The sequence below is a fragment of the Diuraphis noxia genome, unplaced genomic scaffold (assembly GCF_037042655.1).
Source record: "Diuraphis noxia isolate RWA-SAM2 unplaced genomic scaffold, SU_Dnox_SAM2 contig0001, whole genome shotgun sequence".
Lineage (NCBI taxonomy): Eukaryota > Metazoa > Arthropoda > Insecta > Hemiptera > Aphididae > Diuraphis > Diuraphis noxia.
Genome location: NW_028301711.1, coordinates 46,938,029 through 47,076,020, shown reverse-complemented (window position 1 = coordinate 47,076,020; position 137,992 = coordinate 46,938,029). Strand labels below are relative to the sequence as shown.

At 27.7% G+C, this 137,992-nt stretch overlaps 7 protein-coding genes and 2 pseudogenes across 12 annotated transcripts in view; 3 read left to right on the top strand and 6 right to left on the bottom strand.

Annotated features, from left to right (window-relative positions):
- Positions 1-5,332: 5,332 nt before the first annotated feature.
- LOC149060782 (uncharacterized) lies at positions 5,333-10,526 on the bottom strand (annotated as a pseudogene).
- A 2,035-nt stretch (positions 10,527-12,561) lies between these two features.
- LOC107161442 (nuclear cap-binding protein subunit 2-like) lies at positions 12,562-20,844 on the bottom strand. 4 transcript variants are annotated; one of them, XM_015507850.2, is made up of 6 exons: positions 20,581-20,844; positions 18,766-18,952; positions 17,434-17,568; positions 16,891-17,072; positions 14,164-14,340; positions 12,562-12,995 (listed from the first exon to the last, which is right to left on the bottom strand). In XM_015507850.2, the coding sequence occupies exons 2-5, from the start codon at positions 18,913-18,915 to the stop codon at positions 14,169-14,171; spliced, it is 639 nt and encodes a 212-aa protein (XP_015363336.2). In that variant the 5' UTR covers positions 18,916-18,952; positions 20,581-20,844; the 3' UTR covers positions 12,562-12,995; positions 14,164-14,168. The 4 variants fall into 4 exon arrangements, with proteins under 4 accessions (XP_015363336.2, XP_015363339.2, XP_089072100.1 ...); XM_015507853.2 differs by having other exon boundaries at positions 20,651-20,844; XM_089215974.1 differs by lacking the exon at positions 20,581-20,844 and adding an exon at positions 20,153-20,393.
- Positions 20,845-24,248: 3,404 nt separating this feature from the next.
- On the top strand, positions 24,249-31,258 carry LOC107161430 (uncharacterized). The gene is made up of 9 exons (XM_015507836.2): positions 24,249-24,369; positions 24,481-25,287; positions 28,194-28,322; positions 28,708-28,882; positions 28,988-29,098; positions 30,290-30,452; positions 30,517-30,648; positions 30,720-31,024; positions 31,088-31,258. Exons 2-9 carry the CDS (start codon positions 25,151-25,153, stop codon positions 31,208-31,210), a joined length of 1,275 nt encoding a protein of 424 aa, XP_015363322.1. The 5' UTR covers positions 24,249-24,369; positions 24,481-25,150; the 3' UTR covers positions 31,211-31,258.
- A 7,644-nt stretch (positions 31,259-38,902) lies between these two features.
- Positions 38,903-50,852, top strand: LOC107170609 (sphingomyelin phosphodiesterase 4). 2 transcript variants are annotated; one of them, XM_089223739.1, is made up of 14 exons: positions 38,903-39,198; positions 39,262-39,458; positions 40,460-40,603; positions 40,679-40,781; positions 45,019-45,250; positions 45,363-45,525; positions 46,621-46,721; positions 46,787-46,933; positions 47,006-47,168; positions 47,291-47,461; positions 48,012-48,227; positions 48,807-48,935; positions 48,996-49,136; positions 50,280-50,852. In XM_089223739.1, the coding sequence occupies exons 1-14, from the start codon at positions 39,156-39,158 to the stop codon at positions 50,628-50,630; spliced, it is 2,301 nt and encodes a 766-aa protein (XP_089079865.1). In that variant the 5' UTR covers positions 38,903-39,155; the 3' UTR covers positions 50,631-50,852. The 2 variants fall into 2 exon arrangements, with proteins under 2 accessions (XP_089079865.1, XP_089079872.1); XM_089223746.1 differs by having other exon boundaries at positions 38,904-39,198; positions 45,166-45,250.
- Positions 50,853-52,126: 1,274 nt separating this feature from the next.
- On the top strand, positions 52,127-115,057 carry LOC107170610 (NFX1-type zinc finger-containing protein 1-like; annotated as a pseudogene). Its single transcript, XR_016190988.1, has 15 exons — positions 52,127-53,961; positions 54,019-54,102; positions 54,163-54,433; positions 54,504-54,647; positions 54,865-55,141; positions 55,209-55,410; positions 55,476-55,623; positions 55,706-55,858; positions 55,927-56,187; positions 56,242-56,501; positions 56,806-56,971; positions 57,049-57,160; positions 57,349-57,566; positions 59,458-59,621; positions 114,671-115,057. The product of XR_016190988.1 is annotated as an NFX1-type zinc finger-containing protein 1-like (transcript).
- LOC107170615 (uncharacterized) lies at positions 62,727-74,175 on the bottom strand. The gene is made up of 7 exons (XM_015520780.1): positions 74,148-74,175; positions 73,980-74,059; positions 68,667-68,810; positions 65,254-65,490; positions 64,922-65,154; positions 63,020-63,152; positions 62,727-62,921 (listed from the first exon to the last, which is right to left on the bottom strand). Exons 1-7 carry the CDS (start codon positions 74,173-74,175, stop codon positions 62,727-62,729), a joined length of 1,050 nt encoding a protein of 349 aa, XP_015376266.1.
- LOC107170614 (uncharacterized) lies at positions 94,905-97,903 on the bottom strand. Its single transcript, XM_015520779.2, has 6 exons — positions 97,427-97,903; positions 95,907-96,435; positions 95,677-95,839; positions 95,442-95,617; positions 95,250-95,367; positions 94,905-95,162 (listed from the first exon to the last, which is right to left on the bottom strand). The coding sequence occupies exons 1-6, from the start codon at positions 97,503-97,505 to the stop codon at positions 94,989-94,991; spliced, it is 1,239 nt and encodes a 412-aa protein (XP_015376265.1). The 5' UTR covers positions 97,506-97,903; the 3' UTR covers positions 94,905-94,988.
- Positions 104,275-111,769, bottom strand: LOC107170612 (microprocessor complex subunit DGCR8-like). The gene is made up of 11 exons (XM_089216275.1): positions 111,626-111,769; positions 107,579-107,645; positions 107,379-107,521; positions 107,190-107,301; positions 107,026-107,113; positions 106,837-106,940; positions 106,062-106,205; positions 105,780-105,988; positions 105,615-105,715; positions 104,651-104,819; positions 104,275-104,577 (listed from the first exon to the last, which is right to left on the bottom strand). The coding sequence occupies exons 1-11, from the start codon at positions 111,704-111,706 to the stop codon at positions 104,386-104,388; spliced, it is 1,410 nt and encodes a 469-aa protein (XP_089072401.1). The 5' UTR covers positions 111,707-111,769; the 3' UTR covers positions 104,275-104,385.
- Positions 115,058-137,092: 22,035 nt separating the features above from the next.
- The window catches only part of LOC107168711 (uncharacterized), a 10,598-nt gene continuing 9,698 nt past the window's right edge, over positions 137,093-137,992 (bottom strand). The window contains exon 8 of the mRNA XM_089216501.1: positions 137,093-137,992. This exon is cut by the window's right edge and continues 234 nt beyond it. The gene's annotated coding sequence lies outside the window, so the exon portion shown is untranslated.

Here is a 137,992-nt window from a genome sequence, read left to right as displayed (position 1 = left end):
AAATGTATTGTTAAAGATCATTGATCGTTTAATAAAAATGCCTTAGGGTGTTTAAAAAAAAATATTATTATTTAGTAATTGTTTATAAATTATCAACTAACCAGTAAATCACTGCATATAAGCAATGAAAGTATTAACTATTGTATCTATTATAATTTTTTTAATAATTTGTATAATTGATTTACATATATATCTAGCAACTGGCGAAAGTATGACAAATACTATGCACGCTTTATGAATTAGAAAAAATCAACTATACATCAAAAATAATTTATTAGAATATTCTAATGCCATATGAATGTATGATGGAACATTGGAACGTATTAGTGTATTTCTGTATTATAATACAAAGTAATAATTTATTTATTCAAAAAAACTTATTTAATAAAGATGTAAAGATGCACATTTTAGACTCTGGGCGAAGTGATAAATATATTAATTTTACAAAAGCGTGTTTTTTTTTATTGACTAAAAGTGATTCAACTTTCTACTTCAGTATATTTTGTGGTAAGAAATTGAATCAAGTTGGTAAATACTTTGGGATTATCAAAAGTAAAAATTTAAAGTAGTTTTCAAAAGCGGTAAAAACAAAAATTAATAAAAATAAACACATTAATCTACATATGTAGAGTTAGAATTTTGACAATATTTTTAGCATAGGACTGATTTTTTTTTAAATTAAATCTTTTATTCTATTCAAGTATTATTAAACTAGAAGAAAATATCTAGATGAAAATTGATAAAGAGTTTGAAAAGTGTGAACTAATAAGCTACAAATGCCTTTGTGTTAATGCTCTTGAAGTAAAGTTTTTACATGCTGTACACTTCTATTTATATACTAAGTAGGATTAGGACTTATATTAAGAAATTTATCAGTTGTTAATATTGTTCGATGTTTGTGCATCTAATTTGTTAACATCTATAGATATAGCATGAACTAAGATGTATATATATATATATATATATATGTATCTTAGTTAATTACATATAGTAATAAAATAAGCGAAGGGGGTTGAATATGCTACCACCCTGTGTGTATACGTGGTATACCACTGATCGGATGCTAACTTTAATTTCACCTAATATGTAATTATACGAAAAATGAAACGCCAAGTAGATGCAGTGACGCAATGTGACGACTGGCGGTGTATTCAGACTAGAACTAGAACTAGAACCTTTCTAAACTGTCTCCTACCAGAACTACTTTAGGGAATATAGTTACATAGTTACATTATCTTATAGTAGCTGATGAAGCTTTTTCCTTATCTGACTCAATGATGAATCTACACTTTGGTCATAGAAAACAAGAATTATCAAAGGGGGTAATGATATTTTATAAACAGAGAAAATGTTATATTACTATAAACAGTAAATATATTTAAATTAACTATAAAGTATAAATACCTTTTAAATAGACTTAGTAAAGAAAAAATATGTATTTAAAATTGTATACAAAATAGGTACCTGTACTTATAGGTAAATTCTTACCTAGCATTATAGTACAAAATTGTGCTCATTACCTACTATAGAATTGGAATTTAATTATAGTTTCCATTAATAAAGTGTTAACTGTTGGTAATTTGTATACTAATATTTAATAGTTAATAGCAAGCTTGAGTAGGTATTGTACATACTACAACATTGGTTGGTTCAAAATATCTTGGATTTATCATGCTACTTTTCTTTACTTCAGCTTGCAAACATAAATAATATAAAATAAATAATAAATGTTCATGAAAATTTAAAGCGATAATTCAATAACTGAAAAGATCATCTTTGCTTTGCTTTGAGGGGGGGTGGCTATGCCGTTAACTATTCCAGGTTTATGCCTCTATTAGTGGGTGGAATTTTATTTGGAAGGTTTAGTTATTTTATTGATTTACCCAGGTGAGTGGGTAGGGTTTGAGTATGCGTTTGGTAGTTGGAGGAGTGTGAGTTTTGCCTAGAAGTCGGATGTGGTCGTGATTTGAGAAAGAGTTAGAACGAATGGAATTTTGAATAGATTTGAAATTAGTGGATTTGAGAAGGACCGAGTTTTTAACGAAGGAAGGCAAACCCGTTATAGTGCGTATGCCGATGTTTTGGACGGATTCAATGCGGTTCCATTGTGAGGGGCCTATGAAGGGAGCCCACGAAGAGCCAGCGTACGTTAGGATTGGAGCGACGTAAAGTTTAAGAATGGTTAGTTTTGTTGTCATTGGGACGGGGCTAGTGCGGTTTAGTATGGGGTAAAGCATACCTCGAGTGCGGGTGGCCTTTTTAGTGATGTTAAGGATGTGTTTGCCGAAGGTGAGTCTGCGCCCTATGGTAACGCCGAGGTATTTCGCTTGGTTGGACCAGCTAATAGGGTGGTTGTCGAGTAGTAATGGTGGTACATGTGTGGTATTTAAACGCCCTAAAATGATACCTACAGTTTTGGTTGCGTTTATTTTAATTCGCCATCTGTGAAACCAAATGGTCGCCACGTTAAGTTGTTGTTGTAATTGAATTGCTGCACGTTTTTGGTTTTTGTCGTAAGTAAAGAACATCGTGTCGTCGGCGAATAACGAGAGATGAGCATTAGGAGTCGTTGGTATGTCGTTTATGTAGGTCAAGTAGAGAGTTGGTGAAAGGCAGGATCCTTGAGGGACGCCTGCGAGAATGTGTCTTATGGACGAGAAGGAGTCTTCAATTTTAGTGATGAAAGTGCGGTCGGTAAGAAAGGATTCGATGATTTTAACGATTTCTATCGGGATATTGAGTTGAGAAAGTTTGTAAAGGAGTCCAGCGTGCCAGACTCTGTCGAAAGCTTTCTCCACGTCAAGAAATATAGAAGCGGTGTTTATGTTGTTGTTAAAGTTCTGGCTGAGTTGGTGAGTGAGTTTGGTCAGTTGCTGGGTAGTAGAGTGCTCAGCTCTGAAGGCAAATTGTTCTGGGCGGATTTTGTTGAAAAGATCATCAAACATGATAGATACCTATATTTTGATACGGCACAAACAACATTAACTAAAATGGTCGTTCTCGCGGCCACCAATTCAGTACGTTTGACGATATAATGTGGCGTGAACAAAAAGGCAAGGACAGACAAAGAATATGAATTTCGAAAAGTTTTGTCGACGAGAATGACGAGTGAAAGTGACATTAACTACGTATAACAGGTCATAAGATTGATGTTATATTCACTCGTCAAAACAAAGCTCTCCGCCAATCAAAATAACACCCAAAGGTAAAACGAGTATAAATACAAGTACATTTTACCAAACGTCAACCAATACGGCTCTTAAATTCCTACCTAACAATATCATACTATCCCTAACTAAAATCATCAACTGCTCCTTCAGAATCTGCTACTTTCCCACTGCCTGGAAAAAAACAGTCATAATTTCTATTCCCAAACCAGGCAAAGACCACAAACTACCCGAAAGCTACCGTCCCATTGCACTTCTGTCCTCCCTATCCAAAATCTATGAACGTCTCATCCTCAATCATCTCCAGCTCAACCTACGAGACAAAATCCGCCCTGAACAATTTGCCTTTAGACCCGAACACTCAACTACTCTACAATTAACGAAACTTACACACCTACTTAGTCAGAACTTTAACAATAACCCAAACACCGCCTCTATCCTTCTTGACGTGGAGAAAGCCTTCGACAGAGTCTGGCACGAAGGTCTCCTTTACAAACTTTCCCAACTCAACATTCCGACTGAAATCGTAAAAATCATCGAATCCTTTCTTTCCGACCACACCTTCATCACAAAAATCGAAGACTCATTCTCGTCCTCCAGAAACATCCTCGCAGGCGTCCCTCAGGGATCCTGCCTCTCCCCGACTCTATACCTGACCTACATCAATGACATTCCAACTACTCCTAAAGCCCACCTCTCACTTTTTGCCGATGATACTATGTTCTTCACTTTCGACAAAAATCCCAAACGTGCGGCCATACAACTTCAACATCAACTAAACCTAGCTTCCAGATGGTTCCACCGCTGGCACATAAAAATTAACCCAACCAAAACCGTAGGCATTATTTTCGGTCGATCTAATACTTCTCACATACCACCACTACTACTTGATAACCACACCATTAACTGGTCCAAACAAGCCAAACACCTCGGCGTTACAATAGGGCGCAAACTCAACTTCGGACAACACGTCCAAAACATTATTAAAAAAGCTACCCGCACTCGCGGAATACTCTACCCCATACTTAACCGTACATGCCCCATCCCACTTACTAACGGACTCAAAATTCTTAAACTATACGTATCTCCCGTTCTTACTTATGCTGGCCCCTCGTGGGCCCCTTTCATTGGTCCCTCACTATGGAGGCATATCGAATCCGTCCAAAACATAGGTATACGAATAATAACGGGCATGCACTCTATTGTCAAAAATTTGGTTCTTCTCAAATCTGCTAACTTTAAATCCATTCAATCATCTATTCAGTCCCAGTCCAAACTTATGTTCTACAAAAATCCCTTTTCAGACCATGATCATATCCGCCTTCTAGGTAAATCTCACTCCCCCCTCCCCCCCCAACTACCAAAAAACAACTTAAACCTTACCCGTTAACTTGGTCTAACCATTAAAAACTTCCTTAATACTCTTCCCCCACTAGTAGAGGCAAAAGCCTGGTATAGTTAAACGGCATAGCCATTCCGCCAAAGCAAACGTCAACCAGTACTTCTTCAACCTTCCAAACCATCAGACATCAGTTTCCAATTACACTCTTCCGTCTACTGAAGGAAGAAGTACCACCACTACCGAAGACGAACAGCTGGAACAATCGAAGCCGAACGCCGCTAACAAAAACGAACCGTTGGAATCTCCGAAGCCGATCGTCGCCAACAAGAGCCGAACCAAGATCGAACAGCGACAGATTTGATCATCGAACGGTGACTCAACCTGCCGTCGACACCGACCGTGACGCGTCTATAAAATAGCCCGTTTCCGGGCTAAGCCGTGCCAAGCGTACTAGCGACCCGGACAAACCAACCGCAGTAGCGACGACGCATACGGTCCACCTACGGTCGACACGACCAATATCACCAACAACGCCCACAGATCGGGACAGTACACCGAGGCTATCCGGACACCCGGAAACCAAGCCAAGGTAACGCGTATGCGAACGGTCACACCAACTTAGTAGCAACCGACCGAGAATATTCCCGGACCGTGACGTCACCACCAAAAGACAGACGACTAAGCATCGAGACATCGGCCACCCCATTCACATCGAAGGGGATCCGCTACCGCCGGTCATTTCATAGCGTCATCAGAAATCCGAAACGACTTACAATAAGATCGTCTACGATACACCCACTGCCCCCCCCCCAAGCGCGCCTGCCTAGGCCACGCTCTCCCACCTGGGACTATTAATCAACACCACTTCTTCGAGCGGGCTGATCAATAGCCACCCAGGTCGCCCCGTTTCTGTACATACCAACCATACCCGACAATGTAAGACCGCCTCGTACCCGAGAATCGAAATTTATATTCATATAACCACGGGAACGTGTGCCGTCAAAATCCCATAATTTGTAAATATAATTTGTGTAAAATACAACCAGATAATTACCCAAGAATAATTATCAAATGACAAACCACCTATTAATACGAGTGTGATACAAGTGCATAGGTCATAGATAGTGTTATGACTTAGGACATCCATGTAATAATTGCGGTCTACGGCATCGTATGTTGTAATCAAAACTAGGTACATACTTACCTTTTATTAGGTAGGTATTAGGTATTTATTTTTATTGTTAATGTAATACATTAAGTAGGTACCTACCTATAGCGGGCGGTGGTAAACTCTCCCGATTTTTAAAAATAGTTAACTCTCCCGATGGTAAACTCTCTAGGGTTAATATTATGTTTACCTGAAGTAAATGTGTAAACTCTCCCGGGTCAAAATTATGTTTACCTAAAGTAAATGTGTAAACTCTCCCGGGTTAACTTTATATATAGTTACCTGAAGGAAGTATGTAAACTCTCCAGAGTTGTTTTAAATGTTAAAACATTTTTTTAGAAAAAAAATAGATTCCCTAACTTTTTAAAATTTGTATGTTCTTATTATCAAATACAATAATTTTAACATTTTTACGTATACCTATTTTGTATTTGTAACTTATGTCATGATTGTTATTATTATTATTGACTATTTTTAAAAGAAACTTATATGTATATTAGGGTTTTTTGAAATTTTATTTTTTATTGTATTTTGACTATAATACTATAGCTCATAGCAGCTAAAGACATTAATTATTTATATTGTTATTATTATTATTATTGTTATTATATATGATTGACTGCCATTGACTATTTTTAAACGCAACTTAAATGTAAATTAAATTAATTTTATGATTTTTACTAGACCCGAGAGAGTTTCCATGTTTCCATTAGGTGGTACAGGAATAGACCCGGGAGAGTTTACACGTTTCCGTCAGGTAGTACTGGAGTAGACCCGGGAGAGTCTACAATCGCTCCATATAGCTACACCAATGCGAGTTAATTAATTTCTATTTAAAAATGTGGTATATACCTTCATATAAAACACCTATAGACTGCATCCGAATTGGTTCCAATACTTGAAAATAGCCATCCTAATTAGTTCCCGAGATTCCACGAAACACACATCCGAATTGATTCTCGATATTCTAGGTAAGTGGAACACATCCGAATTAGATGCTATATAGCACCATGTAACACTGTACGACTGTAATATGAACTTTGGGAAATTCCCAACATTATAAGTAGGTACAAATGTACCAAAAAATGATTTAAATAAGTCTGTATAAAATGATAAGGAAAATTAAAAATGCTTTTTCCCGGGAACCAATTTGTACGTTTGGAACTAATCCGGATAGTGGATACACCGCGCACCTATAATATTGAAAAACTGTTTTTGTAGGTACTTAGTTACCTTGTAGGTATCTATACAGCTAGTTAAAATTAGAAGCATATAAATGAAACTGGTTAACTAAAAATCTTGTTGGGTTGGCTGTGTAGCCCTACCAGTGACGTATTCAAAAGGGGATCGATCTCTCAATGGCCATTTTTTTTTTTACTATTTTACATTTCAATGGAAAGTATGTTCTGATGAGTAGGTATTCCTATATTTAAAAAAAAACCTTATGCAATATGTACTTAACAGTTGGCGTACCTTATACAACTGTTTAAGAGGACGCTGGACATTCATTTTTTGTATAATAAAACACGTTTACGCGCTATGCATACAGCTGATTGTTCCTCTAGTTTGTATTAATCGTAGAAACAACATTGTAACGACAGTCGACGGTCATCAGCTAGTACCTATAGCTATCGTCAATAATTGCAATAATAATAAATTCTAATTATGAGAACTAAACATGAGATGTTCTAAATATTAAATATTTTGTAGTATTATTATTATTATGTGCACAATTATTAAGTAAACAAATATTATTTATACGCGTTTACATTTTTAGAACATAATACGCATATTGTAATTTAAAATAATATTATAACGTTCATTTTCGATATTTCAATCTTAGACTTAGCGCTTAAAATTTACATCGGGAAATATTTTAAATGGAAATCACTATAGGCTATAAATAGACTATGGTTATTATTGGTTGAGTAAGTTCAGTCTAGGGCCTCGCAAAAGGTAGCGTTGTTCCTGATATAGTAAATATTAAATACTAATTACTATTATTATATTTATACTAATTATCTTAAATGTCTATAAATAAGGTAGGTACCTAGTTAACAGTTGTATTTAATTATATTGTTATTATATTCATACTTCTCAAAAAAAAAGTAGCATTTTGAAAATTCTGCTACAACTTTTATTATAAAATACAAAATTATCTTAAGGTATAATATGTAGTAAAATTTGTGATGTCCATAGACTTGGCTAACCGACATGGTCAAATCAATGTAAAAACTAAACCTATATTTTACAAGTCATTTGCCAGAATTTACGAGTCTCTTTTACAGATTCCACAGAAGATTGAGCCAACCAACTGCGTGTATATAGCCCGTGTACTTCACTCGATTACGTAGAGACTAAAGATTGGCGTCAAAAGCTTTATTTTGATTGTAAGTTTTGCGCCAAAATTTGTGATGTAAATGTGAATGTGCTCCCACAATGAACAGGTAGTAAAAACTTTAAAATATTCCAATAAATTTAAATTAACTAAGCATTTTTCAGTTTCTAAAATAGGTGTAGAAAATTGCACCCATCTTAGTCACTATCTTAGGGTTCCAGGTCACTTTGTACGGTCGAGCATTAAAAGTGCGAAACGCGGACACTTTGTACGGTCGGGTAAAAAGGTACATTGCAGAACGCGGACACTTTGTACTATTATATACATAAAGTATATATATTATAAATATAAGTTATATACCTCAGTAGTAAGTATATATAATATTATAAATTATAACGTAAATTATTAAAATATAAAAATTAAAAATTAAAAGTAAATTGTTTCATCGTATATTAATAATGATCAAAATAATCAAATAATCAATAATATTATTATAAATCTTAATTGTATTATAATATTAGATATCAGTTTTAAAGAAAATTAAAAATGTGTACAATATAAATATGTCATAATGACAAATAAAATATAAAAATGAAAAAAAATCATTAAAAACTACATGCATAGTACCTATAATATGGAAATATCTCAAAATGACAAGTAAAGTATAATATTGACAAAAATTTTAAAAAACTACATAATATTGTATACCTAGTATAATAATATGAAAATATGTCAAAATGGTATCAAGCTTAGATAAAAAGTGCACATACATAATTATTTAATATTAAGGGTTTAATAAATCAATTTTAGAATAATTCGTCAAAATGAACGATCTATAAAATATAAAATTTCCATTCTTTAATATTTAAAAAAATTTTTAAAAACTACATGTATAATATATGGAATTTAAAAATTCCATATTTGTTATTTCCTTTTTTTGATGTTTGTTACATAAATTTAATAGTTTATTATTGCCAGCAGTATAGGATTTTTGTCTCTTATGAAGTCTATTGCCACATTCATCCAATTGTATTGCTCGCAAAACCGTCCAAAAACTTGGATTTGTTGTTCCTACTAATTTATTGAACGAACTATTCCACCCTTCACTAAAATTATTAGTTCGATGAGAATTAGACATAGTTTGACGTCTTACATTCCAAATATAAGGAGGATACCGTGCGTTATTGTTATTACCACTAATATAAGTTCTATCAAAGTATGAAATAAGAGGTAGTAATTCTTGAGAAAATGTTGTATACATATGACTAATTTCGACCAAAATGTCGTCAATAGGTAAAAACGCCAATGAAGTCATCACTCTACATTCTTTGGAAATCCGTTCATTTTCTTTATACAATTTTGCTAATCCAAGTTGCTGAATTTGTCGCCATACAGACTGGTATAAATGAAAAAAGCAACCTTGAATCTGGACGTCATTAAAAACTCGATTTATTACGTTTATTACACCTAACTCAAAATCTATAATAATTCGCTCAGGCTTAAGGGGAGATGCGTTTCGTACAGATGCTATAACGAGATTTAACAACATTTCATGATACGTATTTTCTAATTTATCTGGAAGAAAAGCATAAACACACGTCCTAACATTTCCTTCAAATTCTGCTCGTATAATTGAGCAAATATACTGGAAAATTTAAATGTGCCATCCTTGAACCACATATTTGATGAAGATAAAAAAGAAAGACCTCCATTTGTAGCGAAAATTAAAATTCTATGCTCATTTCCATCGTCATAAATTAAAAAATCAGTTGACTCGCCGCCCATTGTAGTTTTCCACTTATTTGGTAGTGAAAAATTTAGATTTTTAGGCTCATCAAGAATATTTTTACGTCGTGCACGTCTTATAGTGCGACGTAAAGCATCAGGATTTTCCAAATTTGAACAAACTTTACCTACAATGAAACATCGATGTAAAAAATATTTTACTATACCTAAAAATATAAAAACCTATAAAAAATGTGTATTGTTTACTGACTACTACATCCATGTGCGATTAATAAAATAATTTGATTTGTACTTTCTTTGTTGTTAATTGCGCATGGCTTCATCTCAGTTTTCGCGTTATTGTTAACGGCACAGAATGTTAGTTCATCCAATGGTTTTGGGTCGTGTTGATGTGATACAAATTTAGTAAATACGGTATACTAAAAAAAATATATATATATTTAAGTTAAATTCATATTATTTGACGTTCACAAATAATAATACAATCGTAATTTATATACAAATAGTACCTATAATATTTATAAAAAATATTTTTGTATAACAATAACTATAATATAATAATATATCTACACAGTTAAGAAATAAAAATAAAATATTTATATATGAGGAACTTACTGGTTCTATAAGATTTGTAGACATTTTTCCTACACACGTGATGACTGAACATTTCCATCTTACATCATTCAAATTTTTTCTTAATACCGTATATTCAAAACGATCTTTAACAAGTTTTGGTCTTAATTTACTGGAACTTGTTGTTGCCATCGTGAAGATTTCGGTAGCGACAGTGTCTTAGTGAAATGCATTTCAACGATAAACGCAAATGATAAGTAGGTATTTAACGTAGATATCGCGATTGTGAAATATATATAATGATAAACTATTATCGATGTATATGTACATTATGTACCCATGAGATTCCCCAGATTATATAAAATGTATTTATAACATTTTTAGTAAAATTTGTCATATATAATATTATATAGTATTATTTACTTGCTAACTTAGGTATATAACTTATATTTATAATATATATTCTTTATGTATATAATAGTACAAAGTGTCCGCGTTCTGCAATGTACCTTTTTACCCGACCGTACAAAGTGTCCGCGTTCTGCAATGTACCTTTTTACCAGACCGTACAAAGTGTCCGCGTTGTACATTTTGAACAATGGGCCGTACAAAGTGACCGTTTACCCTATCTTAGTGACCTTCAAAAAATATTCAACGATATCTATTTTAAACACTGTTGTAGGTATAACTATTAGTGCAAGAACTAAAAGCCGAACGTTTAGATATATATTTTTATTATTATTTACTCTACATATAACTAACCTATCCAAAAAAAAATGTTTGTAAACTATTAATATACCCATAGGCGTGCGCAGACTTTGTTTGCAGGAACTATGCATTCTAATGGGAAAGTACAAGATGAACCAAGATATTAGCGGCTCCTGAAAGTCTACTAATTTTAGTACTATTATAATTGCAGAGTGATATACACGTGATCAAACACTTTGGTGAAGTTTAAATAAATCACGTCAACTTGAGAGTATCATTGAACGCATCCATGACTACATACTACATAGGTACTCTGTGAAAATGGAATTTAGTAGTTAAGCGCCTCGGCCTAAAATCATCATACTGCTCATCAATTAAAATATAACTAATTGGACGTGAGATAATACTTAAAATAATGGATATGGATTCAAGTATCTTAACTAAATTACTAGCAATAAGTCTATAGTTCGATAAACTATCGTGGCTGAGCTGATTTTCCAAATATCTGAGAAAAAACATTCATCTATTGATTTACTTATAAATAATGGGTAACACAGAGAATCTTCTATAGCAATGGTGGATTTAAGGGGATGACAGGCCTTCGTATACTAAATAAAAAAATACATATTTAAAATTTTTGTCTATATTTGTATGTATTTATTAATTACTGGACAATTTAGGACATATTAAGACATCATCAAAACTAGAAGCTCATGAGGTAGCCCATTAACTTCAAGATCACTTAAATTGATTGTTGTAGAAGAATACACGGATCTAAAATGTAAAATATTGAAATCTATTGTTTCATTAATATTCTAACAGAAGTGTTACAATTTATCAGAGCCCTTAAATATTATTGCTAAATAATACTAGGTTATAAATTTCTATTAATAAATCAGAAGAATTTGTTAATGGTACATAATAGTTGTTAAAGTTGACGTAATCAGCTATTGAGAAAAAATTCAGACAATTTTTAGTTAGGTCGCCTGGCTGCTTTACACTATTTAATATATACCTAGATGCTATTATTCACAGAACCTATTCCTATTATTTTTAAGGTTGTGTATTTTTTATAAAATATTCAATTATTACATCAAACTTCAAATCCCATCCGTTCTTCAGCTGAAAGTTAGATATGATAGAATATAATTATAGAGGCAATTTAAGCAAATGAAGCCCGTTAAACATATGTATAGGCAACACAATATGTTTTATGTCAGACAAATTTTGTTTACAAAAATAAATTATTTTGATCACAGTGATACTACTAAATAGGTATAAAATATATAATAATCACTAAATAGTATTTAAACTTATATTGTTGAGATTTTTAGTTTATATTATGAATACAACTAAATGAGAATAAAAACATTATAAGTAAGGTATAATACTGTTAATATTTTATTTTAGCTTAGTATTACATAAAATTACTGAAAATATGACTAATACTACTACTATAACTAAATACTATATTACTGATAACAATAAACCAATAAAAGCAAACTACTGTAGTAAAATTACATAATAATTCTGTTTTCACTCATTTGGTTGCTGTAAGAAATATAAAAAGTGAAATGATTTTGAATTAACACAACTATATCAAAGACAAAAGTTAACAATGTCATTATAATATATATTAAAGTATAAAGTTTTGTGTCCATATCATTTATAACAAAAAAAAAAAAAAATGTAAATTTTAGAAGAATAAAATCAAAAAATATATTAAAATATTTAATTTTGCTTTTGAAATGATATTTAAAAGACCTCATTAGGATGACGTAAACATGGTTATTAAATGATACTTTCTCATTAGATGGTAAATTCAAAATATAATATAATTTATAAAACAGAAATAGATAATTTAAAACAAAAATTTAATGTCGATAAAAAAAAAAAATGCTCTCCTTTTTATAAAGTATAGTCCTCTTCTTTATTCTTGAAATGAGAATCTACCTAAAAAATATAAATATATTTGAAAATACTACATTTTGGGAAATGTATATATATATATATATACATTTTGGGAAATGTATATATATATATATATATAAATAAATAAATATTATATTATATGTCACTGAGATTTTCTACCATATTAATTTAAAAACAAGTATCAACATATTACAAAACAAATATAATGCGGTCTAGAATTCTAGATACTGTCTTAAAAAAGAATTATCACATTTTGTGCATTGAAATAGAGATAAATATAGATTACTGCAAATGCAATAGATGTAAATAAAATAATGGACATAATATAATATTCAGTATATATAAATGTGCCCCCAAAACAGAGTAAACCGTATAGTTAAATTACCCAAATTACTCTGTACCATATTAATATTTTTGAATTTTATTTGCAGGACATGAAGTTGATTGATCATCAATTTCTCGCAGACATAATTTTAATATATGCATTAATGATACTGAGTAATATAGGTAACCGAGTTATAGAGTGTATCATCTACTTTTTAAGGACATATGGTACATTGCATATATGTATATACAATAACATGTATAGCATGCAAACAATTTTATGCTATACATTCATTGTTTAATATATTAAAAAATTAAAAATGTATGTACTACTATTTTATTTTACGGTTGTGTTCCGCGAAAATCTTATAAAATGTTAAGTGATCCGTCATTCGAATAAGGTTCTTAACCACTAATGTGGATACAAAGAATACTGTCTGCACTTTATATCAGGGAGTCACAGATTTATGCCAGCTCAAGCCTTAAGTTTTTTTAAGCAACCAGAAAAACTAATATTTTGATATTAAATTTCAAGATCTCTAAGCTAAATGACTATATATATATATCTGAGATGTAAAAAATCCATTCAAACAAATTAATAAAAATAATTAAATAATTATTTTTCTTTGTAACATTTATTAAATGATTCTTTTTTTATTTCTATTTCATAATCTTATTACATTTTAGACTTTACCACTTCCTAAATAACGTTATCACACCATCTCAAAAAGTATTTCATATTCAGTTTGCCATAAAAAATGGCTGAACCCCCAATTTATAGTATATTTTATTCTACAATTTGAAAGCTCACAAATCACATTAAAATAAATAAATCAATAGGTATTAAATATTTCATAATACTAACAATGTTTATTTTTGAGTGGTTGGACACACATAGGACCTTTGTTGATTCCTTCTAACCCGTCTATATTGACGTCCTTCAATAAAGCCAGCATCCCAATCGACTATCAACTGCTTTCCGTGTAATAATGTTCCATTCAGTTTCTTCATGCAATTTTCAGTACCTGCTCTTGTTTCATATCTAAGCACATAGAAATAACATACAAAAAATACAGAAAATCTCAGATTCCTAACAAATTGCTTTAGTTAGGTGTTATGTATGAAAAACACACAAAAAGTATCATTTTTTGATTTGTGAGATGTTTAGTTTAGCCTCTAATACATCTTGGTGAAGTTACTATTGCAATTTTAAACTAACATGCTGATTGACTTTTACCTAATATTTTAATGACAATGTTAGAATCATTCTAATAATTTCTGAATATTAAATAAATGTAACATTTGATGAAAATTAATTTTCATTTCAAACTGACAAAATATGCTTTATTTAACCATTAATACTACAAAATATACTATACCTAACTGCTTAAAAAAAAAACAATAATAATAATTCTAAATAAATAAAAAATAATAGTCAATAAAGCAATTCCAACAGTATGAAGCAAAATATATCATTCCTTAGCAAAAAAAAAAAAAAAAAATGAAATGATAATCAAAATTCATATTAGAAACAGCTAACAATTTATTAAGTTTATATTTAAAAAAGTTAGATAAGTAGACACTGCTCTGTTGTTACATCTGCAACGATGTAAAATCATTGTATAAGAAAAACAATTCAAGCAAAACCAGTTATGCATTATACTAAAACAATAATTTTAAATTACAAAAAAACAACTGTAAGTCTTGTTTTCTGTTTAAATATATAATTTCATCTAAATGTGAACTTATAATAACCATTAAAAAAAGACAGTGTTTATATAAATTTTACTAGTTTTGGTTACAGACCTTACAGTTTAAGCTTTATGAGAAATATTGTTTAAAATTTTGAATTTTGAACTACAAAAAAAGCAGGTAAGTGGATGTTGCTCAACACCAGTGGTCCTCAACCGGTTTTCCGCGGCACAATACTGTGCAAAGAGATTGACTAAGTGTCCCACGAGAAGTTTCTGATATTTGTAATTATACTGGTAAAAATATTGAAAACAGACATTTATTTCATTACCATTTGTATTGAGTGTGTCACAAAAACTTGTGATGTATAATAATGTGACATGAACCAAAAAAGCTTGAGAACCACTGCTCTATGCTCTACTGTACAATAGGTTACAAGTGAATTACTGAAATGAATGGTATATAAATTTGAATTTAAAAATGTTTTTAAAACATAAATTAATTAAATTAAATGATAATAAGATAACAGTGATTTTTAAAATAAACTAGCTTTAAAACCTAGTGTTTTCCTAGCTTATAAATCCAAGGTTTATCTTTAAACTCAGTCTATGGTATAAGTAAAGTTTGTTGTCTATGAATACCAAAAATAAACTATTGTTAAACTACTATTGAACCATTGTTTAACCACGTCCAATTTAACTATGAATAACACTGCTAATCCTTATAAAAAAAATATGTATCCTAAATATTTTAGAACTTCCATTATAACAACTTAAAAGAAAGCTTATGAAAAATGATAAAATAAACATTTGGTGAAGATTTCAAGTATCAACAGTTATTTATTTTTGAATTACAACAACACAAAAAGTTTGTTCTATGAGAATATCCAATATCGTAAAAATCTGTACTTCAAACACTCATAAAGTCATAAAAAATGAATATTAATATTCAGTTGACTTTTTTTTCTAATGTAGAAAAATTCATTAAAAAACCTTGTATTAAATTTAAGATACAAATATAACAATTTCTATACATTTCTAATTTGATATAGTTTTCAACTTTGTATCAATTCAAACGCTCATAAAAAACTATTGAGGATTTACACTCAACTTTGTAAAATTTACTGATGTGACTATTTTACACATATAAAGATAATTAAAAAAAATTGTTCAACTCAATTACACTAAATCCATACCATTTATTTCAATTAAAAGTACTTATTAGTAATTTACATAACTTTAAGAAGATCATATTTAATAAACTATGAAACTATGTGGAGTAAACCAAGATAGATAACTTGATCAAAAAACATCAACATTTTAAGCAAAAAAGAAGTCTACCAGAATCAATTAAAATTAAAATAGTGGTTAATCATAAAAATAAAGTTGATTTTGCTGTTGATATAAATGCATGCTTAAAATTTTTTTTAATGTGATAGAAAAATAAAACAATAGATATATTATTTTTTTTGAAATTCTTTACTATTGAACCATAATAAATAAAAAGACCACATGTAAAAAGAAATAACTACAAAAATACGTATAGAAATATGTATGAAAATTTAATGAACTAATTGTACTTCAAATTATGAACTTGTGTGCATATTCAGTGAGGCATTATTAGAAGAATAAAAATAAATAAAGGCCTAAAATTGAGTGTAGTTTAAATTGTATTATTATAATAATTAATTGAATACTACAACTGCTAAAGTTTATCACCGCAACATTAGTTAAACACATTATACTAAATGTGCTGATTGAGATCTAGGCTTGATTCCAAAACTCTCCAAGTAATTTAGTTAAAAAATTCAAAATGCATTTTCTGCATACATTTTATTTGTACAACAATTAAAATGTATTTTTATGTATTTTGTTAAGTATTAATAATTATGTGTACATACTCAATGAAGCAAAATCCACCAGGACCTAATGTTTGTTTATCCAATCCCATGATAATGTTTTTTATTTTTCCTGCCTCTGAAAATAGCTTATGGACCTCCACTTCAGTTGAAAGCAAATTTAAATGACCAACATACACAGTAGTTGATTCTTCAAGCTTTTTTGAGTATTCTGTGCGAGAGCCCTAAATTTTATTATACATTTCTATATTAATGTTATTTATTTTATATTAAATAATTCTAAAAGTAGTTAACATTTAGCATTCAAAAGGCATCAAATCTTTTACTAATAAATGAAAAACTGCAGACATTTACTAAGAAAATTATAAATTGTATTAATGAGACATAACTATTGTTTCACAATTCGACAAATTTAGGACTAAGAACAAATGATCACGATTATTAATCCATTAAAAACATGTTCACATTTGTTTAACAGCAATTAACATTACCATATTACCAAATCAATAACTATTTTTTAAATATTAAGAACACCTATATCTTAAAAACTAGTATACAGGTGTAATATATTATGTAGGTACATACCTTGAATTTACAATCAAAATACTTAGATAGACCTACAACATTGGCCGTATTGTTCAAATTACGTTTAGCAGGTGGTACATATAACTTGATAAATGAATCTTTATTTGACGAATTTGGTACGTTATTATTCTTCTCCTTAAAAACCATTAACATTTTTTTTGTTATTATTTAAGAGACAAAATATTTAAATCAAAAACATTCAAATACAAGAATTTATTATAGTGTCAACTTTAATATCTAAATTATATTATTTTATACGTAAAAAGATGTTAGTAATATTTGTATCAACAATAATTTATCATATCATACACATTTTGATAGACTATTTAAATATTGAAAAGGAACCTTCCTAGCATAATATTTTAGTATAAAATTGTGTATCGAAATTCAAATACTTAAATAGCGCTTAATAAAAACAAATTTTTTAGATTATTTAGACAAAAAAAACCAACATACATATCCCTAATAATATATGATAAGTAAATAGGTAGATAATATTATAGGTTAAACAATAAGCTACTGAAATGATACAGGAAAATTCTATACTTAAAAAATTCAATCCCACCAAAAGTTTTTAGAATGCTTAACTGTCGCATTTCTTTTTTAATTGTCCCATTTTCATACTTTTAAAAATATGTAAAGAAATTACAACCACAGTAATAGACGTCAAAGATGCAGTAACTTCTACTAGCAGTTAAGCATATAAATTAATATATGATGAGTTGTTATTTCATTAAAAATTAAAATTTTATTTATAAAAAAAAATTAATCCTGTATTTTATTACTAATATATAAAATACCCAATACAACTACTATACAATATATTTAGAAATAATGAATGTGTTAAAAAAATTATGAATTTAAGACAATTTTTGAAAATATATTCATTATTTTTAATTTAGTATTATATAATTTGATTAAGTATAAATTAAGGTAATCCGAAATTATTCAAAATAAAACTATCATTGTAATGTTTGTTAGTTTTTTTCCAGTGCTTGGATTGTAAGAAAATAGAAATAGCTTATGGCAATATATAAAAACTTTATCTTACTTTAAACATCTTTTATTGACAATTACATCAACCAGTTTGAAATTATGAATAGGTACTATTCTGAATTTTTAATACCTAATTTTTTACATTTAAGAATGTATACACAATACAAAAATGATTTAACTATTTAATATACTAAATGCTTATAACTTAATAATGATAATTGAAACACATCATTTGAACTCCATGCATTAGTACCCATCTAGTAACTATTGATACTAATGATATTCAAACAAACTTTAAACTTAATTCATATTTCTTGTAAATAGATATTTTTATACCTTTGAATTATTATTATTCACACAATTGGAAGTAATATTGTTCACCGAATCTACAGTTTCTACTTTGGTTCCTACACATCCATTTCGCAAGTGGGGAGGTCTATAGTATGCACATGACCGAATAGATTCATTACAAAAGTTGGAAGGCATATTGTTGACAAAACTCAAGACAACAAAATACAAATATCTGAAAAAATTAAATAATTTTATCAATAGTTAAAACTGTTAAAAGGAAAAAAATCAAGGAAAAAATTTAGTTTAACTTGTTAACACGTTGATTGCCATGCGGTCGCCGGCGTCCATATAATAATAATTAGGTATTGATAATTTTTAGACCGCCGGCTGCCGCACCATATCATTTGTAGGAGGCATTACGGCCGCGGGCTGCCGTAAATTAATTTGGATTTATATTATTAACTTTTCAGTGGCGCTACAATAATGATCTTGAAAATATGCTGTTGCGTAGTGGGAATAATTGAAATTTTTTGATGTAATAAACATAATTTTAACATTTTTTTTATATTTTTAATTTTTTTTTCAAATTCAATAGTATATATTATACAAATACAAATTTATTTATATTGACACTAAAAAATGTCTTTGGCGTACCCATGATAAACATTCTTGAGGCCGCCTGCGGCTGCATGGCAGTCAATGTGTTAAAATAAAAATAAACAAATTAGAAAAGCACTATCAACAGAGAATACTAATAAAAATTAACTTTTTCATAACATAGGTAATTTTAACGTTCTTTTTAAATAAACTTACACTACTTCGTCAACTAAAATATTAAAGTTACACAAATGTTCATGCCTACTGTATTTGTAAAACTATATGAGAGTATGTGTTGCAATATTATTAGTATACAATTAGTTAAATAACTACTATACATTTAAAATTATAATTAAAATGCCTAGTATAAATAAATTTAAAAATAACATCATACAAATGTACAGATATTCTCATTTTAATATATGCATATATACAAAAATGAACCAAATATTTTGGATAATACAGTATCATTGCAGGCCATAAATCTATTTTTATAAGTACATCATCAAATAACATTATTATAAAACAAATTTACTATTATGTAATAGGTATCATGTTATTAATTATAATTTAAAGGTTAATAGGGGGAAGTGTAGGTATACAATACATTTCAGTATTCAATAATAGAGTAGAGATGCCAATATACAGCTAAATGCCTATATAATAGAAAAGGTGTAATTAAAAATTAAACTCAGATTAAATAGGAAAATGTCTCACAGAAAAAAATACCGATTTAGATCTTAAAATTTTATAATATTGATTTTGGTAATTAAACAACATTATTTGTATTTGTATTCGCATAATAATGATACATTAGTTACTAAATATTACTTACCCACGTACAAAATTCTAAAACGGTAGTAAAAAAAAAAAACCAATTAAAAATACGTACGGAAAATTAATGAACTCGAGCCGTTAAAAAATTATGACAAATGAAATGAAATTTACAATTCTCCAATGAAATTGCAATTAATTAAAAGATGATACAGCTGTCGGTCGTTTTTGGTACGGATGTGTGGTTTTTTTAACGAAACAACGATTGTCGATTAATGTGTATTTTCCTAACCTCAATTTCGAAATTAACGTTGACATTCGTAATCTGTATAATAATATTATAGTGTTAAAAATACATAACCCGAGTATTGATACCTACCTACATATTTTTACAAAAAAATATTTATCGATATTAATTATTAATTACAATTTTTTTTTTAAATATAAATTACATTTCTGGTGTTTGGTCAATGAATTATGTTTACTTACACAATATTAACGAAGACCTACTTTAAACAAAATAGGTACTAAATATAAATTTTCGAGATACGACACATACCTACGTATCACTATAGCACCGACAAATATGAATGACAGTCGTGGTGAGTGGTGAACTGGCGAAGTAAAGCGCACGCGGCACGCCGCACTGTAGATAACAACGTTTAAACACTTTTTTTTAAATTGGAAAAATGCATTGAAAATGTAATTTGTTTACAAAATAACACTGTTTGTACGACTATATGAGCCTCAAAATAACGATTTGCGATTTATTCGATAGTCTTTTTTCCGTTATCTAATCAATGATTTACGAGTGGAGACCTAATCGTTCGGAAACTGTATAAAAATAAACTTTCAGCCAACGAGCTAATTATTTGTAGTTTATACTTTTATCACATAATATTATTATTATTATTATGGGCGGGATTCACAGAAAATTGTGAATTACTAAACATTAATCTCTCTCGTAATCTTTTACTGTCGTGTCCGTCGACACTATTGTAGACTCGTATCTTCAAATTACAACTTATTAGTTTATGGTTATAATATGAACATGACAATATTATATACTATTTTTACACTCATCGTTGAATTTTCGAGTAGGAACAATGGGAATAAGCACACTCCCAATACAATTATACAAACCTAATAATGATTGTAGAAATTATTAGCCCATCGTTTATGGTTCTTGTTGATTAAAATGGTTTTGTGTGTTATTGTACTCATGTGTTTTTAACGTTGTCCGTATTTTTTTCATTTGCAAAAATAAAAAAATGAGGATCTCATTAATTTCAAAAGGTTTTATTATTTTTTGTTACCTACTTACTTAGTTTAGACAATATTATAAAGATATTGAAGATAATGAATTTATTAATCGAGGATTAATTTAACATTTCACTGAAGCATATTTTCTGAACTCACAATAACTGCTGCATGCATTGTATTTTGTATAACATTACAACACATAATATGATTTATGAAGGAGTTAAAACGGTTTGAAATTAAATCGGTTTTAAATTCTTAAACTACATAGTACGAGCGTTTTAACGCTATCATATTATAAATGTAGTAGAATGAAGAATATATTTATACTTAAAATAATTCATTATCAATAAGTACCTATATTATAATACATATAAATAGTTAATGGATACCTCATACCTATTATGTTCTGTAAATTGTTTTAAATTACCGTGTATTTTATTGAGCCATATGCCCATATACTATGTATCGATAAAATATTAAATTGTAACTATTTAACTAATTTCGCTTTTTTGAGCATCGTGTCCCCCTGTCCCAAATAACTTCGAATATGGGATGATTTTTGTTCCGTTTTAATTCAGTCATCTCTATGTTATTCTATGTGTTAAAGAATAAACGTTTCGATGGTACACCATATTATTATTATATTTTTAGAATATTGAGATTTGATACCAAAGTTAATATTATTAATATAAGCCTAATCAAGTAGGACAAGTAGGTAATGACTAATAATAACAGTTTCAATTATCGTCTGCGGTATGCTGGTCGGGATTTAAGGTTTTGGTGGCCCCAGGACCCTAAAATTGTAATATAAGAATTTTTAGTTAATCTACATGCTTTTTAACTTAAACTTTAAAATTATATTACTGATGGGTATTCCCTCATCATGCTATTAATTTCTTATCTAAAATGGAATATTTTTTTGCAAATTACTATAGTAAAATTAAAAAAAAAAAGGTAATCATTTTGTGGAGGCCTCTCTGGGCTCTTATTAATTGAATCTTGTGGGGGCCCCAGGGCATGTATGACTCGTATGAGACATAATATATGATTATTTACTGTCATATTTCGCAATGTATAATCAACAACGTTTTAAACAACACAATACAATGTCCAGGTCAGTCTAACCTATAAAAGGTGTATAAGTTATATAATTACTAATTACTATTAATACAATACAGTACCACTTTTGAAGAGAAAATTTCTATTTATCTGATTATTAAACTTATACACATTTACATATATGTATTATTTAGTATCATATAATATGTATAATATTACAACCCAAGTAGAAAAATCGGTGACTGAATACAGTTAAAGGTAGAAGGTAGAAAGCACTAAAGCAGTGGGCGTTGTATCCAGATTTCAGAGCATACATTATTTGGACAAAGTTAATAATAAATATTTAATCCCAAATACCTAATTATTAACAATCTTAAGACAAATGTAATTTATATAGTAGGTACTATGATAATAATTATACTTATAGATATTTAGTCATCTAGCCCATGGTTATTAATTTATTAATTTATCATATCTAACTGCATGATCTAGACGTATAACGATAATCATATTGATAATAGAACTGAGGGTCGAGATTCGAGACACAGAATAAAATAATTGAAGCAAGTATATAATTGTTTATTTTAATAATCAGGTAATCGGGACGCATCATAAAATATTTATCGCAATTATTTTATAATTGCTAAGAACGAAACTAGAATGCTGATCATAGAGTAATATTGATGCAGTCATAGAGATAATAAAATTATCGTGCACAGTACATAATAATATATTGTTGTGTATAGGTATATGGTATATTTATAATTTATATATAGGTTACGCTATAGTGTCGTGTTCTACACTTCTACATTGAGCTGTAATATACAATTTGTAACAGAAAATCTGACAAGTAAAATAACTACTTTTGTTATAATGAACATAAAAAGTTTTAAATCTAATTACATTAAAATTTTTCAAAATAATCTGTTTGGGAACTTCCTGATATAACTACATAAGGGTATATAAAGTATTTATCATACATATTATAATGTTCATCATTTTTGTCATATGTTTATAGTTTATCTAAATAGTATAATTTTTTTTTTTTTTTTAGGTTTTAACTTATACCCCATAAATGTTGATGCATTCCATTTAGCGTGTGCGAGTTGCTATAAAAATTTAAAAAAATGTTTAAATAATATAATAATTAACTTATATATTATGATAAATTTTATATTATAATTTAATTTAATTATAACTTAATATAATAATATTTTTTATTTTATCGACATTTATATATTTTTTTTAATGCAATACAACAATTTTCAAAATTACATTATAAATTTCAATAAATTACAAAAAATTAAGCACATTATACATTTTTTCTCGGTATTTTCAGTCATTGTATACAACGTTTAGCCTACGTACCGATAAATTTATTATCCACATAACTTGAAAAAAAGACTTGTTTAAATTTTAATGACCGATCACTGATCAGTAAACATTAAACCATGACAATTTTTCTTCTTGGACTGTAACCCAAATGAATACTTTACATTGTACAGTCAAAAGTGGATAGTTATTGGATTAATTTACTCATTTACACGAGTATATATATATTATATATTAAATGGTGATTACACGCACATAACAAAGAATAGGTAGTATATTATTTATAAAATAAAATAATAATTGCTACTTTATACTCTATTTTAAATTTCCTATGTTTTTAGTTTTAATCTGTATCTGCTACCTATATGGATTGGGTGTGTTTTAATAATATTTTAATCATATTATGCAGTTGTCTTATTTCAAACAATAAAATGCACCAAAAGGCAAAAAGTCATTTCCATCATTCGCTACGTAGAAATAGCACGGATCATTAATCGAAAGTGATAACAACAATAGGTACCTAATAAAATGATATTATTTTTAATAACATACTACTGCGTACTGACGGTACATTCGTAAATTAATGTTATTTTTAGTTTCCGATAAACGATAAAGATAGTACGGGTAAGAGCTTGTTTTGTTAATCCTTTACGATAATAATTTAGAATTAGAATATTAATAATAATATTATGTTGTGTTTTGCTGTTGTGCGATGAATACGTATAATATCATAAGCACTCGATGTGTTTCTTGCGTGACTGTTTTTTATGCAGTTTCACAATCACTGGATGATGTACCTATCGAATTTCGGTACTCGAAGTCGTTCTCGTCGTCACCACCAGCTTTTGTCCGGACTCGGGAGAAAACCACGGATCGCGAAACGTGACGATGACCGAGAGCAAGAGCCAAGAAATGGAAATTAAATACCACGAAATCTCTAGCCAAGATATACGGGCCCGCAGTCGGAATGTTATCTCGCATCTCATAGTCTCACAGACGTTTGCATAATTGCATAGGTACCATATACCATTTAAGTATAAAACTATAGATAATTATTCAAAATACTCTGTAGTTAATAATCATTAAACGGCGAGGGTGTTTGCGTTTGCGCGTGCGCGTTCGACGCACGGTTCGTCATAACAAAGTCGCAACGTTGCGAATTCGCAATTCGTCGTCGGACGATAAACTTCGCAATAGTTTCCGATCTCCACGGGCCACACTGCCTCATCCCCTCATCAGTCAACGATCAGTGATCGACGTACAAGTACGACGTGATTGACCGATTCGTGTTAGGCAATTAGCAACGCCGTCGTTGCCGTTGTCGCGGTACACTGGTGGTACCAGCGATAGCCGGTCGACGTGATCCGCCGAAATCGTCGGCGACCAAAGCTTTGCAGTAGCCGCCATGACCACTTACCTAGACCTCGGGCCGTTGTGTTTTTCGTTACGCTCTGAAAAAGTGGTCGAAGTCCTGTACAGACGGACCGAAAAGTTCCAGTCGACCATTAGCATGTTGTGTAGCCGCTTTGTGGCCAACATCAGGTGAGTACCGAGTCCGCAGTATAATTTTTCGTAGGGGAGGGGTTTTTTACAAACATTTTTACGCGTATAATAGGTATTATGTAATTTACAACTCGGTTTAGGTAAATGAAGGTACAATGTTTTTGATTGACCCTTAGTCGGCCTACATTAAGTCTTCTCTATGAGTGTATGGTGGCTTGTTACAAAGGCATGAACAAGATCTTGGATTTTGAAATTTGGGGAAGACTAAATTTTTTTTTCAGAAAGGCTTAAACATAATTAGTACATATTATTAAGAATATAACATTAATATTTAATATATTTGACAAAATAATTTTACATATAATTTTACAGTCATTTTGAGACAAATAATTTCATAATAACAAAAATCATCCATAGTGAATGATGGGACCATATTAGACCCCCTACTAAAGTTCCTTAGCCCCCTAAAAATCACTCCAATAGTTGTGGATAATGTATAAACAAAATAGGTAGGTACCTGTAAACACTGTCTGACTTTTAGGTATGAAACTAACTAGAGAGTGGTTAGGACAGGTAACCCATATTTAGGAATTTCCTATATACCTAGGTTAGGTTGTTAAAATTCATATTTTACTACAATTCAAGTGATACATCTTGTTTATTTGTATTATTAAAAAAAAAAATTGATTTGTGATCAGTTATTTGTTAACTTGACATGTACATATTGAATTTTCACTCTAATTTAAGTATAAGTTTTGTAAATCTTATTCCTTAGGTTTATTATGATTTTAAAATGTTGCTAAAATAAGCACTTATTATTATATCAAGGGTTATTGATTATTACCTTGATTATCATAATTCAATATCTATCCATTATGTGAAAATTTCTTGATGTTTTTAATTGTATGCACAAATAAATGTAACTGTCTTGTAAAGTATTTAAATATCTATAATCTATTTTATATTTAAATACATACCTATTCAGAATACTTAATATGTATAGGTACCTACTTAATACTTATTCAGAAAAAAAATTTTGGTATTTGAGTTTTTATATTAAAATATTGGTTAATGTTATTATTCATTAAAAACATTAAATTTAGTGTGAACACAAAAAACTTGACAATATTATCTTGCTAATTATTACAAAAATATAAAAATATAATGTGTAACATCAATAAAATGTATTTGTATATGATATGTAAAATATAGTTAGAAATATTAACAATTATTATAGAATGACTAAAAATTATTTTATTTTATCTTAACAATTGTATATGAGGTACCTATATTATGTAAAAAAATTTTTTCATCTTTTTTAGGTACCTATTCAGAAAACAAGATAAAAGTTTTCTTTACAAGACTGTAATGTAATATATGCTTTATTAAAATTAATTTAATTAATGCCTTGTTATTACAGGTGATCAAGATTTCTTTATCAGTAAATGATTTATTTAAACTTTATACTTTTTACAATTATGCATAACCACATAGATGTAAACATGAGAAAAAAAGATTTTGAATGGAGATAATTAAAAATTTGTGCAGATGGGTATTTTATATGTTATTAAAATTATTTTTGTTTATTTTTGTTAGGTTAGTTAGATAAAATATGTAACTATTTAAATCTATTATAATATTTTCTTGAACCTGCGAAAACCCCTAACTTTTCTTTAACTTTTAAGGAAATATGATGATATAGGTAGAAAAATAAAAACAAAACTCAGATTTTATAAAAAATAATGTTTTTCATTTATTTAATTAAAATATGTCAAAATATCACATCCTATTACAAGTCTCGTATCTAATCACAATGATAAGAATATGTACATGCTGTATTAGTTAACCAATTTTGATTAATGGTTAGAATTTTAAATTTGCTCTTTATGTGTGCTAACAATTTTAAAATCTGATAGAAGTAGCCAGTAGGTTTTGGAGGTAATTTAAATTTTAAACTTGGAAAGATTCTTTAACTGAAGTTTTGGGATTGGTATGGGACTTTTTAAATTGAATTTTTATTCAGCCTTAGAGGAGAGGTATCCCTGTGTAATTAATTTGTCTATACCCATGAACCATGCGGCTTTTAGTCATTTTCTCAGATATTTTTTTTTAGAGGATTTAATATTTGTTAATTTTATTTGGGGAAGATGTTGCCCATATTGAGCAGGTGTAAGTGATTAGTGGTTAGATTATTTAGGTGTATCGTAAGATGGATGATTTTATTTATAGACTGAGTTGATTTTGGAGTTAATCGAGGGATAGTACAATCATTCTTGCATAATATCTTTGGATGAGTTTTAATTTAAATTAATTTTCCATGCTGGTTTTTTGTCTAAAAACATATGAAGGTACTTGACAGTTCCTTTTTATTTTTTTACTTTTGCTTCGTTATTTATTTGAATGAGCTAGAGGTCTTTAATGCTTAAGAATAAAAATTGTTGATGCGTTTTTTTTTGGGTTCAGATTCAGTTTCCAATTTTTATCCAAGTCGTCACAGTGTTTAGGGATGTTAGTAGGTGTTGAATTGAAGATTCCAAGGAGTTTCTTTAGGTTATAACTGTTGTATTAACCTCAAACATCACCAGTTGAGAGTTTTAAGGAATTGGTATAATGGTATGTTGTGATTGTAGATTTAAAGTGGTTGGCTAGGCCTGAAATTCAATAAATTAACTTAACTATTATACCATTTAAAACCAGAATACAAGTATTTACTCTACTATTATTAATTTAATTTTTATCTCTGCTACCTTTACCTAATGTTTTTCCAGACAACACAAAATATTTAGTCTTTTGAATTATTTTACTGAACAATTGTACAAATTGAATCAAATGTAGATACCTTTATGTTAATAGATTCAATTATTTAAATTATTACAACACATTTTTAAAACTAATTATAGATATACTTAATTTTCACCATTTAAAATGTTTAAATGTTGTTCTAGAAATCCTGATACCTCAAATGATGAAATTATAGAAAATGAAAAATATAGTGATGAAGAAATTGATTTACATTCAGATAAATCTAAATTAGGTACTACAATTGTTGAAAATGAGCCATGTAATTATACAATGTAGGTACTTTTTTTTATGTAGGAATTTATTGAGTACTATTATTGTTAATTTAAATTAGAGTAAAATATGTATTTCAAGATTTAATTTTACTGGAATCGTTTTAAGTTCTATGTTTAAATATTATAGTAATATGAAAGTTTTACAGCATTATAATGAATTTACTTCATATGTTTTTATTTTAATTTCAGATATTTATTTTTAATTAATTTTAATTTGTATCAATTAGTACATTTATGTATGAATTTGATATATGTAAAGATCAATCAAATTTGTTAAGATTGAATTAATTTAAAATAATATAAATTAAAAGTTTCTTGGCTATTATACTAACTTTGGAAATAAAATGATTATAATTTAGATGATCTAATTTTTTGTTTATTGTAGGAAATTATATGATAAAGGAGTTCACAAAATCAATGCAGTTCTTAAAGATTTAGGTTTAGTTGTGTCTAACTTGCATTCTAGGCAATATAATATGGAACCTTTACAAATATATTATCATAAGAATAATATCGCCTGTAGCATTCAAAATAGAAATTATTATTCATCGAAATCAAATGTTAGTGTATTTTTACATATTATACCTAAAAAAATTCTACACAGTATATTGCTTAAATTAATTTAGCTATGTAAAAATAATCAATTCTTATTTATTGTGTTTCAGAGTTCAATAGATAGCCTAGATAAATATTATTGCAACGAAAGTGATAACAAGTCAATGTCTTCAAAATTGTCTTCAGAAAGGATATTTTACATAAATGTTAATGATAATAAAGTAGGTATAAAAATTAAAAATGTTTCATAAATCTCATTTCATATTATCCTAGTAACTATTATTGTTTTGCGTAATACATGAATTAACTATTTTACAGGGATTAAATATATATTATAGGTACAATCATAGACGCAATTTGGATAAATTTTTTTTTTTTTTTTTGGGGGGGGGATAAATTTATCAAAACAAAAAAGACCTTTATAAAAATAAAAAAATATGTAATACCAAGTAAAATTAAATTTTTATGAGCGTTTGAAGTTCTCATATTTTTACAACATTGGTTATTCACTCAATTTCTCATGTAGCGATTTTCTTATTTTGTTGTAATTCAAAAATTAATAATTGAAGATGCATGATCGTTTAACTGAATGTTTATATTCTCATTTTCTATACACCATACAATTTTGAAAATATTTTGACACGTTTTGAGCTATTTACGGACATTTTCAGTTTTCATTTTTTTTAGTTTTTTTTTAGTTTTTTTTTACTTAAATTGTCAATATAATTTTGTTTGTTGGATAAAAAACCGTGAAAATTGAATCCAAGGGTCTTGGTATATTGTTACGATACCAGATGAAAAATATTGAAAATGCATATACACTTTTTTTTTTATACGCATTTAAAGGTTTAAATTTTGACGATTTTTAATTTGATAATTTTTTTATTAGGTGGATTTAAGAATGAATATATTTAAAAACATAGGGGGGCCTAAATAACACTAGAGAGGGCTAAGCCCCCCTATACCCCCCCCAATTGCGCCTATGGGTACAATATATATATTTGTCAAAATGTCATCATTTTTAGTTTATAATTTATACATTTATTAGTTCTACCTAACTAAACTACTTATAATTTATTGAAAAATTCTTTTATATAGGTACCTACATTTGAATGTATACAACTTTACCTTAATTTTTCAAACGTTTTAATTTATTATTGGTATAATATATATATAAAATAAATTTTTACTTTTTAAGAACTTTTATGACATAATTAATATGATACTATGTTTATCTATTAAGATTGTTCAAATGTTAAGTGTCTGATATTGGTCACTTAGTATGTGTAAGTAGGCCTTTTAGTGTTGTTATATCACATTAGACTGCATCTATCATATTTGTGAAACACATCAATTGAATCACTGTCAAAAAAAAAAAAATTAACTGTAAATAAATTAAATCTATTTGTCAGAATTATTATCAAAACCTATCTATAACACCAAAAAGTACTGGATATATTCATAGAGAAAAAAGATGTTCTCATAGATCTAATCGAAGAAGGTTTTCCAATAGATACTGGACGATGAGGCATATGTTATTTTCAAAATTTGAACATGGTATTCTACTGGATGATGGTATTAATACTAACATAATTTATTTTTATATCTTATTATATTTTACAAAATTGTTTTTTTACAGAAAGCTTTTATTCTGTGTGTCCAGAAATATTAAGTTACCATATAGCAAAACGTTGTAAAAATGATATTTCTCTGGACCCTTTTTGTGGGGCTGGCGGGAATATAATTCAATTAGCATTTACATCCAATTTAGGTTATTGTTACATATTAATTATTTTAAAATAAAATTATATTGTTGATTTGATAGAATTTATTTGTTTTTAGTTGTAGCAATTGATATAGATCCGTGTAAAATAAAACTAGCACGAAACAATGCTGAGATATATGGTGTAGCTGATAAAATTGAATTTGTTGTTGGTAATTTCTTTGAAATTTGTTCAATGTTAAAAGCTGATGTTATATGCATGTCACCCCCGTGGGGTGGTCCAGAATATGTGATCAGTGATAGCTTTAGTATTGCATCCATGTGCAAGAATTATAGATTTGGTGGTTTTACTATTTTTGACATTGTTAAAAATATTGCACCAAGTGTTGCATTTCATATGCCCAAAAACACTAATATATATGAAGTAGGTTATAATTGAGAAATTAATGTTTTTTCAAACATCATATTTTATTGTTATTATTTTTAGTGTTTATGGTTAGCAAGATTTTTAGGGAAAGTGGAAATACAGCAGAATATTATCAACCAAAAGCTGAATTCAATTACAGCATTTTATGGAGACTTTATTGATTTAACTAGCAACGACTATTAAAAAAATATTTTATAACTATTTTAAATAAAAACTAGTCTTATAACATTATATTATATTGTGTTTGTTTATTGTTATGACTTTTAAGAGGATGTTACTCAACATTTGTTGTGTATGTCTTACAATGTAACAAAAATTGTATGCTCAAAACAGATCACGTTTAACTCTGTAGGTTTTTAAATTAGAGTGAATTGACCTCTTATAACATTTAAAGGTAACATTATTATACTATATAGGGCATCTTATAGGTTTTTTATTCTGTTTTAATTTTAAAGCAAGTTATGAGTATTTTAAAATTTTAAATTGTTGTACATCTTAAATTACTCATAACTTACTTTAAAATTAAAACATAATAGGTTATAAAAGCCTATAAGGTGCCCTAGATCAGAAGTTCCCAAACTGTTCACTAGGGCAGTGGCGAAACGAACCTAAAGTAACCCATAAGCAAACTTAAAATGTACACACCCACCCACCCATCCATTAGTGCTATTACCCATAGTACCTATACCTGAATATATCTATAAATTGTAATAAATACTAATACTAATAGATACTTAGTTATGGTTATTCACATTCATATTTTCACCCACGACCCACGGCACCCACCCATTCCAAAACCTTAAAAAAATCGAGAAGCAATCGCTTCTCAAAGACCATGGTCGTTTTGCCACTGCACTAGGGACATTATCAACCCTTTCTGCGGCTCATAATAAATAATTTAAAAGGTATAAAAAAAATTGTGATAATTTTTTTTGTACTGTCCTTCATGGTATTCACAATAAGATACCATGTCTATATTTGGTCTAAAAAAAGGCATGGTGGATTAAAATTTGGGAACTACTGCACTAGATAGTAATTTTACCTTTAAATTTTATTAGACTTCAATGTATACTAAATTTTAAATTATCTGATGGTTTTTTTTTTTTTTATTATCATCTAATTGTGATGTTACAAGACACTTGTATATTCTATAAATGACCGAGTGAGTTGGGTTCATAATAAATTGAATTGATTGATTTGGAATTTATTTTATAAGTATCTATATTTTTTTTGAAATAACAATATAATTAATATAGTATAAAATATCCTACTGAGAAACTGTCTCCGCTCAGAATTGTTTTCCATATACAATAATATTATTATATCTTTGAATTCAATTTTAATACCATCATTGGCGCAACTAGGGGGATTTGGGTAGCTTAGCCCCCCAATGTATTATAAAAAAAAAATTGTTTTGATTATTTAAAATTGAATGATAATTTAAGCATGGGATAGTGAGATACATACTAAATAATATTAGTAGTATATGAGTATATGACGCAGAGTGTTATTCAAAAGTATACTGTACAAATATATAAAATAATATTACTATAGTTTATTTTGGAATTCCTACAATCCTACATAATTAATAATAATATTCTTATCTAATAAATGTGAAAAATTAATTATAATCTATGAGATTATCGATAATGTCATAATATTTAAATATTTTATGTAAAACATACTACATAGAAGTAGGTAGATGATTTAAAATAATATAGTATGGTAATAATATTTTATAATTGTTTTTATTTCAATTAATAATTATTGTTCTGTGGCTGCGGCAATGGGGGTATGTGTGGCGGAGCCCCCCATGGCTTACATTGACTAAATTTATTTGTAGGGCTTCAGCTCCCCCCAATATTTTAGACCTAGTTGCGCCAATGAATACCATTTTTTACAGTAACTTGTAAGTTTTAACCCAATTTACCTACAGCAGAGCAACATCCACTTACCAGCTCTTTTTTGATTAAATCGCCATTAAATTCCGCCCAAATTTGAGCTTTAAATATCTTAAATAGAAATAGAAAAATTTGCTGGTTATCTTCTATTAAAATTTCTAATGTGTTATGTGAGGCATAAAAAGAAAAACTTTTATGAATTTCTAACTGATCAATTAATTAAAAATTTTTAAAAACGCTTTCTTACTAGGCACCTACTGGGAATTTTTAATTTTCATCTCTTAAAAGTACCAACTGGATTCAATTTCCTATCAGAAAAAATTATATTGTCAAAAATCGAAGCTTTTTTACTATTCCAAATGTTGATGATGAATAGAATAAAAACATATCATTGTAAATGTAAATTGCAATACATTTATTCGGAGTCTATAACTAATAAAAATCAAAAAATTCTTTTGTTTATAAATAATTCAAAAATTTAAATTCGCTGTATTTTCTCGATTTCATTACTACTAGAAATTTTTATATTGACTTTTCAAATGTACCAACTAGAATTCACTTTCCTGCCAGAAAATATGCCGAATATAAAACTGAGGCTTTATTTTGATTACTTACTTATTGTGTTCACACTTAAAAAATTCCTTTTTAAATAAACATAATTTATCATTGTAAAATCAATTGTGGTCCATCACTTCACTCAGAATCTAAAATGAAAATTATTCAAATTTACATAAACATCTTTAAAATAGGTGTTTAGAAAACCATACCATGCGTTTGTAAATTTATTGACATTATTTTATTTATACTTCTAATATCTATACAAATTTGGTGTGAATGATGAGTATATTTATAGTTAAAAAGGTACTTTAAACTTGTTGGCACAAGTTGTGTATAATATATTCCATATTCAGTATAACCCATCAATCCTCATCAGCTAGCTTATTCAAACTTTTTAGTTGATAATAACTTAGCTATTTATTGTATAACAAAAGTATATTTTTACAATGTTTTTTGTTAACATTTATATATATTATATATGTATATATGTATTATATATTTATATATCCCTTATTTCAGAATTCTGATGTAGTCCGTAGATGTAATCAATTGATGCAATCAAAACTCAAAAGAATAGATACCTACCGAAGTTTGAGAGTATTGAAATTATTAGTGTCGGTATTTGAATTAATTTAATCCTAGTGAAATGTTTTATCGCATTTGCCATTTTGGTTTGAAAAAGCAGCTTATGGTTGATCATTGATTTATACCTTATGCTAGTGTTATAATTTCAAACAACGATAGATCAGCATTCGTTTAGAGAATCAATAATTTATATATATATTATATAGTCGTCTTTGCATGTGTTGTTTCTGCTATTAATGTTCCAGTATGTTATAGTCGTTATAGAAGGGATGGCAATAAAAAATAAGATGATAATCCAAAAGAAGTGAAAGAATCTCAAACTATAAGAGCTGTTAATGACATTAAGTCCAATCCAGATGCATCAATTGAACTTTTTCAAGTTCCTACCTGATGAATTACCTTTCCTATTGTTAGTAACACTAGCAAAACTACCGTTATATCCTATGTTGTTTAGAATAAATTGTTGAGGTTAATATATAATATAATATCTTTATTGAAAATATTTTAGAGTATGTTGGACATTGTCTTTCACAGATCCATGATTCTAGATAAATTGCATTTATTATGAGAAATAAAAGCTTTAAATCAACTTTTTATTGGTCTTTTCATGAGAAAAAAACATTGATGAGTAAGTATTCTTGTTATACATTATTAATTGACTTAATAGTAAATACAATTTCATTAAATAATTCATGTATAAACTACATTTGTTGGTATATATATTTTTAGAAAGTTCCAGATAATAATATTGTTACAAATATTGATGAAGTGTACAGTGTTGGGTCCCTTGTTAGAATAAATGAAATGCAAGAGTTTTGAAAAATAAATTATATAATATATCCATACTATATTTAAGGCATATTAAGTAATTCACTAATTTCTTTTAATTTGTTTTCAATAGTTAATTTTTTAAATTGTGTTAAACATTTTTAGTCACAAATGATTTGACCAACCGTAATAGAAAACAATTTCGTCATGAGGGATCTTCAAGCACACCTGAAATAGAGCCGATTTTTTTGAAGTAGAAAAGACTTAGAGACAAGTGCTTATGATTGAAGTAGATAAGTAGAACATTTAAAAGATGAACCCTTATATAAAACAATGAAAATTAAAGTATGTCTGTAGAAATGTAGTATTCAATATTTTTATACAAAACACTTACATTAATTAGTTATTTTCTTAGACATTATCTCAACAAATAATCAAAACTATTCAATCAGTTACTATCATAAATCCCATTTAAAATATAATTTTTAATGTTGCCACATGGCAATTTATCAAATGATTCTTCATATTTATCTGACATTGCAGCTGTTATAGCTGATTGTGAGACTTATGAGTTATGAATATCATGCAATTTTAGAAGAAACTAATGTATGTACTTTACATTTGCATATAAATAATAATTACAGTAAAACCTGTACTTCACAGATGGTCATGAAACCGTCAAAAGTGTCCATTGCAGACAGACTTTAGTCTTATTTTAGTTAAACTATGTAAACTATGTATCTAGTATTGTACTTTTGTGAAAAAAACCATTTGTAAATATTAATACATATTAAATTTAAGAACACACATACACGGTAGATACCTAAACATATTATATATTTATGATTTATCAATAGGATGTCACAGTCACAACCGCATGTGTCGTCTCTGTCTTACACAGCAATATATACTATACGCATTTACGAAGTTGTATACTAGAAATTAAAAGGTGACAATATTTAGGAGGGCCAAACATTGAGCTTTTTTTTTAAATATTTAAATTTTGAAAAGTTAAGTTATTTTAAAATGTTGAAGTTTTTTGCTATTTCTTAACGATATAATGAATGATAACATATTGGGAATCATGAAAAAAACGCAACGTCTTGCCATCAGAAATATTATCTAAATTCAATTTTGCAATAGATATTTTTACTCTAGAACCAGAATTGATCATATCTTACTCATACTACGTAAACGTGTTAAGTCTATGTTGTATGTGTACAAGATGGATAAAACACATGCGAGTTTGATGTTAAAACCTAAACATGTTGGAACTTTACCTGTCTGTTAAATGAAAATAATTGTCTGAAAATATATATAAATATTTAAGCAAGCACAATATTATTTAAATTATAGATTATTTTTTAAATAAAAGTTTTAATCTTATAATTATTGGTATATTAGTGAAACCATCAAGTTTTTGCATAGTGACAAGCTGTTATATATTTAAAATATATAGCCAAAATTGGGAGATCAGTCAGGTGCAATAAACTATATCAGTGAGTATGAAGTAATAAACTAATAAAATTTATCAAATTTAACTTGCCATACAATCTCTAAAAGTGTACGTTATAGTGTACTGTGTACTTAGCTTCTAATTATTAACAGTGAGTTATATAAAAGTTTTAAGTTCTGCTTATATTTATAGGCAGTCCTATAAAGAATACTATTTTAAAAAGTATTTGAGTAAATACTCAAATATATTTTTTTTAAGTATTCAAGATAATACAAAAATACTTTAATTGTAAAGTATTTCAAATACTACTCAAATACTTTAAAAAAGTGTTTGGAATACTTTTCAAATACTTTTGGTTTTTAAAGTAGGTTTCTAATGATTTGTCGTAATATAGACACATAGTAAGTTTATAATAATTTTTATTTTATTTATTATTTATTGAATAAATGTTTGTTATATTTTAAGAACATAGTGTTTTCAAAATGTTCATCGGTCATCAGTGGCGTGCCCAAGGGGGGGAGGTTAGGGGTTATATCTCCCCCCCCATTTTTTTTGTTAACTTCAACTTATTAGATATTACCTTATTATTTTTTTAAATTATCAGTAATAAGTTATTGCATATAAATTATTTCCCGTTGGCTATTTTAAACATTCACTATACGGATTATACTGATTATAGATCAGTGATTATGCATTCATGTTCATGAGAAATAAATCCTCTAAGTAATAATTAATAATTAATTATGTTTATGGTAAGATATAAGATAGAATGATGGATCATGCTTATCACGTAGACTAAAAGTATAAATATAAATTTTCGTTTGGAATAACGAATAACTAAGTTGTTTTTAAGAATTATTTTTCTTTTGTATATTAATTATTTTAATAAAGGTTAAAAATGTTTTTAGTTTAATTTTGCCATTTTATTTAAATAATAGTGTATAGTGTGTGGCTATTTAAATTAATTCTAATTGTAGAATGACACTCAATATGCACGAATGTACATATGTTTAGCAATTTTTGTGTTTGGATAACCATGATTAATTTAAATGTACCTACTTTTAGTTACTTAAAAATTTATAACATATATCCCTCCCCATTGAAATTTCCTGGGCACGCCACTGTCGGTCATACTGCTTCTCTTTTTGGTCATGGCTGCTCCACCCACACTAAATACCCGCTCCACTGAAGCACTGCTTGGCAGCGGGATTATTGAATTTAATGAAAAAATAAAAAATATAATGTTCGAAATAAAAAACCAAAGTATTCAATACAAACAAGTACTTAATACAAAAGTACTTAAAAAAGTATTTAAAATACCATTCAAAATACTTCATGCTGAAAGTATTAAAAAAGTTATTCAATACTTAAAAAAGTATTTGAATACTTTTTCTCAAATACTTTACAGGACTGTCTATAGATAACTTCCTGTATATAGTAATTATTAAGTATTTAGTACAGATTTGGTAAATTCTATGGCTTAATGTTAGGTATACATTTTTTTCTATACAAATTTTCAATAAAATCATGTTTTTTAGTTTTTCACTTGTTTTTATTTATATTTTATTAGTTATTGAAAAGTTTATCATTAAAACTTATTCAGTTTAATAACTGAATAATTATAATTATTATAACCAAACGAACTTGGAAATTTAAGTTTAATAAGTTATTATTTTACATTATAATTATAATAATTAATATTATTGATACTGATTTACTATGCTCTTTTAAAATTCATTTCAGGTTCTCAAATGTCTTTTACTTGCACTATAATTTTTATTGAGTGAACCATTCGAAAGACAAGTTACAACATTGTATTAAATACTTTAGTTTTGTGAATATTATATTATTATGTCTGATGATAAATACTAAATAAATGTATCAAAGTATATAAAAATAGCTCATAAAAAAAGTATCACAGGAGACTAGCTCAGTGGAGTTAAAGTAGTTGGTATGAAAATTGTAAAACTACGTTATAAAAATATAAATTATTATGTAGGTATATCACTATATCATAATTCATAATTCATAATCTCTGATGACAACAATAATGATTATCTTGCCGCCAATAATTTGTATGTTTGGAAAACTGTGCATAATGTTATGTTTCCACGGACTAGGCTCCTTCACAACTTTACTGCTCTATTTACAACTTGCTCACCTAATATAGGTATTATAATATCCATGATAAAATAAACATGTCATGATTGAACATGTCAAATTATCATGATAATATCTAAATTTGTGGTTCAATTTATAACTTTTTAATAATATATAATAATAATTTATGTTTATAATCCACGATGTAGAGAAGATACGAGTGATATTGTTCTGTGGTGATACGAATGCCGAGTTGTAATTGTATTGTTCACAACTTCATGGTTATAATCTATTCTGTGGCTTTATCACGAAAATGATGCTGTCCTCTTAATAAAAATCAAGATCTATAAAGAAGATATAGATTATATAGATATTTTATATTATAATATAATTATATTTTATAATTTTATATTATATAGATTCTTTATAGATCTTGAATAAAAATATCTTTATTATCACCTATGATTGTCCGACTGTTAATATGTGATAAGTGATAGTGGCGTTGCGCTGATAAAGCAGAGACAACGGCTTCCAAAATAAAATCTAAGAGTGTTGCTCTATTGTGTGTTAATCGCGTAACGCCTTTCGATTAGAATCGTTGATCATCAGCTTGTCCACCACAATCATCAATAATAATTATATAAATTATTTGCGAGCTATATCTTTGATGACAGCTAGTTGTGTTGTGTGAGTACGAAACCGATTCCACAACTCGTACAACCCGAATGTGTTTCGTCATTAAACTGCAGTTTTAAACGTCATGCATTCTCCGCTATTTTGTTACCCACCGGTGACCAATACTAGTAAGAGAATTGTAAATCGTTCTCTTGAAAAACGTATTTCTAATATTTATATCTATTTCACAGCGCTGTCTTCAACACTGTTGGCATCAGTAGACCCAATCCATACCACTAATTCACTGATTGAGCGGATCAGAGTAATTACAAGCTACATCGACGATGCAAGTGAAAGAGATTTGTATAATATCTTTGTCGATATAATATTTGAAATTTTTGGACGTGGCTCCGATAAAGGATGGGCATTAGATAAGCTCAAGACAAAAGTATGTAATTTATTTTTTTTAACTTTTGTTAACACATTTTATTGAAAGCATTCCAGATAATATGTATTATTAATTCGGTTGCTATTGAACCTTAGGAGGACATTACACAGATATTTATTGTTCCTGTTCGTAACATAAGTTCCGTAGTTAAAAATGTAGAGTGAATTGATCTTTTATAAAATTTAAAAGTAAGATCATTATATAGGCATCTTTTTGGGCTTTTTATTATATTTTAATATAAAGTGAGTTATGAGTATTTTAAAATTGTAAATATTTTGTACATCCTAAAATACTCATAAGTTGCTTTAAAATTAAAATATAATAAATGCTTTTAAAAATTTGTTATGTTATACACTTATAAGTTGGGGACTATAAATGTCTGTTTAATATCTTTTTAACAAATAATAATAATTTTGTGATATAATAATGTAATAGTTATTATTTTGTCAAAGTATACTACCATATTTCAATGTACCTACCTGAATAATATTCTTTTTCTGAGGAAAAACTACATAATTTACTCATATAATTGTTTATCAACTACCTAGCTATATAAGTAGCATTTCTTTTAGTGGTTATAGTTTCATACAGATCTATATGTTTATTTTATTTTTTTGAATAAATATATTTGAGGAAGTAAACAAATATATTACAACATTTGTATAGAGGTTGTACGCAGACATTCCGCATATTTCAATTTAAATCTAACATGCATTTTTTTATCAAAAAGCTTGTTATAGTAGTTTATAATTTTATATCTTTTATTTAAACAATAATAATTATTGTTCTTGGCAAGTTAAAAATGTAGTGTTCAGTAAACAAAATTATAATAATAGTACTTATTATATTATGCAGTAAAACTTCTCTTCAGCAATTAAAATAAACATATTATCATAGTTAAGTCTTTAGGTTGATAATATTTTGCTATTGTGACTTAAAAGATATCTCAATAATAATTTATATGTATATATATATATATATAATTTTTTTTATCATTACAGATATCTGATGAACAAAAATACATTTGTCGAGAACCTGATAGCGTGTATCATTTTTTATCTAGTAGTGGCCATGTTTTTAAATTATGTTATAATTTGCTGTCCAACAATTTGCTAAAATTTAATATTTATTTTTCTGATTTGCCAGTAAGTTTATTAATATATTATAAACTTAAATATTTAAACATTTTTTTACTTATTTATCAATAAAATATGTTTTAGATTGAGCTTAGACGAAAAATTGATAAATCATTTGGACAATCTTATTATGGTTCACGTTTTTTATATCATACTGATTCAGCTTCACCTATTGGACTAAACTTGAGTATCCTTTATATAAAATATTGATGGCATGGAAATATATTAATAATTTATAATATATTGTTGTATACATATACAATTATAATATTACTAACAAATTAATAGTTTATTGTTGTGTGCCCTAATAGATAAAAAAGTACCTCAATACCTTAGAAACACTTAAAGTAAATACAACTATTTATTGACTTTATAATTAAAAATTACAATTTATGAACATAAGTGAATTTGATTCGAATTTAAATTTCAAAACTGAATTTTTTTAATCTATAAAACAGTTTAAAATATTTTTTAAAAATATTTCTGTATATAAGTAAGTAGGTAAAATTAATTTAAGCTTAAAGGAGCACACAACACAAAAAAATGTTTTCTCCAAATAATTTATTGTTAAACTATTGTAGTTGAAACTATTAAAAATGATATGAAATATTATTTAAGTGGATGTTATATCAGCTAATTGCCTTTCTTACAAATATACAACATTACAAAAACTTTTTTAGGAGGGAAAGAACTGAAAAGGCTAGACTCATAGCTAAGAAATACAATTTTCACCACATAAAAAAGGAGAACTTTGACTGTGAAATATCAATTTTTATTTTTTGATATCGGAACTAAAAAGAGTTATCTAAGTTTGAAAAACATAAAAAATATAATAGATCTTGAAACAACAAGAATTTTTTTAATATTAGTGATATATAATAAATATGAATGATAATTCATAGATATTGTTCTTAATTACGTTGTACACTAGTTTGGAGTCTTAACTATCATTACAGTCTAAAAAGTTCTATCCTTTCCAATATAGACTGTGTGTGTGAGATCGAAAACCACATTGACTATAGTGGTGAAAATCTTGTACTAGTGCAGAGGAAAAAATTCAAGTTTTTTATTACGTTAGATTGGAAAATGTGTGAATAACTGTAAAATATTTTTTAACTGCCGATGAATTTGCATTTATTAAAAGTAGTCACATTTGAAAATTATTAAATAAATGAGTTAATACATATTGAAAATGTTTTTAATCATCTGCCTAATCAGTACATTTAATTATAGCTTCTGAATTTGAAACAAATTGTTTTCTTTAAAATTAGATTTTGATAATGGAAAGTTCAAACTTCAAAGTTTCTTAATTATTTCAAAAATTAAAATAAATTATGAATAATTTAATAATTAAGTATGGGTTTCAAAACATAAATTCACATTTTGAATTCTCTAATAACAAAGTTTAAAGTTGTATGAAAGCAATCATGTCTTGAATGTACAGGAGTTTAGACCTATTGAATGATTTTGTTTAATAACTGGTTTTGTTGTTAGACAGACAAGCATTTCTTTAGAACCATATAAAGTACAGCTCGAGGTAAAATGTATATTCATAATTTATATTCATGTATGACATACACATATTATGTACCTATGTATTATTTTCTAGAATAACTGTTTTCTCAAATAATAGTACAATAATTTAAAGTTTTGATTTAAATTATTAAATACTCTTGATAATATCAATATAAAGTAAAGAAATGAAAAATACATATTCTTGATAAGTGCAATTTTTTGCTATTCTTGTTTTATATTTCACATATTAGAATTTTTAAGAATATTTTATCACTTTTAATAAATTATTTAATTAAACTTAATTATTAGTTATGACATTTTATTATTTATAAAATGGGCACTGGAAACGACACTATGAACACTTAGGACGCCAAGGTTTTCCATTTCCTCTAAAACAAAAATAGATAGCAATAATAGGTGTAGGTATAGGTACTATTTAATTTGAGCATTTTTTTTTCTTTGCAATGGAGGGCATAAACACATCTGATTGATTATTATGAATTTAAAATAAAAATAATTAACTTACATGATTCTATTAATTGCTTTTATCCACTTTTCTTTTGTCTCTTTTTCATAATCATGGTTTGGAAATAGATAAAATATAATATTACTAGTAGTTTTGTAAGAATTATAATTATAATTACTACACAGCAATTATTTTTAGATTTTTTAGTACCTGTACCACTAATCATAATTTAGAATAATAATAAATATAGTAATATAGTATTCGACAAGACTATTTACTATTAGTTAATAGTTTAATACTTCGTAGTAAGTAGTTAGTAGTTACTAATCGTTACAAAAAACTAATACCTAGGAAATAGCAATATTATTTATTATCTTTAGTTAGACATTATACTTTGCCACTGCACTAGTATAATTGTTGTCTCCCCAGAGCACTAGTATGATCGTTGTCTCCTCAAAGCACTAGTAGTACCACCGCACGCAGTCTTATGTTGTACATTTGCAAGACAGAAACAGCATATGCGAGTATAGCGTCAACTTAAGGATATTAAGGTAGTTAGAATGATCGTCTGATGCCATTAGGCTGGGTTGTCATAACTAAGTATACACAATGTGACCATACATTCCGCTTTCGAGATAAGTGTCCCGCTGTCCCCAAAGAATCTAAAAATGTTTTGTTTTCGGAAAAGTCAACTTGTGTTGAGTGTAAGATTTGCACATTTTAAATAATGATTTACAGTGGCGCCGAACTATTTTTTTTTTAAGTGTGGCAATGGACATTAATTTATACCCGCCCACCTACTTCAATACAGTATGAAAAATAAGCCGTGGGGGCAGAGCCCCCCACACCCCCTAAACACTACCAATTTTTTTAACTGCAAGATATTATTTTCACAAACAAATTATATTATTTATTGTATTTTTGCAATATTTAATATTTTATTATATATATTATTATTAACATAATATTATTTTAGCACTGTACTGTATGATGTAACAGCGGCGTAGCCAGGATTTTTTTCGTGGGGGGGGGGCTAATCAATTTTTTACACAGCGGTGCATTAAATACCTATTAGCACGGCCGAAGCTATAGAAAACTAACAAAATAAAGATGACAATTTAAAATTAGTAAAATACAATTTAAGACTTTTTGAGTGAATATTGTAGAAATGTAGACCATTGAAATAATTTTTAAATTTTATTAACATTTCTGGGGGGGGGGGGGACTGCAGTCCCCTCAGCCCTCCCCCTGGCTACGCCACTGTGATGTAAAAATATTAATAACTGAGTCAGAGTCAATGTCAATATCATTTTCACATGATATTAACATCAGAGAGTCCAGTCGTTCTTCTGCCATTGTAATTCTTAATTTACTTTTTATAAGCTTTAATTTTGAGAAGGCTCGTTCTGGATAATTCAAAAATATTATCTCGGATAACACCTATAGTTTAATACTAACAAGGTATCGTGTATTTGTGTATCTTATGTTAAACTCTGATAGTTTACGTAAAATACCATGAACTAGCTGTAGCTGCTGTTGTAGGTTTAGAAATTAATTAGGTATAATATTGGTAATTTATCATGATATTAAAATATAGTTATCTGCTTTTTACACTCTATGACCCTCTGTAATTTGTAATATTATTTCCACTGCTCCATCTTATCTTAATTATAAAATTGTACAATTTTTTTATACATGTACACCACCAATGCTAGAGGGTACCCACCCCCTAAATTAGGTTCGGCACCACTGATGATTTACCATCTAAAAATTGTATTGACTCACATATAAATGTTTGACTTTTTGTGCTAAAGGCAATAAAAATATCAAGATTTTTATAAAACGTTTTTTTAAAAATATTTAAAAATACTAAAAGAGATAAGCGACTGCTGTAGTAAGAGAAGCGTACTCAACAAAAATTACTATTATAAGATTTGGACTATTTCAAAAAAACTGAACACATAAACAAATTAAGGTTTCACTAAAATTTTCAGTTTATACAAACACATCACTTATGTATAACAAAAATTAAAAAATATTCTTATTTCATATATAGGATAGGCAGTTACGGAAAGCTCGACCCTATCAATGTCTCACGTCTCTATTCAATCACTTATAACCCATTGCGTAATATGAGTAGAAATCTTATACATAAAACTATTTTTTTTTTACAATGGAACATTCTTTCAAATTAAGAAAATCTATTTTTTTGTTTTTTTATGCTTCTTTACTGGTAATCTGCCACCTGTAAAAATTGAAAATAGAAAAATTACAATTAATTAACTTTTAGTCATTTTTAGCTCGATTGCTTTATAAAAAAAGTTAAAAATGTCAAAAAAAACAAAATATAATTTAGTTATATGTTTAGACTTGTATGTTATTGAATGAAACACATTTAAAACAATAATTTTATTTTCAAATTATTCTTTAATTTAGATATCAGATTCTTTTGAATTTTATATGTTTCATTTTGCGATATATGGGTTAAAGTTGACCTCTGATGATATTTCTAATGGCAATAATGATTCTAATCAAGTATCAGTGTACAAGTTGTTGTGCTTAGATTATCTTAATTTTTTTTTGCCATTAGATAATTCAGCTTCTTTGATTTTACCTCAAATTCAGTTTAATGTTCTATCACCAATTCCTAATCAAAAACAAAATACTACTACAAGGTATGTTTAGAACATCATAATATATGAAAGCAAATTTATTTATATTTATTTTTATATTGTTTTAAATTAACCAAACTAAATAATATTAGTTAATTGTGTGTTTTTATTTTAGTAAATTTTTGAACTTCATAAAAAAGGATGTTGCCGCTAATGATTTATTAAGTGATAACATTTTAAGTTCATATTGGATGTTGACATCAGAAGCAACGTGGCGTAGTGAAGTAGTAGCATTTTTTTTTGCTGATATTTGGTTAAATTGTAACGTATTAACTAATGTAAGTACATCATATTTGCTGCTTTTTTGTGGTTTATACAATTTACAATACTCAAAACTTGCATAACACATCGGTGGTTGTGATTTTAATGCCGTGACCACACTTCAACGCATTTAAACACCGCTCACTAACATATTTTCTAACAGAGAACCACAACTATTTTTCTTTATTTAGTTATTATTATAATAGTCATTATTTAATACATAAAAAGCTACAAAATATCAATGGATGTTGTGATTATTTCTTCAAAATACCAATTACATATGGTTATTCACACTATCTAACTGTTAATTTTATAATACATATTTATTCTTAAATCAAACATATACAGACATATTTTTTGGTAAGTTTTTAACCCGGATTTTCTTTGTTTCAGATAACCTAAAGCCCCAATTAGTCCATATTAATAAGTTCTATTCAATTTTGACCTTTGATCTAATATCTTATTAACATTTTGATGAACTTTTTACAATAATTAAACAGTTAATCATATTTATGTCGTATTCAGTGTTGAATCCAGGTATACTTCAGGGGGGGGGGGCGTTCGCCCCCCTGAAATTTCTTTCGCCCCCCCCTGACAAATACAACTTTCTGACTTTCAACAAAATGTACTTATTTATTAAATGCACAATAACTAATTTAAATATAAATAATTAATAGGCTTCTAATTTATTTTGTAATTTTTTCAATATTTATAATTTCTGAATTGCAATAAATAATAATAATAGGTAATACGATTTATAATGTGTGACAACCTTAGATTGATTTAAAAATAAAAATAAAATAATTTGTTTTGTAGTTTTATATAAATTTGAAATGTCTAAATTATAAATTGTAATAAGAATAACTGCCTATTAATATATATAATTCATAATACTAAAATGAGGTATCACCATTCACCAATGAAAAAAAAGTGAGCCCCCCCAGAATAATTATCTGGATTCAACACTGGTCGTATTGATAACATATCACCACTAGACTAATGATTTACTTCAATTTTTTTTAATGGGCATTAAAAATCCTGTTTTTATTCTTTAATATAATATCAATAGCAATAATTTTATTATTACCATTTTATTTTTATTATATTTTCAGGAATCATTCATTGATTTAACAAAGTTAATAAGATGCTTTATAAAACATTTACATTTGTATTCAAATTGTGCTAAGCATCAGCCAGTAGACAATTTAAAACTGTAAGGCCATTTTTATGTCAATAATTAATAAATATTATATTAAATGGTATATTTAACACTTTTAGAATATTGATGGCTCGTCATGGTATACAAATCTATCAGTATTTATCATATTATATGGTTAATTGGCCACAGGATTTTTCATTTCGCCTTTTACTTGAGAATTGGCTTTGTTACATTCAACCTTGGCGTTATGACGATTCATCTAAACAGTAATGATTATATATTAGAATACATTTACTTTTATACATTCAAATGTATTAATATTTTTTTTTTTTGTTCAGGCCATGTTCTATCACAGAATTAGAAATGAATGATAAATGGAGAATTTTTATCATCAGGAATTTACTGTGTTATACTAAATTATTTTATCTTGCTATAAAAAGATTCATTTGTATAGATGTGTGTTCACCAAGATATTCTATCATGGTTTATCGTATGCTAAAAGTGAATAACAGATGTTTTGTTAATTTATTAGTATAAAGTTTAATAATTATGAATTATCAAATTACTTTTATATAATATGCACACGAGTTTATGTATTTAGTTTTTTAATTATTATTTTTAAGGTTTTTACCCACCCATATTTACTGAAAATGATACTTGATATAGAACATATGTATACAAGCAACCAACCACAACATAAAAAATGGAATACACTATTGTCTGAATGTTTGATAGAAGCTGAAGGCCCATCGTTTAAATATGAACTAATGTTTTCAGAAGAACGTAATTGTGAAGTAAACAACTATTTTTGACTATTTTTTGATTTATCATTTATTTTATGTAATTAATTATAATAGTTATTATTTTGTTAAATATTCATTGTAAACTATCATGAGTGTATAATCTATACTTAAGCCAGCTATTTACATTATTTTTCATTTTATTATCTATTACCATATAGTAAAGTGTTATTACACATTGGTGATTATCACCGAATTATAAATATGGAATATGCATAGGACCATATTACTTGTGACATTATTAAATAGCAACATATTAATTCTGTTTTAATTTTATCACAAATTTCTATAGTTATTATATACTTAATATCAAAACCTATGATTATTCTTTATGAAACATATAAACATATGTAGATTCATTATTACTAAAAGTGTAATTAGTTGAATCAAAATAATGTCATCTCTGACATCTGATAAGGCGAGGCTTTTCAATGCATGAGTTATGTTATACAATGCACACTCCACGTTTATAGTTCGGTGGATAAGTAAATTAATCGTTATTATTAGTAATTTTGGTGAAAATACATTTTTTTTCTAATTTCAGTATAAATTATTTTATTTGAAACTACAAAAATCATTGGATCATGTTGCTGGAGAATTATGCCGCTATCAAGAAGACCAAATAGATAGAAATAATTCATCCATGTTGGAATTAATTTTAATGCCTAGAAAAAATAAAATGTCAGACTATACTCTCAATGAGTGGACAGATATTGAAACTAATCTTAAATCATCATTAATGTTCATGGAGCAAATTATTGTGAGTATTTGAGTATACCATACATTATATTATTCATACATTTTCTTTAAGAGGTATGTTTTACGTTTGTAAGACGGATACAGCGCATGTGGGTCCATCAACCTCTGACCTTAGATCACAAAACGTCTATTCTTTTAGAAACTTAGTCATTGCTTCAAAAATTTGAAATAATTTTGTGTGATCTTACCTAAGAACCATCTGATTATTTGATAAACTAAAATTAGTTACTACTCCTTTCTGTATACAATCTGATTTCAGTAATATTGAAATGTTCAAAGTTCATTACAAATCATAACTGTCTAAAATACAATGTGCAATCTAGACTATGAAATTTAAAAACATCTTAAATTTATGAAAACTCAATTTATTTTTCAATCGTGTTTCATAATAATTATTGGCCGATACACATTATTGATAGTAATAAATAATTATTATTATTATTTCAATTTATCGAGTTCTAATCGATACATTTCAATATATGGTCAAAAATACTGTATGCATTAAATCTTTTACATATTTGAAGTGCCTGTAATCAAGGGTTAAAAATAAATAATTTATATTTTGCTTTCTATATTTTAGAATGTTAATGTTACAACTATGCCAGTGTTAGCCGATTTGTCGGCGTGGTCTATTTCTGGTGTAAGTGGAAATAATACTACTTCTAGCATATTCAATAAAAGTCAATCTCTTGTTCAATCATTTGAACGTGTGAGTTTAAAAATTAATATTTTATATTGTTCATGAAAATTAATTAATTTTTATTTTCAGAACACTATGAGTTTATCTTTTAGACCTGTAATTCATGCGAAAGAATGGGAGATCGACCCAGATTTCTTGGAAACTTTATCCTATGAAAACTATTACCTTGTAAAATTAAGCAAATTTTTAAGAAATACTGTTGAGTTATATGTAAGTTGTGAAGTGTTTTAGAATTAATAAATTGTCTCTGGTTAAATTTAAAATATAGGTTTTATTTTTATAAGAGGACTTCGTTGCTGCTCAAGTTATTTCCATATTACAAATATTCCAATAGTACTAATAGTATATTTGTGTTTAGCCAAACCAATTTTGTAATGTAATATTCAATCTAAGTTTGAATTGATTAATTATCAGTTATCAAAGTAAATTAAAAACATAGACCGATGTAAAATTTAAAAATGCTCATTAAGTGTTTTAAAATTAAAATATTGTAAAACATAAAATTTTAAATTATTACTATTATTATTTATTTATTTATTTTTATTAAATTAAATTAATTTATTATCAACTATACAGAGCTCAAAATAACAAGTTTACAATGATATAATGAATCTATTTACCACTTGTAAGCAAGCTTGTGACCAAAACAAATATTTTTTAAATTTATTTTTCCTTAATGATATTAATCGTTTAATTTTTATAAACTATGTAGTTAATAGACATTTTTTAGGAAATATATTACACTGTTATAAAATATTTATAATTTAACTTTAAATCATTATGTAAATAATAAACAATAAAATATAAATTAATTTTCATATTTTCATATTATAAAAAATGAATTATCGTGTAAATACATTTGATTAGTGATCTTTTTTTAATGTATAAACATTAACTAGTATACATTTTTAGACTTGTTTATAATCAATAATAACAGCTAGCCTATAATAAATAGAGGTTAAAATTGTTATGCTTTTAAAAATAAACGAAATATTAGGTATGATAACTTGTACAAGTAGGTAGAGCTTGATGATCTGTTGCTGTTAAAACTATGTATTGGCTGTCCTCGCAACAGTACCATTTCTCTCACTCTTATAATAAAACTCAAGTTCTTGATGCGTTTAGCACGATCACGCCTCCCAGTCCTTGTGGAATATGTTCCGTCTATTTCTATAAGTCTATGATTGTTACTTGTTAGTTGACTACTCTCTTAAGTATCAAAGAATTATAGTATATGTACATAGTATGTATATTTAATTTTATTTCTATATTTAATTTCTAAATTTCCATTAAGATGCCACATATTGTATTAACACATTTTGAATTAATAAGTAAATTTTATTTTATTTTCAGTTTAATACACACATACTACGTTTATCGACAGAAAATTCTATTCTTGCGGGCGTTCTGCGTCAAGCATTAATAAGGGAACCAATGAAAATATTTTCCTATGAGCCTAGAAATGATGGATCTGGAAAACGTGTCAGAACGCCTAAAATTCTTCCACCCACAATTAGTTTTCGGTGGATAGCATCATACTTTAATCTTTGTTGGATTTTATTTTTGTTGACATTAACTTTAGTATTTAACAAAACTGGTTTTTGGATTGGCCTGTTCTATGTCTTGCGTATTGTATATTTATGTCTAAAATATTTAATTGGGTATGCACCACCATTCAAGTGGGACAATATTCACGAAAACTAGTTTTTTATACATTTTTTTTTTTGCATTTATCTTGCTAAATGTCATTTTTAAGTTAAATAACTAAATTTGTACTGAATTTAAACTTATTTCTATGATTATTGTTTTATACATTTGAATTGTTTCAAAACGTTTAGTTAAGTTAAATTTTTACATCTTTCTTAATTAACAACTTTAACTTACCATTAAAAAATTAGACAAAATAAAATAGTGTTTTGTATGACATTTTCCTATTAATTACTAATAATTAACCTATTAAATGTTAGTATATGATATTTTGTAAGTGTATTTTTATACAAATATAAAACAATGTACACTAAAACCTTTTCATAAGTAAATAGCTTGGTATCAACTGATATTTCTGTCATAAAGGCGTTTTCGTGATGCTGAAATTAAAATTTATGAGGTATAGGTTGTACAAGATTGTTGTTATTTTCTGCCATAAGGAGATTTCTTTCTAATAAGAAGGTTTTTCTGAATTACTATTACATTTTATGTTATGTGTCCTGGTGTACATTATTTAACTTAAACAAACACTGAAATAATTTAAAATAAGTATACTAATATACATAAGTACAGTTGTTTTTGCCAAAAATATAACATTTAATTATCATAATAACTCTACTATTCATTAAATCATATATTATAATCATTAAGTTCAACACTTACTCATATTAATATATCATAAATAACTGTAATTGAATTCTTGTGAGCACTTGGCATTATATATAATGGTTATATAAAATATATACAAATAAGCTTAAGTTGCTTACTACAACACCGAGGTGATGATTTGTACTTACAGCTGGGCATACACCTAGCAGTTTCATGACATTAAATTTTCAAGTTTTTTTGGTCGTTCAACATTTTTTTATCGACACTTCAAAAAAAATTCTCACAAAAATTGAAAATTTCAGTGGTCTATAAATAACTCAAAAAAATCAAACATTTTTGAAAATTAAACTGTATATAGATAACAATAACATAAGCATTTGGTGAAAATTTCAAGTATTTACAGTGATTGGTTTTTGAATTACAACCATATAAAAAATCGATTTGGTCGAAAACTGATTTTGCGTAAAAATTCCCGTTTTTCTGTCATTTTTTTTTTTTTGTTTTTCTCGATTTTTTTGAAAACTGTTGGAAAATTTTTACTTTTGACCTCTATAATACACCAAGGATCTTCACTTTTACATCGGAAACCACCTCCAAAGTTTGAAATCGAAGCATTATTTCGACTAGTTATGCTGTACACAGACACAAAAAAAAACATTTTAAAATCAATACATTCATCACATTGTTCAGAATCTAAAATCTAGCCCGTCTGACTAGCAGCGCTCGGCGGTTTTATGAACTACGCGGAGCGTAACTAGTTCTGACCGCTGATACGGCGCGCGATGCTTAGGGCCAGTTGTACCATAGAATATAGATTGTACCGCCTCTGATTAAAGTTAATCGTAGTTTAATCGGCCGAATTTGCACGGTTAAATCATATCTCAAAAGGAGGTCATCAGAATGTAGAACACTATTTAGATGTTCAATTTCGACTTTTACGTGAAGATTTTATTGCTCCACTACGATAAGGTATACAATTTTATAAAGATACAATAAATGATGAACGCCATCAACGTCGAAAAAAAAAAATAATATCCGCATTTACCGTGACATTGAATTTGAAAAAAAAAGGTGAATTTGTTCGTGATAAATATGGTTACCTGGTAAACTTTGAAAAAAATAAATAGATTAAGGATCAACTGGGAAATGGCAAAACGATTTATGTTTTGTTCTTCATTACTATTTTCTGAAAATGATTTTAAAACTTTTTTTTTTGGGTATTGTTTTGGAGCGAAAGATTGAACTTTTGAAACAAAGTAAAATAATTGTGGAACTATTAGATGATGCAAAACCTCTATTTAATGCACCTCTGACCATGCCACCATGGTAGAAAGTGAAGTATTTTTTGAACCATATAAATGTTCAATGGAAGTTCTCAAAAATATTAACTGCCATAATTTCCCTATGGAAAAGTATATAATATCAGCTTGTTCTGAGGTAGACTATCCATATTATATTGATAAGTTACCTGAACTCACTTACTATGAAATTGATAATTTATTCGAATTCTAAGTTCTGAGTAAAAGTAATTGGCCCTCTAAAGAACAACTAGGACTTGATGAAATGCAATTTGGAGCATTTAGAGCAGCATTAACTCAAGAATTTACAGTTATCCAAGGGCCACCAGGTACTGGAAAAACATTCATTGGTTTGAAAATTATGAAAACACTTATAAGTAATTTATATAAGAAGCGATTTCTCACCAAAACAATTTTAGTTGTTTGTTATACAAATCATGCTTTAGACCAATTTATGGAAGGAATATTGAGTTTTACCAATAAAGTTATTAGAATTGGAGGTCAATCAAAGTCAAAAGTAATAGAAGAATACAGTTTAAGAAATATATCTCGTATGTACAGAAGATCCATTACAACCAATAGAGGTCTTCAAAATATTAGGAACCAAGTCAAAACTACTATGGAGGATATAAAATATTTTAAGAAATGTAGTGAAGTTGTATCATACAATGCAGGAATATTAGAGTTATCATTATTGAAAAATGGAATGCCTAAACAATACCATAATGTTTTTAAAACTACTTTAGACCTTCTATCTTGGTTATTTCAAGATTTTGATTATTTTAGTGTAAACCCAATCGGGTTTATAACTGGAATTAGCAATGAATTGATTAATAGGGTTTATCATTCAGAACAATTGTTAGACATACCAAAAGGATTGGTTATAGATGATGATGAAGAAAAGCGATATGAACCAGATTACTTAGATTTTGAACATCATCATAATAAAGATATTGTAATTTATAGTATAACATTAGACGACATAAAAAATGCTTGCAAAGAACTACTTCAGGAAAGTATTCGATTATAGAATCTATCAAATTTGGATTTAAATTTCTTTAATCAATCTGAAGAAACCAAATTCAACTTTAGTGTCATGGAAAATATACATGATTATTTTGAACATATGTTGAATTTAATTGATACTAATATTGAACTACCAAGAACAATGAAAAATATATATGCATTAAACATGAGACAAGGATGGTTTTTGTATTTCCGTTGGGTAAAAGAAACAAAAAAATTGTTTGATCCTAAAATAATAAATTGTGAACAAAAATATACTCAAGTTTATAAGTAATATGCTGAATTAAGAGAGTTAGAAAATATAGAGCTTTTAAATAAAATGCATGTAATAGCATTGACTACTACTGGTGCAGCTAAACACAGAATAATGCTTGAAGGATTAGACTCACCAATTGGTAAGAATATTTTAAATTAATTTTTCAACCAATTTTATGTTAAAAATTAATTTTCAGTGGTTGTTGAGGAAGCTGCTGAAGTTTTGGAAGCACACATTGTTTCACCTTTAACAAGTCATTGTCAACATCTAATATTAATTGGTAGGTAATTATAATTAACCAAATGCAAAAATATTATTAATATTTTTTTTCATTTCAAAGGTGACCACAAGCAACTACGTCCTAGTAATGCAGTTTATAAATTGGCAAAAGATTTTAATTTTGATATTTCGTTGTTTTAACGTATGGTCAATAATGATGTACCTTGTTACACGTTAGGTGAACAACATAGAATGCGCCTGAAGTAGCATCTTTTATAACTCCATCAATATATGATGAATTGAAGAACCATATTTCTGTTTACAATAGAGAACATATTCGTGGTGTTACAAAAGATGTATATTTCATGAATCATAATATGTATGAAAACGAAGTATATGTTATATCCATGGCTATTTTATTTCAAGATGTATTTCAGTTAATATAATTTGATGACCATTTAGGTTGAGGAAATTTCAAGCAAAAGTAATGAACATGAAGCTAAATTTTTAATTATGTTTGCCAGGCATTTAATATTACAAGGATATAAAACTGATCAAGTGACAATATTAACGACTTACAGTGGTCAATTATTTCCAATTCGTTCGGTAAGTTGATATACTTTTTTTCAATCATGACAATTGGATATTTTTATGATTTTTTTACAATACTAATAATTATTTATTTCATTTTTTTTTTAAAATTATAATATAAATATAATTTAACATAAAAAAACAATATAAACAGTTAATAATTTGATTAAATTATAATTTTATCGCTGTTTAAATTAAAGTATGACTTATTTATTGTATAATATATTTTAAGTTAAGAAAAAAACATTCAATATTAGAAGGGATGAAGATCACAGTGGTAGATAATTATCAAGGAGAAGAAAGTGATATAATATTACTATCACTAGTTAGAACTGTTAGAAGTAATGAAAAGGGGAATGTAGGATTTTTGAAAACTGAGAACAGAATATGTGTTGCATTGTCAAGAGCTAAATATGGACTTTACATAATGGGTAATATGGACAATTTGTACAATTCTGGTAATTTGTGGAAACAAATATAAGAAACATTAATAAATCAGGGTTCATATGGTAATTATAAAATGTTGTAATTATTTTTATTTTTATGGATTAAATAAAAATGTATCTACATGTTAAGGAGATGAATTGACTTTGGAATGTGCCATTCATTCTGGAATTACAACAAAGGTTGCAAAAAGTGAAGATTTCAATATTATTATGGGACGTGGTTGTTCAATGTTATGTAAATCATTACTATTATGTGGTCATTATTGTTCAAGTTTATGTCATTCTTATGACCGTGAGCATTTAGAATTGAAATGCATGGAGCCATGTGACAAGTATAATATTTTTATTTATTATTTTCTTTAAGATCATTTTATTAAGGTATTAATATGTGTAATAGGTTCTGTGATTATAATCATCCTTGTAAGAAAACATGTTATATGGATTGTGGAGATTGTCTTGTGCTAATGAACAGAGAGTTACCTTGTGGCCACGAATTGACGTTACAATGTTTTGTTGATATTATTACTTATCTGTGTGAAGAAATGGTTGGGTTATTTAAAATTTTTTCATAGACTCATAGTGTATTATTTTAATTACATAATTGTTCTTATAAAAATTCTAATTTAGGTAGAAGCTGTCCTAGATATATGTGATCATACAGTTTTAAAAAAATGTCATGACAAAAATCCCATCTGTTCATATAAATCCATAGATCGTTTAGATTGTGGACATGCTTGCGATAGAAATTGTCATGAGAATGATGATCCAGAACATGAGAACGTAATTTTAGTTTTAAAAAAAAAATTGTTTTATATTTTAATATTGTACTTTTAAAAACATATCCATAGTATAAATGCATAAAACCTTGTGAAAATATAAACAAAATGTGCTCTCTAAGTCACAAATGTCAAAAAATGTGTTATGAAGACTGCTCATTGTGTACTGTTAAAGTTAGGAAAGTTCTGCCCTGTGGGCATTCAAAGAATAATGTGCCTTGTGGATTAAATATTGATGAGATTAAATGTATTCTTCCATGTGACCGTCAATTAACATGCCTCCATAAGTGTCAATCTAAATGCTTTGAAAAATGTAGACCTTGTGAAAATCAAGTAAGTTAAATATTTTATTGTGTCCTTTTTTTTATTTATATTTATATTTTTCAGGTAAAAAAAGTTATACTGGAATGCAGACATTCAACCACATTGAAGTGTAAAACTTTGCCTGAACGTAAGCTTTGCACTGAAATATGTAACAGAATTTTAGATTGTGGGCACATGTGTAAGAATTTATGTAGCACTAAAGATTGTGAGGAAATAGTATTGCAGTAGCACTAAAGATTATGAGGAAATAGTATTGCAAAAAAATAGTAAACTCGCTTGCGGGCATAACAGTGTTTGGGTTTTATGTTGTGATAAAGATAAAGGTAATATATTCCATCATCTTCATACTATTTTAATGGTATTTTTTTTTTAATTGGTGAATGGAACACATTTCATGATTTTTTTTTTAAATAGTTTTTATTGTTATCATTACTGTTTTAATTTTATATTTTTATATAAGTATATCACAATGAATTTATTTCAGTACTGTTTATAAGAATATTTTTAAAGCAACCTTGGTTCAGCAATAATGTTTAATCATAACAAACCATCGTATTTTTGGTCTTTAATAGTAGTATTCTGTAAATTAGTTATTTTAGTTAAAAGTAAAAACAATATGTATTATAGAGTTCAGAATGGACAGCCAATATCTTCTTGATAAATGCCGTGAACATTGTTTACAAAAATTAAATTGCAATGACACTTGTTTGGGCACATGCGGAGAATGTAAGCAAGGACGTATACATATACCTTGCAGTGAAATTTGCAATAAGATAAATCCATGTAATCATACGTATGTGTAAACCATTTTATTTTAAACCTATGAATTTATTTGTAATCATAACTAAATATGATATTTTATTTTAACAGATGCAAATTCCCCTGTAAAGAACGATGTCCACCTTGTAATCAAAAATGCATCTATTCTTGTGTGCATTCTCGATGTACTCAACTATGTGGTAATCAATGTGTACAATGCAAGGTAGTAACTAATATCCTAATAAAATTAAAATAAATGAGATTCTCCTTTTTTTAATTTTAATTTCTACGATCTGTGATAAATTTTATGTTGGTAATATTATGGATGTGGGTGGATGAATTAAAATGCATCCCATTGAAAATATTTAAACCTTATAATCATAATTTATATTTTATTGGTTTTATAAACAGGAAAACTGTGAATGGAAGTGCCAACATTTAAAATCTACCAGAAAATGCTTTGAATTATGCAATCGAAGACCTTGTTATGAGCCTTGCAAGTTAAAATTGAATTGTGGTCATGATTGTATAGGTTATTGTGGCGAACCGTGTCCTCCTCTATATCGTATTTGTCAAAAAGATCAAGTTACTACAATAGTTTTTGGCAATAAAGATGAACCAAATGCAAGGTAAATTGGCAGAAATAATTATGAGAATTTTTTTTTTTTTACTCTATTATTAATTATTTAACATCATAGTTATATGTCATATAATTTTATCTAGTTTGAAGTTAAAATTTTTTCTAAGGAATTGTGTAATCGTAAATTTAAATGTTGCATGTGGAGAGCTTTATTTAGTTTTTAAACACTATAGTAGTTATCAATTTCCATATTAATAAGAAAACAAATATAAATTTAAAAAACGGGTAAGAGGGTATCACTCATCTACTGTACAGAAGGTTACAAGTGGTTTACTATAATGGATGGTATTAAATTAAAATTAAATTATATTATATCATTGTATAGGAAAAATGATTCTGAGCGGAGACGGTTTGTCAGTCTAGGATATTTTATACTAAATCAATTATATTGTCATTATTTCCAAAAAAATTATATAAATTCCAAATTAATCAAATCATATTCATTATGTACCTGACTCACTTAGACATTCATAGTATATACATACAATATACCATAAAAAAATATAAAGTTATATTAGTATAAGTCATTAACTACATTAACTTTTACAATTAGAATATAAACTATAATACAGTGAAACCAGTATATAACGGACAGTCGCGGGACCAAAATAATTGTCCGTTATTGACAGGTGTCCGTTGTAGACAGGTTTCAATGTTTTAAAAATGACAATTTGTACGTACATTTGTATTGTTTTTTATATTATAATATATGTATTAGGTATAATCTGTATTAATATGTTTTATATATTATACACATTACATATAAATTTATTAATTATTTCTTAAAAAATGATTCTATTGATGTTTGTTTTTTGTGCTTCGATAATTTGGTAATTTCCAACTCGTGATGGATAATTAAGGATTATGTATATATGGATAATGTAATTGGTCGTAATCCGTGTTTTAACTTAATGTCCTAATTGCGTTTCTTATCACATAGTATGTATGTATTTTTGTCCGTTATGAAATTGTCGAGTAAAATATTAGTGTCCGTGTCCGTAATAGAACTATAGAAGGAGTCCGTTATAGACGGGTTTCACTGTTTAAGTATACTCTTGAAATTTCAAGCCTTAGTTATAAAATTTGAATGTCTTATAAATTTTGAATAATTAAATAATTTGTAAATGTTGTCAAAATGTTAACTTTAAACGGTTATATAAAAAATAAAAACGTGCCTATGTAATTTTTAATATTTTCCAACTTCTATTATATTAAAATATGGGGAACCTTATATATTTTTTCAAATTTTTTGACCCAATGAATAACATTTTATTACAAGGATTTGAAATATTTTGAAAATGTTACCAAGTATACAAAATGCCAATATAAACATTCAGTGAAAATTTCATGTACCTATTTATGGTAATTTGTTTTAGAGTTATACCAATATCAAAAATCGATTTTGTTAAAACTTATTTTGCGTAAAAATTCTCGTTTTACATTAATATTTGGTCGTTTTTCCGATGCTTTTGAAAATTAGGAAATTTGCCCTCTTCAAACTAGTACTTACTAGATTTTCTTTCACACCAGAAAAGCTACTAAAGTTTAAAATCAAAGCATTATTTCAACAACTTATCATGTACACTGACACAAAAAAAATAAAAATAAAAAAACACAAGTCATTGTTAAATAATGCATCGCTCCGCTCAGAATCTAAAACATAAATATGTTTTATAAATAATCACTGCTAAGATGCTAAGAAGTATATTTTAACATCTAACCTAACGCCTTTGGCTATATCACTGAATTATATTATATTATTATTATTATTATAAATATAGATCATGTTACAGAACTGTTAAAATAATAAATAATAAAATATATTTCCTTCAGGTGTGATTTTTCTATGCCTAATTTAATGTTGATGTGATATTTTTTAGATTTGTTTACTTAGAAGATTGTGGACACACTGTAGAATCTGAAGCTTTAACAAAATGGATGAACCAAAATGATGAAGAAATATTTGACTTATATATAATATGACTTATATGTACCTAATTACATTAAATATCAATCATATTTGATGAAACAATTCAATTTACAGGTAATCAACAGTTATTTTAAGCAAATTAAAAAATAAAACATGATTAATTTGCATGCTATATCAAGATAATTGGAAAAATCTAATTTTACAGTAAAGAAAGCTATAGAGATAGACCATAATATGTGGGTGGGTACTATGATTATAAATACTGAAATCAATTTATAATTGTCTAATAAACAGTTATTGCTGTTAGTGAAGATATTAACTCATTAACTATTCTACCCCAACTACCGATACCTAATATATTTTTTTGTGAAACCTGGGAAAAGTAAAATTGACAGTCGGATTTATTCAACTGAAAACTTACAATTACCAAAGGAATTTTATATTTGAAAAAAATAATTCAATTTATATAATATATGGCATATGCATTTGATGGTTATGACAGAGCATAATCGTTTTAAAGAAAGGTGATGTGTTGTGTTTCAAACCTACTGAGAAGTGTCCTTATTTATTAAACTCAATTAAAGCATTTTACAATTCAAGTGCAAGTAAATATTGTATATTTGAAGCTGTCTGTAACATGATAATTGAAAATAATGAACATTAATTGTGCAATAATTATTAAATAATATTTTTAATTTTAAGAGGTACAATTATGATGTAATGACAATAATTACTTATTACGTACAAAAATACAAAATGCATGACAATTAAAAGGATGCCGTAGAAAACCGGTTTCCAATGCTTTAATATTTATTGTATGATTTGACTAAGCAAATATTGTTTCCTCAAAAAAAAAAAAAAAGCGGGTAAGTCGTGGATGTCGCTCTGCTGTTCAGTAGGTTATACTGTAATGGGTGGGATTAAATTTGAATGCAATGATGGGTATCATTGTATACGAAAAACGATTCTGAACGGAGATGATTTGTCAGTCTAGGATATATTATATTTAAATATTGTCATATAATATTCTATTTTGAAACAAATATTTTATTTTTCAATTAAGACACATTTTGCATAAGGCATGGTTAATCAATTAGTGTAGTTATCATAATTCATAATACCTTATATATACGAATACCTGGTTTGAGGATAAATCGTTATCATTACGCGATTTCATAAAAATTTAAAACTCGAACGCTCAAAACATTTTTCCTATAATTCCTATTACAAATTTGTAAGGAATCTTGTATTACATTTTCAAACCTAACAAATATTTAAAATCGTTATCGGAACGCTATTTCCTAAAAATTTAAAATTCAAACGCACCTCAAATTTTTCCTATGATGACGCTTCGAGATTTCTCTATAGCTACTCAAAGAAAAACTTATGGAAAACTTAGAGTGTATTCTTAATCCTAAGTTGTAAACACAAAAATTTTTATGATTTTTCAGCTTCATAATTACTTGCCAATTTTCGCATTTTCTACAGATTTCGTAAAAATTTGAACTATAAACGCTTATAAAAAAAAACTGTGGCTATGTATTCATATAATTTTTTAATCACTATAAGAATAACTTATGGGGAACTTTGTATTAAATTTTCAAGTATTTTGATTGGGCCAAAAAATTTTTATCGACACTTCAAAAAAAAATTTTCAGAAAAATTGAAAATTTCAGTTATCTATAAATATTTTTTAAAAAAAGTCAAAATATTTTTAAAATTAAATCATGTAAAGAAAATGTCAATCTAAATAACTGATAAAATGTTCAAGTATATACGACTTATACTTTTTGAATACTAACAAATATTTAAAATCGTTATCGGAACGCTATTTCGTAAAAATTTAAAATTCAAACGCACCTATAATTTTTCCTATAATGACGCTTCGAGATTTCTCTATAGCTACTCGAAGGAAAACTTATGGAAAACTTAGTGTTGTATTTTTAATCCTTAGTTATAAACGCAAAATTTTTTATGATTTTTCAACTTCAAAATTACTTGCAAATTTTTATCGCAAATTCAATCGAAAATTTGTTTCGCGTTTTTGACAGATTTCGTAAAATTTTGAACTATAAACGCTTATTAAAAAAAATTGTGACTTACGATTTTTAATTTTTTTTATCTACAATAAGATCAACTCATAAGGAACCTTCTATTAAATTTTCAAGTTTTTTTGGTCATCCAACATTTTTTTACCGACACTTCAAAAAAAAATTCTCAAAAAATTGAAAATTTCAGTGGTCTATAGATAACTCAAAAAACTCAAAATTTTTTGAAAATTAAACTGTATATTGATAACATTAGCATAAACATTTGGTGAAAATTTCAAGTATTTACATTGATTAGTTTTTGAATTACAACCATATAAAAAAATCGATTTGGTCGAAAACTGATTTTGCGTAAAAATTCCCGTTTTTCTGTCATTTTTTTTTGTTTTTCTCGATTTTTTTGAAAACTGTTGGAAAATGTTTACTTTTGACCTCTATAATGCACCAAGAATCTTCACTTTTACATCGGAAACCACCCCCAAAGTTTGAAATCGAAGCATTATTTCGACTAGTTATGCTGTACACAGACACAAAAAAAAAAAAAAAAACACACACACATCATTGTAAAATCAATACATTCATCATTTCGTTCAGAATCTAAAAAAAGAACATTGTAAAATCAATACATTCATCACTTCGCTCAGAATCTAAAATAATAATAATATCTTTTTTCATAGAAAATTATTTCAACTGCAATAAAGTATTTATCTTCTTATCTTAATATAAAATGAGTTATTTGTGAAAATTTTATTTTATTCACACAAGTCACAAAGCTTTAACGGAGCTGCTAATAAGCATCAGGTATTAGGTATTAGGACTTTTAGTATTTTACTAAGAACTCTATACTTTAGGCGTGAATACAAATTCAGTTCCTCAGCATTTTTTCGATTTGTCTGAATTATAGTATACAATTACTATACATAATATCACTTGATTATAAATTTTCGTTTTCTTATGTTTTTGTGTAATATATTTCTTTTCATAGGTACGTATAGCTTTCCAATATTCCAAAAAAGACAACTAAGAATCACCTATCTCAATGCTCTACGGCCTGCATATAATCGTAACACGTTACGACTTACTCTATTCAATTAATCCATTGTGTTCTGTTATATTAGTCAAAATAATTTTAAATTTTAATATTAATCACGAAATATTTATGCATATATAATTATTCTGCCTGGTCACCACAACCATGAAGAAAATGGCCGATCTTGAGCTTTTCTTGAAGGCACTGAACTCTTCGTAACACTTTGGATAAATGTATAGTTGTCGTTTCCTTAGGTCTAGGATTTTCATTTGCTTTAATATCTGCCAGCAGATTCGATGACGAATTGAATACTTCTTCCGTGTTTACAAAAGCTGCCTAAAATAATGAATTGCTTGAGTGTCTATGTGTGTATTTTTTACATACACAATTTAACATTAAGTTCGTCAAAATTTGATTATGTTTTATTTATTTACTTCTTTGTACACATCAACGGCCTCTTCAACTTTGGATCTTAATGCGTTAAGTTCGTCTTCAGTGTAAAGTAATATTGGTATGAGGTTTTGATTTTGATCCCGAATATATTGTTCGTAGAGCTTGTTGTATTTTCTAATGACATGATTCGTATCAATATAAATTATTCAAAATATAAATGTAGGTACCTAATACCTAATTATTGTCGATTGAAGATGATTGAAACGCAAATGCATAAACAAAATTTTGGTGAAAACAAACATGTAATTGTAATGGATATTTCCAAGCTTGGAAGTTACAATGAAAATAATTTATACCTATCTATAAGTGGTAGGTAGTTAAAATTACCAATGTTAAAAACAAATGACTTGTACCTAGTAATTTATAACTTTAGGTGACTACTTAAAAAGCTTAGAAATATTATCATTTGGTTTGATTAGTTAGTTCAATTAGTTAATTAGGTAGTTGGTTAATTGATATGGGCATAATTTAAGTTAGAACTTAGAAAAATATACTAATAAGTTAGTTACTAAAAAGTGAATAATTAGGTATGTATATAATTACTCTGCTGTATACAATAGAAATTGAGTAGGAAGTTCCCTACTAGGAACACTGTTGTAATGGACATGTGAAATTTGAATTCTATATGATAAATCATTGTATCAGCTTATATTCCCTAGTAGATAATATCATATTGTAGTTAAATTTATATTATTTTTATAGTAATTAACGGAATAAACGTAGAACCAAACAACCAATAACCCAATTCGAATATTATTTTTTGTGAACAGTGGTTTCGCTTTCGCCATTGCGTGTATATGGTATATCATTGATTTACAACGCGTCTCAACCCTATACGCACTCTCACACACATACCCTTTCATTCAATTTTCCTGTTCATAGTTTTCATTTTACTTTTTGATTAACAGTTAATTAATTAATTTAATTTTTATAGTTGTTATTATAGTTTTAACCCCATTTGGCATATTGTTTTATTTATAATATTTCAAACTCTCCAATGGCCTCAACTACAGTAGCCATATTATTCGTTTCATGTTTCAAAACGGCAAGTTGCATTAAGTATTGTTACAAATATCTGTGCATTGTCTATAATAACAGTCTTTGTATGGACCAGGGTGATGTACTGGTATACATAATACGCATTATTATGTTATTGTGTAATACACAATAACACACAATGTGTATTCTTTAGTATTAATTATTCTGATTTTTTAAATTGATAAAAAAAACCCATAATGTTTATTTAGAACCATTTGTGGTGTATGTTGAGGGGAAGGGGGAAAAAAAAATAAGAGGGTAACCTAACCTACAGTAAGTTTAATGTAATGTATTCAATGATATAACTGTCAAGGTACACTTTAGACTCGACACCTACAGGTAGGTAGGCTATAACTGTACAACAGAGCGTATTTCGTTAATTTTTTTTCCAATAAATATTTAACTTAATAAATTCTGATATTTGTGAGCGATAACATTATTACGTTCGTAAAGTCATTGATTTTATAACAAATCAGTCAAATCCGATGACATTCGAGTCCAAAATTCCACAAAAACTAATTTTAAAACTTTCATTAATTTAAATAATTAAAATAACATTTAAAATGTTGCTTAGGATAGTAGTTCTGTTCCTAAAAAATTTCCTAACGATAAAATGATAATAATTTCTTTCCCTTCGGTTCGTAGCTTCGCACAAATAACGATAGTACTGTACCTACCTATATACATTTTTAAAGTACGGCATACTTCAAGTTTTTTCAAGAAACATTAACATATTTAAATACTGATTTTTATCATATAGTACAGACTAATTATTATATATCATACAGTAGTATTATAGACATTTACACTTTTTAGGAATTAAATTAATCCAAAAATATTCTTACTCGGTTATTGTTAGAAATTCGTTATTCATTGAAACTATAGTTAGTTTGAGCGCTTGCATGTGCCTTGATAATAATTCGTAGTATTGTACGACTTTTGCTTTAGTGTAAGGGTTTTGAGGAGGTTCAATTGAGTTTTGTTTACGTTTCAATTGCTTCATAAAAGGCGCCATTACTTTATGGTAACTTTCCATGAACCGATTTGGACAGGAACAAGAATTTTTTTGTAATTCGAACTAATTTAGAAGAATTTATCAATTATTATTTTGTTCAATTATTTACTAATCATATTGATATTATATTATTTATTAGCTTATTTATATAAATTAAGTTACATCAAAATGATTTTTATCAGCATCAGTTTGTTTCACTGCCCACGGGTTTGTATTTAAATTTTCATCCTTTTGGTTTGTAAATTTGTCTTCTGATATAGCTGGACATAAATGCACATCTGAAGATTGCTGTGATAATAAGCTAGTTCTGCTGTTTTTGTTCAATTTCGTTTCTACGATAAAGTTAGTAGATGAATTTATTGAACGGTCTAGATCATCATAACTTTGACCAGGGAATTGCTGCATTTTCATAATAATATTTATAAAAAAATAAAAATAATAATTATAATAATACATAATTATTCAAAATAATCATATTGTAACACTATCTTTGAGAAAAATTTACATTTCACACATTTTAAAAATTTGTTTTGATGTAATTTTAACAGATTGTTCTAGAATCGAAAATGAAAAATAATTTATTTGGACACCTTTACGAAATCGTTGAACGGGGTTAACAGCAGAAACCACAAAGTAACAATATTTTTAAAATATTTATGCCGGGCTACAAGAACAAACAATAGACATTTAATGAATAAATAGTGAACTAATGATTGCTTAAAATTTAATAATGATTAAAGACACATGATTGGTTTATTTAACTGTATTGAACAATTAAATTAATAATTTTTTCATGCAATCTTGCATTAGAGTTACATGAACTAATTTATTATTTAGCAAGCCTTGGCATAAACGCGTTAAAAAGTTAAAAGTTAAGTTAATTTTAACTTTTAACTTAACTTTTTAAAATTTAATTTTCATAAACTTAATTTTTAACTTAACTTATTTGAATTGATATAAACTTATTAAATAACAAGTTACTTTTAATCAAATTCAAGTTAAGTTAATTTATAAATAATTAAATAATAAATATAATGAAGTATAAAGTTGGCTATATTCTCTAACAGTTTTAGACTTTTAGTTTCCTGAAAAAGTATTCAGAGTACATTCTTAAATACCATGTTATTTTTATTTAATAATTTAAAAAAAATGTATAATACTTGTCTGTATTAGTGTATTAATAAATCAAAGGATTGTATTTGTTTCGGCATTTTCAATTTTGTATTTTTTTCATACCTACTACATAATTTTATTAATTCAATACCTATGTATAGAAAAGCTATTGGCTATTTCCTGTGGTCAATAATATTTATGATTTTTTTTATTTATATGGATATTATACAAAAAAAAAAATAACTTAACTTAACTTAAGTTAGTAAGTTAATTGAAAATGTTCATAAAACTTTTAACTTAACTGAGTTAAAAAAAGAATTAGGTTAACTATTAACTTAAACTTTTTAAAATGTTTTGCATTAACTTAACTTAACTCAGTTAAAAATTATCATTAACTTGCCCAGGCTTGCTATTTAGTAATACATTCAAAGAAATATAAGTTTTTGTAATAAAAAAAAAAAAAAAATGTAAATATATTTCATATACGTTAATAACATTTGTTGACGGAGCTAATCGATCAGAAAAAAATGAAAAAAATAGAAATAAAACATTGATTTTCTATAGGTATTCTTTATAGTATAAAAAAAAGGCGGGTAAGTCGTGGATGTCGCTCTGCTGTACAGTAGGTTATAAGTGGGTTACTATAATGGATGGAATTAAATTTGCATCCAATGATATTATATCATTGTATACGAAAAATGATTCTGAGCGAAGACGGTTTATCTGTCTAGGATATATTATAGATTATTAAAAATTTTCAAATCTTAGATTTAAAAAGAAGATTTTTTATGAATTTCTAGTTTGAAATAATTGGCGAATTTTCGTGATTTTCGTGATTTTTACATATGTTGTCAAAATTCAAACTTTGAATGCTTGTAAAAAAAAATTGTGACCACGCATTTCTTTTATTTTGCAATTGCTATTGTAAAAATATGTTAGGAGCCTTGTATTAAATTTTCAAATCTTAGAATTAAAAAGAAAAAACTTTTATGAATTTCTATCTAAGATAATTTGAACATTGCCGTAATTTTTACGTATTTAGTCAAAATTTCAACTTTAAATGCTTATAAAAAAAAAATCGTGCCTACGAATTTTTAATATTTTTTAACTGCTATTGTTACAATGTGTTAGAAGCCTTGTATTAAATTTTCAAGCTTTTCTACCGAACAAATAAATTTTTATCGATATTTATAGAAAAAAAAAACTAAAAAAGTTGAAAAATTAAAATGTCAGTAAACAGCTCAAAACAAATCTAAATATTTTGAAAATTTTATCAAATATATAAAATGCCTATATAAACATTCAGTGAAAATTTCAAGTATCTGCGGTCATTTGTTTTAGAGTTACACCAAAATAAGGAAATCGCTAAAAGTGAAAATCCAATGTTGTCAAAATTTAAATTTCAAATGCTTATAAAAATTTAATTTGAATTTTCGGTGGAATTTTTATTTGTGATAAAGATTGAAAAACTTGTAAGGAATCTTGTATTAAAAAAATTTTTATGAATTTCTAGCTTAAAATAATTTGTGAATTTTCGTGATTTTTACGTATTTTGTCAAAATTCAAACTATAGCCTATACCCATGAATAGCTCAACTTAAGTCGAAAATTTTTGAAAATTGCATGGTGGATAGAATATCTTTATATAAACATTCGGTGAAAATTTCATGTATCTATGATCATTCGTTTTAAAGTTACATAAAATCCAAAATCGATTTTGTCGAAAAATGAGTGTGCGTAAAATTTCCCGTTTTTCCCTTAATTTTTAGTTTGTTTTTCTTGATTATTTAGAAAAGTATTTACTGCCCCAAAACGTGATGACAGACACAAAAAAAAAAAAAAACACACTTCATAGTAAAATCAATACATTCATCGCTCCGCTCAGAATCTAAAATATTGTTTAATACGCGTAGTTTAAATTGAAAAATAATAATATCAGTCTTCTTTATAGGATATGTATTTGCAGCATCCTAAATTTGATTGTTTTATAATTTATTATAAAGTAATATTAAATAAATAGCTATAATATAATAGTTACTAGTGCACTATAGAGAATATAACACATTTTTTAGTTAGAAAAAAATGCATGGCCTTGTTTATTTATTTGGAGACCCCGCAATAGATCCCACCATAATGTCCAAGTGGCAATCTGGTGGAATTTTGTGTTTAAGTATTAATTAATTAATTTCTAAGATATAATTCTACAAAACATCATTTATTTATTATTTTAGAACTTATTTCAAAATCTGACCACTGAAGTTTAATTTTGCCTATTATATAAACACGAATGGGGTAATATACTACTATGTTAAATATTATTTATTATAATATATTATATATACTTACTTATTTTATTAAGGTATTGTTACCTACTAGGTTCCTATTTTACTATACAGGCGTTGGAATATAACTGGTTTTTATTATTATTAATATTTATAGTTACAACTATAATATAATACTAACCTTTATCATGGATAAAGTTGATTGGATATTCACGCCAATATTATAACTTTTACTGGCACTACTGGCAGAAATAAATGGCATTTTTTTCATTTTGTGTTTTGCTTCTTTGTCAATATTTTCATTAGACACATCAAGTTTGTAGTCCTTTAATTAATATCTCATGAATAGTTTGAAACAGTTACGATTAATTTAAATTACGTATGAATATAATTAAATTAATTGGAACGTAAATGCAATAAGTTATAACCAATATGGATATGTACTGAGCTTATTATGAGGTCTATTATCTATATTACGTATATATTATAATTTTTCCTCTGTTCAAGAACCAGGAACAAGTGGGAACTGTATGTTTATAACAATACTGCCACCAACGTATAATATACGTATATTATACTAGATGTTACTATATTACTTATATAATAATTAGCTGATATATCTAGCCCATCTCCCCCAAGATTATCAATCACTTATATGTACCTACCATATAGAGTTGAACACACTTTTTATTATATAATTCTGTTTTGTTTGCAATTTATGGGGTAAAAAGTTGATAACTACATACAATATTTGCTAAAATGTTAACTCTTATTATCACAAACTAATTGGTAATATAATATAAATTATTATTATTTTTATTTAGAGTAATGAATAATGTATATACTATATATAATATATAACACGAAAAACAACTAATATTATAGCATTAAAGGTATTGCACAACATTCTATATTTTATCATAAAATCTGCTTGTGAGGTGCAATAGTTACTTTAGAAGACGCCCACCTGCATTTGTTGTCTCAGTCTTACAAACATGTACCTAACACAAAATTTACGTTCAGCAGTTCACGCCTTATTAACGGGATAATAATCCCGTTTGGTGAATATAGTATATACCCATTATGAAACTTGATGGTAGGCACATTATCCGTGTTTTGTTGCAAATTTTTTTTACGATAATTCAGTTGTGTAGTGAGTTATGAGTATTTTTATTTTACAATTTATTATACAGGCATATCTCAGTTAAAAACTTGATTATCGTAAAAAAACTTCGAACAAAACATAGATATATATATATAATTTTCTTACATTCAAGTTTTATAGGTCTATAGGTATTCACTTTAATTTGTAAGCTAACGGAAGAAGACATTATTATACGTGAACGGCTTAGTGAGAATTTGGTAGGTATATTACGCGTTTATAATACTAAGACAATAAATGTTGGTGGGCGTCCTCTTAAGAGGACGTTTCACCCGCATGTGTTGTCTCCGTCATACAAGTGCGTAACATTGCAAAAACTGTTTCGCGCGGGAAAGAACCGAGAAAGTTATAGTTATAACTAAGAAACGAAATTTTCACCACATGAAAAGGAGAATTTTGTCTGTGCAATATCGTTTTTATTTTTTTGATATCACTTATATAAAAAAAATTCTTATTGTTTTATAATACATTAATTTTGTGTTTTTTAAGCATGAATAACTTTCTTTGTAGTTCTGATATCGAAAAAATAAAAACGATATTGCACAGACAAAATTCTCCTCTTTATGTGGTGAAAATTTCGTTTCTTAGTTATAACTGTAACTTTCTCGGTTCTTTCCCGCGCGAAACAGTTTGTGCAATGTTAAGCACTTGTAAGACGGAGACAACACATGCGGGTGAAACGTCCTCTTAATACCTACCATAAGTCAATAAAATTGATAGCATTTATATAGCTGTGATTATAATTGTATAATTATTGGCATTGATATGATAGTTGATTATTATAAAAACAAATGATAATTTTATACCAAACTACCAAACTAATTAGTTGAGGTTAAAGATATCTTGTTTGAAAGCAATTTTATTTTAAATTTGTCGTTGATTAATTTTGAAGGTATATACGTATGCATCTCTTATAATTGTATAGATGTATAGGGCAGGAATTCTCAAACTTTTATGAACACTGTATCTCTTTTTACTAATACATTTTTTGGGTACCTTTTCTGAGTTACTAATAACTAAAGTATATATTATTTATTACTATTATCTATTTTAATTTAAAAGTTTATTGGCCAGTCTCGTACCACTTAAAAAATGTTGAGTACCCCCAAGAGGTACGCGTACCACAGTTTGAGAATCCCTATACTATAGGGTATACACTAAATCAGTAGGTAAACTGGTGCTAGGGTATACTCTCTGAAATAATACTTATCGCAGGCGAAAACCACCCAAAAGTCGAAGCTGTAGCATCAAAAATATTATGTAGGAAATCAATTCACTAAGCGCTTCACTCTCACACTCTACAATAGTATTGATCATCATTATCCACCAACTATACTGATGAATTTGAAATCACCGTAAATTAAATTGTGAATTATTTAGAACATTAACATTTTTTCAAAACCATTAATTTTAATTATTTAAGTAGATGATTATTTACAACATTCTTAACACTAGGTAGTAGGTATTGTATTTTTTCACTACAATTGTAAAGAAGTTCGTTTTCACTATATTTATTTGATATGATTTAATTTTTAAGGACAATTTATAAATATATTTTAGCATGGATATCTCATCATTGGTACGATTCCTATTAAAGTTTTAAGTAAACAAATTTTCTTGTATAGGAAAAATAAAATTGTCTCTATTGGTTAACAACTACAATACTTCATAGTATTTTACTATCATTTCTAGGTTTTAGAATTTGTATACAATAACATTTTCTTCGGTCTATCTTATAAGAATGTCGGCTCAACTTTTACTAACTCCCTCCAACGAACATAATTGTTATTTATGAATATTGTGTTATCTTCGAGTATAGATTAAAATTACCTATAACAAAAATATTAGAGAATATTATTTTTGAGCGTTGGTTATATCGATTTTAGATTTTATCATTATTTTACTTTATATTCGGCATAAAAAATAAAAAATAGAATTTGGTAAATTGAAATTTTTAAAATGTTTTGTAACAATATTTCCTCCTTACACTAGGAAAAACAGAACGAATTGAAAGCATCCAAAAAGCTTTTTTTCTTTTACCGGTCATATTTTAAAAGTTAACCACCCGCCATATGACTATACATAGATTTCTAAGTTATTAAATTTAGATAGTCTTGATACCAGAATGAAAGTATTGGACGTACAATTCATTAACAAGGTTGTTAATGGATAAAAATAAATGCTATTCGTATAAATAAAACCGCATTTCATATTACCAGGAATCAGGATTGAGTCACAACTGCATATACATTTCAATTCAGTAATCGTTCAACAAATTACTTATGTAATGATCCCATACAAAGAATAATGCGTCTCATTAATTCAGAACCCAATTTTTTAGACTATATGCCTTAATGAAAACCATAATATCTTAGTTCAGGTCCATAATAAATAAATAATATTTGTTTTAATTTGTTTTAACTGTGTATACATTACTCATTGCTGTTACTAAATTACATTTATAGTTTATATCCATATAATATAGGTAATATATATGCTATATTATCTTTAAGTAATAATTAAATTTGTGAAATTTCCGTCAGACTTTGATTTATAAAATGAAATATTTATACAAATTTATATGGTAAACAGTCAAAATTAATATTCTCTTTTATTTTTGCAATGGGTATTTTTACTCAAAAACATAAAAAATTAAATGATTTTGTATGAATGCGTTTTGACCAGGGATCGAAACCGTTTCATATTTTAACGGTTTCGGTTTCGGTTTTTGAGAACGGTTTTCTAAATTTTCTGGTTTTGGTTTAGGTTTTAAGATCGGTTTTTCAAACTTTTTGGTTTTGGTTTCGGTTTCAAAAAAGGTTTTTAAAAAAATTTATCGGTTTCAAGAACGGTTTTTGAAAATGTTTGGTTTTGGTTTTTGGAACGGTGTTTTAAATTTTTATTATATTTTCCTACATCTAAAAACCGTTGACCCAATTTTTATTATCTATCTATTAACTATTAAGGGCTGAGCCTAAAGCCCTAAAAATTAAAATATAGGTATCCAATTTGTACACTTTGTGTAGAATGTACATACAATATGCCAAGTTATGGTCAACAGAACTAATTTCGTGTTCTCAACAACGTAGGTAGTAGGTACCTATTTGCTTTTGCATACAACATATTATAGAGAGATCATATTATTATTATCATATTATTTGATTACATTACATTAATATTTAATTGTAATTTACAATAATATTGCATTAATGCATTATATTACAGACTACAGTATAATTTGAACAAAATATTAAATTTAAATTTAAATGGATATTTGCTAAAAAAGGTTATTGGAGTATTGACAATTCTGTTATTTAAAAAGGTATAATTAAACGTTTAACACACATTTTTAATCCAAGAGATTGTTAGAAATTTACATATTTCTATTTTTTAATAACATTTGTCGTTTTTATTACCAATACTCAATAGGCAATAAATAATAACATTACAATTAATAAAATATAACAACAATACAGATTACTGATTAGTGATTACAAACATGTATAACCGCATAGGGGCGAACAAAATAATAGTAGTTATATTATATTTTAATTTAGAACCAATACAATAAGTATAGGAATAATATAAAATATAAATAGAACAATATTCGTATTACCAATAGATAATATTAATATTTCGTAATACTGGTTAGTGATTACCTAAGAGCATCGGGATTTTTATTAATAAATTCCAACATTATATTATTTTCTTCGAATGAAAATACTCGTTTTAACTAGAATTATAAATAATATAATTAACTTTATAAAATTTGAAGAAACCGATATTGATTTTAAATTTTAATCGGTTTTTCAAGAACTGATCAAGAACGGTTTTTCAATTCTATGGTTTCGGTTTGGGTTTTATAAACGGGTTTTTAAAGGCCTCGGGTTTCAGTTATGGTTTTTTTAACCGGTGTTTTAAAGCTTTTGGTGTCGGTTCCGGTTCCGGTGTTCAATAATGAAAAAACCGCGGTTCTAACCGGTTTTAACCGGTTTTTGAAAAACCGGTTTCGATCCCTGGTTTTGACTAATTATAAATATTATTATATAATATTGTATTTAGACCATAGAAAGAAAATAAATACCCTGCGCTCTGATATCCTTCTTATGTAGATACTATCTAGCGAGTACCGACTATCGAGTATTTGTTATTCAAGAATAGGTACTTAATAAATTATTACTGTACTACCTACATCTCGAAGCTCATACAGCAGCTATACTGTTATAGTAGGTACCTATGTGAATATGTCTACAGCAAACTAGAACTTTGTAAGTACCTATCTCCTTAACACTTAAGCAATATTTTGTTATTTGTAATCTCACGTATTATTACTTTTTTGTTCAACTTGAGAGTTGACTCAGATCCATAAATTCTTCGTTTTGAAGCGATTTTTTCCAGTTTACTGCAGCATTCTTAATACGTAAAATCATAATGTGTTAGAATTAGGTACAAATATCAGATCCTAATATTTAAAATAAACTTAATTGCAAATTAGTTAACCTGTATAGCTGATCACGTTTTTATTCATTTTCAAAATTTTTTATCTAAAGCAGGTATAAACGGCTATTATATATTAGTTAAATAAAAATATATAACTAGATGAGTAAAAACGAAAAATATCTATTGACATTATACTTATCAACAAATCGAAAATAAAATTTACAAACAAGCAGTTGCTAACTAAATGCACCTACATGGATTTTACATATTAATAATATTTAGACAGGGTACCTTAGAATTTAAACCTTCCATTGTTATTCGCACGGCTTTAGATAGAATGGTTGCACATTGGGCTATAATACGTAATGTTAGACCGCGGTGTACGAGAGTTCTTATCTAACATTCGAAAAAGTGAACTACCTACTACTAACGCTCTCGGTGGTTGTTAATTGGAATTACAATATATGCCCTATGGCCGACCTACGCCCATATCCCGCCATAATATTAAATTATTATTGAATGACGAATGTCCAATTATAAATATAATTGAGTTAATAGCTTAAGTATAATCACAATTCACTGCTCTCGTGCTCTTTCTACATAATAATTATATGATTATGTTATGTCATACACTACTAGTTATTTAAACGAAATCTCATCACTATTCACTCTAGTCTGTGTTTTGATTATTGGTTGTGTGAATTTTGGTTTTGAAAAAAAAAAACAGAAAAATATTCAAATTTTTAGTATTGAATTTATATTATGTTAATAATATTTTGTCCTTTTTGCTTATTAGATGATTGGAACTATACCAGTAAAATCCAAAAAAAGTAAAATAGAGTTTATATATATTTAGAATGAAAAATAATTTTTACAGTAGACACTACGCACAAATGGCGTAGATTTAAAAAATAAATAAAATAAAACTAGGCTTTTGTGAATTGTGACCATCTATTGATGGGTCTTCATAGCAGTTATTTTGTTGCTGTTTTTTATTAGTTCACTATTAATTATTTAATAGTTTCACAGAATTGATATTTATATTTAAGATTGCTGACAAAGCATCCTTTTCATTGTAATTTTCATTTCATAATTTGATGAATTTGAGGTTTAATGGATTATCGGATTATCCATACAATTTGTAAATAATTGTATTAATACTGTACTTTTGAGAACACGAAAATACAAAATAAGAATATAATATTTTTATGATGTTTATGTAAGAAACTAGTCACTAGATAGCGCTATAACGTAACTTTTAACAGATTTCTGATAAGAACAATTGGTGATCACAAAATAATGACTCATTGTGCAACTATTCTATCTAAAGCCGTGGTTATTTGCAATAAATGTTAAGTATGGTTAGGTCGTAGGTACTTGTTTAACTTTTTTTTTTTTGTTATAGCGAAATTTAAAATAAAATACAAACAAAATTCAAATTTTTTATCAATGTTATATTTTTATCATATATCTGATATTTGATTGTCGGATGGTAAATGCGCCGTGACATGTTTTAAAATTTCGTCACTTTGGTAAATGAAAAAAAAATAGACAGCGTCGAATTTTTGTCTACTAGTTTTTAAACTTCGTCCGAAAATGTTTACATTTGTTTTGAACTTTTATCAAAAGACGTAATTTCGATAATTTGGTATGTTTAACTATTTAGTTTTTACACTTAGAAGGTAAGGTACCTACTTTATATTTTTTGTTTAGATCATAGAAAAATATATTTTTGTTGTTCACCATCATTATTTAAAGATTACGTATGTATGGTTTAATTATTTATCAATTCGTAAACGCCTTTATCATATTTAATCGTGTTTGTCAATTGTCTTGGTATAACAGTTTACTAACTCAAGATAGTTATTGGTATGTACGTATTATTCTAATTTTGTTGTTTTACTGAGTGGAAAATTGGAAAATTTCTTTTATTCATGACTTGTAATTCTTTGGTAGGTTCTTACAATAAATTCTTGCGCTCTGGTCACAAAAGGTATAAAATAATTATAATATACTTCTGAATATAATAATTATATTTAATTTTATTAGTAATTGGTATGTCAACATAGAATGGCCTAATCCAGTTTTATATTCTGAGTGGTACCTTTTGTTATTACATAGTTTATTGATTACCTGTAGAATAATATACAATATAGAATTGTATACTACTAGATAAGAAATCGATTTAACCCTAATTTTTATTGGACATTTTGAAGACCAATAATTTTTTAAACTTCAGCTATTAATTTTATTTAATATACAGTTTTAATCTAAAGAATTAACTTTTTTTTTGAAATTTTTGAAATGTAGATGATACTGTGTGGAACTTTTAATTCATACTAAGATCCACTTATAATTACCTAATTATAAATTTTATTGTAGACAATTTACAGTCTTGAATTTTAAGTCATTATACCTATTGAAGATTTCAAATTCCAAATTAGCTTTTTCATCACAATTCAATCTGTATTCTTCGTTTATTTAATTTTTAATTAGTTCATTAATTCAAATTAAAGCTGTTATTAATTATGATGTATACTTTATTCAATCAATTTAAAATAAAAGTCTACTGAAATGTATAGTAACTAATTTAGATAAAGCTATTGCATGGACAACTCCTCTACCTCTTGTTCATTTTCCTCTTCATCAAGGCAATTTCTAGAAAGCAAGTCTGCAATGAACATAAACTTTCCCGGTAAATATTCTACATGTAAATCATAAATAATGAGTTTCATTTTCATTTTCTGTAACCTTACTGAAATTTCTTTATCAACATTTTTCCAAATATTGCCACTAATGGTGAATGATCTGCCATAACCTGTGTTGCATGTCCATACACATAATTATGAAATTTTCTGCATGCATACACAATACTTAACATCTATTTCTCAATTTGTGCATATTTTTGTTTCGCTTCATTCAGACTCCTCGAAGAGAATGCAACTGGTCTACTCTCTTGCAACAGAAAACACCATTGACCTGCTTATGAGCTATCACACTATATTGTTATTTTTTTGTTTGGGTCAAAATTAACTAACACTTGAGGACTTGCAACTATTTGCTTTAACTTGTTTAATACCTCAGTGTGAGCCTCACTCCATACCCAACACACCTTTTTTTTTTAATAAGTCCCTCAATATAGTAATTAATGTAGACACGTTTGGTATAAATTGTCTCAGGTAATTAAATGCTCTTAGTAACCTTTGCAACTCTAATTTGCATTTAGGTGGCTTTAGACCTAATACTTATAACTCTGTCCTCATCTGGTTTCATTCCCTCATTGATAAATGTCATACCCACATACTTGATCTCATGCTGTTTATATTTTACTTTTGCACGATTAAATTTTATATTGAACTTTTTTGCCCTCTCTAAGACCTGTATTACTACCTCATCATGAGTTTTTTTATCCTCAGTAACTATAAGTAAATCATCAAAATATATATACACATTATTAATATCCCCAAAACACTCCATGTTTCTTTTTTGAAATTCTTCTGGTGCATGAGAGTCCAGAAAGTAATCTGGTAAATCTGTAGAACCCAAACGGCGTACTAAAAGTACACAGGTTACTTGATTCCTCATCCAATTTTATTTGCCAAAAGCCATTCTTTAGATCAAACAAAGTAAACCATTTTTTATTGTTAAGATTTAGTCTCAGCTCCTCAAGAGTTGGGATTAAAAATTGATCCCTAATAAATAATAATTACATTATTTAGCTCAACAGGATCTAAACCAGGGGTCACCAACTGGCGGACCGCGGTCCGGATACGGACCTCGAGCACTTTTTTTATGGACCGCGAGCTCGTTTTCATTTTACATTGATTAAGTTCATACGCGCCAAACCGGCGAGGGAAACGCGCCGTCGTCGGAGTGACGCGTATGAATTTGACCAATTTTTCACATTAAAAATGAAATATTTCAAACATAATCTTTTTTTTTGTAAATTCAATTTAAATAAATAAATAAATATAAATACAAATTTTAAAATGTATATACCTATTTATTAATGTGTGTAAAATACAATGTGAATAGATAAATAAATATAGTCACAAATTTATAAATTATGTCATTGAAACTGTTTGGACCGCGTAAAGTTTGGTAAGTTTCAAAACGGACCCCCATAGAAATTAGTTGGTGACCCCTGATCTAAACAAACACGCAGAGATTTATCCTGCTTTTCCACTATAACAAGGTTACTCGACCAGCTCATTGGTCTCTCTACCTTAAATTTCACTTCCAATTCACACATTTCAGATAAAGTTTTTTTTAGCTCTTCTTTAATGGACTCTGGAACTCGCCTCGGAGGATTTAACCTTGGTTCACTATTTTCTTTAATTTTAATTTTGTATTCTCCCGGAAATTCTAACAACTGCTCTCCTTGATATTTTGTAAAATAAATTTAATAGGTATATTTAGTCTCCAAGTATCTTTTAGTATACGGTATATTGTCATAAAATAATTTTTGCCCCCCTATAAAAATTTCCTGAGTTACGCCCATGATATACATGGTATTATTTATCATATTTTTCACTTATTTAATTATGTTAACATTTACAAAACAAACATGCTAAAAAATCTGTATTTAAATAACTTTTAAAGTTATTAAATTTATCTTTTTTTTTGAAAACATTACAAAATACATATAATCTAAAATGCTGAATACAATTTTCAATAATAACACAATATTAAATAATATTTATTTCTATATTAACAATCCAAATTGTAGTAAATCTTTTGTTGCTATTTATCAATTCTTAAAATGTTTTGAAATCCTGAGTATCATGTTGTTGACTTTAAAAATCAAACTAAATTTAAAAAAAAATATTTACTACTTCAATTCAAAAATGAAATTATAAAATAGTTGCTTACAACCTTAAATTATTAAAATAAAATAAATAATTGTTTGTTACTATTAACATAATTATATAGTTATTATCTATTAAAACTAAATATAAGTTCATTGTATTCATTATTTAAATAATGCAATGGATTATCTACCCAAGTATGTAGTTCAAATAAATAAATATTGTTATGTTTATTAACAAGGTAAAACAATTTAATTATGCTTTCAAAAAAAAGAAGCTCCATCTGGAACAATTTTACAATAGTAGACCAAAAGTATGCTAAATGTAGTTATTATTCGAACAAAATTAGTTATGGTGGTGGTTTAAGTGGCAATTTATTGAGACACATGAAAATTAAGCACATACCAGTGCTACTTGATCGAACGGCACGCTATCATTCTTCAAATAGTTCAAATGCCATGACTGAGCATATCGAGGAACATAATATAGATGAACCATCTACTTCGATAATGCCGGCATCAAATACTTCCACACAAATTTTGACATCAGTAACACCAACCAATATTAGACTCGTTCAGACTTCCATAAATTCGTATGTACAAATACCAGTATCCATTTCAAAATAAAATAAAATAGATTCACAAAATATTGCGAAATTAATCATTAAACATTACCATCCTTTTAGTCTCATCGAAGAAAAATAATTAAAACATTTAATACAGATGTTGGCACCGGGTTATGTTCTTCCCAGTAGAAAAACAGTATCCAATAGCCTTTTGCTTCAGTTATATGAAAGTACTGTTGATAATATTAAAAATAAATTTAAAATGTAACAGCAGTTTGCTTGACAACTAACGCTTGGACTTCAATTAATATATCGATGATTATACGAAGATGTCATCAATTCTAATTGGTTGTCAACATTTCACAGCCAGACACACAGCTGTTGAAATGTCTTCTCTCCTAAAAGATAAGGTGAATAAATGGGGATTATACAATAAAATCACTATGATTGTCAGTAATAATGTGGCTAATATACGAGTAGTTGCAGCTGTTCGATTATGCCAGTGGAGGCATTTTCCATGTTTTGCTCATAGCATCAATTTGATACTGCAATCTGGGCTAGAGGCAGTGAGATTAATATTAAATAAAGTAAAGGCCATTTTCTAATATTTCAAACGCAGTACTTACGCATTGTCTCGTATTAATGAAATTCAGACACAAGGTGGTTATTCTGTTTTAAAGTTGAAGCAAGATTGTCCTACCAGGTGGAATTCTACATATGACATGGTTGATAGAATTTTGAAAATAAAGGATCCAGTATTATCCACATTAGCCATTATTAATAATGATCTAAACACTATCAAATTTGATGAGTAGAATGTATTGAAAGTGCTTTGTCAATTATTAAAAATATTTTATGATGTAACTAATGAAATAAGTTCAGAGAATTATATATTTATATCTAAAGTTACAATATTTTCAAGGGCAATGGTCAGCTATGTATCAAGGTTCACTAATAACCGTACAATGCCAACTGAAATTTGTTCAGTGGCAAAAATTCTTAAAGATAAATTGCATTCAAGATTTGACCAGCTTGAAAATAATGAAGTTGTGATGCAATCAATATTATTAGATCCACGATTCGAAAACAAGGATTTCCAAATGATCGAAAATACCAATCGGCATATCAATTATTATCAAGGAAAAAAAAATTAAACGTACCTATCGGACAAGACGCTCAAGAACCAAAAGCAACATTAGGTATTGGTCCACTTTCTGGACCGGAAACTATTTGGGAGGATTTTGATACCAGAGTTATTGCAGTAAGTGGCGGTTCGAATGTGATAGTAGCTGGTATATTAGAATTGGATCGATGCATTGCTGAACCTTTATTAAAAAGAACGGAAGATCCATTAGTTTGGTGGAATTAACGTAACCTAATTTATCCAAAACTATACCAATTAGTTTGTCGTAGGTTATGCGTTGTTGCCACATCAGTTCCATGTGGGCGCATTTTCTCTAAGGCTGGCATGGTGTTTGACGGAGAGACAGTCAAGACTCACGACTGACAAAGTAGAAAAGTTGTTGTTCCTAAATCATAATTTAGATTAAAGTTATTTTTTATTAATATTCTTATTTAAAATTGTTTTAAATTAATGAGTTCAGCATGTAAAAAGGAAAATGTATGAATTATTTTATTAACAGGTTATTTAAATTTTTTTTATTGAAAATGAAAATAGTTGATTGTATGGTTTTATATTTGATAGTTAACAATAATTATAAACTTGCATAATTTCCCCTGTACTGACAGAACGGTCCTAAATAATGTTAAAAGTACTTACATGGTTCAGAATGCATATTAAATACAAAATGGTATTTGTCATTTCGTCGGTCTGCACCCTCTCTTAGCTCTTTCCACTGTGGTTATAAGTGTAACTAATAATATTAACAATTCATTAACATTTAACAGCCTTATAATATATAAAATACTATATAATAACGTAGGAATCTATAGTAAATCAGTAACTAGTAAGAAGTAAACCAGTAAAACATGAGTCACAAAATACTAAATAATAAATACTTAACAAATTATATAGTATTGATTATAATTACCTACTCATTACTGATTAGTAAAATAGTGAATAATTAATGATAACTCATTACCTAAACATGGACCAATGATCAATAAAACAATTTTTAGTGATGGGCGATTTGAATCGATCTCGTGACTTGTGAGTCGTGACTTCGTGAGGTCGACATAATAATATAATATTAATAAATAATAATACGTAAATACGTAATACATGATAATATCAGTATGACAGGTTGTATATACCTACTATAAATATTATACTGCAAGTTGTAAGTGAAAATGTCGTAACTCGTAAGTGTGACCAACGTACTTAACAGAGTGTTAAAAATAAATTCCATTCGACTCGATCCGATCCGATTCCATCAAAAGAAAAGTTTCATTTAAAACCGTCAAACGACCTAAAGATCGATTTGACCGAAAGACCGAATATTTTTTGGTACATCATTCAGTCGCGATTCGGTCACTTGAATGATTCGTTCATTTTGATTCGGTCAGTCGCGACCAGGCGCGTAGCCAGGGGTGTGTTACAGGTGTAATAACACCCCCCCCCCCCTCAGCCGTGGTAAACTTAATATTTTTTTATCAAGATAAAGATGCATCATAAGCACAAAATTATCTTAAATCGCGATTTACACCTATTTATCAAAATTAAGTATATTAGTTTATATTACGATAATAATAATTTAAAGCACTAAAGCCGGGATCCGGCATCAATTACTATTTTAGACCGTTCTGTGACGTTTTATCGATTACTCGTTTCATGCACGATTTAATATATATTTTTATGCAGCGTGTAAGAAAACGTTTACAACTTCTTAATTATTGATTATTTGATTATCATGATGAAGTATCGTATACTTACGTAAAGTTATCAATTTTGTGTTTATAATTTTTTCAATTAATTTTGAATAACACCCCCCCCCCCCCCTTAAATTTCTAGCAACGCGACTGGTCGCGACCGACCCACCTCTAGTGCCTACAGAGAATCGTTAAAGCAGCGTAGTTACTGGTTAGTGTATTAATACAATAGTACAGTCATAACAAAATAAATGTTCAGTGACAATGAGATAATACAGTGCAATATACAGCTGCAATTTCGTAGTAGTCGACACTAACGCGCGTTACTGGACTGGTAACACCATGGATAGAGCGGGTGATGGGGAAACGGGCCGCTTGCGAGAGAGGTGTAGATTCTACACTGTAGAAAAGGGAATACCTAGTACGTGAGGTAATCTATCGTTGTTTGGCTTACCACAGGCATTTCTGAAAACTAAGCGACCCAGTCACTAATTAGACACTGGTGCTATGTTATAGTATATAATATGATAATAATGGGTAGTAGTTGGTACCCTTCATAACCCTGTAATATACCTGTGTAACCTATTACAATTTATTGATGTCTTGCATCAGAATCAAAAATTTAAAACGTTTGAAAATCACATCAGATACAAAGTTTTCTTCTAAGTTTTGGGGTGGCCAACATTAATACATCCACGAGACACATGTATAAATACAATGATATAAAGAGCCAAAACTATTACAAATACATTTAATAGTTTTATAATTTTATCGTTCAAAGTAAATATTATGAAAACGCGAGCTGCATACGACAGTTACGACAGCCGCAAGTTGGCCACTTTTGCAATAGACGTTCGTTAGTCTAAACAGGTATACAATTTTACCATATTCGGCCACGAAAAAATCAATGAATACGACGGTGTAAACATCTCTGTGCGTTTTTGCCACACCAGTTAGGGTGATCGAATTTTTAGACTGTTATTTTAATTATTATGCTGTGAACCCCACTTGTGAACTAATGCTAAATGGATTTGCACGTGGACCAATGTTAAATTATTACGTCGTTTGAAATGCAGTAGGGAGAGGTACGTGCAGCTGTGAAAGCAGGATCTTGACAGCATTCTGGTTGCCTGATGAGGGTAGCGAAATTCCCATAAATCTATGTTGGTGGTTGCCTAGGGCAGTGGTTTTCAACCTTTTTTGAATCGTGACCACTATTATTTATTTTTTTGTACTGCGACCCCCTTAAAAAAAAAATGTTGTTTTATTCATTAAAATTTGATTTAATTTCTGATAAATATTTATGTGGTATAAGATTTTGATTAATTACTTACACTTAAAAATTTTATTAATTTATAATACAACATTATTTTGAAACAATTCAAGCATATATAATACATTAAAATATAAAAAAAAATTTAAAAAATCCAAAATGTATATAGGTATACTAATCTTGATATTTACGTTCTTTTTTTGGTTCTCAAAATTTAAAGTTTTTTGTTTCTTTCAATTCCTCATTGATAGGCTGGCCTGTTGTACTTTCCGACAGTTAACGTTTTTATTTTCACTTGCTCGTCTAATTAAAATTGTTTCCATTTTAAAACAGTACCTATATTCGTTACGTCCTATATATCGCGTGACATATATGTAGGTACTGCCCAAATGGGTGGCACCGTTTTCGGCCAAAGTAAACCTTTCCCTTTTCGGCCATTCTGAAATGACCTGTTCGGCCAGCACACTATTTTGTTCACCAATGAAATATTCTTTTATAAAAGAGGAGAAATAACACGAATAGAATTTATTAAACGTATGTGTTATAACCATAGACCTTATACTGATACTATTATTATATAACTATAAAAAAAAATTAAAAATCCACATAATTTTCTATTTGTTGTGTAAATAAATAATATAATATTACTTTTATTTTGTATACTTTTTAACTTAATTCAATTTATTATAAATTAATAATTGACGTATACTCGTATACAATAATTTTAGATGTCATTACTGTTATTATTATTAGTTTTATCTTTATTATATTGTATTATAGGTATATAGGTATCTTATTCTTGTTAATATCTGGTCGATCGATATAATTGTTCAACTATATTTCAGTGTGTTTCTATCCGTGTACATAAATGTATCTCATTGTGTCTGCTGCCGTATATATCAACAAAAATTAGACATGCAAAATAATTAGATCTTAATGTATATGTATATAATTTATATATATAATAGGTATATATTATTATTTTATACGGTCTATTAAAAAAGTAGTGTTTTGGTAGTTTAAAAAAAAAATAAAACGTGAAAAGAATATTTCATTGGCGACCAAAATAGTGTGTTGTCCGAAAACGGTTATTTCAGAATGGCCGAAAAAGCGGGAAAGGTTCATTTTGGCCGAAAAGTGTCCCGTCCGCCCGAATGACACCTATAGGTAGGAACTGATTATTATAAATATTTGCGACTACCTACGTAAGTATAGTGAATTAGTGACTATAAAATACGGGTTACAAACAATTTAATAATCTATATTCTGTATAAGCCATCGATAAAAATATAAGATTACGCTCCTCAGCATGTTATTGTATATATAGACCAAATAAATAATTAACTTAATTTTATTTTTAAATAAATTGGAAAAATTATTATTTTTGGTGACCCCAAAAACTATCAATCTCGACCCCCAGGTTGAAAACCGCTGGTCTAGGGAACCAAATTTTTTAATGTTTATTAAAATTCATTGAACATTTCAAAAATTAAAAATGTAGGTATTACTTTAGGTATATGTATATTATTACGAAAAAAAATAATAATGTATAGTACCTATATCCTCAAAAAAACTGTCCTTAAAAAAGGGCCACGGTTGAAAAAAATAGAATTTGGAGCTTAATAAAGAAGTGAAATCAATGCCCAAATTATATGCCTCAACTTGAAAAAATATCTTATTCAAAAAAATTTCAAAATGTTCAACTGTACAAACATTGAAAATAATATTAGCACTGAACGGCGTACAATAATGATGAATTAGCCATAAATCGGAGTTGTTGACTTGTTTACGAGTTAATCTGTCGAGCGACGAGCCGAAGATTTGTCCGCCGTCGCCGTTCCGGCGAGGGACCGATATTGGTTGTACCAAGGATTGCCGCAGTCGCAGAGCCACGCAGCCGCCGAGCCACGCAGTCAGGTCAAATGGATTTGTTTAGTCTCACGTGTCAGTGGGTTATTTTTAAAATAATTATTGTTCACCAGCTATGGTATTTTTAGTTTTAAGTTACCTATTATTGTTATTCAGGGCGCCCGATACTTAACTTATTATTCATTGCAAAATATACGTGTTTCCGACCCAAAACTGTGATCGTATTATACACGTTGCGTAACCTGTTCCCGCTCCAGCTTTCAACACTTAACGTGAGTCGTTGCCAACAACCGCACAATTCGTAGGATCCGTATCGGCGCATACATTTACAAATCGTAGTATGTTGAATGTTCCACGGCGTTCGCAGAGTGAATAGAATAGGCATAGAATAATATTCTAGAAGACTAGCAACGCCTAGTATACTATACTAGCGCGTAGCTGTTGTTGTGGGTAAGGTTCGCGGTACGGTAGCGGCCGGCGCGTGGCGGTTGCTATGGCGTTGGAAACGATAACGATGGAACGAAAGAAAAAGACTCACAAAACTGCAGTTTTTAGCTCTGTCTCCCAAGCACTCCGCATTCAAGAAACGCGTGCGAGTCGAGACGAAACTTAATGTATAATAGTCTCGCTATCGGTTGTATCGGTGTGCCGTTTCTTCTCGGTGTTACTTATGCACAGAAAGGAGTCTCTAGGGAGACTCTTCGATTATGTTTCTATGTATATTGTTTAAATGTATACGTTTTATCTATTTTGATTCATTCTAATTTATAATCATAATAAGTTATTAAAAATAATCCATTGTATACATAACTGTAGTTTTTGATAATATTACATTTAACACGTTATTGAGCTACACTGGTATAGTCAGCTCCACACAGCCACACTATACAGGGTGTAACAGATAGAACTGACTTTTAGAATAACTTTTGTTCTAATTAATATTTTTTTATTTTTTATTTATTTTTTTTTGTTTATTATTAAGAGACCCTTGCGCTACACGTACAATATAAAAAAAAATTCATTTTTTTAATAGTGCAAATAAAAAAAATTAAATTTGATTAAATTTTTGTTGGAAAAATTCAAAATAGCCAATTTGTAAATTTAATTAAAAGAAATATTTTGATGGTAAAAATATTTATCTAAATCAATTAGTTTATTTTTTAGAATTTTTTTAAATATCAATATTTTTTTGCATAAATTACTTTAGAGCGTTATAACTTCTTTCAAATATTATTTTCAATATTATTTCTGAAATGAGTATATTTCTTAAATTAGTTATTAATTATATAATTTTCACAATTTTTGTCGTACGTTTAATTAGCATAATTTTTTTTTTTTAGTCCTATCTGAAAACCCTTGTGATATTGCTGTTATTATGATCTATATACCTGGTTCAAAGGGTAACAATAACAATAAACTAGAGTAGGTAATAGTTTTTACATTATTTTTTATTTGTCCGGTATATATGAGAGATGAGGCGTGTGTGGTGTGGTCGTGTATTTTACAAATCAACAAGAAAGTAACTAGATGCCCTAGGGAAGTACAAAGTACTGAGACATTATTTCAAATGCGAGACATCAACGTATTAAATCAAAAAAGTTAAGTTTAGAATTGTTAATTATATAAAAATGTTTATTATAACATCATAGCATGTGAGAAATACAGCTTGAAAAAGTTTCTTAATCCATTCAATCCAGTCGAGGCAGCTCATGTCGTTAATGTTGAAGAGTGTGACGTTTAGGATATATTGGATATAACTCTATACGAAGTTTTTCTGTTCACTTTTGATGTAACTATGAAGTGCAATCGATTTTATTATTAATTTGAATTATCAAATTTAATATTCTTCCGACTTATTTATACCTAGTTGGATACCCGATACCTATCTTCATCACATTTTATACCTAATTGATGATAATTCCGTCTCAACCATTACTAATAAGTAATAACATAATATTATATTCTAATTAAACCAACACTGAACACAATAAATAAAAGTAATAGATAGTCTCCTAAGTCTGCTTTCGTTTCTATATAAATGTGCAAAAAATGTTAATATGTTAAAATGTATACATTTTTGTGAATAAAATAGCTTAATATATAATTATAGCAAGTTATTGGTTGATGATTATATAGATAATGGTATTAATAACGGTTTCAGATTTTATTATATATATTAAAATAATTTACAAAAATGTCCCAGCTCTTAAAAATGTTAATAATATTTTTAATATAATTATCTATGTGATAAACGTCTTTAACTTCCGATTAAAGTCCTTATGCACACTGCAACGGTAGTGGCGAAATGAAACCGTACAAATTTTACCGCTACCGTAGAGGCACCGCCATCACCAAGACCAAAGACTTACCGCTACCGCTGCAATGTATGGCGACTTTTACATAGATCAACAATTGAGTGACGGAAATCAGTATGTCAGTAGTAGATGTAATTATATATGTATTATATAATTACCTATATAATTTTTGAATTTTGAATACCTAATTAAAAAAAAAACCCATATAATACCAATATTAGACTATAATGTCACATAAAATATTATAAGTTATCGAGATCTAATTATTTTATATAGGTATTGTAGTATTGATTAAAACATTTGCAAAAATCTTTAATGCAACCTTAATTTAATAAAAAACACAAATAAAGTTTTACATTTTTTTCATTTAATTATTTCAATAATCTGATCTTTTATTTCAAACTCCTGCATGAAAATTTTTATGGCTTTATTGACTTCTTTATCTGTTGTAAGGTAACTAAAAACTATTTCTCCAGAACCTGGTGTTAATACTGAGTTGTGTATCGTTTTTGATAGCAGGTTGTAGGCAAGAGAAATTCGTAAACAAAATTCATCTTTTAACATTTTGTTATGTTCTAGTCGATGTAATAAATTTTTCACATCATAAGCCTCACATTTTTCTAAGATATATTTCCATCTCATCTCTCTTCTTAATCGTCTTCTTTCAAACAAATCGCTTATATCCTTTGGAAGGTCGAATCTTATATTACGAACATGTCTTTGTTCAAATTCTTCTATAGCAGAACGAGCCGTTACAAACCATTTGAATCCATTATTTAACTCCTGAAAATGTCAATATTATATTAATTATACGTACGCTATTTTGGGTTCCTAAATAAACCTTGAAGTAGTTAAATATATTATGCAACGTTTTAGGAAGTTTGACAGATGGTCAATTCTACGTCCCACAAAGCCGTGCGTTATCAATTGACTTTTATTAATATATTTATATTGTTGCAAGAAGCGGCTATTACTTGATTATTAATATATTATTTTTACAGTTGGACCAAAAGAGTCGTAGATATTATCTATAGAATTTGTTGAGCCAAAACTCAAAAAGGCTATTACCTATGTTATTATTATTATATTAAATATTGATTAAATCATTTATCAGCTATACGTTAATACTATCATTTGAGTTACCTTGTAATTATTTTTTAGACACACACATATATTTATAATACCCATTCACCACATACCTCATCGGTATTTACCTGGAAATCCAAACCACTACCAATTAAGCTATTATAACACCACACAGCATATTACTATTTATTATACACATACAACAGGTAAATCGGTGAGTAATGGAATGACAATCGACGGTTTTATTTTTAGTGACAGCATTGATAATATAAATTCAATTATACCGGCTGGTACAAATACTTGTATATTTTAAAATTCTCTAGTAAAATATTTAAATATATATATATCATAAAACAAAAATGATAATATAATAAAAATCTAAAAATCTAAACTTTTTCTTGATTTATAAAAAATACTTAGACTTTTCCAAATTTTCACTAGGTAACTGTTTTAAATATGTGGAATTATTTGCAAAGTTAATTCATACTGTGATTAAAATAGGCATATATTTTCCCAATATTCTTTATATATAAATCAATAATAATAAAAAAAAACCACAATTCAATTTTATTCTCGTAAATTAAGTATATAATATTATATTATACTTGTGTAAAAATTATATTCTGCTCTATACATGCATAAAAAAAGAACTGCGTTCATCGAAAAAGTAAACGAAAACGAAGGCGTATAGAAAAATTTGTATACATCAATTTCTGAGAAAATTAATCTTACCTCCTACTTACCTACCATTTTTGTTTCGGCCTTTACTGCTCTCTCTAAAATTTTATTGTACGCTGTTAACGGCACCTGAAAATAAGGTATACATTAGATTATTGGCAAGTAGTCTGAGTAGTCATCGTAAAAGGCGTAAGGCTGATACAATTTTTTAATTTATGAAATAAATAAATGTTTTAAACTTTAATATTATAGTCTACAAATATTTTACCGTCAATGCTTTATGTTTTGACATATTTTGTTCAATTACTGATGATGTACTACGTCAACCGTCTTGGACTAATGAAAGAATGAAGGGAAATTAAGATTAATATTTACGTCGTTGTAAGATTCACCAACATTCACCACCAGCAACAATTGTAGATGGTGATTTTAATTTAGATTAATATCCGAGTTATGCTGAAAATAAAATTTAATGTTGACTAGCTTTTAGTTATGGTTTATTGCTAGGTGAATTAAAACAAATAGCGCAACAAATCAAAAACCATTCTTCAAGTTCAGTCTTTTACAATTCTAAAACTATTTATATTGTCATATACGCACTTTTCGGTGATATATTTCTATCACTACTTGAGTCCCACGAATACCATAAATTAACCGGCTACAGTCTGACTCTCAAGAAGTCAATATCGTTATAATATACCTTACTGTTTAGATTTTCAATCTTCAACGAAACAACGACTACAAATATTAACTGATTACAGTCTAACAGATCAGATTGAAAGAACACAATTAACTTCACCGTTTAAACCTTAAATTCTCAACCATCAAATTAACCGATTACAGGTCGAATTTAAGGAGTATCGTAAAATTGTGTGGCTACTCAAACAAAAAATATAATTTTATATGTTGGTAGCACTTTTTATTAAAAAAATGAAACAATTACAAAAAATAACTGTTTACTATCGGTTTACCTATATATTACCAGGGCTAGGTAAATTGTATTTGAAATAAGTTTGGTATTCTTTGAAAACGTTAAATTGAGACCCGATAAAAACAAGTGTTAGGTAAGTCGAGTCCCCGAAAATAAGATTGTAGATTCTGGCTACTAATTAAAAAAATAAATGCTATCATTATATATATATAGTGAAACCACTTAATACCGGACACTCTCGATCGCCATAATTTTTTTCGTTGTACGGAGGTGTCCGCTATTCAAAGGGAGGGGGGGGGGGTAAATTCTCGAAAATAAATCGTAGACATTAATAATTACCTACATATTTACTACATTTATTATTTATATTATACTTAAAACCAATGATATTTCTATTATTTAAATGCAAATATTAATATTGTACTTATACTGGAGTATATCGTTATTTTATCGTTGGAAAAAATTTTTTTATAGTATTAATAATAATTTATAAATAATATTATTTTTTATTTTTTTAGTAGCCGGGATTTACAATCTTTTTTTCACGGGACTCAATTTACCGAGTAAGACGTGTCGGTAAGTAAGTTTTATAAGAGGTCAATTCACTCTTAATTTTAAACTCACGGAGCTAAACGTGATCTGCTGAGTGTAAAATTTGATATGTTACACACTTGTAAGACGGAGACAATAACTCTTGTGGATATAATAACGTCCTCTTAATAAGAGAAACTGTCGTCATCGTTATTACTTATTGGTTATCATCTTAGGCTATCATTTAGTAAATTTTAATAACAGCAGAGCGTTTGTTCAATAATCAAGAACTTAGCATTTTTGAACCATGTTCAGTACCAAATTGATAACAAAAAATCACAATTATTTGGACTATGATATTAATTGAAAATTTTAATAACTGAAACTTCAAACATTGTTCATAGCATCCCTCGTTTCATATGAAAAATTTGTTTTTCTCAATCATGTAAAATGCAAAATTTAACACGTAGATACGAGACATGAGTCTATGGGGGAGGTGAACCCCATTGATCCCCCTCCCCGTAAATACGCCACTGTATGCAGCATGCTGCTCTAATAGGTGCATCAATATTGTTATAGGTACTTATCTGTTCGGCTGTAAGGCTGTGTATTATTGTTTATATATATTTTATATCTTTGTGTTGTTGTTAATTATTATATACCATGTACTAATATTATTAAATTGTGCATTATACAGCAACCGAATTACCAAAATCGATCTACCATATTTCTTAAGTTACCCTTTTTTAAGCACACGCCCACTAGACATTAGCACTCATAAGTTTTGCTCAGCGACCACGTCCACTTCTCTTGAGTGAACGCTACACACAACATATATATGCAATTTACACAGGTCGGTCGATGTGTGGCTATTAGTTCGGGAAATTACCCATTTGCGCCAAAAAAAAAGGTACTTCTTTCCGATCGACCATTTTCGCCAAATTGACCTGTGTAGATTATATGAAACGTAGGTTACACAAACTATTGTGAAAAATCACATTTTTCCTAATTCTAATAACTAAAAAAGTAGTTTTGAAAAAAATATAGGTACCTAATACAAGTTTATAAAAGTTAGGTATACAAATTGTTAGCGCTACGTAGGTAGGTACACGACCGTTTTACTATCTTAATTCTTACGCGCAATACGCACTCGCCGAATCACTCGACGACAACGGGACCTCCCTTGTCTGCGCTCGGCGATGTTGGAAAAATATAGGTACACACGAATTGCGTACCAAAACAGGTTGACGAACCTTTTTGAACGAATTACGTCCGGGACGCAATTCGTTCAAAAAGGCCCGTCTACCTGGTTTTGTACGCAATTCTTGTGCACCGAAAAATATTGTTGAAACCTCTGTTTATTTAGCTTAGCAAGAATATATTACGATTTGTTTATACATATTACATATAGAGCCATTGTTGGGCTTGGGGTTAAATATTTCGGATAAGAGATCTGATATTTGGCATTGTCTTATCTCCTTGTGGCTTTTCATAAATTCTGCATTCAATTAAAACGTATAATTATAACATAGGCGTATCTACACTGGCAACCTAGGGCGACTGGGCTGTCCCCGCAATTTTCGAAAGGCGACTGTCAACCGTGTATAAATCTGGTGATTCACAATTTTTACTTAGAAAAAATGTCATGTATTAATTATTTCGTTATAATAATATTATATTGCATTGTCGAATACATGTCTTCATCTCTTAATGATTCTTATCACAAATCGGGATAATAATTAGGTACATGAGGGTAACGGTATTCCGACAATTAACATCAGGGACATTTTGACACCCGACGGTTTTTTCGATATCGTACTTATTGCACTCGCTATTTTTAAAACATGGACAATTGACACCGAACTATTATAATGAAAGAAAATATTATTAAAAATAAAAACAATTTAAATATCTTTTTTTATAGCTTTTATTATATTTTTTTATATGGTAATGATGTGGATGGTATTTTAACATACTTCAATGTAATATTTGTTAATGAAACGTACAGGTTAATTAACAATGCGTAAGTTTTGTGCTTCCAAAGAAGCCCATCTATGTTTGTTCCATATATTATGTGGAACGCGGCGAATGTGCTCAATACAAAAAAAAATAGGATAATATAGTAGACTAATAATATATCAGAAGGTTGGAACAATAAGTTCCAATATCTAAATAGATTTTAACATCCACATTTAATTTATAATGTATTGAAGCTTTGCAGGTGATGAACTCTATAACCTCAATGGAAATTATAAAGCTAAACTTTGGTATTCAAATAAATTGTAAAATTCAAACAAAGAAACGCTTAAACAAATATGTAAAACTTCTCAATACAAAATAAATACTGAAACTATTAGTTTTTAAAGAACGTATCGTATAATTCGTAGATAACCAAACATTAAATATGATCTCTTATTTTAATTACCTTTTATTTAAATTAATTAATATTTACAAAATCTTATCTTTTTATTTTATTAAAATACATTTATTATTACACGATTAAATGCTTATTATTTAGTATTTATAAATTTTATATTCGGCGTCAAATGTCTTGGGTCTATAATGTAAAGAAAGAAAAATGTTTCTACAAAAAGAAGACTTGTATTTAAATTTTGATATACACATGTTATTAAATATATATATGTTATGAGTTGTTAAATATCCTTCTTATTATTAAACACGTTTGGTATCTATATAATATATATTTATAAAATAAAGAATTTTGTTAACCTATATCCACTAGTCACTAGACATTAGTATAGGTACACATCATCTATTGTGTTTATTATATTGTGTAGGTAATCGGGTCTGTATAGTTGTATAGATAAATAATTATCCTAGAATTAAATTTAAAGGTACTGAAAATACCGTACATTATTAATTGTAAATAAATAATACAGCCTTTTTTAAAACTATATAAATATTAATTGTAAATAGATAATACAGTCTTTTTTAAAACTATATCAATATTAAGTTAGTGGGACTACTCCCCCTCCCAACCAATCAATTGATAGTGGGTATGGGTCATTTTTCGGTTCATTAAGGTGGTGCTGGTCACTATTAGCTAGGCTGCCACTGCGGATGAAGTCTTTAATAAATGCATGATATAACTAAGTTAGTTATATCATGAATAAATGTATAAATATTTGATGCAGTGATGACTGATATCTATACTATACTAGATTATTTTTTTATTTGTATACTGAATTAAATAAATAGATACCTACTTAAAAAATTTTAAATTAAATATTTTACTATACTAGTAGTCATTAGTACAAGAATATTTGGTAAATGGTTCAGACCTTTTTAATGTAGGCCCTCCTGCGGACAAAGTCTTCACTTGCCTATGTATGAACATATAAAAAATTACTGGGGGTATATTTACGACTATAAAACTACAAAAATATATGTTTAATAAATCACTTTTTGTTCTCTATTAATCTTCCTAAACATATATTTTTCAATTTTAAGAAATGAAAACAATATTCAAGTTTTTTTATAACTAGCTTCCCAATTCAAAAAATTTAATACTTATGAAAAAAAGATTTTTTTAGGGTCATATAGAGTTTTTTTACTGCTATTAATATTAATAATTAACTGTAAAATAAAAATTATGAAATTTTTAAAAATGAATTAAATTAAATTTTACCCAATATTATAATTTACCTCTCTTAACGCACTATATTATGTTCAATATTTATTTCGATATTCGTAAAATAAAAAAACTAAAATCTTTTGCATACCTACATTAAAAAACAAATGATTTTTTATCTAAGTCATAATATTAGTATTTATATTCTATGAAATATTAAATCATTGATAAATTATTATCTTCATTAATGTTTACAAGCTAAACAATTTAATACTTGTTTATATTTTAACTTTTTTAAACAATTACACATAATTAAGGATAAATATAATTTACTGAATCATTAAATGTTAGTAAGTATCTGTTTATAATACTGAAAAGTATCAAATACAATATTGTATTAAATTGTGTAAATATCAATCTTATATTATTTTTTCCTAAAAGAAGACACAAAACAGTTATCAGCATTATTAGCAGCTGTTAAGAAACGAGAATGTTCTTCATTCACTTCAGATACCATAGAACTTAAATTGTTTGCATTGTGCTCTATGTAGTGTAATGCTGTCATATGACAGTTCAATATTCGACAAATAGTATTCAACTGAAACCAAAGTCAAATAAATCATTATACAAATATATTTTAAAATAATTTTTTGATTTATATTTATATAATTTTGATTAAACTTACATTATTATCATCATCATGATCATTTTCGGAGTTGGCTTCATTTAAAACGTTTACTATTTCTTTAATATCCCCTGACATTTGTTTTACTTGGTTATCAATTTCTTGAGCAACGTTATAACTATATAAAATATTATTTGGTTAAAATAAGTGAAAAATAGTAATTATACTATATAATTATTTAAAAAAACATACATTGGTTCCCTTTCATTGTTCAAGCTACTTAATACTTCAGTAGATTGTAATTCTTGCTCTAGTAAAACTAAAGAATCTTCAAGTTCTTTTTGTTGGGATATCAAGAAGTCAAGTTCATTTTCAATATTGGCTTGTTCTTTTTTTTTTTTCTCCAGAATATCGTTCAGTTTTATCAACTACAAATTAATAGTTATGATAAATTAATATTTTAAATTAAATAATTAATATAAATTACCTTAGTGGATTGATTTTTTAACATATTATCCCAAACAGTTATTTCACTTGCTTGATTAAGAAATTGTTTTTCTTGATTTTCTAAGCTGACAGTCCAGTTGTTCATTAAATCAAAAAGTTGTTGAAAATTATTTGGTTGAATTGTGCTGAATTGACTATCTGATCTATTATAGAAATGTATTATGTTATTATAATTATAATTGTAATTAAAATATTGGATTTTATTCATACCGAGATGTGACAGATAGCGGTTGTGAAGTAATTGCTGCAGTAGTTTGTAATGTAGTAGCTTGGGCTGAGGTTGTTTGAGAAGAGCTCAATGAAAATCCAGGACTGCTTTTTTTACCTGATGAGAAACCTGAAGAAACTGCTGGAGATGTACCCAATGAGAAATTTGTTGATACTTTAGTTGTTCCCAATGAGAAAGCATTTGACACTTGAGTAGTGACCAGTGGTGAGGCAGTAGATGCTTGAGTTGTAACTAACGAGACACCAGTAGATGTTTTGGTGGTACTAGCAAATGAGAAACCAGTAGAAACAGTCGGAGTAGCATTCAAAGAGAAAGTAGTTGAAGTTTGATTTATTCTCAATGATAAAGTATTAGATGCTTGAGTTTGACCTAACGAGAATCCAGTAGATGCTGATGTTCTCAGTGAATAACCAGTAGATGATTGATTTTTAACACCTAATGAAAAACCAGTGGAAGTTGATTGGGTATTTCTCCCTAAGGAGAAAGCTGTTGAAGCTTGAGTTGAACCACCTAAATAAATAAATAATGTTTTAATACATAATATGATGTTAATATAATATCATATTATCTTATTTTCCCTTTCTTTTACACAATAGGCTTATAATTTTATTCTGTATTTTTTTTTATTAAAAGGCATTATAATTTATCAATAAAAACTATTTCCACCCATTTTTTTTTAAATCAATATATCTATAACTATTTTTACCTATTGGTTTGAAAATAAATAAATAGATTTCTAAAACAGGCAGGTACCTAAAATTTTCTTAATTTTTTTATCGTATAAAATTCTAAAATTCATCAATTTTGTTTTACTTAATAGAAGCTCAAATCACAATCATGTAAATTACTGAAAATGTTTATTATATATGTATACTTTGTAAATATGGACAAATAAATAAAAAACATTACACAGTAAAAATATTATAAAGTTTAATCAATAAAATTATGTTTATGTAAGTTATTTTACAATTTAAGGCTCTTAATGAAAACTCTATAACTAAGGCTCATACTGTCTATACTCTCATATTTCCACTCAAATTGGACTGACAGCAACTCACAATATGAGATGTACCTATGCCGAGCACTTACTAAAAAAGCTGCATCAGCAATTTTTTACCAACAGTTGCTGGCTTACAATAGTTACTTTCATTATATTTTATTAAAATAACATTATCAGGGGTTCATTAAAATATACATTATAATATTTATAAATATGAAATAATTAATAGCACCTAAAAAGTAATAATACTAGATAGTGTATAATATAGTCAACAAAATTTATGACAGAAATGTTGTAGGTATGCTTTATTCAAATATGCTCGTCATAATATACTATGAGTAACAATTGAATTAGATTTATGTAAAATTATCTGGAGAAAATGAACACAAACAAAATTACATTTTAAGAACTATTTTGTAAAGTTTCAACGTAAAACATTTGTGTTACAAACTTGACGTGTTGCAACCTAGTCTAATTATTAACAATTAATTTTTAACTTACACGAAGCATTAGCAGGTGCAGTCATTGTAAACATTGAAGGCTGATTTGTGGTTTTGGTTGCACCTAAATTTAAACTCATGCTGGATAAGTAAGGTATTTAGATGTTACAAGTTAAGTAAATTAGTTTGAGTTTATACGATTAAAGCATAATCCTTCAAGTCCGAAATTCACAAAAACGGTTTATTATTTTATAAGTTATAACCAAGAAAATATAAACTTTATATTAATCGTGTTAACATATTATCAGTGATGAATAATCACAATATTCAACAGTAACCACAAATCCGCAGTGCTGCCGGTTGTAGCGATGCCTGGTGACCGAAAAAATCGATAGAATATTCTCGAAATACTCGATTGTTTCATTTAATCTAAAATCATCTAAAAAGGTTAGGTAATAGGTCTTCAAAACTCTTGTATGATATCTTTTAGCAAGTACGGTCTTAGATTTCGTAGATACTTTGGCTAGGAGGCTAGGACACTGTACATAATATAAAAGAACAAACAAGAAACGACACTCTGCCGTGTGATAACATAGTGGAGGCTCGGCCTTGAAATTACGTTCGAATTACTGGAGGCTCGGCCTTGAAGTTGGTACCGGTTTTTGTTTACAATAAATGTATAGTAAATGTAAAATGACAAGATTGTCATTATAAGTAAATTATAAGGTTTGTTCCACAGATATAGAAGATAAACTTTATTATCTATATCTGTGGTTTGTTTTTGTTATAAGTTAATTGTTAACTTTTAAGTTTCAAATGTGACAAAAATTATTGTATATATTATATTTACAAAATCATGGAAATAAATTAATTTGTTATCAAGAATCAAAATTGTTTAATTTCTTATCAAAACTTTTTGGCCAATACTGCGGCCACGGTCTTATATACAGGCACAGACTTCTATACTTATTATAGAAGTCTGTGTATACAGGTCGGGCAACTCGGTACTATCTAAACCACTATTATAAAGAACAGGTTATCGCGCGCCGTATCAGCGGTTAGAATGAGTTACGCTCCGCGTAGTTCATAAAACCGCCGAGCGCTGCTAGTCAGACGGGCTAGATTTTTATTATTCCCTGTAGAAAAGAAAGTTTTATCATTGATTATAAAATATAAATATTATAGTATTTATAATCAATGGTTTTGAGCTTGCAGACTAGCTGCAGTTCAGTCTTGTAAAATTGTTAAGTGTTCGTTGGAATAAATGTAATAATATTATGAATATGTATTGTATTCATAGGCGCCCGCAGGGGGGGGGCAAGCTGGGGCATTTGCCCCCCCTGGCTTTTTTAAAATATTTTTTAAATTGAATGTTTTAAGATAAATTACTATATACTAAACAAAAAATTTAAAGTATAAAATAAACATAATACAATAAAATATAATATATTGTATTTGTACACGAGTATAATAAAAAAGATTATTTTAAAACACCTAGTAAAATTATAATATTTATCCTCAAATCCTAACATTGCCCTCCCCCCCCTAGAAAAATTTCTGCGGGCGCCTATGATTGTATTCAAATACTTTTTTAGATTCTGAGCGGAGCGATAAATGTATTGATTTTGAATGATGTGTGTTTTTTTATTCTTTTATTTTTTTTTGCGTCTGTCATCACGTTTTAGATCAGTAAAAATAATTAGATTTTCTTCAAAAGTAACTTTTCTGATAGGAAAGTGAACCTATGTGGTACTTTGGGGGGTCAAAAGTAAAATTTTTTCTGTAGTTTTCAAAAACGCCGTGAAAAACAAATGAAAAATTAAAGAAAAAACGGGAATTTTTACGCAAACCCGATTTTCGTCAAAATTGATTTCGGTTTTTGGTGTAATTCTAAAAAAAAATGTCCGTAGATACATGAAATTTTCACTGGTTGTTTATATTAGCACTTTCTATATTTGATACAATTTTCAAAATATTTTGACTTGTTTTGAGCTGTTTACGGATATACTTGGTTTCCAACTTTTTAGGTTTTTTTTTTGTATTAGGGGGGGGGGCAAATATATAGTTATATATCAACTAGAATATATAGTAAACCTTACATTTTAGTAACTTGTAAATAATTACCTTTACCTTTTGTTGTATAATAATAATTAATAGTATAAGATGATCAAAATTATACTACCAAAGTAATGAAATAAATCAACCAATAATAATAGGAATCGATAAATATATTTTAAAAATCATATACATATTTTCAAATCATATCATAATATCAAATAAATCATATCTACATAATATTATTATATAAAATTATGGCCCCCTTGCCCACCCCAGTTTACGCCTATGTTTACATGACTAGGCCAAGGTCATAGGTGCCCGCAGGGGAGGGCAAGCTGGGGCATTTGCCCCCCCTGGATTTTTCAAAATATTATTTTTAATTGAATGTTTTAAGATAAATTACTATATACTATACAACAAATTTAAAGTATAAAATATAATATATTGTATGCGAGTAGGTATAATAAAAAAGATTATTATTTTAAAACACCTAGTAAAATTATAATATTTATCCTCAAATCCTAACATTGCCCCCCCCCCCTATAAAAATTTCTGCGGACGTCTATGGCCAAGGTTGCAAATCGTATAGTAAAATATATTATGTAAGATAGTTCAGATATTTTTTGTTTACTTTTCCATTCTCGATCTGAAAAAGTAATTACCTAGGTATATTAGTTAAAATATTTAAAAAAATATAGATGTAATCGTGATCTAAGCGCATACGGTTGGATCGCTTATTGATGATTGTCTATATTATATTGTCTAACTTATTGTCTATTATCACACTACAGTGAGTACACACTACACAATGGCTAGTACAATACTACAATAGTATCATAATTTATTAATTATTTATTTAATAATAATTTGAAATTTCATTTATATTTTATACTATATATTATTATTATTAAGTACGACAAAATTTAGAAACCTTTTTCTTTTTACAATTTTCTTTTAATTTCTCTTTATTTAATTGTCTTATAATATCGTCTCATTCTCATATTAATATAGTAGCAGGTACCTGAATGATATTATATGCAAGAATATCATGGTGCTTGATTTTTGACTGCAGTACCTCGTTCGATCAGAAAGTGAACCTAGTTGGTACTTTGGGGGGGCCAAAAGTAAAATATTCTTAATACTTTTCTAAATAACCGAGAAAAACAAACTGAAAATTAAGGGGAAAACGTGAAATTTTACGCACGATCAGTTTTCGACAAAATCGATTTTGGTTTTTGATGTAACTTTAAAACAAATGACCATTGATACATGAAATTTTCACCGAATGTTTATATAAAGATATTCTATCCACCATGCAATTTTCAAAAATTTTCGACTTAAGTTGAGCTATTCATGGGTATAGGCTATAGTTTGAATTTTGACAAAATACGTAAAAATCACAAAAATTCACAAATTATTTTAAGCTAGAAATTCATAAAAAATTTTCTTTTTAATCTAAGACTTAAAAATTTAATACAAGATTCCTTACAAGTTTTTCAATCTTTATCACAAATAAAAAGTCCACCGGAATTCAAATTAAATTTTTATGAGCATTTGAAATTTAAATTTTTTCAACATTGGATTTCACATTTAGCGATTTTCTTATTTTGGCGTGACTCTAAAACGACTGAAACAAATGACCGCAGATACTTGAAATCTCGAGAGCTTCTAACATATCTTTTTCTTTCTTATAAATTGTCCAGGTCTCGCTTCCATATAATGCCACACTCCATACGTATGTTTTTATGAGCCGTTTTTTCGTTGCTATGTTCATATTTTTTTATGTTAGTATTTTTCTCTTTTTAAGGAATGTGTGTTCTTTGCTTGACCTATCCTGCTTCTGATTTCTTTTTCCCGTCGTCTGTTATTATGCTGCCTAAGTATTTGAAATGGTCTACTTGGATAATTTCTTTGTTTTCTAATGTTATATTTATATGTTGTCTACGCTACGGTAAAATACATATTTTTTCTATTTTCAGGTTTTATTAAAATAAAGTTAATTTAAGATAATGTCGAATTTGGTATCCAGCAATACTTACGTCAAAAATAATTCAGGTGGCAGCCAACGTTCAACTAATTTTATGTTTTTTTTTTTTTTTTAATAAATAATAAATAAGCTTTTTTCTCATTTATAATAATTTGTAGACTAGATTATGATTTTTGCTAGAAAGGAATGTAAGAGCGAAGCCTCCCTTGTTATTTAACTGATAATTTTGTGTGGAACTCTCTTTCATTAAACATTCGTTGTTGAGGACTCCGGAATACCTTCTAATTTTTTCTAAATTAAGACTTACATAAACGTCAATGTTTATGGAGAATAAAAGTGTTTTTTGACTAATAAATTTTAAATTTTAAATTGCATTTATTATTCTCAGGGGTCTGCACACTAACCTCCCCTTTGGCTACAGCCTCACCACCGTCCCAATGAAAAATCTGAGGTGCAGTACTGAAGCCCCGATTTTAATATTAAAAACATCATTAAATTTCTTATTCTCTTCTCCAAATGTTGTTAGAAATCGATTTTATTTTTGTTATTAGAGACTATAGTACTAGCTACTAGATGATTTTTTTTTTAAGAACTATTACTGTAGTTTAATAAAATAATAAAAATAATAACAATGAATTACATTCATACAAAACCCAGACAAGAAATAAACAAATTAGCCATAAAGTTTTGTCTCAGCCCCAAGGTGTTGCCATGCATTCTACATTCATAAATTATTTAGTCACAACGATGTAATTTTGTTAAAATTGTGTTAATTGAAATTAAATATAATGGAATAATGAACCGCGACATTATTGCTAAAAATGCATAAGTAGGTAATTTAAAAAAAAAATAATTAGGAAATGCAATTACCCTACAGGCTACAGGGTATAAGAATTTTCCCTATAAGACAAATTTTTGTCCTAAATTGTATTGACAACATTAAGTTACTACCCAACATTACAAAGATATGAATTAAGCCTTTGATTTAGGATTTCTGAGTATTTTTATTAACATGATTTCAATTGTTAAATATTAATAATATAAAATATTGATAAAGCGATTAGTGATTTTGATTAGAAATATAGTGGTGCATGCGTAGAATGGTCACGATTCAGTTTTCTGTTAGAACCTCTTCATTTTTGCATTAACCAAATACTTATAACTATGTTATTGATATACAATAATCTTTAATATTTACTTTACACATGGGCATGAAGACTAAATTAAAATGTATGTAATGAATCAAAAATAACGTGATCAGTTATGAATGAAACTTCACTTCATAACAATAAACTTACAATTTGTTTGAATTTTATAGTTAAGCGCTTTTAAATCTTAACAATTGTTAAATTATAGGGCTTGAGTTATCAACTTTCTTTACATAATTTTCACTATTTATTAAATCCTATATATATTATTATCATTTATGTATCTACGGGTAGTTAGTACAGATTTATATAAAATTGTAATCTTATTAAAGTTACCTATATAAGCTTGTATGTCTTTATTATTTGATGATTTACAGTATTAATATCATTGCAGTATTATCACCTATATAATTCTTAAATTTAAGTCTATAGTCAAATATCATCACATCACCACCGGCTATTTCACGCTATTCACTTTGCTTACAGATTTAATTTGCAATTAAATGTATAAACACAAAGAAATAAGATTCAAAGAAATATTTTTTATTTTATTTGTTTTAAATATAATATAGATATTATTTTTATTTAAATTATGTTATAAATTATTGTTATCACATCAACTTTTAACTTTATTTAACCATAAAATAATGGTAATTTCAAATAAATCATCATAATTTTTAAAATAAAATTGTTGTATTATAAGCATGATAACAATATATTTTTACACCTAAACTTATATTCAAGAGACCATTCAGATGAATAATATAGATTAATATAAATTAATTCAGTAATAATCATTAATTAAATGATCTAAAATTCAATACTTAAGAATAATGTTTTTATTAAAACAACAAAAATAAAAGCAATAAATTTGTATCAATTCTCTAATATTTTGTCTATTCAATAATTATAATATATATTATTATAGTATTTTTTTGATTGGTTAAACAATTTTTGTTAAGAATGCTTTGAAAGTTCCAACTGATGTTGCTTATTGTTGCCTTATGGTAACTATATCATATATGGGTGGACATTCCTTAAGATGATTAATAAATTAATAGGTGATGAGCTAAGAGAGAATACTGAAAAAAATAAAAAATTATTAAACAATAGCAACAATAGAGGTGTATTATTTTTTTTGTTAAAATTTTTGATTTAAATTAACTTTTGTACTATTTTATTTTCAAAGATCAAGTATTTGTTAGGATTTTTCAGCTTTATTTAAAAAGTTGTAAAAAAAAAATATATTAATTTTAAATGTGAGTTAAACACAACATAAATTGAACTTAAAATAAAGATTCAAAGAAAATTGTATTACAATTTGGCATCTCATGAGTAAATTTTAACCAATTTAATATTATATAAATATTAACATATTAACTATTAATATTATAATATCAGTTATACATATTTTTAATTAAATCAGCAGATTATAAATTTTAATACTGAATAATTAATAAAAAATAAATTATACAAATATTATAAAATGTTTAAATCAAAGCATAATTCATAAATAGCTTAAAAATAATATATAATATAGTTAAAATATATTTTAGTTTCTATATTTTACCTTAAATTATATTTTTTAGAATAAACTCAATAAATTGAAGTTGGTTTCACAAAATCATTTTAAACCGACAGTAAAATACTGTTGATTAAATACAGGACAATATAAAAAATTATATTTAGAGTTTGAAAAAAAGTGGTATACATAATTTTACACAAAATAGTAGTATTAGACACGCATTATTACACCAGTACAAAATAATTGTTTAAATCAAGGAGGTTATTATTTTGTTTTAAAAAAATATTTATATTTTCTTTCGATCATTTAATTGTATGTGATTCCAGTTCTAACATGGTTGTTCTCAACTTTTTAAGAAGATTGACATCAGGGCAATTTTTATATTTGTTGGTTTTTGGTTTAGTTGTGTTTGGTTTGTTCTCATTATATTCATAATGTTGACGACTATACATCCGTAATAAAGATCCAAAATAATGAACATGAGGGTGCAATACCTATAATTACACATTGTTAAATAAGAGAAAATAGTAAAATATATTTGTATAGTATTTATTGTTATATGTTCACCTTTAATAGAGCTTGAGCCCCTTTTTGGCGACCTTCAATTTTATCTTTACAAATAACAGTTGCAGAATATTTTTCTACAGTCATAGTGCAGCGATAATAATTTTCAGTATCAGACCCACTTTGCATCTGTTCCATTTCACACAATAGATTTGTACCTTCGCCAAAATTTCTATATAAAAAAAAAATTGTCCTTAAAATTGTTAAACCAATACCTAACAAATTGTTACTGAGTATTTCAAGTAAGAGTAATTTATTGGGCTGAATATCTGATGAAGCAGCATCAGATTTTACCAAGTAATTGCACAATTTATATAGGTAGTAATTATAAAAGTAGTAGTTATAACATTTATTCATTTTAAAAATGTGATATGTTGTATATTATTGTAAATTATTGTTATTTGAAGAATACTTGCTCTCAATAATTTAAAAAAAAAAAAAATCAAAGTTTGAATTTTGACAACATATGTAAAAATCATGAAAATTCGCAAATTATTTCAAATTCATAAAAATTTTTCTTTTTAAATCTAAGATTTGAAAATTTTTAATAATCTATAATATATCCTAGACAGATAAACCGTCTTCGCTCAGAATCGTTTTTCGTATACAATGATATAATATCATTGGATTCAAATTTAATTCCATCCATTACAGTAACCCACTTGTAACCTACTGTATATCAGAGTGACATCCACGTTACCCGCTTTTTTTTAATATGAACTGTAGATAAATTGATCTAATAGTAAACACTGAAATTTACAGATTATTCAATTACAAATAAAATACCTATTTTGAAAAATTAAAATGAATTAAAATTCATTTATCATTTTTATACAAATTGTTTCAGAAATTTCAATTTAATTTTACAGAATTATAGTATAGTTTTATGGTCTCAACTCTTGTCCAAAAAATATTGAGAGATGAAATGGAAATACGTCAGTATTAAAAGTTAAATAAATCATCATACCTTTTTACACAAAGTTTTAACATTTCATATGGTGTGGATTCAGTAGATTGAGCACAAATTTGCGGTATTATAGTATCTTTAATGTTTAATTTGTCAAAAATCTGAAAACATAATAAAAATTGAATAATTGTAGTATCTGATTTGGCACTTGTTAAAAATACTTACTTTGTATTGTTCAAGATGATTATTCTCTTGAATTTCATTCCTAGTTAAATTAAAATTATCAGTTTGAAAATGTTTGACAGAAGGTAATAAGATTTGAAGAGTTGCTCTCGCAGAATCCATTTTAGCTTGTTTTTTGGTAGATCCTGTACCAATACCATATTTTATTCCATCTAAGATTACTGTGCATAAATAAGGGTATTTGCATTGTTCTAAAAAAAAATTATTATATAGATAATAATATATACAATTATACACATTCATCATTTTCTATTTTAAACTAACCAAGTTCTTTAACTACAAATGAATGATTTGAAGTTTTCAATACACGTTGAATGTATTCATGCAATATTCCAATGTAATTTGTACCTTTTAAATTAATTATGTATTGCAGGTCTTCAGGATTAAGTGCTTTACCCTCCTTTTTAACTAAAATGTTAAATATATTAAATAAGCATTAGTGGAAAAATGATATATCAATAAAAATGGGTAAAAACTATTATATTCAAATACCAAATATTGTAATATATATATATATAAGTTATATACATATTATACACAATAATAATAATAATAATACAGTGTGTTATGCTTAATGTGGTAATTGGTACAGAATCAACCGTTAATTGGAATAAAAAAAAAAAATGCTAAACCAAATCTTATGTTAAAAATGTTAAATTTAATTATTAGAATAACTATGAGCCAGATAATAGAACAATTTTTATGAATACCTATTATTTTCAATTTATATAACTAAAAATAAAATATCTTAAATATTGGTTTTAATTTCAAACTAAAACAAAAATTATATTAGAAGATTCTGGAGTATCTAAAATTGTAAAAAGATAGTGTCTTAACTTCATTTTAAATGGACTTTTTAATTTTAATTTTTGTTATTATTATTTTTAAATTTAATTTTAAGTATTTGTATAAGTATTGAATTATCAAAAGAAAATATATGTTTTATGGAATCAATCAGTTAATAAAATCAAAATGATCTGAGCCAATCTGATCATATTAATTGGAACTCACTGTAGTACTAACTTTATTTTTCTCTTACCAATGGAATCAAGAGCAGTTGAAACTGATGCTGATCTTTGAAGATCTTTTGTTTTTGAATCGGCCTTTTGTTTGCGTATATATTCCCGGCGCTTCACCCACGAACTAAACAGAAACAACAGTAGGTAAGATACATCAACATTTAAATACCAGCTCTAATAAAGTTAATATTTTAATAATAAATATTTACTTAAATTTATAAACTTTAATATTCCTAAATTTGAATATTTTACTACAGTAGTTTCGATACTCTTCGTGGCTTAATGTTAAAGGACATCCTAAAAAACAATTTTAAATTTGTATAAAATCATGATTGATACTTATAATACAATAAAAATATTGTGCAAATATTACTGTTCAAAGAAGAGGCTGAAGAAGAGGTTGCTTCAACATTTTTATCATTCTTGGTTTCATTTTTCAATTTCTGATTCAAACAAGGTATATTTGCTACTGGAATTTCATGGTTCTAAAAATTAAAATGCATTAAAAAAATGTTGATAAAACAAAAATAATTTTAACAGTAAATTGCTAATAAACATTTACTTTAAGACTGTTGGTTCCTAGAAAATATGGTTTTGAAAATGAACATACTCTTGTTTCTGTATTCATATAAATTGGCATACCACTATCATGTTCTATTTTTTCCCATCCTTTTGGTAAATCATGATCATTATAACTGTTTTCATCTAAGCCAACAAAGCTAAAAGTTATTAGTTAATACTAACAAGTTTATTAAAATTTACCATATTCATGAGTTATTTCTTCTTTTATGTATTCTTGTTTCGTAATGGTCTCGTCAATATATTCAGTCTAAACATGATTAAAAATACAATCAGCAAATCATTGTATGTTGTGACTATTAGTACTTATACCACCTCAGTTAAAAGTTTTAAAGTTAAGTTAAAATTTTTTTGCAGAAAAAGTAAAAAAGTAATTAGGTAGGTAAAATATAAGGTAAATATCAGTTCAGAAATTTAGGGTGATAGAGTATCAGAATTATTTATCAATAAATTATCAGTAATATTATAGAAATCAAAAGAACAAGCAATTTTATTAGGGAACTATTATCTATTATAGAAAAATATGGTTTAATTACAACAATTAATAAAACAATAGGGTGAAATAATTTAAAAAACAATGTTTGTGGACAAGCAAGTCTATTTTACTAATTTCATACATGATAATAAGTAAACCTATAGACTAGGTATAGATACTTGTGCCTTGAAAATATTCACCTCAAAATTAATTATTTAATTTTTTTTTTTTAAAGAAGCACTCAAATATACTCTCTAAACGCCATTATAAATTATACTACATAATACTGCCATTGAATATTAACCTCTTAATTAAAAAAATGTCCTCAAATCTCAACACCGACCACCCTCCACGTAGACTGAAAAGAAACTGGAATCGCGACCTACTACTCTGAAAAAACAAACATCGAGCTATACAATAATCCTTACTGCAATAATTAATAAAATCAGTAAAATCAATAAAATAAGAAATTGTACGAAGAGTATAATAATAATAATAAGGGGTGACTTCCCCTATCATGTGACTCATGTTATGTTCATATTTATAATTTATTTCAATAATAAAAAAAAAAGAAGCACACATTACAAAAAATGAATATATTCTGTTTGTATAAGATTGATTTTGGTGACGAAAAATAAAATAATTATTGATAATTATTATAATTGAAAATTATTTTAGACCTGTATATATTATATTTAATTAAAACCACGCAAATGAATGCATTAAAAATATGTGTTACGAGTTTACATTTAACAAAATTTGAAATAAAGAAAATCTATTATTACTAGTAGTAAACAAAATCAAAAATCTTCTCGTTATGCTTACATAATGAATGTACCTAATAACCTAATATGGAATCTTGCCCCCCTCCCCCGTAACCAAAATTAGTGTTTAAATTAAATTTAAAAAAAAAATTTAGAAAAACAGAAATTTTCACGTAAAAAAGCTTTTTGAAAAAGGGCTTTGTTATAACTCTTAAAAAATAACTGTATACAAACATAAAGTTTCACTAAACGTTTGTGCTTATATTTTCTATAGGTACGTCAAATATATTTGACTTTTGTTGAACTTTTTATTGGCATACAAAAATTTTTTTAATTGATGTTGATTCTATCAAAAAACTTGAAAAAGTACTAAAAGAAGGTTTATTATAAGTAGTGGTTAGTTTAAATTTAAAAAAAAATCAAGCGTTAATTCTCAGTCATTATTTATGAGTGTGCATTTTGTAAACATCACGAAAATTCGGAATAATTTTCTTTTTATCTAAGATTTGAAAATTATATGTAAGATTCTCATTTAGTTTGTCTACATTTATTAAACAAAATTCTGTGTCTACTGGAAAGTCTAATTAAATTTTGATGATCGTTTGAACTGTTTGAAGTTAAAATTTCTATAACATCGGCTCAATTTTTCATGGAATGATTTTCTTTATTATGTTAAAATTAGAACAAAAAAACTGCAGATACTTGAAATGTACACAAAATGTTTGTTTCAACGTTTCTATACTTGATTAAATTTTTAAAATAGTTTGACTAATTTTCAGGTGCTTACGAAAATTTTTAATTTCAATGCTTTTAGTTTTTTTTTTAAGTGTAAAAAAAAATCTTTTTTTTTCGTCAAAAGCTTGAAAATTTAATACAAGGTTAATGTCATAATAACAGTTAAAATTATTAAAAATTCTCTTTGGCACAATTTTTTTCTATAGTAATTTTTAGTTCAAATTGGGGCGCAATTATATATTTAAACCAAGAACGTAATTTCAAAATATTATTCGTGGATATTTGAAACCTTAAGAGTAAGTATATGTTTATTATTATTATACTTTTTACATGCCTAATGTGATAATTTCAAATGTATTTTTTTCGAGAAAAATGAATTTAACCTACTATGGTACTAACTACTAATGCCTATAATGGGGTAAAGTGTTCTATTATTGGCACTTCTATAGTTATTGGCACTAAAAATTTATTTTATATTTAATTAATGTACATTTTGACGATTGAATTATCTTTTTTTTACTATCTGGCCATATTGTTAATGTTTAGTTTTCGGTTATTGATGATGACGAGTTTATTTTTTGTTATTTACAAATTACATCAGATTCGAGCACTACAGAGGATTTCCGAAAACAGGTACGATATTATCCATTTTTTTAGTTAACTGCGCTTAGCAATTAAGCTTTTATTTAGTTTGTAACCATTTTATTCAACTACAAATGATATATTCTGGTGTTTAAGAACTTTTTTAATATTACAATACAGTTAGAAATACATTTTTTAAAATTATTATTTGTTATAAACGGTATGCCAATAACCTAACCCTTTATAGATTTAAAATTGTAGTTACTGGCTTGGAGTGCCAAAAATTGATTTTTGTAATAATATTAATATTTAATTTATTGATACTTCCATTAAAATTGTATTTAATTATTATTTCAGTAAAATTAAGCTATTTAAATGAATATTAATTAATTAAAAACCATTTTAAAATAATATTACATTATTTAAAATTTAAAATTAATTAATTTCTTAATGTTTAATTTTTTTTTGTTTAGTAAAAATGCCTAGAAAAATACCTGATTTTTCGCATGCTAATTTGGAAAATTCCATAAATGCAGTTCTTAGTGAAGGACTATCTATAAAATCTGCTGCTTTTAAGTTCAAAGTATTAAGATCAACATTGCAGCATAGACTTAAAGATCCTGAATGTAAAACTACTTGTTGACATACAACAGTACTGTCTTGTAAAGAAGAAACGATACTAGAAAAGTGGATAGGTATAGTAAAATAAATTACTTTAATCACATTTATATCATAAGGATAAAATATACTTTTCATTCCCATTATGTACCCATTCAGAATAGTTTTTCGTGTACAATAATTTATTTATTTCATTGAAATATTGAATTCAAATTTAACACATCCATCTTTTTCTTTCTTAAGATGTGTATTTAAATAATAATTTTTAATTTAAAACTTAATATTAATTAATGTAGGTATTTATCTCGGTATTTATTGTTACCGTTGTAGTCAACTATTAATTTAACGACAACGGTGCAATGTGAATTGGATTTCAGTAATTGCACTAATATTGTGATGTAGGCACTATATTTTAAATATATTTTTTGAAGCCTTTTATTTCAGTTTTATGAAATGTTAAAATTTAAATAGTTATCCGTCATATTTGGAATATTATACATTTTTTCGATATTTTATATTTATTTTATTTAGTGCAAATTAATAAAAATGGGGGGGTTTTTTTTTTAAATTTTGGTAAATTTTGAATTTTTCGTGCAGATTTTTCATGTTTAGCTCCTATATCTTCATAGCCTTACCCATAAGAAATAAGCCATAAAGTATCCTTACTATGCTAAGTCAAATTACTTTTAAAATATAAAATAAAAACAAAAAAAGCAAATAGTATATATGTTGGCTTATGTTGCAACTGGGGGTGTATAAAGCCGATATCCAATATTATATTATGTTAAATTATGCCAGTTTTTCAATGTTTACTATTAATACCACATGAAAAAACTACATCAAACATTGTCTCAATAAGCCATCCTGAACATAATTCATCGAGTTAAAATATATTTTTCGATAATATGGGGTCACCTTAGTTGCTTCTCGGAAAAAATGTGTACACGAATTGCATCCCAAAAATACAGAACGCAATTCGTGTATTTTAATCAGGGGTTCTTAAAAAACTAATATAAACTGAGACAGAACGAAGAAGAACTGTTTAGTCTAACATACCTTCGGCTGCAGCTGTATATCGTATTCTTCATCGCCGACGTTCGAATCGGATTTGGGAACGAATTTAGTAGTATCGGACATGATGATGAAATATAGATCGTTTTCGAGGCTTGGTGTCAATAGTGGTGATATTGACAACCGCAATCTCCAGTGCACGACGCTCGATTACGCATTTACGCACCGCTATATTAGTGTACAGTGGAGAAAATAATATTATCATACAATATTCTTGCTACAATATTGATTCAACCAGCTCGTCCGTGACGCACACGCCGCCTACGCGTAGGTAGCTACGGTGTCTACTGTCAACAGTGCAGCCCGCGATAAGGTGAAATAATATTTTCAATACGGTATTCTTGCCCTTGTCGGTGTACACTGACAAAAACACTAGCATAATTTATCGACTGACGAAGGACGATCTGTTGAGTGTCAACGTATTCCTTTGTTCCTTAAGCACTTCCGTTCTGTCGTGTTGTCAAGTGGGAGGGGGAGGAATGAGCGACCGCTTCGGAATCATGGCATGGGGAATAGTATACCTGCTCTTCGGGTAAACCGTAAACGGATAACTGAATAAGTAAACTTAACTTTGTCAATTAAAGTAACACAAATAAAATGACCCTTTTCACCTACCAGCTCCGTTTGCTAGAACCAGCAAGGGGACCTGACCAGGCATGTAGTCCTAAAGTTATTTGTGAGTATGCTACATATGTGGCAGCTTTTGTCATAAACCCAGGCCAGTAGCCACGGTGGGAAAGGGCGTTGCCCCCTTAAAAATATTAGACAGACATTGTTTTATATATAACACCCCCCCCCCCCCCCCCTAAAGTTTGCTTTGCCACACCAGAAAATTTGGTCTGGCTACGGCCTGCATAAACCCCTCCACCACCACCTCCTTTCATTTATATAAATTAAAAACATATAATTAGTTATTATTTTATTAAGTTGATTTTAAATTATAATAACTTTAACAATGTAATTATTATTATTATAAAGTATATTTATTTACCTAATACATAATATAATAATACTTCTGTCAGCTAGTTTAAAACAATTTTTGTGAAGTGGGTAGACGCATATTTTTCAGCGCATACTTCCGGTCTCAAGTTTTTTCTTTAGTATGCTCTCTTTTAAAAATTTGAAAAGTGGGTATGCGCCGCATACCCTCCACTACATCCCTGAACCTGACTCCACCTATTCGGACCTCTCGTCGGATGTGGGCTCATCCACCAAACAATCCAATGGCTAAAATATTGAATGAATAAACCTATCTAAGCTTATTATTATTATTAAATATATTTTACAGTATTTATAATGACGTGATTTATAATATTATTATTGGACACGCTGGTGACTATTTTGGTGTTTGATAAGTAACACATGAGAAATATGTACATATAATTATAATAATTGATACGGATATAATTTCAAAAATAAAAGTTTCTAGTAAAAATCAATTAAATAAATTGTTTTAAAAAAAATTCTAGAGGGAGTTGGTAAAATGTATTTTAGCAAAAAAAATCTGAGATAAGAAGACGCGATAATGAACGATTTTCTCTCCTTTATAAGATTTAAAAGGGACGAAGAAATATAAAATCAATTTTTGAGAAAATTATTTTAGATATAGGTGTAATTCTAAAATAATAAATAAGTTTTTATTGGTATTTTTTATTCTTGATTGAATTTTAAAAATATTTAAAAATATTTGAAATTTTCAATGTTTTAGTTTTTTTTTTTTTATAAATTGTCTGTTTGGTAACAAATCTTCAACATTTAATATAATGTCACAATTGTAGTTAAAAAATATATCATAACCTAATCATAATTTGAATGCTTTTTGCTTAACTTGTTAGCTTAGTGCTTAGATATATATTTAACTCGAGTGGTTCAATCTCGCGCGAAACAGTTATTGTTATGTAGTGCGGTTGTAATTCGGAGATATCACATTATATAATATTAGGTACTTTCCTGTTTTACGAAACTACAGCTAATATCGCCATTTTGCTGATCCCCAGAGACGTAGTTCTACACTTTGAGTATGTGCTCCACTTTGAGGATCTACAAAATTTTTAGTGTGGTTCACTGTCAAATGTTTATAACCAGCTTTTTCAAGTTCGTTAGAGTTGTATCTCCGCCAACAATTAAAATAAATTGTTGTTCCCTTTTAGATTCTGAACGAAGTGATAAATGTATTGATTTAACAATGATGTATTTTTTTTTTTTTTTGTGTCTGTGTACAACATAACTAGTCGAAATAATGCTTCAATTTCAAACTTTGGGGGTGGTTTCCGATGTAAAAGTGAGTATCCTTGATGCACTAAACAGGTCAAAAGTAAACATTTTCCAACAGTTTTCAAAAAAATCAAGAAAAACAAAAAAAAAGTGACAGAAAAACGTGAATTTTTACGCAAAACTATTTTCGACCAAACCGATTTTTTTATATGGTTGTAATTCAAAAACTAATCACTGTAAATACTTGAAATTTTCACCAAATGTTTATGTTAATGTTATCTATCTACAGTTTAATTTTCAAAAATGTTTGAATTTTTTTGAGTTATTTATAGACCACTGAAATTTTCAATTTTTTGAGAATTTTTTTTTGAAGTGTCGGTAAAAAAATGTTGGATGACCAAAAAAACTTGAAAATTTAATAGAAGGTTCCTTATGAGTTGATCTTATTGTAGATAAAAAAAATTAAAAATCGTAAGTCACAATTTTTTTTAATAAGCGTTTATAGTTCAAAATTTTACGAAATCTGTCAAAAACGCGAAACAAATTTTCGATTGAATTTGCGATGAAAATTTGCAAGTAATTTTGAAGTTGAAAAATCATAAAAAATTTTGCGTTTATAACTAAGGATTAAAAATACAACACTAAGTTTTCCATAAGTTTTCCTTCGAGTAGCTATTGAAAAAACTCGAAGCATCATTATAGGAAAAATGTTTTGAGCGTTTGAGTTTTAAATTTTTATGAAATCACGTATAGCTATAACGATAACGATAACGATTTTAGAAAATTTTCTAACCTAACCTAACCTAACCTAACCAGTTGCAGAACTATCTGTATGTCGCAACAGTGTTAGTATTGGGGTCTTGGACGGAGTAATATATGCTATCGGTGGTATTGATGGATCGGTGAATCTTAAAAGTGTTGAGGCATACAGACCAAGTGATGGAGTATGGTCTTTCATTGCTGATATGCATTTATGTCGAAACAATTCTGGTGGTGACTATTAATAATTTGATAATAAAAAATATTGCAATTAAATAACTTTTTTATAGGAGTTGTGACATTAGATGGTTTATTATATGTTATTGGTGGAGAATCTGAAGAATCAGTTTTTGATACTATAGAAGTGTACAACCCAAAAACGAATACCTGGTCTTTGAGAAAATTGTCAAGAAACAACAATAATGTTGCTGACATCAAAGTTCATTGTGGAGTAGTCGTTAATAGACCACCATATTTAACTAATTAATATTTTATGCATTATGTTCTATTTTTCTCATTATATTACATATTTATTTATGTATAATTTATAGGTAACCATTTATTTATTTTATAATTTTTTGATTTTGTGAGTGTGCAATAAAAAGGTTTTTTTTAATTTAAATCAAGTATTATATTCAAATTAAATAAATACAATATAATATATTTAACAGGTATATTCATAATATTATATAATATTTATTTTTCACAGTAATGCTTGGCTTTAAGCTTCATATTATCAAGTAAGAAACATAGACCTTATACTTATAGATGTAAAATGCAGTAGTTTACTCGTGTTGACGATATGCTACATACTTATCAAGCACCAAAGCACATCGCACATGCGCACTTATGACACGCAATAAAAATCCATATCAATATATTGTACAAATATTGTACGACTGCTGTTATCATTATTCCTTCCATACCTGTTATTCGTTTTTTTCACTTTTTGTCCATTACGGCAGTGCAATGTCCACCTCAAATTATGTGTATGTATTTCAAACTTGTATATATACCACCTGTTTACATATATGTTTTCATTGAGGATTAAGGTCAGAACAAGGGCAGTAAAGCACTAAAGCTAGTGCGCCACGGTTAATATCATTAAATAATAATAATTGTGAATTATGGATATTTTTAAATCTATTATCAGAGGTGGATAATGGCATATTTAAATATTTTGTATTTTGTTTAAACTCCATAATATTTAAAGAATACTAACCTAGGCCCTTAATGATATTTAATAACTTTTTTGTGTTTTAGACTTGACTACTTCAATTAATTCTTAAATTAAAAATTTGTAACTATTACATTTTATTTCTTTTCTTCTATATCATTCCAGTGTTTGATACTTGGTAGGCACTAGTCTGTTGTAGGTAGTCTATAGAGGAATACTAATAGGATAATAGAGTTTTAATCTATGAGACAGTCACAGTTCTCAGTAGTTGTTTTTCGCGCGCCAATATTATCTCAATAGTGATTGTGTAGAAATTAAAAAAAATAATCTTGTTCCGAAGAATAGGCATTGCTGCATCCAAACTTCTCCTGACTGTACTAGCACACAGAGAAAGATATAGAATCTAGATGTTCCATCTATAAGTATAAGCATAAGGTCTATGGTAAGAAATTAAAAAAAAAAATTCTACATCATAGCAAACTGGCAACTGCATATATAAGTATCATGTCAATATATTCAATAATGTACCTACTCATTGTACTATCATTAAAAGAGATAGTAAAAATATAACTAGCTAGGCATAATTTATAAATCGTTGTTTTTTACCCTGAACAGTGAACATTAGTATTATGGTATATACCTACATTTCAAAAAATTAGATATAATAAAGTTATATCTATTTTGTTTTACGTGTAAGATAATCTGTCAGCCTATAATACTATGTATCTATAGGTATACTATTTTTTTTTTAATAATATATTTTATTACAAAATATCTGATATGTATTTACTTTATTTTTATATTTTTATATTGAAAATATATTTCAAGATAAAAACTTCAAAGACTCCTAAAAATAGAACGTGACTAAAGAAATTTGTTTTTTTTTTTAAATTTATTCTGAATAACTTTTTGGTGGTGTCCCGATAATATTGAGCGCTATAGCCTATAATATACGCCGGTATCTATACACAGTAATACAGTATACACACCGCTAGAATTCGTTCGCACTGGTTGCGAATACCTATAAAACCCGCCGGATAATCTGTATGTTTGATTAATATTATGTTCGACAAGGTTTTATTAAATACAATTTCCGATGATGATAAGGCAACAGTAGACGTATGTGTTTCTTACCACTGGGTAATTATTTTTTAATATTTTAATGTCATAATAATGTTCAATGTACACTGAACACTATTCTTTTTTACTTTTATTAAATGTGTTTTCAATTTATTGTATTAAAGATTTTAATTTTTTTTTTTTATAATAATGGAATTTATTAAAAGTGAAAATGGATATTTTAATATTTATATCGATTTGACAAAAATAGTAGTTGCCAGTTGGCGATGTATCATATGTATCGAATGTATTACGAAAATATGTCGTGGTCATATTAATTTGACGGATGATTTGACAGAAATTATTAATGGCAGTGAAAAAGAGCACAACAATACACCCGATATTTCAAAAGTTTAAGCGAGAAAAGCAGTGCAAATTTTAAAAAACGGCTAAACATACTGAACTTAGTACTCAAGCGATGTTTTAGTACCTACTCAATAAATTCCACGGATATTAATTTTTTCAACTACAGAAAATCTATAATGATTAATTGTACATTTATTTACAATGCATATACATTTTTTATTTGATATTTTGTCTTGCCTTAGATTGACCACACTATATGACTAAATATGAATTATAAATCTACATAAACGTTATTTACAATAAACATATAATATATATTATATATATAACATACTATGACTTATACTAAGGTTTATATTGGGCTATATTGTCTGCGCTCAATTTCTTGGAACCTGCATTACTATTTACTTTGTAATTTGTATTCAATTTTCAAGATTTTTGACAAAGTATTAATTTTATATAATTTACAATGGTGTAAGCAGTCACAAAAAATTTTACCTATAATTTATTTTATTTATTTTTACTAGCCCAAGAAAGCTGGCAATTTATTTTATGTTTTTTACTTTACAAAAATTATATAACTGTATACTTTAGGATTCAAACAACCTCCCTTACCCTAAAATGTATCACGACAATTATTGGTTATTTTCACAAATAAATACTTATTTTTTTAAATTAATATTTTGTAATTTTGTCGTTAATTTTGGTGAATATAAGTATAAACAACAGTGCTTTCATTATTTATAAATGAATACATTATTTTTCAAACAACTTAAAATTAGTAATACCAAAACTTAAATTTTAAATATTATAAAAAAAATACTTAAATAATTGAATTGATTTTAAATATTAATAAACAAAGATTATAAAAGCCATCAATGGCAACCTGGCGGTGACAGCTGACAGTGTCTGTAGTAGCGCAATGTCGTATCAACAAAATGAGTAAAATAAATAATACAATGACGTCGATTAAAATCATGATGGTTAAGGCTCTGTTAAACAGAACGCGTTAAAGCGGTAAATGGCTCGTCGGCGTGGTGCTTTCACGCGCGTAAATAACGCCGCGTTGTAACAAATTACAAAATCACGCGACGTGAAGACGACGCTTTCTGTTTGACAGAGCCTTAAAGGCGTGTATCGCTTTTGAAAATCGCTTATATGTCTGCAGTACCGCCACCTTTTAAGTTTCTATATTATACTAATTCCGATCATAGATAATAAAATAATGGATAGGCCATCAGGCCTTATCGCACGGGCATAAACTATGAGGTTATAAGAGGTTTTATCAGTATAAAAATATAAAAATAGCTATGAAATAAACGATAATACACCTATTTGCGGCCCGTTCCACATCCACACACAGACTTCTATATACTATACGCGACGTATCGTACGCGCGCGTTTTCAGTTACATATTTAGTTAAATGCATACGCGCCACTCCGACGATGATGCGTTTCCCTTGCCAGTGAGAGCACTATATAAAAAGCAGTCTCTCTCTCATCCACATTCCGGCGCACCACAATCCCCTATGTTGTTAATATAGGAACGGCCTATCCAGTGGCGCCGAACCCTATGTTAAGGTCGGGCCATGGCCTGACATATTTTGAAAATTTAAGATAGGGGCCGCTTCATATTGACCATTTTCCTCTCCACGGTATGCCATTTTTTCCGATATTAAGATGTTGGGCCTCTTGAAATATTTTTCGCCCTACTAGATTTTTAGGACTTCGGCGCCACTGGGCCTATCCATTCTTTTATTATCTATGATTCCGATGCAATTATTTTTATACTTTACTGTAGTAGTCCTTTACACAAAATAGGAAAGGGAATTGGAATCACTTACACAGTTACACGCAGTCTCGTCTGACGTATACTTATCATATTTATAGAAAAGCATTGTTGAACTTTACTGTGGTTTGTGTGCGGAGGTTCGCGGGATATTATACCGAACATAAACGATACTCGGCTTGTCATCAACCGACGGCTAGAACGCCCGAAACCACCGATGTTATTTTTAAATTTCTAGCAAATTAAAATAATAAATAATAATTAATGATATTATAACTATTTTATTTTGTAATATTATTAAAATTTGATAGAACCGGTTTACAACTGAAACTGTATGCAACGCTTATATGCACGCCACGTCACTGCGTATATGAATGTATGTTGTCATGATATATATATATATATATTTCGGTGCACACGAATTGCGTACCAAAACAGGATGACGAACCCTTTTGAACGAATTGCGCCCCGGATGCAATTCGTGTTACCTTTTCATCACTTAACATTTTTTGAGGTTTCCAGTGGTTTTAAAATTTATTTTTAATTTTGATATTTTTAAATTTTTAACAAAATAATAATAATTAAATATTTATTATTAACATAATATTATTATATGAAAACTTATTATTAGTCGTTTGTACTTTTAGGCAAGGCTGGGCAAGTTAATGATTTTTTTTAACTCAGTTAAGTTAAGTTAAATTAAAATCTAAATCAAGTTAATTGTTAAAAGTTAATTCAAAATGTTCCATCAATTGAATTAAGTTAAGAGTTAACCAAAATTTAATATTAACTTTTTAACTCAAGTTAAGTTAAAAAAAGTTTCTTGTTTGCTTATAGGTAAAATTAAAATAATCGGTACCTAAAATCTTTCATGTTATTAGACCAAAGAACTATTACTATTTTATGTGTGCAAAAGCTAACAGTACACATTTTGTTAGCATATATTTATAACCTTATAAAATGTGTACCTACCAGCAATTTGTATTCCTACAATAGTTCACAAAATTAAATTAAATTAACTTAACTTGTTTAAATGTAAAATTAACTCAAGTTAATTAAAAGTTAATTCAAAAGCTCCTAAAGTTATTAATTAAGTTAGTAAACATAAAAAAAAATAACTTATTAAGTTAAAAAGTTAAATTAACTTAACTTTTTAACTTAACTTTAACTTATTAACGCGTTAATGCCCAGCCTTGCTTTTAGGCCGGAGCTATACACGGCGTTTTCGCCGCGTTTCGAACGCAGCGTATTTCGCGGCGTTTTCTATAGAATTAAAAATAAACCAATGAATTTTTAGGACAAGCGGCGGTATACGCAGTGTAAAGCAATAGCTCAGACCAGATGGATATTTTCGAAAAAAATATTAGGGACTATACGGACTTCCCAATCGATAAGTAACTATGGACTTATGACTTATAATTTATATGTTTTATGTTTATGATAGTATTATATTTTTTACAGTTCAATTTTAACTTTTTTATAAATAGGTATGTGATTAATTATGACATATAATTTATATTATTATGACATTATTATATTTTTACAATTAAATTTCATTATTTTTATATGACCTGGCATATCTTTATTGTGACAATATCGTTTTAGGAACCACTTACAATAATTAACTGTAGATAAAAAACTAACACGAATTGCATCCGGGACCAGAGGCGTATTTAGGCACAGGCCCTATAGGCACGGGCCTAGAGCGGCAACATTGGAGGGCGGCAAATTTCAACAATTTTTTTTTACAAAATTAGAAAAATTATTTTTCATTTGATGAAATCAAACTCAACTAATTTTTGTTCGCTCAAAATTAATCATATATCTACATATATCTCAATGTATCTTTTTAATATAATATTATAATATAATAAATTGTATATTTAAATACGTTTTAGAAATAATTGTAGGAAGGATGAAGGGGGAGGAAGGCGGCGATTTGGAAAGTGCCTAAAGGCGGTAAACCCTTAAATACGCCACTGTCCGGGACGCAAATCGTTCAAAAAGGTTCGTCTACCTGTTTTGGTACGCAATTCGTGTGTACCCATATATTTATATACCTATTATATAATCTGTGTATTAGTATGATCCCTTAGTATGATCCCTGTGGTTGTTTTTTTGTTGATTTGGTCCCCAAAAACTGTATTAAGTGAACAGGGGCACATGCAACGGAAATCATCTCCGGGACTTCGCGGCCCGGCGCGCGGTGTGAGTTCCGTTTCATCAGCACACAACATCGAAAACTCATCTCCGCCAACTAAAACCCTGGTACCACTGGTACCAGGTACAAATAAAAAAGTCATTGTCGGCTGGTTTGTTGCCGTAAAGTGGGTCATAATTTTCAGTGTTATTTTGTTTGGAGCAATTGAAGCAGTGACATATTTACGGGGGGGTCCCCGGGTCTCGACCCCCCCCCCCCCCAAAAAAAAAAAAAAAATGTTTAAAAAATTATAATTAGCTTGCTACATAATGGTATTGAGAAAAATAATATTAATTTATATTATGTATTTTAATGTTTGTATTACAATATTTTTAACCTTTGGTTATTTTTTTTTATCGCATCGTCGCCATCCGACGACAACAACAACGACAATAACGACGTAATATACAATATTCCTATATAATTATATTAGTACGCTATATATTATAGACGATAGTAGACTCGTATGTATTTAATTATAATATTATAAACTTCTACTTAATATTTAGACCCCCCCCCCCCCCCCATAAAAATTGAAAATACGCCACTGAATTGAAGTATATTATTTTGTATTTATTTTATATGCCTATTAACATAGTACATTTTTGTGTATTTATACCAACAAGCGAGAATACACAAAATAAAAAACAATATTATATAAAAAAAATATTTGAATTTGTTCACTGCTCGTCTATGATGTTTTGTAAGAAATGCTTTTTTTATTTTACTTTTCAGCAACACTGTAGTACTGAGTGCATTTTGAAAAAAAAATAAAACGCACTTGGTATCATACCAATAATTAAGCGATACAACAAATCGAAAATTCATTTTTTAAATCCAGTGAAGATAAAGAGGAATTTCAGCATGTTTTCAAAATTAAAATCGGAAATATTGGCACTGGGTGAATATTATTTTTCTTTCACTATTTGGGTCTTTTGCAGTCTTTTTTGATCGTACAACATAATGACGTGTGAGAGTGTGACTAAGCACATACACGCTTCGGATTTCCAAGAATCTATTTAAATCTAATCTAATCTGTTTTAATACTAGGACTAAATAAACCTAACCTAATCAGTAATCAATAGCAACTGTTTTAATAATGTAATATATAAATTATAAAAACAAAAAAAATATTCAATTTTCAAGAGTCAGTCGAAACAAAATATACGTGTCAGCCGCCTCATAGGCTATAGCAACCTGTATTAGACTTATAAAAATCTGAAAACATTTCTCGAATCTCTAGGAATCTACTGTTATAATATATTTTTATTAGGTATAACTCGGCATAACAAGCATACTAACTCACTATTAGCTTTGTAATTTAAAAACTAATAAGTAAGATTGACGAGTAAAAAGATTATCACATGGATCGATTGGATCGTCGTACACAGTGGTTTGACGGAGACTCAATATTGATAAATAAATGAAAATAAATATAATATACGAAAGACGGATTGCATGCACAAATAGTGCAATAATTAATGATTCAAATGCTAAATGTGACGGGTTTAATAAACATTCGCTAAACATTTAATGAATCTATAATGAGCTAATGATTTCTTAAAGCTATTGCGGACACTGTACAATCTTTCCGTCAAAAACTGTACATTTAACTTCAATTCGGGCCGATCATTGAATTGAAGCGATAAGACTTCCGACAATATATATGAACTCGGCATGAAGTATTGAAGTCTACTATATATGGGTCGGGTGTCGGGTCACATTTTTTAATTTTGCCCCTTACATTACACAAATTTGATTTACATTTTTATATTTTTTAGTACTTATAGTGTTTGAAATATTAAAACAGAAAAAGTGGTCTGACCGATGTCAAGTAGACATCAAACAGTTCAAACTGAATTCAAATTAATTTTCAGAAATGTCATCGCATCAATATAACGATATCGGACTAATTGAAGTAAAATTAGTAGTATTAGACTGAAAAATGAACAGTAGCCGTTATAACCGACTTGTGAGTGCGCAAACGAGAGTCAGCCATAATAACGAATTGGACGGGTGTAATGACCGTAGGGTGTAAGATACTAACAACACTCACTTAGATGTTCATTTAACACAGAAACTCCAGAAATTGCCTACCGACAACTCCTTAATTACGGCCAATACCACATCGCCTTACACGATTTAGTAACTCATAATATTGAACTTCCCTAATTTTTTGTCAAATTAAATCTCAGTAAGCAATTGTATTAATTGTGTTAATCAATTATTTATGCAACTTGTCGTGCTGCCAATAATTGTACATTACATATTATTATGTTTCCTAGGAACGTGGTCATACTTATTCCATTTGAGAAAAACATATTTTAATTGATACGAACGATTTATTAATGTGAAATTGTATGAATTTATAATTTTATCTACAAGATGAATGTAACAAAAGACAAAAAGTCAAAGATTCATGATAACCAAACGCGATTTCAGATTCTCAGAAATCCCGAAAAAACTTCTAAGTTTGAAAACCACTCTGAAACTCCATTAGTAAGTAAACATTATACCAACGTTTCTCAACCAAGGAGTCGCGTAGGTCAAAAATAATAAAACGCTGAATTAAAATTGATATTGATAATGATAGGATATTTTTACTGTTAAAATTTTTACCTAATATAGATGGAGGGAGAGGGGGTCAGGAAGTGATTGTCCATATTTTATAATACCTATTTTGGGAGTCGCGACACTAAAAAGGTTGAGAAACAATGCATTATACTAATAATCATAGGAAGTATTATTAATTTAAGTTTAATTTGCTTTTATAAAATTTGTAATAAATTAAACAGGATCATTTTTTCACTTATTAGTCATTTCCAGTTACAATCAATTAATGATTTTTTTGTTAAAAAAAAAAAGAAGATATTTTATTAATTTGATATATTTATAAGACTGTATTATAATATATTTTAAGCAAAACAATGTGGGCAAATGAGAGATCCAATTCTATACAAAAGGTGGGTTATGGTAATGGATTTCTTAAATTTTACTTCAATGATAAAAAATCATGATGATAATATTGCTATAAAAATAATTCATACGTTAGTATTTTAGTAAAAAAAAGTAGGTTGAATTAAAATAAATAACATTGCGTGTATAAAATATGATAATATACTTAAAAAGTTCTTAGGTGTCTCGAACGATAATTTAAAAAACTAGCTACTGTAATTACGCATTATTTTTCGATTTAATATCTATAAAAAAAATCTAGATTTTAAGAGGATATGATACCCACATATTATAAGTATATTGTCACATTGTTATACAAAAAAGTTATTGAAGTTTGAAAATTTAAAAATATCAGATTTTTAAAAGTATTATAGCTTTTTTCTTATTAAATATATCGAACAAATAAAAAGGCTACGTCACAGAAAATATTATCTTCTACATTGTGTTAACTTTTGGCGTTTCTCCTAACCTCCTAAGAGTAAAGACTGAGTGGTCTATCCCGCTACCTTGTTTTACATTTTCAACCTTTTTCTATAAAAATTGAACATTTTATCCGATTTTAAATACAACATAATTTGCAAATTTCCGTGATTTTGATGAATTTTGTCAAACTGTAAATGTTTTAGATTCTGAACGAAGTGATGAATGTATTGATTTTACAATGATGTGTGTTTTTTTTCTGTGTACAGCATAACTAGTCGAAATAATGCTTCGATTTCAAACTTAGGGGGTGGTTTCCGATGTAGAAATGAAGATCCTTGGTGCATTATAGAGGTCAAAAGTAAACATTTTCCAACATTTTTCAAAAAAATCGAGAAAAACAAAAAAAAAATGATAGAAAAACGGGAATTTTTACGCAAAATCAGTTTTCGACCAAATCGATTTTTTTATATGGTTGTAATTCAAAAAATAATCACTAGAAATACTTGAAATTTTCACCAAACGTTTATGTTAGTGATATCTATAGACAGTTTAATTTTCAAAATGTTTTGACTTTTTTGATTTATTTATAGACCACTGAAATATTCGATTTTTTGAGAATTTTTTTTTGAAGTGCCGGTAAAAAATGTTGGACGACCTAAAAAACTTGAAAATAATTTAATACAAGGCTATTATTGTAGCTAAAAAAAAATTAAAAATCGTAAGTCACAATTTTTTTTATAAGCTTTTACAGTTCAAAATTTTACGAAATCTGTCGAAAACGCGAAAATTTGCAAGTAATTTTGAAGTTGAAAAATTATAAAATGTTTTGTGTTTATAACTAAGGATTAAAAATACAGCACTAAGTTTTCCTTCAAGTAGCTATAGAGAAAACTCGAAGCGTCATTATAGGAAAAATTTTAACTGCGTTTGAATTTTAAATTTTTACGAAATAGCGTAAAGTATAACGATTTATCCTCAAACGATTTTAAACATTTGTTATTATTCAAAAAGTATAAGTCGTAGATACTTAAAAATTTTACCAGTTATTTAGATTGGCATTTTCTTTACATGATTTAATTTTCAAAATATTTTGACTTTTTTTTTAGGTATTTATAGTCAACTGAAATTTTCAATTTTTCTGAAAAATTTTTTTTGAAATGTTGCTAAAATTTTTTTGGCCCTATCAAACTACTTGAAAATTTAATAGAAAGTTCCTCATAAATTATTCATATAGTGATTAAAAAATTACAAAAATACATAGGCATGATTTTTTTTTTATTAGCATTTGAAGTTCAAATTTTGACTAAATACATAAAAATTACGGCAATGTTCAAATTATCTTAGATCGAAATTCATAAAAGTTTTTCTTTTTATACCTAAGATTTGAAAATTTTATACAAGGCTCCTAAAATATTTTTGAAATAGCATTTGAAAAATAAAAGAAATGTATAGTCACACATTTGTTTTATAAGCATTTATCTTTATAGAGAAAATTTGAAGCGTCATTATAGGAAAAAAGTTTTGAGCGTTTGAGTATTAAATTTTTATGAAATCGTGTAATGATAACGATTTATCCTCAAACGAGTCAAACGAATTTAAATATTATTTGTTATACTTCAAAAATTATAAGTCGTAGATACTTGAAAATTTCACCAGATATTTAGATCGGGAATTGAAAAATTGAAAATTAATTGTTCAATAATTGTACCACAGATTATAACACATATATATTAGACGAGATGATTATATTGTGATTACGAAATGTTTTCATGGATATTAGAGAAGAATTTGTTTGAAAATTTAATACAAAGTTCCTCATAAGTTATTCTTATATTGATTAAAAAATCATAAGAATACATAGGCACAATTTTTTGTTTATAAGCGTTTATAGTTCAAAGTTTTACGAAATCTGTCGAAAATGCGAAAATTTGCAAGTAATTTTGAAGCTGAAAAATCATAAAAAATTTTGTGTTTATAACTAAGGATTAAGAATACAACACTAAGTTTTCCTTCAAGTAGCTATAGAGAAATCTCGAAGCGTCTTTATAGGAAGAATTTGAGGTGCGTTTGATTTTACGTACGATTTTAAATATTTCTTATTATTCAAAAAGTATAAGTCGTAGATACATGAAAATTTTATCAGTTATTTAGATTGGCATTTTCTTTACATGATTTAATTTTAAAAATATTTTGACTTTTTTTAAAAAATATTTATAGATGACTGAAATTTTCAATTTTTCTGAAATTTTTTTTTGAAGTGTCGATAAAATTTTTTTGGCCCAATCAAAATACATGAAAATTTAATACAAAGTTCCCCATAAGTTATTCTTATAGTGATTAAAAAATTATAAGAATACATAGGCACAGTTTTTTTTTTATTAGCATTCGAAGTTCAAATTTGACTAAATACGTAAAAATTACGAAAATTTGCAAATTATTTTAAGCTAGAAATTTATACAAAATTTTCTTTTTAAATTAAAGATTTGAAAATTTTTAATTATCTATAATATATCCTAGACTGACAAATCATCTGCGTTCAGAATCGTTTTTCGTATACAATGATATCTATCATTGCATTCAAATCTAACATACCCTAGTCAGAGGTCCACCCCACCACCTAATGTACAGCAGAGCGACATCCACTTACCCGCTTTTTTCCCAATAAACTTGTTATTTTCAAGTACAAATCCACTAAAAATTACACCATAAATTATGATTTACATCATAAAATTAATAATTAATATTCAAATAAATAGTTTAATTTCTATTCTGTAAACGTTTTATAAATTAAGAGTAAGCACTTTTTGAAAAGTCCCATCGGGAGTTTTTGAATGAAAAAAATTAGAAAGTGTTTGAACTTAATCTATTGGAAATTTTATAACGATATTATGTGGGCTTGCTCATAATGTGCAAGCGTATTCGATTAACGTCTTGTTTATTTATCGAATTCGGCGACCGACGTTCGAATATTTTCTTTGAATTATGTACCAATGCTTGTCAAATTCGTAAAACAAAAAATTCTACAGAGGATAAAAAATATTGCTGCGTGTCGCTCCTACTACTACTACTACTACTACTACTACTACTACTACTACTACTACTACTACTACTACTACTACTATACTAGGTACTCCTAATAATAATAGTAATAATAATAATAATAATAATAATAACAATAATAATAGGTAATAATGGGTCGTGTGTAGTAAGGTAGGTACTAGGTAGTAAAGAAGAAATCAATGACGACACGGCCAAGGCGGAGTGCTGCACTAGTATTACCCTGTCTACCTCCTTCCAGATAACCATCACAACGCCGGAGGGCTGTAGAAAGTATGGGAAGGATAGCAGCTGGGTTGTTGTGGTTGGAAAATACTATGCCGTGAGAGTCATCTTTTTCTGATGACATAAAGTTATCTTAACAAATGGCGGTGGCATTCTGCCGTTACACATGAAATTACTTTTGAATCGATGGGCAACTTAAAGTGATTATAGAGATTAGAGGGCCATTTTTTTCAAATCGAATTCGCTCGTATAGCCTAAACTAAAACAACCAAGCTAGACTAGCTGTTGTAATAATAAAATATCCAATATATAATCACATGAGATACATATTAGTTGGTAATACTTAAATTTACATCAACATTGATAACAATTTAAATAAATACGTCATATTGCTGTAATATTTATTAGGTACATATCTAGGTACCAATAGTTTTTATTTAATTTAAATTTAAACTGGGTGTGCCACATATACTTACAGATGATGAGTCATATTTCTATCCTTCACTCGGAAGCGTCTCACTAAATAAAATATATAATGTTTACCATCCACAAACTTATAAGGCATATCTAAGTACCGCCCTATTGATTGTTATATATTCAAAAAATAGTAAAACAAAATAATGTAAAATATGAAAACTGTTAGGGATTAAGTATTAAAACACTGAGTTGATATTTTTAAGGATTTTGAATGGTTAATTTTGATAAATTTACAATACGGAATTATATATCACATTTAAACCGAACACCATGCTGTGAAGGTGGCTGAAAACGATGCACCCTTTTATAGAGAGAATTCAAAATGTATTTAATATAATATTATTCTCTTGTGGTTATGTATTTGTATTTATGTAGTTTTGTGTAATATTTGTGTAATGTTTGTGTATAAACACAAGTGTATCATAAACGATCATACTTTATGTGATTGTCTCCGCAAATTGTTGTGAAAAAAATTGTTCCGTACCTAATTGTTTCATTTTCTTAACCTTATACAAGTGGTGTTTGATATCACTTTTATTCGCACAAGGGTAAAATCCCAGCATAATAATTTTGCTCAAATCGTATTTAATACATTTATATTTGATTTATTATAATATATTATTGTAATATACTGATAGATAATATAAACACGTTAGAAACTATTTAAAAATACAAATTATAAAAAAACAAAACACTGGAGCAAATGCTCAACAACGTTTGAGAAATAGAATTTCGACATGGTTATAATATTGAACTATAAAAATAGTCTATCTAAATATATTTATAAAATCGACCTTTAAACTATACATTTTTTAAAGGAATTTAAATCTGATTGTTTTGAATACCAAGAGGCAAGCTTGGGAATAAAGTCAAATTAGAATCAAAAAATTAAAGTTAAGTTAATTTTAACTTTTGAACTTGACTGATTTTTACTGATATAAACATTGTAAATAACAATTTGATTTTAATTAAAATCAAATTACAATAATTCATATGTAATTAAATAATAAATATAGGTGATAACATTTTTATTGATGATGCATATATCGTATACATATTTAATAAAATAGGAAATTAAAAATGTAATAAAATGTAATTCATGTTCTATGAACCAAAATTGTTTAACAAAAGTAATTAAACTTAAGTTAATAATTTAACTCCAAACTTTTTCAATGTTTTCTATCAACTTATCTTAACTTAATTAAAAAGTATCATTAACTTGCCAAGACTTCTGTAGAGGTACACCTAATTTTTCATGCTCTAAAACAGAATCATTAAATAAAATGTATATTGCTGCTCTCTACCACTTCGGAGATGAAAATTACTTAGAAGTAGTCACTACTAAATCCATTGTCAATTATAAATAATATAATAATAGAACAATACTCCAAGAAACGTAATATCCGCTTTCGTCGGATACGTGTTGAGGCATAGACTTTATTTTATATTATTACGAGTTCGAATATATTTTTTAATATGTATAATAATATGAAACATAATGAAAACTATAGACGAGACTGTCGTTATACTTTTTGAAAATTTAATATCGTCTGCGCTCAGTTTACTTGAACTAGCAGTGAAATTTTCGCATTTTTCGTTTTACACACGATACGCGTATACAGTTCAATGTATATGAATAATATAATATTACGGTGCGAGCATTATTATTTGAGCAGCCGGCCACGGCGATGATGACGACGTCATCCGTCAAAATATACTGATATAAAATTAACGATATTTTAAAAATATATAATACTATGTATATGTATAATATTGCTTGGTGTGCTAAATTTATTTATTTCATAAACTATAAAAACAATATTACCTATCTTGAACATTATTTCTAGAGTTTTTATTGCATTTGTGTTTAGTTTAATAACTGAAATTTCTATTAATGTATCTTTTAAGTAGAAAATCACTCCATCAATTTGGTTTTTATTTAATTTGGCTATGAACATCAAGTATCTATTTATTTGAAAATTATTGGTTGAAATATGTGCTAATTCTAATCAATCTTTTGGCGAAATAATTACTTCAAATTTCATGTTAATACAGTCCAACATAAGACAAAGATCATATAAATGCTTTTTGATACTGTATAATATGTTTAACATAGATATGTTTAGATCTCATTTTTAATTGTAAGTACAAACATTATTTAGTATATCTATAAGATTATAAAATTCAATAGAGTATTAGGTCCTACAAAATACAATATAACTAGGGGTCTGATATGTTTGCCCGACACTCAAATACCCGACACCTCAATTGCCCGACACCATTTTCCCGATACTACTTTTACCCGACAATGTATTTGCCCGACAACACATTTGCCCGACAATACATTTGCTTGACATTACATTTTGCATTTTTTTACTGTAAGTACGTAATATTATTATAGGTGGTACCTTTTTTTTATTTTCATTATTTTATTATTATAGCTTTTTAAACAGACAATAATATTGTTCTGCGTTAAAGTATTAAAGTAGGTAAGTAAAACTACATAAAGTAATAATGTGGTCGATATACTAAACTGCTATTTACGATAAGATTTTTTTCCCAATTAACCGATAGGTGATAGACAGACAGCGAGTAGACTTGTATGAACTACTATTTGCGACACGAACTATGATCATAGTTCGTGATTTGCGATAAGATATTATTCTTTCCCAAATAGATAGGCGATAGATAGACAGTAGGTTTTAGACTGTAGGATTAGTTATATAATTTTGAATAATTTTTGACACACATTTATGTATAATATAACTTGATATTGTCGACTGTCGGACAAATGTATTATTATTAATTATTATTAGTTATATGTATAATTTTGAATAATTTTTGACACACATTTATGTATAATATAACTTGATATTGCCGCCTGTCGGACAAATGTATGCATTTTTGAATATATACCTAATAATATATAATATAATAATAATAATATATTTTTGAATATATTGTCGGGCAAATGTTTTGTTCGGGAAATGCTTTGTCGGGCAAATGGAGTCGGGAAATTGAGGTGTCTGGCAATTGAATGTCGGGAAAGTGTACTGATCCCTATAACTAGTTATTCCGATTATCTTTTTAATACTTCTATTAATAATATTTATGTATTTACATAATAAAATGTTTGTCTGAATTATTGACGTTCTAATATATTACAATATTCTTGGATCGAGTGGTGATTCAAATGACTTTAGAGTCAATAAGTTATCAAAAAATTTTTATAAAATTATTTGGTTTACAAAATTAAATTGTGAAATATTGTTATCTTCATTTCAATACTCCCAGAATAATTTAATAACATTTAAACCAATAGTCCCCAAAATAATATTACAAAGTGCATGTCACCACAATACCATACACAATGACATATTAATATATCAATATACTTAATATAAATAAACTGCATTGCAAAACAAAATCATTAAACATTAATTTTTTGTTTAGGTTTTGGTGTGGATCAATTAAGAGATGACAGTATTGAAACATACTGGCAGTCTTGCAGAAAACTTCCATATTTCGCTAATATTCAGATTAGATGTTAAACTATTGTAAGAGATATATACATATATTTTAACCATAGACTTCAAAAAAAAAAATTCAAAACTTTAAGTAATAAGTCTTGTTCAGGTCATTCTAGAAAATTAGACTCAATCTAATTGCATGCACTTTTAAGAATAGTAATTATAAGTCCATAATACATTTTAATTGAAGTAAATGTAGTGTCTAAATAGTTAAAAATGTATTGAAGAGATTTGGATATAATAGGTGTATTCCTAGACATAAACCATTTATAAATGCAGTTAACAAAAGGAAATATCTAGATTCCTTAAAAGGTTATGTTGATAAGCTTTCAAGTTTCTTGAATACTGTAATTTTTTCAGATAAATAAAAATTTTATGTTTTTTCATTTGATGATAGAGGAAAAGTATGGAAAAACCAAATTAACAATTAAAAACACTGAACTTATGCAAAACTGAAAATACAGGGTCCGTCAGAACAAACGCATGTTTTTCAAAATGATGTTATGCTCAAAGTAATTTCAGTAAAAAATGTTTTATTATATCAAAAAATGTATACGCATATGCAGTTTCTTCATATGTAACAAAATTTAGGTTTTGAAAATAATGTCATACATATGGCTCATTTCGCGTTTTGGGGACATTCCCGTGGCTTCCTTAATCCCTTGACTTGAAAATATGCAATTTTTTTTGGTGGGGTCACATAAAATCAAAAGTCTACCAATACAAACCACGAACCCTTGATAAATTGAGAGACGAGATCACCCAAGTGGTGAGAAAAATTTCGAGACAGATGCTGATTGACACGATATGATCGTTTTGCGAGTGCCAACACCCCTACTTAGTGGTTCAAGGGCGCCATATGCCTGATATTATTTTCAAAACCTAAATTTTGTTACATATTATGAAGAAACTGCATATGCGTATGAATTTTTGATATAATAAAACATTTTTTACTGAAATTACTTTGAGCATAGCATCATTTTGAAAAACAAGCGTTTGTTCTGACGGACCCTGTACAACGGTCGCAATGTGTTATTATGGGGGTATATGAGTGCATCAGGAATAGAAAATTTAATGTTTATATATGCTATAAAATACAGCATAATAGATTAATATATTTATTTAAATATTTAAAGAAATAATTTTAAAAGGTAGGTAATGTGGACAAATTGAGTTTGGGGATTTCAGTTATTTTTCAACAAAACACAAGGCAAGACCTGTTAAGGAGTTGTTGATACATATTATATAATATTCTTAAATAACTCCATACATCCCTACTGTTGCCTAATATAAACCTTATTGAACATCTTTGGGATGAAATAGGAAGCAGTTTAAAAATGCAATTTTAAGAGAATTTAATGCAATTAACCCAGAAATCACTATAAAATTAGTAAGTAGTATGAAGCATTGTTTGATTTTGATTGATGCTATTAAAGGAAAAGATTAATTATAGCTACACTCTATTAACTAAAGAAAGAAAACTGGCCCAATTAATAAATTATATTGTAAATGTATGAACACTTTTTGGTGTATTCTTTGTTTAAATTTTTTTTATAAGTGATTTATTTATATCATATTTTATAAATAAAAATATTTTATTTTATTGAAATATAAAAAATATATGCTGAATTAATTTGTGGTTCAATTGCCAATCATTAATGTTTTGGATCTTTAAAGTATTTACAAAAACATTTATTTGAAAAAAGGTGTATGGAAACTTTTTTGACCGAATGTATATTAATATGAAAGATAAAACAATATTGTGCTTGTATTCTGTTACTAAGGTTTCTATAATATATAGGATTATGTAAGTTTAAATAAGTTAAAGTCTTTAAGTTTTTTAACGGATTCTTAAATGTGTTATCTATCTTTAAATATTATGTTTTCATTATAATTATTTTTTTTTATAAATATTTTTATAATTAGTTTTATTAAATTTAAAAATAATAATCTAGTCATTATTAATATTAATTGTTTGTAGGTACTTGGTAAATTATGTTAAAATAAGTAGATAATACAATTTTTTTTTAATGTGTAACATTTTCATTAATAGTATGTTAATAACAGTTTTGTTGTATTATATATATCTTAATTTCCGTATTCACTATTATATTATGTAACTATTTCATCATCAATATTTCATTTTACAAATATTATGTGGGTATTAGATCAGTGGTTCTTCACCGGTGTTCTTCAACACATGAATTAGCTGTGAACTGGTTGTGGGTAGGTATGTCACTATCATGTTTTTTATTTATATGCCTATAGTATATATTTATTATTATTTATTATAAATAGAAATTTTGCAATGTTTTTCATGTATTATATAGCTATAATGTTCTATCAAAATATATTGTAATACAAAATTTGCGGAGAAACATGATTGGTTGAAAACTACTGTATTAGATTAGAAGGATAATTTTTATACAATTTTGATGTTACAGTAAAACCTGTATAATATAATGGATAGCCACTGGACCGTCAAAAGTGTCTGTTAAAGACAGGGACTTTTGAAGAACTTTCTTTTTACCAAAACATTATCATATTGTTTGCTGGAGAGAGATGTCTATTATATACATGTGTTTTTTATGATAGGTTTCACTGACTATGCAAATTATAAAAATAATCGTTAGGTATGTGTAAGTATTGTTTAAATTTAAACATTTACAAGCAGTGTACTTATAATTATTTTTATCTTTAATTAATGTCTTTTTATATAATTTATACTTAAAATAAATTTAGTAATATTCAATAACGTTATTCATATTAAATTTGCATGCATAATTTTACTGTATAGATATCTGATGACTGATGTATATTAACTTTAATAAGATGATAAAGTATGAATTACATTTTAATTTTCAAAAATGTTGTCATATAATTAATGTATTTTAATATTTTTAACTTAAAAAATATTAACTATTAAAATCAGGGGCGTCATTTCAACTTTTTTATTGTTGGTGCCAACATTTTTGCAGGCCATTCAAATCATTATAAGGCCACATGGAGATTTTTTTGGCGGATAAAGAAGGGAGGGGGGTGTTTAAGTGGTGACAAAAACTTTATTTAATATATCACCTATATTAGTATGAAAACATCACAATATTATTACTATTTTTGAAGAACTATGTGTAGGTACTTTTAATGAGTTTATATTATATTGTGGATGCTAGTTGTATTTGGTAAGTAAATTTATGGGTATAAAGCACCTTAATAGTACTTAATCGAACTTAACCTATACATTTTTTCTCCCTGCACACTCAAAATAAATAATATAGCTAGACCTGAAATTTGTTTTATGGGTTACCTTGTTCAAAATGGCACAAAAAAAATAAAAATAAAAAATATATAATATATTAATACATAACACTTAGGTATATCGGCGCATATATTTATTGTTGGCAGGCTGAAGAAGGTTTATAAAAAATGTTGGTGCAAATGTACACCCTGCCTCCCCCCCCCCCCCCCTCAAATAACGCCCCTGATTAAAATGTATTTAATTGTTTATTAAAAAAAATTACTTTTTAATAATTGTATTAAGCTGTTAGTCTTAACACTTCTAGAGAAAACATTTTACATGTTTTTGGTAAATTATTTTTATCAAAAAATGATTCAAAATTAATGACCTAAATCAATGACCTAAATCAATGAACCATCTATAGTTAAAAACTAGGAAAGGCTTATTTAAAATTAAATGACTGTTGTCAGTATATTATATGAAAAAAATAGCAGATCAAATAAATAATATGTTATTATGTCTATTAATTTGAGATAAAAATTATGTTATACCTAATAATTAATAAATAAGAGTTAAATAAAAAAAAAAAAATGACTAAACTGAATACAAATTGAATACATAAATATAAATTTATCCTTTTAGGTCCTTTAACAAATTTAATACGGTCCGCACTTAAATTATTAAAATTTACATTCTAAAATCCTAAGTGCCAAGAGAAATATTTGTATCATTCATAAACTTTTCCTATAATACCCTTCCTGACAATATATCCTGTAGTGTTTCTTTTTATTTTTTTTTTATTTTTTTTTATTTTTTTTTACACTATTCTTCACTAAATTCAGTGAACAGTGATTCATTTTTATATTTTTAATTATTATCATTAAAAATGTAATCATGAAGTAATATTATTGAATAGTTTTTTTAATCAAGCCAACCTGCAACCTTTCTCAATTCTTATATATGCTTCGATCTATTCACTATTGTATATTTATTGTACCTATATGGTGCTACAAAATAAGCAGGGCAGTTTTGAGTCTATTTAAAAAAAATGCAACTTATAGAAATAAGGTTTATTTAATTTTCTTCAGTACATCATGTCATCATGTCGTTTTATGTATTAAGTTTTAATTTTGACATCAGAAAAATGATAGCCGCCAACTACGATACATTGATGAAGGCGATTTCTGAAGTTTTTGGCAGCATTTTAATACATTTCGACTGGTATAGCGCTGATCTCTTATTGTATTCGCTTTTTGAGTTCTTCCAAGGCGTGAGGCTGATTTTTAAAATTCTTTTCTTTCAGATAGCCTCACAAGAAAAAATTACAAATGCTCAAATTCCGTGAGTGCGTAAGTACATCAGCCCTCAAAGAGGTGCGTCGGGAACATCTGTCGCAGCTTCGTCATTGAAACTCGAGCATACACATAACTCGAATATATACCGTAATCCCGTCCTATTAGAACCAAATATCCCCATATCTGTTTCCCCCATTAGCTCTTCCAATTTAGGTTCTAACAGGGAAACCTGCGAAACATGTAATGTTGAATTTTGGCAGTTACGGTTTGCCCATTCTCCTCAAAAAAATAATGCCCAATCACTACAAATTTTGAAATCACACACCACATGGTCACTTTTGGAGAGTGAATAGGTCTCTCGTGAATTTACTGCGGGGTTTTTTCAGGTCAATAGCAAACATTTTTTCCTTTAATAGCGTTAGGTTATACCAGAAACCTTAGGAGGAGTGTACCTATGTCCTACTTTATTAGGTACTTCCAAAAATTTCATCGCAATCAGACTTAATAGACGTAGGTACAGACAAACATTTATTTTCATTTATATTAATTATGTATAAAAAAACAATGGTTCCTTATTATTTGCTTTTGTTTATTAGAATCACACATTTATATGTATACATTAATATAGTAATATAATATTAGTGTAATAATTAAAATATATAAATACAGTTAATTATTTAGCTTATACTGTTGTAGTTGATAGTTAATATATTAAAAAATGATTAATTCATTAAATAAATTCTAAACATACATAATACCATGAATAATTATAATATAAATATGAAAAAAATTGATTTATATTAAAAAACAAAAATAACTTAATACATTATACCTTCTCCCAGTTGCGTTTACAGGTAGGGGTAATCTAACATTCTCCTTCCTATACAGTATAATAATAAACACAATGTGCCAAACATTTAAAATTTTACAATCAAAAATATTAGCAAGATATCATCAAAACGTGAAGAAGAGTAAGAACAGAAATAATTGCTGAAGTTATGCATTTATAAAATTATCTGCCACAACCAATTAAATATACAAAATAAGATTCCACATTTGATTTATAAATAACATAATACAAATTCCCTCAAAAACAATTTTTTAATATGATGAAGGATAAAGCATGCAAATTCATTAATTTGTAGGTCTGTTAAATAGTTATTAAACTAAATTATGTAAATCATAAAATTATAATAATATAAGTTCATAAAGTATGATAACAGGTAAAAGCTATGTAATCAAAAATTATAAATATAGGTATATGAAAATTAAACACTAATGTTGAATCATATAAATTTGGTATTTTTAACTGACAACGAAGTGCACGGGGGTCAGCTAGTTTAGACATACTTATACTTTATAGACAATATAGTTATATATTAGTTTTAAAAGTTATTATGAATTATAATTTATAATCAATAGTAATTATTTGTAATAATATATAAAAAGCCAATAGCATTTTATCTTAAAATTAAAATTATCTGTTCTAAACATTTTATATTTGCCATCATTTTGTTACCGATTAATAATACTTTTATATTAAGAACGTGAAGAGGATATAATAGATTTAAAATATATAAGAGAATCT

Coding starts and splice junctions, on each gene's coding strand:
- LOC107170615 (XM_015520780.1), bottom strand. CDS start 74,175: ATGAATAAAAACGTGATCAGCTATACAG. Junction 74,060..74,147: donor AAACGTGATCAGCTATACAG/GTTAACTAATTT, acceptor TTACGTATTAAG/AATGCTGCAGTAAACTGGAA. Junction 63,153..64,921: donor GAATTTCTAACAATAACCGA/GTAAGAATATTT, acceptor TCATGTCATTAG/AAAATACAACAAGCTCTACG.
- LOC107161442 (XM_015507850.2), bottom strand. CDS start 18,915: ATGCCTTCCAACTTTTGTAATGAATCTATTCGGTCATGTGCATACTAT. Junction 17,569..18,765: donor TGAATAATAATAATTCAAAG/GTATAAAAATAT, acceptor ATGGTTTTTAAG/GAGAAGAATAATAACGTACC. Junction 14,341..16,890: donor GGTGGATTTTGCTTCATTGA/GTATGTACACAT, acceptor CTATGTGCTTAG/ATATGAAACAAGAGCAGGTA.
- LOC107161430 (XM_015507836.2), top strand. CDS start 25,151: ATGACCACTTACCTAGACCTCGGGCCGTTGTGTTTTTCGTTACGCTCT. Junction 30,453..30,516: donor TGGTATTCTACTGGATGATG/GTATTAATACTA, acceptor GTTTTTTTACAG/AAAGCTTTTATTCTGTGTGT. Junction 30,649..30,719: donor AGCATTTACATCCAATTTAG/GTTATTGTTACA, acceptor ATTTGTTTTTAG/TTGTAGCAATTGATATAGAT.
- LOC107170612 (XM_089216275.1), bottom strand. CDS start 111,706: ATGTCCGATACTACTAAATTCGTTCCCAAATCCGATTCGAACGTCGGC. Junction 106,206..106,836: donor AACTGCTCTTGATTCCATTG/GTAAGAGAAAAA, acceptor TTAACATTTTAG/TTAAAAAGGAGGGTAAAGCA. Junction 104,820..105,614: donor TTAAAACTTTGTGTAAAAAG/GTATGATGATTT, acceptor TTTTTTATATAG/AAATTTTGGCGAAGGTACAA.
- LOC107170609 (XM_089223739.1), top strand. CDS start 39,156: ATGCATTCTCCGCTATTTTGTTACCCACCGGTGACCAATACTA. Junction 47,169..47,290: donor TGGTTTATCGTATGCTAAAA/GTGAATAACAGA, acceptor ATTATTTTTAAG/GTTTTTACCCACCCATATTT. Junction 47,462..48,011: donor CAGAAGAACGTAATTGTGAA/GTAAACAACTAT, acceptor TTCTAATTTCAG/TATAAATTATTTTATTTGAA.
- LOC107170614 (XM_015520779.2), bottom strand. CDS start 97,505: ATGAGTTTAAATTTAGGTGCAACCAAAACCACAAATCAGCCTTCAATG. Junction 96,436..97,426: donor TGCACCTGCTAATGCTTCGT/GTAAGTTAAAAA, acceptor TTATTTATTTAG/GTGGTTCAACTCAAGCTTCA. Junction 95,840..95,906: donor CCGCTATCTGTCACATCTCG/GTATGAATAAAA, acceptor TTTCTATAATAG/ATCAGATAGTCAATTCAGCA.